Below are 144,179 nucleotides of genomic sequence, written 5' to 3'. Positions count from 1 at the left end.
CAAATATTCTATCACTTCATTTAAGAAATACTTGTCTCTAACACTAATAAGGATTTTTGGACATCCAAACTTAGTGATGATTTATTCATAGAGAAATTAAATAGCTTATTTGGCATCATTGGCTTTAATTGCCTTTGTCTCAGTCCACTTGATCAAGTATTCGGTTGCTACCATTATGTGTTTCATACTACTAGTGAAATTATCGTGAACTTCTCCAATATAATCAATTCTCTATTTTTCAAAGGGAACTAAAAGTAGGGACATATGGAGAGGCAAATTCATCTTTAGGTCATTCCTAGCATATTGTTGACATGCATCGCATGTCTTAGTATATCTATGTGCATCTTAGAATAATGTAGGCCAATAATAACCTGTTTTAAGTATTTTTTGGCCTGTTAAGGTTCTTGAAAAGTGACCCCCACATGCACTATTATGACATGCCGATAGAATAGTAGGAATTTCTTCTTCCATTACACACCTCCTTAACATTCCATCAACTCCACGTCTATATAATTTTCTACCAACTATGGCAAAGTATCTACTATTAATTCTTACCTTTCTATGTTTTATTTTAGAAAGTTGAAGAGGCAAGGCTTGAGTTGTCAGAAACTTGGTAATTAATGCATACCAAGTAGACATGGTTGAAACAATAAACAAGATTTCATCTATTAATGTGTCATCAATTGGAACTTCACTAATTTGATCTGACAACCTAGATAAATGATTTGCCTACTTGTACATCTTTCTTGGCTTATATTCTACCGTATAATCAAATTCTTCTAATAGAAGTATCCACCTTACAATTCTACCACTTAAATCAGCCTTATTCACAAGGTACTTGATTGCTATGTGGTCCACAAAAAACACCAGTGGATTTAAGAGAGGGTAATGTCTAAACTTCTTAATGGAAAAAACCATGGCAAGGCATTTCTGTTTCGTGGTAGTATAATTTGTCTCTGCAGGATTCAATTGCCTACTAACAAAGGCTATAGGATAATCTTTGCCTTTTTCTCCACTTGCTTGATACAACATGCTCCCTGCAGCTACCAATGAAGCATCACAAAGCACATGGAAGGGCAATGACTAATTGGGAGGTCTTAAGATAGAAAAAGTACTAAGTTTTTTTTTAAGGATATCAAATGCCTCTTGGCATTTTTTACACCATTCAAACTTCAGCTCTTTTTGTATTAGTTGAGTTATGGGCATGAAAAGTGTAGCATAAGCTTGTATGACTTCCCGATACTATCCTCTGTATCCCAACATCCTTTGTACCTCTTTCATTATAGAAGGGGATTTTAAGTCTACAATAACTTTGATCTTTTCTGGATTAGGTTCTCTACCCTTTTTTGAAACCACATATCTTAGTAGAATTCTTTTTTGAACTGCTAGGAATATTTTGTGAGGGTATATTACAATCTTAGTCCTTTGACATCGTTGAAGACTAGTCCTCACACATTCCAAATAGTTTGTCTTAGAAGATTGGGTGCTAAAATCGTCAATGAATACCGTCATTGACTTGTGTAGAAGGTCAGAGAAAGCATAGGACATAGCCGTTTGAAATGTCGCTGGTGCATTACAAATTTCTAAAGGTATTACTACATAAATAAAAGTATCCCATGGTGTAGTGAAAGCGGTTTTGTGGTAATCCTCTTGAGCTATGGATATTTGATTATATCTTCAATATCCATCCATAAATGTATAAAGTTCATGACCTACTACTTCTTCTAAAATGGTATTAATGAAGGACAATAGAAAGTGATCCTTTTGAGTGCATTTGTTAATTTTTCTATAATCAATGCACACTTGAAGTTTTCCATTCTTCTTTTTGACTAAAACCATTGGTGAAATCCAATCCGTAATCTCCACAGATTGAATGAATCCAGCTTAGAAGAGTTTTTCTAATTCTGCCTTGACAATTAATTAAAGATTGGTATTCATTCTTCTTTCTTTTTATCTCATTAGAATTGAATTGGGAAGGAGAGGGATTCTATGTTGAGCTACTTCCAGAGGTATATCCTTAAGGTCATTGTAAGACTATGCAAATACATCCCTACATTCCATAATTAATATTTTGTAATTTGTCAGTTCCTCCTCTGTCATTTGAATCCCTACTTTGATGAGTTTTGGATCGTCATTTTTCAAAGATACATCTATAAATTTATAATCAAGGTTGTATACTTAAGAATGCTCCGTGGGGCCTCTATACCAATTATTTGGGATTTGAGGGTAGATTGCTACATCATTTTCAGCCATAAGACCACTAGAAGTTTGTTTAAATTATAGGTAAGGATTAAGGTCAATTTCTTCAATTAAATCCTCCAACTCTTCACTTTGAATGCCATCAAAGTTTATCCCAAAGAAATATTTAATTTTAATGTCATCTACCAAGGCTGCTAAATCTACTTCCACTTTATTATCTTGCCAAGTAGCAAAATCATCTATAAAGTTAACATTCATTATTTCATCTGCACTTGAAGTAGGGTATTCTGCTAACTATTGGATGAATTCTCCATCATCTTCCAAATCGTATAATCTTTGGCCTATGCAACTTAATGAGGTAGTTTGGACTATACTAGAATGAACTACCTCTTTTGCTACCAAATCAGAAAATTTAACCTTCTTTTTGAATTCTTTCTGTGGTTATGGACTTAAAATTTCATCTTCTAAAGAATGAGATAAAGTTTTGGTTGAAAATAATCCTTGGATTTGAATAAGGATTTTTTTCAAGTTTTCTGGTGGCCCATAAATAATATGAGGTTTTTTACCTCCCCAATTAATTTTTGCATTAGCTACCCTTAACTAAGATTTGCCTAGAAGTAATGGATACGAATTCTTACTTGGATGCATATGAATAACATGGAAAGTAAGGGAATACTCTTCACCACCGATTATCACCCTATACCTACTAATTTGGCCTAAGGGGGTGTCTTGGCTTTGATTAGTCATGTTAATTACATATAGAGAAGTGCCAGTGATATTAAGACCCAACTTCTTTATTTTTTGTACAAGCATGATGTTTAATCTACTACCTCTATCTACAATAGTATAAAGTATGATTTTATCCACTATAGAGACTTCTAACTCGATTGCCTTTACTTCTTATATTCCTTGAATTATTCTCACATGAGCTTGGATTTTTGCCTTAGTCCTTTGGTGTCTCTTAATGGAAAGGCCTATTTTAAAGTTCTTTCTCATTATAGGAGAAACCTCCAATAATTGAGCAATTGTAATGTTTACCTTAATTTTCTTTAAGTCCTCCTATAAATCATACGATCTGACTTGATTCTCTTTTTCAAATGGAAGTGAATTATTACCTTCAAGATTGGAAACTTTTGGCCCTTCTCATTCTTCTATAGAAGAAAATTCCTCTATATAGATTATTTTCTTTACTGATTTGGATTTTTGAAGGATGTTAGGTTCAAAATTTGGAAGAAATATTTTTGACTTCTTTACATTATCTATGGCTTCTCTTGTAGCTTTGTTTAGATTAGAAAAGTGAAGAGAATCCTTTGAGCTATTTTCACTATCTATTGAGATAGGAAGGAGAGGACTGATATACCTAGATCTTGTCATAACTGCTAAGGCTGGCATATTAAGAAGTCCTTTATCCTTATTAGGTGCTCTTTTATGAGAGATGTAATGGGTGTGAGAAGATGACGGTTGGTCTCTAAGGATTTGAGAACCTTGTTCTTCAGTTGATATTTCCAAATACCTTATATCTTATGAATTTCTTCCCTCATTTTGTTGGCCATATTGAGGTTGATCTCCGTTTAATGAAATAAATCCTCTCTGAGTATTTAAACATAAGGGAAGATGTTGGATTTGATGATTATTATTATAATCATAAAATAAATTAGAAGGTCTTAGAGTATTGTTTGGATTTGGATTTTTTGCCCCCTTCAATTGATCTTGGACTTGCTGTTGATAATTTTCTTATAAAAATTTTAAAAGAATCACCTTATCCGATTGCCTATACACATCTATAGGATGGTTTTTCCCATAATTTCCATATTATAATCTATTTTCTATTCAAAAATTCTCTGACAGATGTTTTTTTTCGCAAAGGTGGTGCACCTCATATTGTTGTCATTGTAGGTTCTTAAAGCCTTGGGTAGAATTTTCTCGAGGTTGGAATTGGAAATTAGAACTTTTCATACTATGATTTTTATGAGGTGGAGCATACAATTGTGGCCTTCTTTGATTTTGCTTATAATTTTGCTAGTTTGAATAAAATTGACTTGTATGCCCTGACTGGCCATATTGAGTGCATCAAAGCCTTGAGATGTGTCTACTAGATCCTATAGGAGGTGGGGCTTGGATTGAATTTTGACTCTTAATTAAAAAAAGTCATCTGTTCTTGCATAGCCTTCATTTGTTGGGCAAGTTCATTTTGAAAGCTTTGTTGGATTTGAACGACTTTATTCTTAAAGTCCTCCTTCCATCTATTCCTATCTTCTGGGTATGTCAATTCAGGAAGGTTGGGAGGCAATCTAACCTCTAAAGGTATTGGATAGTGATGCATAGGTTAAAATTGAGTTCCTTCAGTCCCATATGAATGTCTTTGGAAATTTCCTAGGTTTTGAGCATGTATTGGAATAAAACTAGGTATTCTATGATCTTCCTTCCTCCACATTTGCTCTTGCTATTTATCAATATTTTTAATTATTTGAGCTAATTTTTTAACTTCTTCTAAATTATGTGGTCTTCCTTTGAGTATTTCTCAAATTGTTCCCTCACTATTAAATCCTTGAATAAAGAAATGAGTGATGGTATCATCCGTGAGAAGAGTTTTCATGAATCTGGTTACTACAAGCTCAATACGTCAAATGTATTCTATGATTTCTTCTTCCTTTCCTTGTCTCAAAGAAGAAAGGGTTGTGAGGGCGTTACTTTGCCCTACTTCTAGCCTAAACTTTTCTAAGAATGCTCTCATAAGCATGTCTCAATTTTTAAAGGTTTCGAGGGGGTGGTTTCTATACCATTCATAAGCCCCATCCTTTAGAGTACTTGAAAACCATACTAGATAATAATCCAGATTGGTTATTAAATATGTCATGAAAAGTTCCATGAATCTCTCCACATATGCCTATGGATCATCATCTCTAATTCCTTAAATATAGAGAGGTTGTGGGACATAGGAGCTGCTTGTAAATCCTTAGAGATTACTATTGGCAAGTCCCTTGGTTGAACCAAGGGATTGATGGATAAAGGAGTAGGTGTAGATTCTCTTTCACATTCCATTAGAAGCGAAGGACGTGTTGATCCTTCTCTCTCTTGATTTACCCTTAGAACTAAGTTAGGAGAGTTAAGATTCAATCCTTTTTCTCTTATTTCCTTGCTCACATTTGATTCAATTGGATTTGATATGAAAATGTCTTCTAATGTTCGAGGTGAGGATTACTTGACCAATGATTGAGTCTCTACATGTTTGAGCTTTGATTTTTTTTTTTTTTTTTTTTCAAGAAATTCAAGATTTTTTATAGGTGAAGATAGGTTAGGTTGCTTAGATCTAGTAGAACGATGCATCTACATGACTACAGACATACCATTCAACTTAGTATGAATTTTAATCTACCCAATTCTCTAATAATTTAAATGTTTGGCTCTTCTACCTGCAATCCACTTAAGTACCTTCCGACAGGAAAGGGAAACAAAACAGAAACAACTAAAGGTTATACAAAACTACTTTTGTATAGGAGTAACTCTAAGCAATCTTAGTTGTGAAAAAGAATTCTGTACCAGGATGGCAAGGAGCTCAAGCTCTCCTTTTTTCTTGTTTTTTCTCAATAAGATAGTTAGCGAATTATCTACTATAACAGTTAACAACAAATGATACATTACAAAAATAATTCTTTGCAACAATTCACACCACATTGAAGAAGAACTCACCTAGTTGTATCTCCAACCAACCTGTCACTTATTAACGAACTTCCAAAATACGTGACTTCTCCCCAAGCCGATGTCGTATGGCGTGATTTGCTATCTGAGAATACACTAGGTATCTAGTAATAGAGAGTGTAGCTTAAATCTTTATATGAATCTTATATTAGCCTCCCAAAACTCCTTTATTTTGCATAAAACTCAAAATATAACAAAATCCCTTCAAAACATATTTTTTCCATGTGGGATTTTCTTGCCCTGAACTTTAGAAAATCATAAGTATTGATCTAACCATTTTGTTTGTCTCAAATTTACAAAATAGGTAGAATTCGCCTTTAAATTTTATCTCAAAAAAAACTAACTGTAAATTCACTTCCAATCTTCTGGCATCTAAAAAACCCTAGCAAATGCTTTTAACCCTAATTTATAAGTACATGAACACTATTTTCTTAATATCTCAAGAATCCAATACTCAAATGCCATAAAACTTATGTACCAAATTTACTAACATTAAATTACACATTCTTTGAAATTTTGAGCCAAAAACTTGTCGAATTGCTCAAGATATAGTTCAAGAGACAACCACTAGAAAATCGGGTTACTTATTATCCTTAGATTGCATGCGCTGACTTTAAAATCCAATAACTCCTTCACTTCAACTTAGAATCCAGTAAACAGTTGTGAAAAATATAGCTGCAAAAGTGCTCTCTCCAATTGCAGTTACGGATCCTCAATTGCTATCCATACGCGTGCGTTATGCCAAAAAGCACGATAGTAGGTCCAAAACTAATACCTTAACTTTGAGCGCCTATAACTTCTTCATAAAAATCCCAAATGATACAAAACTTATACCAAAACCATTGCCAAAAATCTAAAACTTCTGATCCTAGCCTTCAAAATTCGAATGGCCTCGAGAAACTAATCCTAATCTCTAATATGGCCTCGGGTAGCCTCCTCAAAGTCCATTGGTCATGATTTTTTACCAATAGGAATGGAGATTTTTATTATTCATCTCCATTCATCTATATTGGTGCCCTAATTACTCCCTTTGCTACCAAAATCCTTCTTCAATCCTTTTTCTTATAAGATTTATATAATTTATGCTCTAAACACCAAATAAAAGAACCAAAAGAAGTTTTCAAAGGTCACCAATGTCTAACAAAGGTGATTCTAAATATTTAGAAGTTACTATCAACCAAAACCAATCTTAAAAGCCACTATCAAAAAGAAATTATAATTATACAAATTCTATAGTAATCTTTTTAAACAACCTCTTTTCAAGGTTATAATCAAATTATATTCTAAAACCAACTAAAATCTACTAACATGGCTCTCACCTTGTTACTTAATAAATTATATATTAAGTACATAATTACATTATTTTCATATAGTAGCCAAACCACAACACGACATCGATCTTGAACTAAATGTTCTAGATAAGGATTTAAGGTTCAAGGATAATGGATTAAAGGTTCTATCTATCTTCTCCCATCTTCAACTACAAGAGAGATTAGAGACTTACCTCTCTCGTGTCTTCTTCCTAAATTCTATCCTCCAACTCCTAGCTTCTGCTTCTTGTGTTCAAGCAGTTTGCTAAAATTTCAAAAAGAAAAGAATTGAAAAAAAGTTTATGGACTTACTTGTTTGTAAGCTATTAGTGCCCTTTTTCTTTCTTCTTGTGCTCCTTTTCCTCAAACCACAATCTTTGTTAATAAGATAAATTTAAAACTAAATGAATTTTGTTAAAAATATACTCACCTTAGATTATGTTTTGAACTAGTTGATCTTCTCTTCTTTTTTTTTTTCTTTTTTTCTTTTTTTTTTCAAATACCTTCTATCTAATTTTTCTACCTATTTCTTCTTTTTGAATTTTTCTTCTTTTGTTGATGAAGCATTCACTTAAATTCTTCTTAACCTTCTTCTATACTACTCCTGTAAATAGAAGGGATATAGCTATTGAAGAAGGTGATTAAATCCCTCTTCCAATAGATTTTTGTCGCCAACAAGGAATTTACAAATAGATGAAAAGAGAGGATACGAGGGATGGAGAGGGTGATTAAATCCCTCTACTCACTAGAGATAAGCCCTCAACTAGAAAAATTTCAAGGAGGGGGAGTGATGAACCTTGAAGACGAGCTCCACTCTTTATGCTTTTGAAAGTGACAACCAACTTAAAAAAACCACCAAGTAATGCGCATACTAACATTAAACTATTCAACTATTATTTAAGGTTTAAAATAATAATATGCATAACACTCAACCCATGAATAAATAGAAAATATATTAAACTTAATTCAATACAAAAACTTATCATGCATGAAAAAATCAAAATAAAATAAAAGAAAAATAAAATAAAATAAAAGTCAATATAAAAATAAAAAAATATATTAAAATTACTAATTAAATTTATTTTTTATTAATTTCATACTTAATTTAATTCATTATTTTTATTATAATTATTATTATTCTTTTTTAATTCTTATTATTATTAATTTATATTTAATTTAATTTAATTTAATATATATAAGTATTTATATATATATATTCTTTTTGCTTTTTTCTTTTTTCTTTTTTCTTTTTTTTTTACTATAATTTAATATTTTTAAGAAATAAAAAATTTTAAATACAAAATTAAAAATTCTAACATAAAATCAAAAATATAAATGATTGAGGAATTAGAAATTATACACTTCAATTGTATTCCGCTTAAGGCAGCAACTTCTCTCCACTCCAAACATCGCCACAAATTCAATTCTGATTCAATTGCATTGAATTTTGCACCACTACAACCTCAACTCTAAGATGCTTGTACCCCTAAATTTTCAGTATAAAATTATCATCAGGCACTAAGAAATGCCTTTCCAAACATGGGGTACACAAACTGCCAAGGCAGTGAACCTCTTTCTAATCAAAAACTCACTAAAAATTCAAATCAACTTCAATTTTGACATAAGATAGCTTTATAGAAAGCTAATATCACGAGATACAAACTCAAAAAGTTTCAACTTAAAAGATGGCGCCAGTAAAAACTTATTGATGAAAATCCGAGAGAAATTTTGGAGTACACAAAATTGCCAAGGCAGTGAACACCCTTCTAATCAAAAATCCACTAAAAATTAATTTTTAGTCCAATTTCAGAGTGTGATAGCTTTTTAGAAAGTTAACATCAAAACACACAATCTCAGAAAGTTTCAACTTAAAAGATTCAATGAGTAAAAAATGATTGATGAAAACCCGAGAGCAAATCAACATTCAACTAAAAAAAATGAAATTCTTGACTATCTATAAAGTGAGAATTTGAATCGCTTTGTTTACACCAATAAGAAAGAGATGTAGAACACTTACCAAAGATGAAGACCTATTTGAGGTTCTCACTTCAACAAAACCAAGCAAAATCAATCACAAATAGCAAACTTCACATTCACACACACCATTAGAAGCACCATCTCCTGGCAAACGCACCAAAATGTGAGTAAATTTCCACCCCTCAATCCAAATTACAAGATGGCCTCAATTAAGAGTTTCTTGTAATGGGTGGTGTGAAGTGGAAGTAACAAACAACAAGAACTAAAGAAGAATAACACAAAACAAGTGAAACAAGTGCAATCAAGCAATTGTACACTACAAAATGAGTCACAGTCTGTTCAATGGATTTTCATCCAGTAAAAAGTAAAAAATAAAAGTAAAAAGTATACTTTTAGAAAGGTAATTTTTTTATATTTTCAATGATATAAAAAACATGTAAATCCGAATTACTATGAGTGAGTTATGAAGGATTGAAAATAACAAGTAATAAATGGAAAGTTAAGTGAAAAATATTTTACCTCAAGAGTAACTTTTTAATAGATCAAGGATTCAAACCTCTCCAAGGCTCACATGTAGTGTATATGGGTTGCCTAAAGAGGCCTTGAGGCCTTAGTCTTGTCTTCCTACCCACATCCAAGGTACTACAATCCATATGGGACTTATGCACCTCCCTTCTTACAAGGACTATACTAGCTGCTAGTCCTCCTATTTTCTACTAGTAGAATTAATATTTTTGCATTTTTGACTTCACCATGGTATTTAAAAACATCCAATTAGCCTAGAAACATTGTGTGGCCTTCAAACCTTGCTCCGTTTCTTCATAATGGCTCCTCAAGTGGTAAAACTCAATTTTACCAAGGTCTTGAAAATTATCCTAAAAATTCATAGAAAATTCTAAATAAATTCTAAATAAATTCTAAAAATTCTTATATTTTTTTTATAATTCTAATAGCAATTTAAGGATATAATTTCCTATATTATTGATCTTTTATAGTAATAGAATCAATTTAAATCTACTATAAATTCTACTTTTTACATAAATAACTAAAAAGACATGAGGTTCTTTTTCATGCTTTTTTTAACTACTAACTAATATTTATAGTTTTTTTTATAAGTAATACATATAGATATAAGATTAATATAAATATTGATTTTAATAACTAATCCTTATTCCTTAATAATAAGTAAAAATATTAAACCAACTAAAATAATTACCTCCAAGACTTACTAAGACTCCATTTCTTCTCCACTAATACTATTCTTCTTTCTTTAATATCTTCTAAGCACATCTTTACCTAATAATTATAATTTTGGCACTCTACATGCATTCCTTTGTCCTAAAACAACTAGTGAGTCAATCTAATGACTCCCAATCACGAATAAGAGGATCAGAAGACATACTTGACTGAACTTGCTTAATGAAAGTTGAATCAACAATTAGTATTGATTTCATTTCTCAAAGATGAAGGTACTTTGGCTTCAAGAGAATTATCCATTGTTAATCGAAAGCAGCATCTTTTTCTTTTGGTACAAGATAAGATTGTCTAAAAAGTGTATTTGACAAACCTTGTTGTTTTTCCGGTCGATAAGTGATCTTAAATTCGAATCTTGACAAAGATATATTCCAACAAGCTTGGCGACGATTCATAATACGTGCGAACATAAAATATTCAAGGTTCTTGTCATCCGTATATACTATGACTAGGCTAGAAGCACCTTCTAGATAATGACGCCATTCTTGAAACTAATCCATGATTGCAAGAAGTTCTTTGTCGTGGATGTCGTAGTTGATCTTGGCTGCTAAAAATTTTCTAGAATGAAAAGCTATTGAATGAAGTTTATCATCTTTTCTCATTTGTGACAATACGGCACTCAAAGCAAAGTTTAATCCGTTTATTTCTATAAAAAATGGCTTAGAAAAATTGACGCAATACAAGATTGGTGCAGAAACAAAGGTTATTTTCAAAGCTTCAAATACTACTTTTGCTTCTTGATTCTATTGAAGTTTGTCTTTACAAGTCAAACGTGTAAGTGGAGCTGCAACTTGAGAGAAGTCTTTGATAAATATCTAATAGTAGTTGGCAAATCCCAAAAAGTATTGGACATCTCTTACCGCTTTTGGGATCTTCCAATCTATAATAATTTGAACTTTCTTAGGATCTATCATAAGTCCATCATTTGAAATGATGTATCCTAAGAAGTCGACTTGAGTAGTGTGAAATATACACTTTTCTATCTTGGCATAGAGTCTCGCATCTCTTAATTTTTGTAATACATGTCGAACATGAAGTTCATGTTCTTCTATGTTCTTAGAATAGATTAAGATGGCATCTAGGTAATAGACAAAAAAATCATCTAAAAACTCTCGAAAGATATCATTCATTAGATATTGGAATGCTACTGATGCATTTGTAAGTCCAAAAGGCATGATGTTGTATTTGAAATGTCCATACCTTATTTGAAATGCAGTCTTCTATTTATCTCCTTCTTTGATGTTTACCAGATTGTATGCTTTTCGTAGATTTATCTTTGTATAGATCTTAGCTTGATTCAACTGATCAAAGAGTCCAGATAACAAAAGTAATAGGTATCTATTTTTGATAGTGATTTTGTTGAGTCCTTGATAATCGACACACATCCACAATGATCCATCTTTTTTCTTTAGAAATAAAATTATAGCTCTTGTTGGAGATTTGGAATGGCATATGAAGTTCTTGACCGATTTCTCTTCAATATACTCCTTGAGTTCAGCCAACTCATTTTGAGATAAATTGTAGATTGGTCCAAATGGTGGTTGTATTCCTTCTTGAAGGTCAATTGAGCAGTCATAGGAATGATGTTCTGAAAGAGTATTTGTATTTTTCTTCTCAAATACATCTTAAAAATCTTAATATTGGCTTGGAATGCCACTTAAAGTCTTTCTACCAATAGAAACAAATATGGCATAAATAACACAAGATGATCCTTCTTTTGTAGCATGCAAGAAAGCTTTTGCACCTACAAATATAGGTTTAATTATACTAGACTTATGACTTTTTACTTGATTAACTATGCTCTTAATTATACTTTCAGAAAAGTCAAGACTTTGAGATGTCCAATCTATTTTAGGATTATATTTTTTTAGCCAAAATAAACCTAAAATGATTAGATTAAAAAGAGATCTAATAATATTATATATTACAAAGCTACTATAACCATTAATTGCTATTTTTATAGAAAGGGTTTCATGGATAACATCTCCTGAAGACAACGAACGACCATCTATGACTTCTATATGAATAGGTTTAGTTTTCTTTACTAAAAATATGTTATGTCTTTTAGCAAATCCTTCATCTAAGAAACATGCTAAGGCTCTTGAATCTAGCAAAGCAGAGGCTTTGTGATGTTTAGGTCTTAGAATAATATTTATTGTAAAATATAGAGAGGGTTTTGAGGAGAGGATAGGACCTTCACTAGGCGTTGTACAAGGTTCCAGCAACACGGTCGCTATTGTAGTTGGACAAATTTGTTTTCCGATATGCTATCTTCTTTGATCACCGTACTCCTCATTTTATGGTTGTGTCGCTTCTTTGGAAAATATTGAGCAATGTGCTCAGGTTTTCCACAATATAAGCATAATCCTTCTTGACGACGAGGAGTCTTTTCTTCCTCAGTAAGAGGTTTAAAGTGTACTGCATCAATTTATATATCCTCTACTTCCGAATATATGTGTTGAAGATATGTTGGTATTGCCATTGAATTATAATAACGTTGAGGTCCACTTGTACGGTTTTCAGATTGGAATTCAAAAAGACGATTGTCGCATTTCATAGCAAAGTCAATTTCTTGACTCAATGTTTGAGGATTAGGTAAGTTGAGCATGAATTTTTTTACTTCATATTGTAATCCGTAGAAAAATTGGCTACTAAGTACAGCATCATCCCACTTGATATCAGTTGCAAGTTGTCAAAATTGTGAAGCATATAATGTTATTGATCGATTGCCTTATCGCAAAATATGGATCTTATTGATTGCAATATGAATTGCATCATGTTCTCCATACATGGATCAGAACTTTGCCAAAAAAGCCTCAAGATTATCCAATATTGAATCTCGTCGTTCAAAAAAAGATGAAAACCATGATAATGCTGAACCTGAAAGAAGCGTACTAATAAATCTAACTTGCGATCGTGGAGTTGGATAGCTTTGGAGTTGAAGTTCAATCACAAGTTGTATTAGATTGATAAATCCTCTAAACTTTGATCTAGTGCCATCAAACTTCTCAGATAGGGTAATTCTTGGTTCTCTAATATTGGAAGGACATTCTACCATAGGAAAAGGGGCATGATTTGGTGTAGATGTTGAAGCAGCTCCAATCATTTCTATATCTTCACTTTGTGCCAATCTTGTTGCTTGTTGTAGTGGTAAATTGAGCTGATACATTGCAAGCATTAACTCGCTCAATTTCTCTTGCATTTCTGCCATTGCACTCTTCATTTCAACAAGTTCTGATATGATAATACTTAGAAAAGAGAAGATATCTAATATCGCTCAAGACAAATAAAAGAGAAGACTTGAGAACAAAGAAAATACTAACGATAATATCAGTTTAAAAGAGGGCAATCTGTAAATTCTAATATGCTTATATCTTATCAAGAGAAAAGAATAATCCACTCTTAATCAAGATTAGACAAAGCTTTGATATTGTAAGTGCACTCTTATCAATCTGTGAAGGAAAAGAACATGATAAAGATAAATAAACAAGTGAGACTTCTTTCAAAGAAAGATGACAAAATAGAAATAACTTGATATGTATATTAAGAAAAGAACTGGAATGGCTATTGCCAAAAGCCAAGAAAACTAGAGACCCTTGAAACTAGACTAGAAGCAAGAAAGGAGTTGACAAGAGTGAAAAAGGCTTCTTTCTTGTCTCTATATATACTATCTAAATAGGGACTATGTGGCGATGTTCTATAGGACCTCCAATATGTGTTGACTTTTTAGGACACATGCCTTGACTTATAAGGCAAGTTTTTCTACGTGTGGGCCACATAGTTAGCTTGGTCTTCAAGCTAACAACATGTGTGGCATTTGGCCAACTCGTTGACCACGTTATTAATCCAAAAAGTCAATTAAAGACACCTATAAAGTCAAAGCAATGTCTATGAAGCTTCTAAGAAGCTACTATAATAAATATTATAGAATTAACTTACTTTTATCTATTTTTACTTACTTCTACCTATTTATACTTGTAATTAATGGCTTACATGTGTATGTCCATGACACCTTGTTGTTTGTTGTATGTCCTCTCTTTCTTAAAGAATGCTTCTTTGATTCAATTAATCCATAGGTATTGTTGTAGTCTTGTACTGAAATAATTTATTCAAAATAATTTCTTGTATTAGACTTGTCTCTAAATATTATAATAAGTTCATCAAGTTGTAGATTCATCTTTTTTTTTAGAAGAATATACTTCACATATTTCTACATGCATTTTAAAAGGTTAATTTTATTAATATGTTTATGACAAAATATCCTTACCAATTTTAGTCACATTTATTTCCATTGATTGTTTTGCTTGGTCCATCCCTTTGCTTCATATTAAAATATCTTTTGATTTTTGATGTATCTAGTCTTGAATCTTTGATACTTTGTATTAATTTTTTTTTTTTGATTTCTAAAATAGAATACATTACCTCATATATATCAACATATTTATTTTTAGGTAATTTAAAAAAACAAATGCTTTATCTATGCTTTTTTTACATGGAATTAATACCAAAATATATAATACTTTGCTTAAATTCTACGAATATTTTTATTTACTCAATACAAATAATCTTTTTTAATGGCTATCATTAATATCTTATACTTTATAATACTCTTATTATATAACATTAAATTTGGCCGAATTATATCTATATTTTGAAATATAACATACATTTTGAGATACAAAGTTATTTTCTCTTAATTAGTACTCTTGTTTGTAATTCAAAGCATCAAAAAAATTGATATCTTTAATGGCATATTCTATTGATTGATCTTAAACATCAAGTCTATAATACATACTAAATTTGGGTATAATTTTCTTTAATCTTTTAAGTATATCCTATCTTTGCATTACTAATACAAATCATTGCTTTTCTTCTATTATATTCTTTTAATTATAAAATTTATAAAAAAATCACCTTTTTATTTTTAATTTATTTAAATACCATATTTCTTACAATTTTTTAGTTATCTTAAAGACTAATTAAAATTTTAGGAAAATTATTAATTGTACTTTGATAAACAAATAAAAAATAATAATTTTTATTTGATCGAGGTTTAAGGCTATTATAGCTAGTATTGACATAAACTTAATTTTCTTGTACTTTATCCTTATAATGTATGATTTTTTATAAAAAAACTCACATTCCACTTCTCTTTAAAAGACCAATATTTGGACTTACTACTATTATTGATTGAATCAAAAGCCTTCCTGTAAAACTTTTATTTCCATTTGCATATAAAAACTTCTACCTTTAAGGCATAAGGTATCTTTTTTTGGTATTCATGGATTAGCTTTAAAATTGACATGTGTTGGGTCTTAAGATTATTAACTTTTAGACTCAAAAAATTATAGAATCTTGGAGGTATCTCCATAGTTTCTTATTTTGTAAACAAAGTATTTCTTTAAGTCTATAATTTTTAAACTCATATTTCAAACAAGTCTTAATGACTTTGATGATATAAGTCATCAAATTCTTTATATTTTTTGTGCTATTGTGTATTTCAAATCATAAATTCTTAAAATAATTTTGTCTCTATAATATGAGATCTTCCTTTATAATGTCTATTCTAAACTATTGATATTTATTTGTTAATATATAAAATAATTAATTTTAAATATTTTTTATTAAATAATGAAGTTAAAATATTTTTTATTAAATAATCAATATTTACCATTGTACAACTTAAGTACTTTAAAATTATTTTTAAATATTTCTATCTCTTTAAATTAATTTTATAGAATATATCAATAGAAATTCTTTCTAAGAAAATGAAATTAATATTTAATTTAGTAATAATATAAGTTGAGGTGATTGTAACATCTTTCTTTAATAATTAGATTAAATATTCTTTAAATTTATATTTAAAGCAATAATATCTTTTTGAGATGAATATTAAAAGCTTCAATTTTGAGTCTTTAATTACATCCACTTCTTCTTCATCATTTTTTTCTTCACTATCAACAAGTGGCAGAAAATTAACATCAATTTTAACAATTGAAGATAAATCATTAATACTAAGAACCTTAAGAACTTTGATAATTTTTTCCATCATACCTTGTCTTCTAAGCTCTAAAATATATACCTACTTCACTTCTACAAATCACACAATATAATTAGTATTACATAAAGTTGTTATTTTAAACTAATATATAATTTACTGATAACAACCTCCACTATCAAATTTCTACATCAATGAGTTCTAATACTTTGAATTACAATTTAGTAGCAATGATCTATATTACTAAGTTGCTTTAATAGTGATCATTTCTTATCTATTTTCTATTCATTTTTTATCAGCTATTTTTCTTTCATAATGAAAAAAATAATCATTAATCCATGTTTATTTTATAAATTTTTTAATTCATTTTTTATAACTGTTTCTTACCACCTATTTTTTCCATCCAATTTTTATATCCAATTTTTATCACATATTTCTTATTGGTAGTAAAATATAGTCACCATCCATATTCATATTGATTTGTATTACCCATTTTTTTTTAAATTTTATTTATTAATAGTGATTATCATTATCTGGGCCATATTTTTTCTTATTGTAATATCACTATGCATTAATTCCTTCATAGTATATTCTATAGAATTTAAAAATTCTTCTATTATAAATCATTACTAATACCAAAATGAAACATAAATTATTATAGAAGACTATCTTTTATAAGTCAACTTAAATCTTGCAATCTTATCTTTTAAGGTATTTGATGCTTAAGGAAGAATGGCTAAGACTTGTAGCTCCCTACTATGTAGATTGCAAAACTTAAGTAAGTTTCTACCTTCCAATTGTAAGGCCGTCTATTCCATCATATCTTTTGAACTTCTATACTTACTATTATAAATATATATATTTATTTAGATAAGAAGTGCTAGATAAAGAGTAAATGTAGGTAGATTTGATATTAACTTATATCAAAGCTTCTTAAAAGATTCATAGATGTATATTTGATTTTATACATTTTTATAGTTGATTAATAGATAAGAAACTTGGCCAATAAGTTAGTCATATGTTGCATGTGTGGATAGCTTATGGTACAAGTTAATAATATGAGAAAAGTTAGTCATGTGTTGCATGCATATGAGAAACTTGCTTTATAAGTTATAACATGTGTTTTTCAAATTGGACATATATTGGAGGTCCTATAAAATGTTGCTATGTAACTTCTAGTTAGATAGTATATATAGAGGCAAGAATTAAGCCTTCTTTATTCTTGTCAATGCCTTTTTAGTCTTTAGTCTTATTTCAAGACTTCTTTTTCATCTTGTCCTTAGCAATAGCTATTATAGTTTAATATTATATCATCCTTAAAAGATTTTCTAATTTGTTTAAGTGATAGAAGAATTTATTGATCTTTTACTTCTTTGAAATTTATGTCTTTGATAATTTTACACAAGTGCTAACTTATTATTCTTTTTTTTTTTTTTAAAGTGAGTAGATTATTCCACTTTTATTATTATATTTTAAAGATTATAGACTATACTCTATTAAATTAACTTTTAATTTTTAAAATATCAAATTTTTTTTTAAAGAGAGTGGAATATCTTTTTTTATAGAAATTTTTATTTGATATTAGAGATTATGGATTATCCTCCTCTAAATTGACTTGTAAATTTAATTGAATTATTTATAAAAAGAAAAATTAAGGATATTACTCATGGCAAAAAAGAGAATAAATTTGTAACTATTGTAGATCTTCACAAGCTTATTAACATTCTTAGGATCAAAATCTCACATATTTCTAATAAGAACTATAGAGGTACTATTTTTATACCTATGAAAAAAGTCAAAAATGAAGTTCAAAAACTATGTCAAAAAATTGTGCAATTAAAAGACAAAAATATATCAATTCCACAATTAAATGTGAGAAGCCTTGTTTTTAGAAATATAAGAGAGGTAAAGATAATTATATCAAAGAATTTTGATGGAATAAGATCAAAGTTTTGAGGATCCCTATAACAACTGAAGTTCTTTCAAATATTACATCCTTTCTAATATCCTAAAAAATTTACTCAAATTAGATTTATAAATAAACTTCTATTTAAGAGTGTTTTCTTTTGATTTGCACCTATGATAGAAAAAAATTCACGACTCTTTTATATTTTGAATTCATTCTTAGAAGTCTTTAAGGCTGCATTTGGAAAAAGTAATTGAGAAAGAGTAACATAGATCAAATTCCTATCTTTACAATAAGAATCATACTCAACTACCATATATGCTACTAAATTCTAAGTCCTTGCTTGCAATATGGATTGGAATGACAAAGCCATTATCAATCAATTTTGATATGGATTGAAAGACAATATCAAGAATTTATTGGTGATGATGTTGAGAGCAAATTCATTGAAGCAATTTATTGCTTAAGCCATTTGTGAGTCACTAAATTGACTCACTTAAGTATTTAGTATAGAAAATGCAATTATTGTACCTAACATCACAGAATTGGTGAGTTAGTAATAGAATTTTTTGAAGAAATAGGAAATAGATTGGTAATAGCGGATATGTCACCTAAGATAGAATTTATTAGGATAAAATTCCATGATGAATAGGTTTTTGTAACTCACATTAGATATTGGCTAATGGGAGTATCTCTTATTGTCAAAAGAAATATATATATATATATATATATATATATATATTAATAGTTCTTAAATATATATATTCTATTAATAATTAAAAAATATATATATATATAATGTAAACAAATAAAAAGATCAAAAGAAGTAGAAAGAAGAAAGGGAAGAAAGGAAGAAAGAAGAAAGGGAGGAGAAGAAGGAAGAAGGACAAAAGAAAAAGAAAAAAGAAGATGATCAAGGTGGCGAGAGGCTGCCACTGAATGGCGGCAGCCTCCTCGTCGATAGGGGTCCGGCCGCCCGGATCCCTTATTCTTTTATTTTTCGGTATTTTTTTCTTCACGTCTTCACGAGCTCCGGGCGCTCCGGAAAAAATTTCCATTTCTCTCATGTGGTGGGGGTACTGTTGTGCAGTATTTTTCCTCTTCTTGTTTTGGCTCGGTTGGAGTGCTGCAAAGGGTGAACTGTGGCAATCAATGTTGATGCGGCAGTGCCACGGAACGATCAAGACTTCTTCGTTCAAGGCTACTGACCAAGGCCCTTGTCGGTACGAAGTGCACACTTTGAGCCGGTGTCGATCTGTGGTGAAGGAAGCCAACAGGGCATTACGGATATTTTTTCCTTCTGGTTGGTTCTGATTTTTGTGTGAGGGTTCCGCGGTTGCGGTTGTTGTGCAGCAATGCCGCCAAATTGGTAGTGATTTCCCCCTTAGTACTGGTCACTGCATGGGTTAGCTTTGGTCCTTTTACTCTATTGGAGTGCTGCTGTACAGCGTTCTCATGGTTATTTTATTTTATTTTTTCCTCCTTCTTGGTGTTGTGGAACGTTGAAAAGTCTGGATGTTGCTGCTAGACAGAGCGGCGGTGCCAATTCTTAGTTTTGGAGCGAGTTGTCTCTTCCCTTCTCGTGTCGCTTGGCTCATTACAAATTACGACGGTTAGTCAAGATCTTAATTATTCAACGAAGTGACCTCGAAGGTTCAAAGGTGCTGCACGGTGCGTCAAAGATGGTTGCTGGTGATACCTAAACCCAGTTGCAATCATGGCATTGTCTAGATCTTGGCTTGGGTAGCGGAACAGTGCATCTAGCTTGGATGCGAGAGAGTGCTAGTGGCGACTTCACGTTCAGTCATCTTCTCCAGATCAGGGTAACCTTCTAGTGGTGTTGCAAGTGCTCGGTCGAACGACACTGAAGAGATCCGCTCTGCCTTAATTGATGGAGCGCCATTGAATTACAGAGGTGGTGCAATCAAGCACTGTGTTCAGTTTCCGTGATTAGGCGAGGAGAGCTCGGTTACGACGTGAAGTTCTCTCCTTCCGAAGGGTTGCAGCATTTGCTGTGATTCCAATTCTTCCTTCCGATCGTTGTGGAAGGAGCTCAATCCTGACGGTGGTAGGGTTTTTCTGCTAGGTTATAGTAGTGGATCACTGCGGCAAATTGCGACAGTGGTATTGCTGGATTTCGGATCCAAGCGAAGGCGTCGACAGTACTGGTTCCAGCGACCAATGTGAGCTTTGTCAGTTCGGTGAGGAACCCAGGGCAGTGTCGCCATTATGATAGTTCTGATTGGGTAAAAGTTTCATTAGAATGCAATTAGGTTAATGATTCACATAAATGAATGATTGGATGAGGAATTAATCAAGGATGAAACGTTTTTCAACATGGATGGAGTATTGTGATGAATTGTTATTCAAGGATGAATTTTTATTCATGGATGATTTTTTGTTAATAGATGAACTTTGATTAAAATTGAATGTAATAATAATAGTAATAACATAAAAAATAAAAGAAAAAAAAATAAAGAAAATTAACTAAAGAGAGAAAAATTTCCAATAATTAGCATATGATATAAATTTGGGAGAAGATGCATTGATGAGCCAATTTCATTGAGGATTAAGAGATTATGTCAAGGACTTATTGTTGTCTATGCCAAATCCTCTTCATTGAGTGTTACTCAAGTTGTGAAGTACTATGACCATTTATTTCAACAACGACAAGTTAAACGTTCTTCAATTACATTATTTGTATACACCAATTATTTTGCAGCTTCTTTACCACCTAATTCTAATGAGCAGTTGGAAGCAAAAGATATGCACATTGATGCAATTCACTTCAAACTTCTTTATAAACAAGAAAAAAAATGTCAAAGGGAACTTGGCCTATGCTTATATTACAAAAAACCTAGCCATAAGATTAACAATTGTTCAGAGAAATGCCAGCATACATATTGTATGAGGAGTGCGGCCACATCATCAAAAGAGTTGTAGGAAAACGAGGGCATCCAGCTACAATAGGGACCATGCGGCTAGATTCTTTATTATCACAAATCAAAAAAGATCTTGTACTCTTTGTTAGTTCTTTTCATTGTTTTACTCTATATGTACAGTTACGAGTCACAAAACTAGATTGTAATGCATTACTTGACTAGGAAGCCTCTGCATGTTTTATTGACAAAGAATATTTTAGATCTTGCAAAATCTGTATAGTGAAAAAATCCAAAGCCATACATGTAGAAATAATAGATGGTTGACCTTTATCCTCTGGACACATTACTCATGAAACAATTCTATTAAAAATAACATTTGACAACCATAGCAATCAAGTAATATTCAACGTCATTAGATCACCATCAAGTCCATTTATTTTAGGACTCTCATGGCTTGAAAAATACAATCCATAGATAGATTGAGTATCACAAAAGTTAGAATTTCTTCTAATCGATTATAGAACCTCCAAATTTATGAAAAAGCTTCTAGTATCCAACAAGCCAAAACTTAAACAATATTTATTTGTTGGAGCTAGAGCATTTGTGAGGGTAGCCAAACAAGGTACTACATTTGCTATCTATGCAAATCTACAAACAAAACTTGTGGTTGCTACAACAACAATTCCAGAGGCATATAAGAATTTCACAGATGTATTTGAAAAAAAAAAATGTAAATATCTTACCAAAGCATCGCTCTTATAATTGTGCGATTGACCTTCAAGAAGATACTCAACCACTGTTTGGATCCATCTACAATTTATCCTTCAACGAGCTTGCGACTTTAAAAGAGTACATTGAGAAAAATCTAGCTAAGAATTTTATTCAATATTCCAAGTCATCAATTGGTACTTCAATATTATTTGTGAAGAAAAAAGATGGATCTTTACAAATGTGTGTTGATTATTGTGGTCTTAATAAAATCATGATAAAAAATTAATATCTATTGCCATTGATATCTGGACTTTTTGATCAACTTAGCCAAGCAAGATCTTTACGAAGATTGACCTACGAGGTGCTTATAACTTGGTATGTATTAAAGAGAGAAATGAATGGAAGATAACATTTTGCACCAGGTATGGACATTTTGAATATAATGTCATGCCTTTTGGACTTACCTATGTACTAGCCATATTCCAACACTTAATGAATGACATATTTTGCAAACATCTCGACGGTTTTGTTGTGATCTATTTAGATGATATTCTAATCTTTTCCAAGAATCCGAAAGACTACAAAAAATATGTCCGCCTTAGCTAGAAAAGCTACAAAGTGCTGAGCTATATGCAAAACTAGAGAAGTGTGTATTTCATGCACCTCAAGTCAAATTTTTTGGATATATTATTTCCAACAAAGGCCTTTTTATGGATCCAAAGAAAGTACAAGTAATCATCAATTAGACAAAGCCAAAAGTTGTATGTGATGTTTAATGCTTTCTTAAATTTTCAAACTTCTACAAAAATTTTGTTAGGAATTATTCCAAGATTGCTACTTCACTTATGCAATTGACATGAAAAGACAAGATTAACAGAGGCCCTGAAGCAAAAAAAGTTTTTCAAAGCTTAAAAGATGCTTTCATAATAGCTTTAATTTTGATACATCCAGATTTCAATAAGCCTTATTTTATAGAGACTGATGTCTCATACTTTGCATTGGAAGTAGTCTTGTTACAATATGGAGAAGATAAAAAACTTCATCCAATTGCATTCTATTTTAGAAAATTCTCAGCAAAAAAAATTAACTACAAAATCCATAATAAAGAGTTACTTAGTATCATAGATTTTTTTTAAGAATGGCACCACTTTCTTGAAGGCACCTCTCATCAAGTGACTATATATACAAATCACAAGAATCTTCAATATTTCATGTTACCCTGAGTCTTGAACTATCACTAAGCATGTTGGAATATGTCTTTATCATAATTTGACTTTTGCATCACGTATCGATCCAAGAGCTAACAAAGATTATCAAATGCATTATCAAGATGTTGTAGGGGTAGAGAGAATTTGCCTCAAGAAAATGCTGGGCTTCTGGCTGTCACTAATCATTCAATCAAGCTTCAAAATAAGAGAAGCCCTAAGTTTATATATAAATTTTTCCTTTTGAGCAATTACACCAAATACACAAGCCTCAAGTAACCAAAAACATCCAAAATATGATAAATCCTTTAAAACCTTATATATCCTTATGTGGAAATTTTTCCAAACTTCAACAGCTCATATCTCTTAATCCGACTATCCAAAAAAACTCAAATTTTATATGAGGTACTGATGTATTCTTATTAACTTTTACGACAAATTTCAACTGCAAATTCATTGCGGATCTTGAGATATCTTGAAAATCCTAACAATCACTTAAAACCCTTGTCTTTATATATATGCATGCAATTTTCTTTATTTCTCACAAAATATAAGCTCAAATGCCACAAAATTTGTATTTATAGCTTTTTAACACAAAATTTTATATTCTTCAAAAATTTTGAGCCAAAAATTTGTCCGAAAATTCAAGTTATGGCTCCAACCATTACTATAAACAAAACCGCTCACTTATTGCCTTTCATTTGGAAGCGCCGCCTTCATTTCCTTATAACTCCTTCACATGAACTTTAAAAACAATAACTTTTTTGTGAAAGATGTAGGCTTTAAAATCGCCATTCTATTTACACTTTTCGATCCTCAAAAGCTGCTCTACAACTCCTCGTATCCTCAAAAGAGTAACAATATGTCTTAAATTAACACCTTAATTTAAAATGGCCATAACTTCTTCACCCTAATTCCAAATCTTCTAATTTTTATATAAAAATTGTACTCCAAATCCTAAATTTTACAATTCTAGCTTTTAATCTCCAAATGCCCTCTTTGAAGTCACCGAAATCCTTGTTAAGGTCGTGGGCAGCCTCCTCAAAGCCCATTGGGCATGGTATTCGACCAATAGGGATGAAGTTCCCCATTCCTTGCCTTCATCTGACCATGCCTTACTTTCATCCCTTCCAATTAGCCTCCTTTTAGTTTAGATTTTCATCCTTAGGCTTCCACCTTCTCCCAAGGCTTCATACTAATCATTTAGGTCCTATATTTTTTTTTTAATGTCAAAATCAAAACAAGTAAAGAAACAAAGTAAAGTTTCTTATACCAACTTCTTTTAATTTAATCTACTAGCCACTCTAAGACACATCTAGATTTATTAACATATAATATATTTTAACTAATTTTTACATACTGTAAGCATTTACAGTACGACAATATTCCTATCTTAAATTAAAAGAAGGCAAGGCAACATATGATCAACAACAGACAATCTTATTAAAACATGAGCAATTTCATCTTCAAGTAATCAATATATCAATGCCTATGGATTTATCATTTCTTTATCAGCTTTGTAAAGCCTCAAACATGGATCCTCTTGTTCTTAATATGAAGTGTCTTGTGAACAACCTTCCTGAAGAGTCTTCTAAATTCAAGTATGAAGACAACCTCTTCTTCTTTGAAGAATTTTTTTTCATTTCTAAAGGGCCAACTCGCATATGCGTTCTTCAAACACGCCATGACTTCCTTACAGCCAAACATTTTGAATTCAACAAGACTTTGGAACTTTTATCTAATGATTTTTGGTAGCCTAAAATGTGGAAGGATATTAAAAAAATTATACTGTCATGTGATACTTGTTTAAGGTCAAAGAATCCTTGACATCAGCCATATAAACTTCTTCAAGTCCTTCCTATTCCAAGACAACCATGGTCATCTATCTCTATGGATTTCATTACAAATCTTCTACCATCAAGCTTATTTGATACTATCTTCATAATTGTTGATTGATTGACCAAGATGGCACATTCTATACCTTACAAGAACTCAATTATTAGTGAAGAGATGGCAAGATTCTTTATTGACAATGTCTATTATTACCATGAATTGCCAAACAACATTATGTTAGATCGTGGGCCACAATTTGTATCAAGGTTTTGGAAGACACTCTCCAAGATTCTTAAATTTGACATCAATCTTTCTTCTACCTTCCACCTTCAAATTGATGGCCAAACAAAGTGGGTCAACTAAATTCTTGAGCAATATTGAGATGCACCATCAACTATCAACAAGACGATTGGATTTCTGACTTGTCTTTGGCAGAGTTTGCATATAACAATACAATCCATGCATCTATGCAATAAATGCCATTTTACTCAAACTATGGTCATCATCCAAAGTTGAATATGATAGAGCCTTCAAAGTTGAAAAATCCAATAGCATATGAATTTGCTACAAAGATGGCCAAACTTCAAGCAACCATGAAGACTCACCAAGAAAGGGCTCAATAACATTATAAGCTACTGGCAGATGAATTGAAGAAGGAACATCCTTCATTCTAAGTTGGTAACAAAGTGTGGCTTCTTCGATGCAATATAAAAACCAACATACCATGTGATAAGTTGGACTACTAAAAATTGGAACCATTTGTGATTCAGAAACAAATTAATAACGTAACTCATCACTTAGAATTACCTTCATCCATGAAGATTCATCCAATCTTTTATGTTTCACTTTTGAAAAGTTATAAAGAATTGAACATACTAAGTTAAAGACAACTTCGACCTCTTATGGTTGAAATCAATGATCATGTTGAATTTGAAATATAAGAGGTATTCGATTCAAGGATAAGATATGAAAGGCTTGAATATCTAGTTCATTGGCGTGGATATGATATCAACGATTGTACATGGGAACGAGTTGACAATCTTGTAAATACGCAAATGAAGGTTCAAAGGTTCCATCAACGACATCTATCCAGATCAAAAGTGGCAAAATGAAGAATAGTAGCTTGATAAGATGGCTTCACCATGAAGATTTTTAGTTCTTAGCTTCATAAAGAAGGGCAAGAGGCAACCTCTAAAGAGATAGTTTTTTTAAATGTTTAGAACATTATAAGTCAATAGTTCGAGTTCATGACCATAGCTTGTTTATATTCTTTTAGTCTTATTTATTTTAAATGATATGGATAGTGAAGAAATAGACGCCCTATCGATTATACCATCTTAAACAAGTAGCTCTCGGAATGACCCTGACATGAAGAGCTGCTTGAATCACAAAGATGTTAAAGGATACCTAGTAATAGGTCACTAGTAATTGTGTTTGAGATAGAATCTACCTATGAAGGATATCTAGAAGGAGTGTTTGCAGGATAATTCCACAATAAAAATATCAAAGTTTATGCTTGATCACAAGTAGAAGACTTGATGCACTATTGATGGCTATAAGGGCCTATGAACCATTTACCTTGCAAAAAACAACTAAAATATATAGCAGACATCATGTGACAAATCTTCAACTTCTTGTACATATACTGACTTGCTACAACTTTGCTTCTTAGAGACCTCGAAGCTAGAAGAAGAGGTGATGTCACAGACATACAACTAAAGAAGATTTGAGAAGGTTCTAGAAGGTTCTAAAAGGTTCCAATAGAAACTAAGAAGGCTCTAAAATATTCTAAGAGGTTCTAGAAGGTTTCACAAGGTTTCAATTGGTTCTAAGAAGATTCCTAAAGATTTTAGTAGATTCTAAGAAAGTTCTAAAATGTCATAGGAGATCCTAAAAGGTTCTAGGAGGCTTTAGATAATTTAAAGCCAAGCCGAAAAAAGATCTTAGGCTTGGTTTGTTTCCAAACTTTATAGGAAGTTCTCAAGAAGCTTCCTAGGACCTAGTATATATATATATATATATATATATATATGGAGTTGAAGCTAAGGAGATCCTCAATCTCAACAACTCATTTCTTATGGTCTAGCCAGGACCATCTTGCCTTCTATCGAATTGTTGTTCTAATATCAAGCTAATTCCATTTCTTGGTCTTGAATCTTTAGCTTGTATATGGTCCCTAAAAAATGTAGTATTATATGCCAGGATAGAAAAATGTATATTGCATACTACTCAAGTTGATTTCTTAAAATAAATCATTTCAAAAAATAGGCTTATGTTGGATCCTACAAAAATTTCAGACTATCATGGATTGGAAGATCCCAAAAACAATCAAAGATGTATAATATTTTGTGTAATTTTTCAATCATTACCGGATCTTCATTAATTTTTTTTTCAAATTTCAATTCTTCTTATACATTTGATGTATGAAGACAAACTTCAATGGAGCTAAAAAGTTGGAATATCTTTTGAAGCCTTGAAGACAACATTCATTTATATACAATTCTTGTATTATATTGATTTTTTTAAAGTTTTTTAAAAATAAATAAAATAAATACATCAAACTTTGATATGGATGTGATATTGTTACAAATGAGAGCATATGATAAGCTCTACCTAGTAGCTTTTCATTCCATTTTTTTTTAATATTCAAAATTAATTATAAAATCTACTATAAAGAGCTTTTTGTAATTATCGATTCATTTCAAGAATGGCATCATTATCTAGAAGGTGCTTTCAATCTAATCACTATATATACTAATCATAAGAACCTTAAATATTTTATATTAATATATATTTTAAATTATCTCTAAGTCCAATTGAGCAAGTTTTTATCAAAATTTGATTTCAAGATTATTTATTGATTCAAAAAACAACAAGGTTTATCAAATGTATTTTTTAGATGTTTTTATCTTGTACTAAAAAAATGAAATGTAGCTTTTGATCAAAAAAGAATAATTCTTTTTGAAAACAAAGAAATTTTATCTTTAAATAATAAAATCAACATTGACTATTGATTTTATCTTTCTCAATTGAATATGTCTTTTCATCTTCTTCTTTATGATATTAAAAATAATTCTTCTAATTCTTATGATATTTTGAAATTTGAATTTAAGAATAATTTTTTCTATTTTAAGAGAAAATTATACATTCCAAAAGATAAAATATAATTACATATTCTTCAAGCTTATCATAACTTTTTAGCAATTGGATATTTTGGATGTAACAAGACTTTGGAGCTAATATCTAAAGATTTTAGTGGCTTCAATTATGGAAGGTAGTTAAAGAATTTTGTACAATCATGTGATATTTATTTAAGATCAAAAATTCCTTGTCATCAATCTTATGGACTGCTTTAGCTATTACATATTCAAGAAAAATAATTTTTTTCTATTTCTATGAATTTTATCATTGATCTTTTAGTCTCAAGTTCTTATAATTTTAAATTTATAATAATAAATTATTATTTTTAAATGATATATTTTATAATATATAAAAAATCTATCACAAGTGATGAAATAATTAAGTTTTTTTTAATTATATCTATTGATATAATAGATTACTTAAGGATATTATATCAGATAAGGAAAATCAATTTGTATCAAGATTTTAGAGAATTCTTTTCAAGATTTTAAAGGTAGATATAAAGTTATCTTTGGCTTTTCATCCTCAAATTGATGGGAAAACAAAACAAGTAAACCAAGTTTTAGGATAGTATTTGTGGTATACCATCAATTACAAGATGATTAAACAACTCTTTTGACATTGGCAAAGTTTGCTTATAAAAATAAGGTAGATTCTTCTATACAATAAACACCTTTCTTTATTAATTATGAATATCATCTATAACTTGATACTTTTGACTTCATAAAAATTAATAATCCTATAACAAAAGATTTGGCAAATCATTTATCTAAACTACATACAACAATGTAGGTAAAATTAAAAGAAGTTCAAGAATAAAAAAAGACTAATTTTGATGCCTATTATAAAAAAAAAACTTCAATTCTATATTGGCAATAAATTATAGTTACTTTCTTACAATATCAAGACTAATTGCTTTTGTAATAAATTAGATTAGTATAGGCTTAGTCTATTTCTTATTAGTAAATAAATCAATCTAATTGCTTATTAATTACATGTATCAAAGTCTATGAATATCCATCTTATATTCTACATATTTTTTTTTGAATCATATAAGTTAGTGAATATCTTAAGAAGAAGTCAAATGTAACTTTCTTTTATAGAAGTAGATAATAATCAAGAATTTGAGATGGAAGAAGTCTTAAATTCAAATTAGAACTGAAATAAGTTGAAATATCTTATTTATTAGCACAAATATAATATTAATAAATACACATTGGAGGCAGCAAAGAATCTTGCAAATGCAAAAAAGAAGATTGATACTTTTCATCAGCAATATCTTTCAAAATCAAGATAAAGAATAACAAATCTTTGTTGTAAAAGAAATAAGATCTAAAAAAGATAACATTCTATCTTCTATCTTTGTTTGTAATTTTTATATATTTATGGTACTAAAAGATAGAGAATCAACAACCAATAAATTCAATTCAAGAATTATCATTTATTAACTTATCAAACAAGTCATTGTAATTTTCATAGCCTTCAATTGACGTAATAGAGATTAAGATCCTCAAAAATATCATTTTCTTCTTTAAGTAAATGGCAAGATATAACGCATTTGATATCATGACCTTAAAAAAGACTCCTAATATTTGGTGATTTTATTGGAGATAGAAATGATTCTTGATGGTATTCCAAATGTTTTATTTGAAAAGAGTTACAAAGGTATCAATAATAATTAAATAACATGGTGGTTTTTTTGTCTTTGTAGAAAATACTATTGATAGATGAGAGGACCTATCAACCATCTTTAATAAAAACAAAGATCAGAGTTTGTAGTAAATACAATTTGCTACATTTTAGACTTTCTTAACATATGATAATTACTATCATGTGGTAACATGATTATATAGTGAAAATAAAATATAGATGTTATTATAGAAGAGCCTAATAGAAAGATATAAAAAAAAGATAAATAATAAGAAGATAATAAAAAAATTTAGACTTAATATTGCTTTTGTAGAAAGAACTTGTATTTAATTTATAAGAGAAAAAATGCCTCAAATAAAAGTAAATGAGATAAGTATATAATATAAACATATTTTAAAAAAAAATAAATAGGTTTAAATAAAAAAATTACCTCAAATTATCAAAAATTGATATCTAAAGAGAATCAATTGTGAACCTAGATTGAAATCAGATCCCAAGGTACAAAATTGTACATCTACAATAATTTTGGAGGTTCTTTTGTCAATTAGAGAGAAAAATATGATAGTAGACTTGTGAAGAAATTTTTAAGAATTGATTTTATATTATTTGGATTAATATTAATGTTTTGAAGTATTTTCAAAGTTAATAATGTATTCAATAGCTTTAGATTTTAAAAAATAAAAATAAACTTATAAATTTTTGTATTTTATAAGTTTTGTAGTATTTTTATAAGTAAAAATTTGGTAGTTTGTTATTGTGCTTTTTATAAATAAGTATGAAAATTTTGAGCTTAATTGAGAAGTTAGATTAAAGAGTATAAGAGATTTGTAGATTATAGACTTAGATAATTGAAATTTAAGATCAATGGAGGATTTTTTAATTTAATATTATTTACCTATTTAATTAAAGCAAAGATTAGTGAGAGAAATTTAGACTTAAATATCTATAAATTATCTAATTTTTTCAAAAACTTAATGGTTCAAGAAAAAAAAATCTTTGTTGAAAGATCAAAATATGAGTTAGAGAAAGAAAACAGCCAATAACTAAGAGGTTTTTTGGATTTTGTTTTGAAATCAATAAGTTCAATTCTTTTTAAATTTTGTGTGCTTGTTAATTACTTGTTGGTTGAATTTTGGATGAAATTTCAAATAAGATCAATGCTTCAATTAATATTTATTAAAATTAAAAATAGCTATAATAATTGATTAAGATTTACTTAGAATTTTTTTGGAATTGGTTAGAATTTGATTAGAATTAGTCTAGGATTTAGGATTTGGTTAGGATGTAGAGTTTTATTAATACTTAATCTGAGATTTGGTAAAGGTTCAATAGGATTTTCATTACAATTTTGATCAAGATTAAATTAGAATTTAATCTAAGATTTGATTAAGGTTTATTAAGATTTTAATTAAGATTTAATTAAGATTTAATTAAGATTTTGTGAATCCCACAAATTGATCTTAATTGGTGGATTAGTTAAAAACATAGTTATAAGTCATTCAATTATACAAATGTTAAGAGTAGAGAGTTTTTTTTGACTATTCGAGTATTTATTATAATTTAAAAGTATTTATAAGTTGCAAAAGTGTTATTAGAAGAAAAGTTATAAAAATGGAGTCTTAGTAAGTCTTGGAGGCAATTATCTTAGTTAGTTTAGTATTTTTCTTATTGTTAAGTATTAAGAGTTAGTTATTGAAACCAATATCTTCATTGGCTCCTATCTACATGTATTACTTATAAAATCCTATCAATGATTAGTTAGTAGTTAGAAGAAGCATGAAAAAGAGCTTCATGTCTTTTTAGTTAATTATATAAAAAATAGGATTTTTAGTGGATTTAAATTGATTCTATTACTATAAAAAATCACCAAGATAGGAAAATATAGCCTCATATCGATATTAGTATTATAGAAACATTATAGGATTTTTTAGAATCTATTTAGAATTTTTTTTGAATTTTTAGAGAAAATTTCAAGACTTTGGTAAAATTGAGTTTTATCACCTTGAGAGCCATTATGAAGAAATGAAGCAAGATTTGAAGACTATGCAAGGTTCCTAGGCTAATTGGGTTTTTTTGAACACCATGGTGAAGTCAAAAATGCAAAAAAAGTAGTTTTACTAGTAGAAAATAGGAGGACCAGCAGCTAGTGTAGTCCTTGTAGGAAGAGAGGTGCACAATTCTCATATGAGTTGTAGCACCTTGGATATAGGTAGGAAGATAAGACTAAAGTCTCAAGGCTTCTTGAGGGGGGGAATATACACTACTTGTGAGCCTTGGTGAGGCTCGAACTCCTGATTTCTTAAGCAAGTTATCCTTGAGGTAAAAATTATTCACTTAATTTTTCTATTATTTATAGTCTATCTTTAATCTATCATAATTTACTCATAGTAACTTGGAATTACATGATTTTTATGTCATTGGAAAGATAAAAAAATTATCTATCTAAAAATTTATTTTTTAATTTTTAATTTTACTTTTTACTAAGTAAAAATCCAGTGAACGGAATGTGACTTCGTTTTGGATGTTGTGATTACTTGATTTCATCTCTTTTACTTGTATTCTGGTTGTTCTTCCTTGGTCTTTTGCCAATTGCTTACTTCACTTCACACCACCAATTACAAGAAACTCTTAATTGAAGCCATCTTGTAATTAGGGCTGAGGAATGAAATTTACACTAACAGATTTGATCTAAGATTTGATTAAGATTTATTAATTTTTTAATTAAGATTAAATTAAGATTTTATTAAAATTTATTTAATTTTTTTTAGGATTTTTATTATTTCTTTTAAAGTTTTTATTTATAATATTTCTTTAAGATTATTATTATTTCTTTAAGATTTTATTTTTATAATGTTTTAGGATTTTTTTATTATATTTATTTGAGATTAATTTATTAAAGATTATTTAAATTTTATTTAAAATTCTATTAGATTTAATAGGATTATTATTATAATTCTATTTACCTTCCATAACTAGATATCTAGTACATTTTTAAGCAAGAGTATATGTAATATGATACTGTTCTTTAAAAAACTTGTTTCTAGAAGGGAAAGCAATGTCAAAGACATATATATTTAATTATATAAGAAATTCTAGATAGAAGGTAAATATAGATAGATTTGATATTATCTTATGGCAAAGCTTCTTCAAAGCTTCATAGATGCATATTTGACTTTATACATGTTTATAGTTGATTGATAGATTAGAAACTTAGCCAAAAAGTTAACCATATATTATACATTTGGATAGCTTATAATACAAGCTACTGATATGGCATGCATATAAGAAACTTATTTTACAAGTTAAAATTTGTATTTTAGAAATTAAACATGTGTTGGAGATACTATAGAACGCCGTCACGTAGCTCCTATTTAAATAGTATATATGAATACAAGAATGAAGCCTTTTTTTTATTTTTTTCAACATCTATTTAGTCCTTAGTCTTATTTCAAGACTTTTTAGTCTTCTTGTCTTTAGCAATAGCTATTCTAATTTAATATTATACTATCTAACAATAATTTTTTAATCTATTTGAGTGACATAAGAATTCATTGATCTTTTAGTTCTTTAAAATTCATGTCCTTGATAAGTACATTGCCACATTTTTCTTTTGTTCTTCCACATACTTTTTTATATTCTTTACGTTGATTAGATTTAAATTTGTGATTTGTTCAAACTACTCATTCAATCAATACTTAGAATAATCAATAGCTAGATAAAATACATGACAATTCATAGACTAAAAAATTCTCATTCTTATGATTTTGTTAAAAAAAAAAAAATGACTACAATACCTTGGTTATTGCAAAGATCATGTATTATTAAATACAAGTTGGAATTAGAATAAAATATTGACAATATACTAATATCAATGCAAAGAGATGTTACAATATTTAATCACATAGTAGCATTTACCATATCTTAAAATTAATAGTGTGGTTGTATTACATTTGAACAATAATTCAATAGAAAGAAATCTATCTTAAGTGTTCTATTTTATAAAACTAGAACATGATACAAATCTCAATTAGAATGTTATTGTAGAAATCAATAATCAACAAGCAATATCAAATTATATATATATATATATATATATATATATATATATATATATTCTATTTCTAGCCTTACAAAATTGAACATTATTTTTACAATGTACCTATGACTTTTAGATAGAATATATTCAACTATCAAAAAATCTTAATAAGTACAAGAGCACTATTATCAATTAAAAAGCTTCTAAAATAATAATTTAATTTAACATTATTGTCTTTTGTAAGAGTATTTTTTAATGACATGCATTTTTATTTTAAAGATTTTTTTTTCTTGTTCCAACATTCATTTTTCTAAAAGATAAGAAATCATGTCTCTTTTTAATAAGAGGCATTTAAGAAAGAAGTCAACCTTATTCTACTTTAGCAAGGTGTAACTTTCAAATAAAAATATCTCATCTATCTTCCTTCTTTTGATCCTTACATGAAATTTAGTATCTTTTTTTTTAATAACAATAGAGACTTTAATGACCTAACTAAGATACTAATGCCAAAAAATTATATACCTAGTATCCAACCAAAATAAGATGTTTTATTTTTACAAGAATACAAGTAATGTGAATAAAGTCAAAAGTAATTAATTAAGTTTTTTGGCTAAAAGCATCATTACTTAAATTCAAAGTAGAGCTTAGTTATATTAAAGATCCAAATTGAACTAAAGCACATAATTTATGCATTTTTATCTCTCTACATATTACATATTTTGTATCAAATTTTAGTGCATTTAAAAAATATATTATAATAAACTATTATTTAAAATATTTTAAAATATTAAAAATATATTACATATATATGTATTTAATAAATTTGTAAAAAGAAATGAGGTATGAATTAATTTAGTACACATCTTCCTCAACAATATTTCCTAGATGTTTGGAAGAAATTGGAACATAATTAATTATGGCTTAAATAAATCATTATCTTATAAATAAATTACTACAAGATACAAGAATGGTATTTGGGATTTTATTACGACTTGTTTTTATTTGGAAGATTATTTCTCATATAAAAATAGATTCAGATTTTTGTGGAATAATTTAAAAGATTGCATAATTTCTTTTATAATATTGGATGTCTATATATAAAGAATTAGTTTCTAGTGAAAAGATTATAACATATCAAATCATAGGAGATACAAAATTATTCAACCCCATTCTAGTAAATGATTTGGTTAGTTTTTCTTAATTTGATTTTATTGGATTTTTTACAAGTATTGAGGTATTCTTACTTTATGGTGATTAAAAGTATTTTGAAGATCTAAGATAGAGGCACAAATAAAAAATATTTGGTTGTAAAGAAAAATAAAATGAAATAAAATAAAATAATCTAATCTAAATTAATGCAATCTATAAAGTTTTATTCAAATTTTTTAAGGACAATGTTTAAAATAAAATTCAAGCGAAATCAAAATCAACTAAAGCACTAACACTACTATAAAACAATGTTATGGTGAAAGCCAACCAAATCAAATTAAGAAAAGCTAAAGCATATCTTTAAGAACCACTTAATTAGAAATTAAAAGTCCAAAAAATTAGAAACATAATATATCAAAAGAAGATAGGAGATAAGACAATAAAATAATATTTTATTGCAATTAGAAACAAAATTTCACATACAAGGTTGATCAAGCTTTAAGATATTCATAGATGTTCTTTATACAAAAAATAGAAAACAAAAAAAGAGTTTTATATATTATTCTAATCTACATGAGGTTTCTCCAACCTCACTTCATAAGATTTTAGCACATCAAAAATATAATTAACAATTTGTAATAAAAATCTGATTCTATTATAAATGAAGAATAAACTAGACTATTCACCTTTTTGAAGTTCAAAGAAGCAATATCTGTAATAGCCACAGAAGAGACTTTTGGGTCAAATAGAATCATAAGTGAATTTTCAAAGTCTTATTAAATTGTAATTGGCAGAAACTATTATAATATGATTGTTTGGCCATTAATACGAAGTTTCTTTTCTAGTAACATTATTTGAAGTAATTTCATACTTTTGCATAAAAGACATGAAAGTCAAATATTAAATATTTGAAGACTAATAATATTCTTGAATTTTTTATACAAAATATATCCAAAATTTCTTTAAGGTTATTATTAACCGATTTTCGTGGAGATAATCAATCCAAATCAATCTGCTTTTTTCTTTGTGCTTCATATTTTATAACATTTTAGTCACCTTAGAAACCATTTTATAAAAAATATTTTTTATTATTGAATTTTAAAAAAACATACAACAAAGTCTCATGGCATTTTTTTTTCTTAGTTGTAGAGAAGCTTGGTTTTCATAATATACTGTATTCCATGGTTAATTTGGCCTTTATAGGAGCTGAAGCAAATAGTACAATCAATGAAGTTCTAATGCAAGCATGTTCTTTTACAAAGAAGAACATGACTAGGTTGCTTTCTAGTTGCTTTCTTCTATTTCTTCTTCTTAATATGTATAGTTTTGAATGCAACCTTCAAAGTAACTATGGATGAGAAAAAAATTTAAAAGCATTAAAGAAACCATAGAAAAAAAAATAATAAATAATAAAAAAAAAAATCAAATATGCTAGCAACGCCATTTTATTTATTGAAAAAAAAAACAAAAAAACAAAAAAACAAAAAAAAAAAACAAATAACATATTCATGAAGTTATAAGGGTTTTGAAAACATTTAAGCTTTCTTTAAGATTATATATTTGTTGGAACAAATTTGTTGTTTATTAGTAGCATTTTAATAGTTCTAGACCATCATAGACTAACTCTTGCTAATACTATTAGATAGATTTTAAAAATATAAAAAAATTTCTAAAAACATCTTTCAATCTTTTTATTGATATTAAAAATATGTCTAATTTTTGGTAATAAAATCCAAAAAGTCCTAAACTATTAGTAGTATAAAAATTTAAGTATAATAGAAGAAATAATATTGAAAACAACATTTTTCTTATCATTAATGCATCTTTTTCTAGCAATATAGGCTAAATCTACCTAATCAATCAATAAATTAAAATCCCTAATAAGAAACAATCTTTGAAAAAATATTCAATTTTTAATGAACTCTATACTACTTTAGGGCACTTGTTCTAAGCCAATAAAAGATGGACTATATATTATCAATCAAGAAGAAGCCTTGAGAAGACTTTTGGCTTAATAGATTATTATAGCATTGAAACTTAAAGAAGCTAAGATAAAATATTTTCTTAGGTATAGAATGTTGAGAGTGTTTCTATACCAAAACAAAATGAAAAAAATATTTTAGCTAGATTTGATTTTGACATAATAAGATCTGTAAGGGATCTTAGATTAGGCTATTGTTGTAAAAGCTTGGTGTTTTATCATTTAGTATCTTTATCTTTGGCTTCCAAAGGCATTCTATTTACTACATCATATGTCTTTTTAGGGGAGTCTTCTATATTTGTCCATTACTATTTCTATCAATGCTATAAGAATTTTCTAACTACATAAGAATGATACACAAAGAATCTATAGTATTTTTAAAACTCTAAATAATAAAGTTATGAATATTGACAATATTAGAATTAATCACCGACTAAAAGAGATTAAGAAGAAATTTTAAGGGCATTACATTAGCTTGTTTTTTTTTAAAGTATGATGTTATTATAGTAGATTTTTAATATCAGGATATTACAATTAATTATATTCAAATATATTCACCCAACCTATTCCAAGATACTACTTGGAGGTGAGCCAATACACCATGTAAGAAACTTGACTATTACTATGCCTAAAAGGAGTCATACTGAGGAGCACATAGTTAAAATTCACTCGATAGTGTAATATGTGATACATCATCACATTCCCTAAAACATAAACTACGAGCAAAATTCATACATATTGCATTCTTCAATAAGCACCATAGTACATATAGCAAGTGAATTGAACCTATATTTCAATTCCAAAATCTATTCAAAATACAAATAATTGCACCATCAACAAATCCAAAAAAAAGCACATACAAAAACTTACAATTAATAAATTGATTACTTCATTTACCTTAAAAGTCATCACGATACTTCCAAATTTGATCATTATATTGCTGGCCTTTGCTAGAAAGCAAAAGTTTCTAAACAATTGTTTGCCACTAATTATTATTTAAAAAATACATCTAATTATTTTTTTTGTATAAGAAATAAAATATAGATTGGCTACATTTTAGTTTATTTATAAATATTCTATTAAAAAGATTGTAAAAAAAAAATTATTTTATTTAAATAAATAAAAATATAAATATTATTTAATTAATTTTTTCTTTAAAATATTATTTTGATATGAGATATTATATATGTTTATTTTTTATAGATTATTTTGTAAATAATAAAATATTTACTATAAGTATTATGTATCTGAGTTGTTTTATAATTAAAAAAAATGTAATAACTATAATATTACAGTAGTAAAAAAACCACTTTAATAAGTATTTATAATATATAATAATAAATATCACCTATAAAATATCATCAGATAAAATGAAATTCTTATATGAAGCACCAAATTTTGCATCCACACTTTTAATGAAAAATCTAAATCTTTAAACAACAACTCCACATCTTTGTCAATATTACATCCCTTCTTATTTAGTACAACATTGTTATTTGTTTTTAAAATCATGTATTGGCAATTTTTCCACTTAATTTTGATGACTCCAATAAAGAACATGTTTAGATCAATATACTCTAAACATATTTCTTTCCACAACTTAGGTCGTCTTACTCAAGTACACTTCTTTTGAAAAACAATTATCTTTGTTATAGAACTTTGAGCCCACCAAGTCTTATATAAAGAAAAATAAAATCCTTAAAATAAAAAAAATAAAAGCACATATATTGAGTGCTTTAGTTCAATTCAAATCTTTAGTGTAACTAAGCTCTACCTTGAATATAAAAAATGATGTTTAGATTGAAAATATTAATAATAAACCTCTTGTACTTATTAAAATTTGTTGATGCTTTAATATATTCTATCTATAAGTCATAGGTTCATTATGAAAATATTGTACAATATTATAAGGTTAAAAATAAAATGTGTGTATATTTGATGCATCTTGTTGACCATTGGCTTCTATAGCAACACTCCAAATGAGATTTGTAATAGTGCTTATGATTTATAAATTAAAGCCCTTAAGACAAAATTCCTTTTAATTAAACAATTGTTTCAATGCAAAACAACCATGCTGCTAATTTTCAGATATGGTAAATACTACTATAAGCTACAAACACTATGAATTTTTTTTGGATTAATTCTAGAATATTCTCAAAATATTATCCTAATTCTCGCATGTCTTTAATACTATGTGATCATTGCAACAACCAATATATTATAGTCACTATTTGGTTCAAGACAAAATCATAAGAATGGTAATTTATTAATCTGTGCATTGTCATGTATTTTATATCTAACTAATGATTGATCACAATAATGAATGAATCAATCAATACTTAAGTAAAATGTAGTGGTGGTTTTAATAATAAAAAATCTAAATTCACTGTAAGATGTAGACAGTTATTATTGAATAAAAAAAAAAAAATTGGAGAGAAGAATAAAAAAAACCAACTCAATCTCAATGCCAGTTAACTACACTTGTAGAATAAAATGTACATACCAATAGATGCACTAGAATACAGAAAAGATGGTGTCATTGAATGTACAACAAAATTACATTAGTTCGAATAATAATCAATCCAACCGACATACGAATGCTTCAGGAACCAAGTGTAAGAGTATGGTACCATGTTTTGTACATTATAACTATCAACATGAGCAGCATAATAACTCCGTCGGTACCAATAAAACCAAAAAACCAAAAACAAAACCTGCTTTTGTAATCAGAACATGATTAAGTCAGAGTATTGTACTGAGGGCAAAATTTTGAAGTTTCCCTCTTTTCTTTCATCATGTATTACAAAGGTTCAGAGCTTCTACCTTATACTCGTGGCATTCAGCTTATCAACAATAACTGCAGCTCTCAGCAAGTTTCCTCATGACTCATTACAATTTAAAACCAATATCTACCACCACCACGAGTGAAAACCCCAGTTGAGCAAATGCCTGTCAGTATTCAACTTTTCAACGAGATTGCAATATTTGAGCATTCACATAACCACATGTAAACTCTCATACACACGTCTTGAAATGTACTGCAGAGATTGCCAACATCAGGATGTTACAATCAATTCTGTTCAAACATGCTCACACAGCCTGCTCCAAGATAGTACTTGGAGGTGAGCCAGCACACCATGCAAGAAACCCGACTATTACTATGCCTAAAAGGAAGCATGCCGACAAGCGCATAGCTGATGTTCACTCGATGGTGTAATATGTGATACAGCATCACGTTCCCTAAAACATGGACTACGGGCGAAATTCACGCATAATGCGCTCTTTCATAAGCACGACAACAGAGTTGGTAAGTGAAACGAACCTGTATTTCAATTCCAAAACCTATTCAAAATGCAAACAACCGCACTGTCAGCAAACCCAAAATAAGGCACATACAGTAGCTTACAATTAACAAACTGACTGCTTCATTTACCATATAAGTCATCACAATACTTCCGAATTCGATCATTATATTGCTGGCCTCCGCTGGAAAGCAAAAGTTTCTGGACAAAAGTCCCAATCAAACTGACTTCTGTTAAAATTCTGACTTCTCACAATGTTAATCATATCATAGGTTCCAATCTTCAAAAACTTGTGAAAACCAAACTCTATCTGCGCAACCCCTAGCCCCTCCAACCTAACAATACTCCTATGGCTTCTAAGATAGATTTCTGCCAAGGCACAATTTCAACTACGATTCAAAACAAACAATTCTCATTCAATTCATAATATACCAACACAAAAACAAAGTCATATGAACAAATCATCGCACGTGCTCAAGAAGCATCCAAGTCAGACTATCATCAATCAACGGCAAACGTTTGCCATGCAAAACAAATGTACGGGATATCAGAAGCAATTGGTCACACTGCCAATTGTTTGCCATTAATTCTTCTACAAATACATCTGATGCTTACTGGTACAATTCACCTCCAGCAAAAACAATAGCAACTCCCAAAGCATCGAGGTTCCTCGATGACTTCAAACCGAATTCGTGTCACAAATCACAAGCATCTGTACACACCAGGGAATAAGCTGCCCATGAGCGAAACAGCCTCCACCCATGACCTCACCAATCCTGCATCTCCTCAAAGAAATAGATGTCGACAAGTTCGATTATCTCTACAACGATTGCCATTCTTACTGGCCGAGCACGTTGGACGCAGCGCCGCCGGCAGTGCTCTTGGCGTCCTCCGCCATGGAGGCGACATTCCCCTTCACAGCGTCCACCTTGCTCCCGAACGACTTCAGCAACCCGGACCCAGGCGCCTCCACCTTCACATCCGGTGCGGCGTCCTTGGCAGCGCCCACTGCGCTCTTCACATCATCCACCGCCTGCACGGCCTTGCCCTGCAGCTTCTCCGCGCCCGCGTTCACCCTGACAGTCGCCTCGTCCACGCGCGTGCTGTCTTGTCCCAGAAACTCCTTGCCCGCTCGTGCGCTCGGGGAGTTGGGCCCCGTCGCTACAGCCAGACCGGACTCCGCCTCCTTCGCTGCCTTCTCGATGTTGGTGGCCAACGGGTTCTGCGAGTTGTCCAGGAAGTTGCCCACTCGTGCCTTGGCGTCCGCGACGGGGCCCTTGCCCGTCACCTGCGTGTTCCTCTTCGGGTACGGCTGCACACATATGGCGCACACATCCGCTATTCTATCAGCTCAAACCTTCAAATCCACCCCATCTCTCGACATGCATTCGCCCAAGTGCGAAAAGTCCACGCCGGATGCCCACGGTACACGAATTCGTGTTCCCATCTCGCATCCGGAGCTTCTCCAAACGCGCCCAATGCAGCGCACAGCCACGGTCGTGTAATGCACGCGGTACGTACCTTGTCCTTGCCGAACAGTCCGTCGATGCGGCCCTTGATGCCCGACGCCGCCTCCTCCACCGTGCTCTGCGCGTCACCCAGGGGGTTCGAGCCAACCACGCCCTCCAGAGGGTTGCTTCCCGCCAGGTCCTTGGCGCCCTGCACTGCCTGACCCGCCTTGCTCTTGGCTGCGGCCACTGGGTTCATTGCAGCGTTCGCCTGACCCGAGAATCCCAGCGCCGCTCCCGCGGCCAAGATGCCGGCCAGCACCTCGCGCCTCGCAGGCTTGGCCTCCTGATCATCCAACACAGCACGCACACGCAATTCACTGCTAGTTCGCGATTCCAACACATCATCATCATCACCATCATCATCAACAAATGCCGCACGACGGCCATTCCGCATTGAGCGAGTAACAATTCAAGGACCCAACCGCGTGACGGCCGTCGACTGTGCCTACCTCGGACCCGACGCTGGCCATGACGACGCCCGAGCGGACGGCGCGCCTACTCACTGGGGCCGCCTGCATCGCACTGCAGCTGCTGCCGAAGGCGGACTTGCTGGACAACGTGGACATGTCCAGGCTAGTGGACCCGGACACGGTGAGAGCAGTGGAAGCTGCCGACGCGGCCATTGTGGATAATCGAGAGAAAGAGGGAAACACACGGAACAATGCGCGGCTGCGGTTGTAGCGAGGCTGGGGAACGCAGCAAGAGGAGAATGGGATATGATAATCACAGGCGATGGTGATAGTGATGGAGATGGAGCTGTAGGAGTGTTGAGAGAGCGCAATCGTGCACGCTTGGCAGGGTGGGGGACGAGGGAGAGCATAAGAAGTGGTGGAGGGGGCAGAACATGGGCGACAAGTGGCGAGGTGGAGCGCGAGACAGGTGGTGGAAAAGGTAGAGAAAAAGATGAGAGAGTGGGTTTATCGCTGTGATAGGCCCAGCAGTGAGTGACCCTCCCCCACAACGAAGATGTGCTTTCGCACAAACAATCCAGTCAGTGCCCCTCCCAGCTGGTCACGCTGTGTCTGTCACGCTGTGTCCTCCCTCGCTCCCTCACTCCCTCCCTCCCTTGCCCCCCACACACCACCCCCCCCCCCCCCTCCTTTGCTTCCTCCACTGCAGTGTCGCACAATTACAGTGTGTTTTTGATCGGACTCTCAGTTAAACCTTTCAGTACGGGCACCTATTCCCTTGTGAAGCGTCTTTGCGTCATTCGGCAAATTGGTTTGTTGGGAAAAATTCACTACATTTTGGCTCTTTGGGTGTCTTCAATAATGTATTTTTAGTAAAATATTCTATATTTCATTTTTTGACATCTTCTTAAGTAAGCAAAAAAAAGAAAAAAGAGAAAGAAAAAGAAAACCAATTCTGTTATATAAGCAAGGATTCCAAAATTTTCTAAAGCTGATTCCATAAAAGGTGGTATTTGACTAGTTTTAATATCACTTGTATAACCTAAGATACCTACATTAATTGTTAAATTCATTTAATGCAAAATTGATATGATTCAAAAATAAATAAATATATAATTTATTAATAGCTAGATGAAGATATGTGAAACAATTGGTAGTAGGTATATTTGATAAGATATAATTTCTAAATATTTTTATGTATTCAAAAATATATCATGACAATATATTAATAAAAAAATGATAATCTAATGTCATTTAGTTGGAAGAATTTTGTAAGCAATTATTAGTTTAATAAGATAATATACAATAGTGTTAATTATTTTTATTAGTTTATTAAGATTATGTATAATAGTGTTAATTATTTTTATTAGTTCATTAAGATTATGTATAATAGTGTTAATTATTTTTATTAGTTCATTAAGATTATGTATAATAGTATTAATTATTTTTCTTAGTTCAATAAGATTATATAAAATAGTATTAAATATTTTTATTAGTTCAATAAGATTATATATAATAGTGTTAACTATTTTTATTAGTTCATTAAGATTATGTATAATAGTATTAATTGTTTTTCTTAGTTCAATAAGATTATATATAATAGTATTAATTATTTTATTAGTTCAATAAGATTATATATAATAGTGTTAATTATTTTTATTAGTTCATTAAGATTATATATAATAGTGTTAAATTATTTTTAAAGTGATTGATAGCTTAAGTATATTACAGTTGCTTTTCATAAAAAAAACCAAATACTTTAAAAATGACATTGTATATTTAAATATGTTATAATAGTATAAAATAAATTATCTACAAAAAATAATACATAATAGAATTTTTTATTTATTTTATTATTTAATAGAATATATCTATCTATCTATCTATCTATCTATCTATATATATATATATATATATATATTTAAAAACATCAATTTTTCTATGAATAGACTTATTAATTATTATGTTTTTAAAAACAATTGTAAATCAATGTCACAAACATATATATTTATTTCTAGATAGTATGTATAGGTAGAAATAAGTAAAAGTAGATAAACTTAATAATATCTTGTGGAGAAGCTTTTTAGAAGCTTTATAGATGTAGCTTTGCTTTTGTATGTGTCTATAGGTGATTGACAGGTTAAAAACTTAGCGAACAAGTTGGCTATGTGTTGCACATGTCGGCCACTTGTGGTACAAGTTGGATATGTGGTGCACATATAAGAAACTTGCCTTGCAAGTTAGACAATTGTTGGAGGTTTTATGGAATGTCACCACATAGCTCTTAGTTAGATAATATGTGTAGAGGCATGAGTGAGGCCTTCCTTATTCTTGTCAACTCTTTTCTTATTTTTGGTCTAGTTTCAAGACTCTCTAGTTTTTTTGTCTTTTGATAATAGTCATTCTAGTTTCTAAATAAATATACATGTTTATTTTATTTTATTTTTTTATCTTTTTTTAAAAATGTCTCACTTATTTATTTATACTATTCAAGTTAATTGATATAAAGAATCATTAGACTTAAAGAACCTTATACATTATAGGTTTATTCTTTAAAAGAATCTACAATAGTAAGAAGTTCTATATTAAGAATCTTATTGTTGATCTTTTTTGCCAAAACTTTTCTTGAATAAAACGCAACATAGTTAAGTTTGTCATTTGCTCATATGTAAGAATATTGCATCTAGAGCAAAGCATGATAAGTTTATATCCATATAAAAATATCTTAGAGAAATAAAAATAATATTAAATTAGGATAGAAATAAAAATTATCTTCAAAATTTTAAATAATGCTGCAATAAATTTATTTTACTTGAATTTTTTTTCATATCAAATATGTAAGTAGAGCTAAAACTTAAAAAAAACACTCTCAATAAAAATCTAATAGTAATTAAAAAAATCTTAAAAAATATAATACATCTTTTATTATTCTTTAAACCTTCAAATCTATGATGGTTTGCACTTTCTTAATATCTATCACCTGACCATCATTTGGCACTTTCTTATATCTATAAGTTTTTATAATTTACAACAAATATAAAATTTATACTCTTTTAGGTTCTAAAATTATATTAAAATATTTTCTATGTAATAAGTAATAAAATCATGTATTAAACTCTTGTCAAATATCAGTCTTAAGATGTTAAAAATCAGCTTATGCATATGTAAAATGCCACCACTTCTTACTGAAGTAGATAATGATTCAAATATGGAGGTCTAAGAAGTCATAGTTTTAATACCAAAATTTTAATGATAATCTTGATAATTATTCTTAATGGTAATTTTATTAAATCATTGATAATCTATACTCATCTATAGTGATCCATCTATATTATCTACAATCAAGATAGAAAATCTTATTAGAGATTTAAAGTTACATATAAAAAACTTCCCAAATTTATAACACCATACTTTTAGACTACAACAAACTTATTGTATAAAAAGCTATAAATAAATAAGTGAGACATTTTTAAAAAAAGATAAAAAAATAAAATAAAATAAACATGTATATTTATTTAGAAACTAGAATGACTATTATCAAAAGACAAAAAAACTAGAGAGTCTTGAAACTAGACCAAAAATAAGAAAAGAGTTGACAAGAATAAGGAAGGCCTCACTCATGCCTCTACACATATTATCTAACTAAGAGCTATGTGGTGACATTCCATAAAACCTCCAACAATTGTCTAACTTGCAAGGCAAGTTTCTTATATGTGCACCACATATCCAACTTGTACCACAAGTGGCCGACATGTGCAACACATAGCCAACTTGTTCGCTAAGTTTTTAACCTATCAATCACCTATAGACACATACAAAAGCAAAGCTACATCTATAAAGCTTCTAAAAAGCTTCTCCACAAGATATTATTAAGTTTATCTACTTTTACTTATTTCTACCTATACATACTATCTAGAAATAAATATATATGTTTGTGACATTGATTTACAATTGTTTTTAAAAACATAATAATTAATAAGTCTATTCATAGAAAAATTGATGTTTTTAAATATATATATATATATATATATATATATAGATAGATAGATAGATAGATAGATAGATATATTCTATTAAATAATAAAATAAATAAAAAATTCTATTATGTATTATTTTTTGTAGATAATTTATTTTATACTATTATAACATATTTAAATATACAATGTCATTTTTAAAGTATTTGGTTTTTTTTATGAAAAGCAACTGTAATATACTTAAGCTATCAATCACTTTAAAAATAATTTAACACTATTATATATAATCTTAATGAACTAATAAAAATAATTAACACTATTATATATAATCTTATTGAACTAATAAAATAATTAATACTATTATATATAATCTTATTGAACTAAGAAAAACAATTAATACTATTATACATAATCTTAATGAACTAATAAAAATAGTTAACACTATTATATATAATCTTATTGAACTAATAAAAATATTTAATACTATTTTATATAATCTTATTGAACTAAGAAAAATAATTAATACTATTATACATAATCTTAATGAACTAATAAAAATAATTAACACTATTATACATAATCTTAATGAACTAATAAAAATAATTAACACTATTATACATAATCTTAATAAACTAATAAAAATAATTAACACTATTGTATATTATCTTATTAAACTAATAATTGCTTACAAAATTCTTCCAACTAAATGACATTAGATTATCATTTTTTTATTAATATATTGTCATGATATATTTTTGAATACATAAAAATATTTAGAAATTATATCTTATCAAATATACCTACTACCAATTGTTTCACATATCTTCATCTAGCTATTAATAAATTATATATTTATTTATTTTTGAATCATATCAATTTTGCATTAAATGAATTTAACAATTAATGTAGGTATCTTAGGTTATACAAGTGATATTAAAACTAGTCAAATACCACCTTTTATGGAATCAGCTTTAGAAAATTTTGGAATCCTTGCTTATATAACAGAATTGGTTTTCTTTTTCTTTCTCTTTTTTCTTTTTTTTGCTTACTTAAGAAGATGTCAAAAAATGAAATATAGAATATTTTACTAAAAATACATTATTGAAGACACCCAAAGAGCCAAAATGTAGTGAATTTTTCCCAACAAACCAATTTGCCGAATGACGCAAAGACGCTTCACAAGGGAATAGGTGCCCGTACTGAAAGGTTTAACTGAGAGTCCGATCAAAAACACACTGTAATTGTGCGACACTGCAGTGGAGGAAGCAAAGGAGGGGGGGGGGGGGGGGTGGTGTGTGGGGGGCAAGGGAGGGAGGGAGTGAGGGAGCGAGGGAGGACACAGCGTGACAGACACAGCGTGACCAGCTGGGAGGGGCACTGACTGGATTGTTTGTGCGAAAGCACATCTTCGTTGTGGGGGAGGGTCACTCACTGCTGGGCCTATCACAGCGATAAACCCACTCTCTCATCTTTTTCTCTACCTTTTCCACCACCTGTCTCGCGCTCCACCTCGCCACTTGTCGCCCATGTTCTGCCCCCTCCACCACTTCTTATGCTCTCCCTCGTCCCCCACCCTGCCAAGCGTGCACGATTGCGCTCTCTCAACACTCCTACAGCTCCATCTCCATCACTATCACCATCGCCTGTGATTATCATATCCCATTCTCCTCTTGCTGCGTTCCCCAGCCTCGCTACAACCGCAGCCGCGCATTGTTCCGTGTGTTTCCCTCTTTCTCTCGATTATCCACAATGGCCGCGTCGGCAGCTTCCACTGCTCTCACCGTGTCCGGGTCCACTAGCCTGGACATGTCCACGTTGTCCAGCAAGTCCGCCTTCGGCAGCAGCTGCAGTGCGATGCAGGCGGCCCCAGTGAGTAGGCGCGCCGTCCGCTCGGGCGTCGTCATGGCCAGCGTCGGGTCCGAGGTAGGCACAGTCGACGGCCGTCACGCGGTTGGGTCCTTGAATTGTTACTCGCTCAATGCGGAATGGCCGTCGTGCGGCATTTGTTGATGATGATGGTGATGATGATGATGTGTTGGAATCGCGAACTAGCAGTGAATTGCGTGTGCGTGCTGTGTTGGATGATCAGGAGGCCAAGCCTGCGAGGCGCGAGGTGCTGGCCGGCATCTTGGCCGCGGGAGCGGCGCTGGGATTCTCGGGTCAGGCGAACGCTGCAATGAACCCAGTGGCCGCAGCCAAGAGCAAGGCGGGTCAGGCAGTGCAGGGCGCCAAGGACCTGGCGGGAAGCAACCCTCTGGAGGGCGTGGTTGGCTCGAACCCCCTGGGTGACGCGCAGAGCACGGTGGAGGAGGCGGCGTCGGGCATCAAGGGCCGCATCGACGGACTGTTCGGCAAGGACAAGGTACGTACCGCGTGCATTACACGACCGTGGCTGTGCGCTGCATTGGGCGCGTTTGGAGAAGCTCCGGATGCGAGATGGGAACACGAATTCGTGTACCGTGGGCATCCGGCGTGGACTTTTCGCACTTGGGCGAATGCATGTCGAGAGATGGGGTGGATTTGAAGGTTTGAGCTGATAGAATAGCGGATGTGTGCGCCATATGTGTGCAGCCGTACCCGAAGAGGAACACGCAGGTGACGGGCAAGGGCCCCGTCGCGGACGCCAAGGCACGAGTGGGCAACTTCCTGGACAACTCGCAGAACCCGTTGGCCACCAACATCGAGAAGGCAGCGAAGGAGGCGGAGTCCGGTCTGGCTGTAGCGACGGGGCCCAACTCCCCGAGCGCACGAGCGGGCAAGGAGTTTCTGGGACAAGACAGCACGCGCGTGGACGAGGCGACTGTCAGGGTGAACGCGGGCGCGGAGAAGCTGCAGGGCAAGGCCGTGCAGGCGGTGGATGATGTGAAGAGCGCAGTGGGCGCTGCCAAGGACGCCGCACCGGATGTGAAGGTGGAGGCGCCTGGGTCCGGGTTGCTGAAGTCGTTCGGGAGCAAGGTGGACGCTGTGAAGGGGAATGTCGCCTCCATGGCGGAGGACGCCAAGAGCACTGCCGGCGGCGCTGCGTCCAACGTGCTCGGCCAGTAGTACATATTGGGAGTGGCCATGAAAAGCAAAGATGCGAATTGGCAGATCGTTTTTGATCACCTCATTTGTTGTCTTGGCTCTAGAGTGTAGAATATCGGTTTGGTTGTGTAGTAAAGCACAGGCATTTGTGTGGATAACGTATAATTTGTGTAATGTAAGATTGCATTTCTGAAAACGGTTAGTTGCAATTGTAGAATTAGGTTTGTGTGGTGATTGTGTTTCACTTTGGAAAGTCAGGGATGGCGACATTTGATGTTTCACAGCTGTGTGATTTATTTTGTTCGTTGTTGATTAGTCTTATTTAATGCTTCGTTCATGGGAAGATTTTAATCTTGATATTCTGTTTGTTTTTGCAAACTGGAGATTTAAAATAAGAGTGTCGCTGATGCATGCCAAAATTGTAATATGGAAAGATAAAGTGTCTTTTCTGGACTGTGTTGCAACTTAGATAAGTACGTGGAAAACAGGATACTGATATATGACTATTGTATATACGGCAAGAAATGCTTTTAGTCAATTCCAATGGAAGCGTTGAATGCTAAATCAGTTTGTATAGTTACGTCAGAAGTAGAAATAATTTTGCAGTACCGAGAATTGGTCTTAGTTGAAAACTTTGACGGGAGGTTTAGCTGAAGTTGTAGAGTATTGTGTTAAATGGGGCTTAAATTAGGATGTGAAATCCTGTAAAAGAATGACACGTAAAGAAAATATTACAAAGAGTATGTAATTTATATTCTCTTGATAATTTGAGTGTAATGGGAATGATAGAAAATATTCTACAGTGATCTTAGTTGAATATACTCAAAAGACATATCTTCATACATATACACTGACATCTTCAGATATCTTAAAGAAAAGAAAAACAAATAAAGCAATTAAACTAATAATTTGTGAAATCAAATAGACTTTTTAAAATAATATCTATATATATATTGTGAATGTTAATATTCAATATGTTTATGAAAGTATTTACTAACTTCGTTAACTTTGATGCTCAACTATGATTTTTAGACTTATTATATTATGAGGTTGAACATGGTAAGAAAAAGAGTATTAATTTAAAGTGACTATTTTATTTTAGGATTAATTTATTAGTGTTTTTTCTATGTTTAAGAAAAATTTCAAATTTAACAATTCAAATGCTTTTACATATATTTAAAGCTCAAACAATGTAAATTTTCAAAAGCAAATCAATCCAATGGCTTATTAGTTGAAACTATCCACACTCATGAAAGTCTATCCAATCTTTTATGTTTCTCTCTTAGAAGCTTACTTAAAATCAACTATTCTAGAAAGAATATAATCATCACCACTTTGTATTCAAAATATATAATCATATAGAATATGAGGTGAAAAAAATCCTTGATTCTTGGCAAAAGAGAAACAAGTTGGAATACTTTATTCATTGGCATGGCTATAATATCAATGAGCACATATCGAAACGACCAAAAAAACTAAGTAATGCACTGCAAAAAGTACAAAAGTTTCATCAATGCTATCCTCAGAACCCTAACCCTATTTCATGATGACTTCTCCATGAAGTTTCTACTAGGATGTTCTATTATAAAGAAGAGAGCAAGTATCACTGACAACAACCTTAGAGTTTAGTGTATCTAGTTTATGATCCTATATGTCAAATTGGAGAATGTTTAGAGAGTCTTTAAATCAAGAATTTCAAGTAAAGCCAAAGCTGGAATTTTCCTTATCATAGCTCCCAAATCAACCATTCCAACTCTTACAATCTTTGCAAGATCATCCTCAAGATGAAGCTGGACCTTCTCGAGGAAATAAATGTCCATACTACAATCAACTTAATCACCAAAACCTCCAAAATGATGCTCAAGCTTTAATCATTATACTGAGAGTTGGTGCAATAGAGCCTAATAGAGTTGAAGTCACTTTTCATGAATGTTTTAAAGGCCTTCATGCTAACCAAGTCTAAAGAATAGGTCTTCCACAAGCAGATGAAGGTGGCCATTTATTACTAACTTAGTAGACTAGCCCATTCATTGAATAGAGATCAACAAGCAATATATATTGTAGCTATTATTCAACAAATCTTTGAATACTTATAGATGTGAAACTGATGTTCCTCATAGAACTTAGAATTAGAAGGAGATGTGATGTTACAGACATCCAATAAGAAGATTTTAGGAATATTTTTAAAATATTTCAATAAGAGGTTCTAGGAGGTTTTCAAAATATTATAATAAAATATTCTAAAAGATTCTACTATATTCTAGAAAGTTCTAAGAAGATTAAGGAAGTTGTTGAAGAACAATCCTAGAGTTGCTTTGTCTCCAAGCAACATGGAAACTTGTCAATAAGTTTTTTAATACCTAGTATGTATTGAAATTGAGATTGAGGAGATCCTCAATCTTGACAATTCGTTTCTTACAGCTCTAGCTCAACTATCCATATCTTTCTTATACAACTCTATTATTTTCTTTTAGCATTGCTTTTAAAATTATATTTTAATTTACAAACATATTAATAATATTCCAGTATTATATTCAAGTAAAACTTATTAAAAGTCCAAGCTATTATTACCTACTACATCATTATCAAATCTTTTAAGAATTGATAGATATCATTTAATAATAGCCATAATCTTTTAAACAATCTTTACCACCTTATCAAGTTTTACAAATAGGCAATTAAATCCAATATAAATCTTTATATGTATATATTTATTTATGTAATATTATGATCTCAATTTTTTAAATCTTAAAATTTTAAATCTTGTTAGAATAAATAACATCTCATTAACAAATGCTTTACATAATCTATTCAGTAATAGTTAATTTTAAAATAATATAGAAAGATTATTTTAAAATATTATTTTTTTAGAATCTATATTTATATGCACTTCTTTTATAGGCAATATTTTATTGTGGTTTTGAGATATATTAATCAATTATGTACCATTGTATTAGTTGATGGAGTCTATATCATATACAATACCAATTATAAAATTCTTAGCAATTATTGAACAACTCTTAAAAAAGTCACTACTTGATGACTCCCACAACTTGATAGTTGAAAAAAATATGGGACTTAAAAAGAAGATCTAAGAGAGATAGGGCCAATCTCTTTTTGTATATACATCAAATAATCAAGATTGCTTCCAATGATTGAAAAAAAGAAGATACATTTTCTTCAAAAAACTCAATATGTGTCCTTATTTGCCTTTCTATTCTTGTCTCTCAAACTAATATCAAAATACCTTAAGATTTTTCAGCTATCTTGGGAGGGGGGGGGGTTAAAATTTTAAAAAATAGTGGAGATATAAGGTTCTGATGTGCTCCACAAAAAATAAAAATAAATAAATAGATAAAATTGCTAGAGTGGTTTTATTGAAAAAAAATTAACAAAGCAGTTTTTGCATTTGACTCCTAAACCAATACATAGATTTGGCCAAAATTGTCCATAATAACACATTAAACCACCACCAACTTCATCCTTGTAAAATTTGCCAATCATTATTGGGCTTGGAATGGACTTGGAATCTTTCTACATGAAGAATGGTTGCTTATTGGGCTTGGAATGGACTTGGAATCTTTCTACATGAAGAATGGTTGCTTATTGGGCTTGGAATGGACTTGGAATCTTTCTACATGAAGAATGGTTGCTTATTGGGCTTGGAATGGACTTGGAATCTTTCTGCATGAAGAATGGTTGCTTTTGGGTTTGTGCAAGGGTGGTTTAAGGTAAGATCTAGGGGTTGGTTCATGGCCGTGACACGATTTAAGGTATTTCGATGTTAGTTCATCTGACCATCCACTCACTCTAATGTGACCTATTTTTTGTGTAGAAACCAGACTGTTATCATCTCCAAGGCCACGGCGTCTGGAATGTAAAGACGCTCACAAAGCTCGTGCTGTGCTGTTGACGATGCATGGAACTCCGTGATAAGGATTTTGAAAGATGCTGCACTTACTCCACCAATAAGTAAAATTTTCCGATGGAGACTGAGCCTGTAGTATCGAGTGTTACCTGCTGAACGATCGTGGTACTAGTCTGTTATATGTGCAGAGTTTCGGGGGTATGGTGGTCTCGAGACGCCTTGCATCCACCCTTCCCAACTAAACAAATTCCACCATGTTGGTATTAATGAACCCACGTTATTTTATAACTTAAAGTTGCATTTTCCTTTGCAATCCGCGATTTACTCCCGGCTATTCCCGGCGATCACAGAGCCTGGTCAGCTAAGCGTCACGAAACCAGAAGCACCCTCGCCTGCACGGCGACTCGAGGCCGTTCACAATCCGGGCATCAGTAACGAATAAGCATCTCCAGGGGTACAAATGTATCCAAAACATGCACAACCTAGTCTAGCCTCTGACGCAAGCCTTTCGTCATTCGGTCCTTTTGATGTCCACTTCGAGGACATGGCGAGTATTGGCATGCATTCTCACAACATCGCTCAAATTCTCCAGTCGGGGCACATGAGAAGCATCTCAATCAAGCCGCATCAATCAGTCAAGCCTCCAATGGGGTTGGCAGATGGATGAACACCGCCAATAAATAAGTAAAATAGTCGGCTGTAGACAGAAAAGGTTTTCAGAAAAATACCCTAACAAATCTCAGAGGGTTCCGGAGAAGGGCTTGGCGGCCTCAAAACCCTTAACAAGAGGTCTCTTTCTTCTAACAAAAGCTAGTTTTTTTCTCCTCTCGTGTGTCTGCAGGCTCGTGTCTAGTCCCCTCACAATCCCTTAAGCTGCCTCGTCGTTGCAACTGCTAGAAGTGTTTCCATTTGCTGTAGCAATGAGCTCTGAGGCTGTGAACCCTAAGGCGTACCCGCTCGCTGACGCGCAGCTGACGATCACGATCACTGATATTGTGCAGCAAGCTGCGAATTACAAGCAGCTCAAGAAGGGAGCCAATGAGGCCACGAAGACGTTGAATCGTGGCATTGCGGAGTTTGTGGTAATGGCGGCCGACACCGAACCCCTGGAAATCTTGCTGCATTTGCCATTGCTGGCGGAGGACAAGAATGTTCCGTATGTGTTCGTGCCGTCGAAACAAGCGCTTGGGAGGGCGTGTGGCGTTTCGCGCCCGGTGATCGCGTGCTCCGTGACGACGAACGAGGGGAGCCAGCTGAAGATGCAGATTCAACAGCTGAAGGATGCGATTGAGAAGTTGCTGATTTGAGGTGGAGAAGACGAATAGAAGTCCAGGAGAGAGACCACAGCCGGATAGAGACTTGAGTCTATGATGCCTGGATCACGGTGGCCGTTTGCACGAGGTAGCAGTAGTACATTGTACAACTTCGGATATTATGATTAAGTTGCTCTTTTGCCTCTCCACAGTATGCATTACGGAACCGGGTAGCTGCTAGGGGTTATAAGGACTTTGCGATCTGAGAAGTGAGGAAGCATTAGAAACTGGGTTATTGTATTCTTACCTTTGTGTATTCGTAGACGAAGTAAAAGAAGTACATAGAAAGTTAATGAAAGGTGGTGGATTATCTATACAATGACTGCCTACGAATTGTGCCAATTACCATGCGCCTGTTTTCCAACTTTTTCTTTCGATCAATTGTGGAGCTCACACGCTTCCAGCCGCCGCCATTTTTGCGTCGCTAGTTGTGAGAAGCTACATGCCTACAGTTGAAGTTGCTCTACCTTAGTGTAATATTCTTTCTTCGTAAATCCATCGTTCATATTTTGCCGCCACAGCGAGACTGCCTGTGGTGCCTTCTGCCGCTGTCCGATTCTAATATTCCCAAGGCCTGTGCTGTCAAACAAATGAATGGATGATCATCGTCCATTGAGTGGTTTAATTTCGACGTTGCAGAAATCCCGTGAAAGGTGAAGGTCTACAACGAAATGATGGCAGCATTCGTCTATGTGTATGTGTCTCTTTCAAAAACGTTGCTTCATCTCCTGAACGAAGTGAATTTATGGTACAATAAGGAGAGGTATGAATCAGATAATTTCCATGTCTGACTTCATGAGACCCCCAATCAAGTTTTGCGGTCGGATCTAGTCAGTAACTATGCTTTACTTCGTGAAGAGTTTGGTAGAGGAAATTGTCACACCTTAAGCAACCCTTTGGGCAATTCTGAGAGTCTCAAGTATTTATTTATTGCAGATTTGGCAGCCAAACAATAATCAGGGTGCTGCACATATTCAGGTATTCCTTTCACAGAACCTTGTAATTAAACTATTCGCGTCCAATCAGTCAACAGATGCATCAGTTTTCCTCAACTTCAATTGAATTCAATGGTTGGAAAGTCTCTGAGTGCAACATTATTTCATGTTAACAGAAGAATATATATATATATATATATATATATGTAGCCAGTATTTTTCTTAAATCGAAACAGAAGGTGAAACATTTGAAGTCTTGCAAGTTCAAGACAGAACTACACCAAAAGTCTCACTAAAACCAATTTTAAGAAACTGAATTCGTGAAAATAGTATGTCTAGGATTACAGAAGAGACAATATTACCATGATGTATCTGCACGAAAAAGAATGCATTAGGACTGTCAGTGGCACTTTGAGTTCCTTCCCTCCACCAAGGATTTTGTCAGCGGTAGTTTCTACGAGTTTCAGGGATGGCTCCTTTGAACCGCAGAAGCCTTCGTGGGATTGCCTTAAGTCTGTCTCCAAACCTCGTCTCTCCCTATTATGGAAATAAACAGAGCTCACAGACCCAACTGAACCATTTCATCTTGCTCCCCACACACCACAAAACTCGGGACTAGAGTACTTACCTTGCCGGACTAGAAGATTTGCTTTTTGAATAATCACGGATCTTGATGTATCAATGAAACCTGGACTCAGTGCACAACTTTTACGGCATAAAACCCAATTACTCGGTGCATCATGAGGCTCTACTTCGAATGTCGATCTCGCCGTCCATTTTCACAGGCAAAATAATCTCGATTTCAAGACTGAGAACGTTATAAAAAAAAAAACAGAAAAAAAGAAAGAAAGAAAAAAGGTTTCCACAGAATCAGAGTGCCTTATCACAAAGTAGGAAGACATCATGCATTTTTAGTCTTTACCGGAAATACACAATCAAGAGTGTGGATTGCGAAAGAAAATGGGTATTCAATGTGTAGAACCCGTACTCTTCTTTACGGAATGGCTCAAAAAAGCTTGAGAGACCAGATTCAGGGACAATTTTGTCTTATCCCCTCAGACTTCATACCCGAATCTGTGAAGTACTTGCAGCATCCTACACGCACGGGCTCAGCACCCACAACTATCCTTCGAGCTCTGCAGATTCCCGAAATGCGAGGCCATGAAAATGGAGACTGTCATGCCCTGTGCATCGACGATGATGATCCTCCTAGGGTTCCGAGATTCTCTGGCAGCTTCATCAGTTTTTTATTTCGATTGTTGTGGCATCTCACAACAGGAGAATGGACCAGAAAACAAATGTTTTTTATGTAGAAAAAGGACAGCGGGAGGAATGGGTAGAGGTAGTAAGCAGGGAGAATCGATGTGGGTCAATCCAACTTTGATGGATTCAAGTTACCTCGATGTCGTAAGAGAATGTTAACCAATTCTCCTAACCATGTATAAGTTTTTGAAAGAATACAGACTAGGTATCTCTACACACACACACACATATATATATATATATACAATATTATATATACACATTTTTTTTCAAATACATTTACAGACAAATACATGAATCAATATATAAATAGCCAGGAGCATGTGAAACAGATCAGTTCACAGGTATCACTGCAATAAATTGTACTTGGGACGGAAAAAGCAACTGACTCATTACATTGTTGTTTATGAGCCAATCGACTGAAGATGTGTTTCCTCTAAGGAAATATCCACAGATTCTTTGCAATAAATAAAATAAAAAAATAACTAGTAAATGAAAGCGGGCACCTGAAGTGAAATTTGCGTTTTCTTTTTGATCTGGCAGGCCGACGTGGTCAGTGGCCAAGATCAGCAAGAGCACATATGATGCCGCAAATAGCGGCGAAGGAAAAAAACAAAAAAAAGAAAACAAAGAAATGGGAGTTATGGCGAGCGGGCAGAAATTGTTTCACGGGCAGAGGGCACGAGGAAAATATCGTGTGACGGACAGGGTTTTGTTTGGAAGACTACCCACGCAGTGTGGGCTTGGTCAAAATTTCACATCAGAGCAGGTATGTATGCCCGCCGCGTGTATAGAAGACACCCGGAGGGTATGATCCGGTTCTCTACCGCTAGACTACCGACCTCCTCTCTGAGGTGAGCGCTTCCTGCTGCAGGCAAGGCAAGGCAGAGAGGAAGGAAGAGCCTGAGCTCTCCTCTCTGCTGTGTCGACTTTGTACTGTGGAACCTTTTGCTTGCTTGACCTGTATGGAAGGAAAGGAAAGCCTTTGCTGAGTCGTATTGCGCTTCGGGAGTGCTTGGTCGATTAACGAGGCTCTCACCCAGTTTTTTTTCCTCCGATTTTAGAAACTTTTTTTTGGTGTTGGGGGCGAAACGGGCATCGGAAGGGGGGGATTTGTGTTCGTTTGGGACAAAAAGGTTCGGTTTTTTGGGGTTTTTCTTTTTTCTTATTATTTTTTTATTTTTTGCGTCGTGGTTCGTGTTCGTCTACGCGGAGTGGCATTTTGGTTTGAGTGGAAGTAGGAGCAGAGGTCGCGAGGTTTTATTATTGGGATTAAATTGATTGGCTGTCAGCGGAGCAGAGTTTGTTGAGGTGCGCGTGCAGCTGTTGCATTTTAGCGGGAAGGTGTGGAACGCAGGGACGGAAATATGATGGCGGATTTTGATCTCATGGAGCTTGCTCCGGAACAGGTAGTGTGCCGTTTTAGACTTGTTTTATTTTATTTTTTGATTTGTGTTCAACTTGGTTTATCCCCCATAAGTTTTTGTTTCGTGCCTGTGTGTGTGCGTGTGTGTGTGTGTGTGTAAATGTGTGTATGTTAGTTTTAAAAAGTGCTTTAGTTCATTGATGTCTAGAACTCAAGCTAGAGATTTTTTTTTTTTTTTTTTTTTTTTTTTTAATCTTTATGCTATGAGATTCACGATTGATGGACTCAAGGTGCCAGTTTCAGTTTCCTCGGAGCAACTTGTGACGGAGTGATAGTATTTTTTGTTTTATTTTTTTTCAGTTGTCGTTGTTTTTGCTGCTGCTGTTGTTGTCTTTTACTCTTCTTTTCCCGTGGCATTGTTCCCTGTTGGCACTGTTTCAGCGGTAGACGTCTTGGACAGTACCTCAGGTTGAACAGTTTTGGTGCTGTTGACTTTGAGCTGTAAATGGCTACAAGCGTAGCGTACCTTAGTAATTGGGACGTTCACTTTCTGCGTAGAAATGTAGTGTCTTCTTAATGGCTTTCTGTAGGTTAGCTCAAGTTTCGAAATTGTCGATGTCAGTAGGAGCAATAACATCTTTAGTCTTCTGTCATCTTATGCTACCAACAATAGTTAATATTTATCGTTTACTATCTCAGTGTACAATACCTTCCTGCCTCAGCTTGAAAATGATTTGAGAGCATCAGTAAGTACGTATTTCCTTTTTGGTCTGATATTCTTTGTATATACATACATACCTATATACATATATGAGAGCATTGTAGTCATTCTCTGCACGCGTTCTAAGTGTCTCTACTTCGAGTAACAGGAAGATCTTGCTTATTTACATCAACAATTGTTTTCGACTGCTACGGAAGTTGTTACGGGTGGAGCAGAAGAGCCAACCATTGTTGTCCAACAGACTACAGCTACCACCGTCAACATAGTGCACGACGGTATGATAATTGTAGTATTCGTATTGGAACAATCGTTTTCGTAGTTCCCTCCTTACCAGTAAAACCCGACTCCTTGATTCAGTATTCGACAACACACGTTTGTTCGATATCGCTATTTATGTTGACCTGATCTATAATACTAAGTGGTGGTTATCCTCGCCTAGTACAAGCATTCAGAGAAATGTCTGGTGTATCCGTTGCTTTCCTGGCTTAAACTCGAAGATATGAAGACATTCAGCTTACAAGATTCAGTATATGAGTTTGTAAAATGCTTATGTGAACGTTGCACCCCTATCAGGTATGTGATTCTAACAAGTTGCAATCTTGAAGTTTGCAGGGAAATACGGGAACGGAAACACTGCTCCCGAACACAAGGAGGTTGGCTGTTGTCATGATCTTTTACTAATTGCATTTACGAACGATTTGACCTGTAGTTTTTGGTACTGGTGAATGAATTTGCCGTTAGATTTTTTGCAAGTTTGTTTCGCATCACATTGCCTGCTTATATGCGCAGGATGACATGCCAGTGATGGTTCACGGAGAAGGGGAAGCTTTAGTTGGGCGGTCAGTCGTGAAAAAATTTCGAAGGACAAAGTATTCTGGAAAGGTTACGGCCTACGATCCAGAGTGCAAATGGTACAAGGTACTTGAATTTATCATACTATTGGCTAAAAGTGGACTACATACCTTTGTCGGCGTTGTGTAGTTCAATCGACCTTAACTACGAATTTATTCAGGCATGAGGAGGCAGATTGTTTGAAAGGTGTTAATTTGTCGGTATTTCACGTAGGTGTCCTACGAGGACGGTGATGAAGAGGAGCTCGAGTATAAAGAGCTTGCACAACTTCTAGTGGAGGCTGGTGAAGCAGAAGCAGTGAAAGCCGCAAATTTTAGGAAGAGAGCTGCTCCTGAGATCAATAGTGATTCCAAGAGGTAAGTGTAAGTTGCTTGGTTGCTTGGTTGCATTTAGACTCCGGAGATATGTCAAGTTGGCAATAGTTGTATTTGACCACTATCAGTAGAGGTGTTGCCCTTGGTGCATGAATATCTTTTTCATCCTAGTTTTGGAGAATCACAACCCCACTAAATTGGTCATAACAGTGTCAGTATACTTGTTTTTGCTTTAGTCCTGCCAAGAAACTTAAAGGAAGGAAGCCTACCGTTGAAAAGAAACCTGCCAAGGACAATTCTCAGAAGGAAACGAAATCACCTAAAGTTTCCAAGTCGCCAAGGTTATCTAAGAAGACGACGCCTAAAAAGATGGGAAATGAAAAGCTCAATGCTTCTGAAACTCATTTATCTAAGAAGAAGAAAGTCGCTGAAGCAAACACTCCGAAGAGAGGAAGGGGAAGACCAAAGAAAGATACATCTCTTGCGATCAAGCCTAAAGTTAGTGGAAAGGGAAGTGGTGTTCGCCTATCAAAGAGCAAACTGTCAACACGGAAGACCACTCCAGTAAAAGGTCGAGGTGAATCAAAACCAGGCCGACCTCCACGGGCCAAGGGTGCAGTATCACCTGCTCTCAGAAAATCTCTTTCTCTTAAGGAAGGTGTCCAACTCATCGGAGCTAAGACAAAGAAAAAGTTTGATAACGTGCTCTACGATGGAGAAGTAATTGGATTCGATCCAAAAGTGGGATTCTACAAGGTATGTTAGACCTATTCTGATGGGTTTTGAGGATTTTGGACCTCATAAGGATTATGGCAGATGGAATATGCGTAAGTTGTCATAAATACTGTATCATATCCCTCTGCATGCTCTATTGGTGTACTGTGTGTAAGCTGAAATGCTTGTAAGTAATCTTGTTATTGATCCATACTGGATCACAGCATTATGTTCACACGTAACTTTTCCAAGCCAATATCTCATGATAGTCATATTGTGGTCTTTAAAATTCTTAACTTAAAGCTTCATGTAAAGTCTCATGTTTGTGGATTGTATTGTGTATTTCAGATCCGCTATAGTGACGGGGACAACGAAGAACTTACATTGAAGGAGCTGAAAAAGACACTGGTGGAAGATCAGGCAACTCCCAAGAGAAGAGGTCGAGCTAAAGATGCTCCATCTTCAGCAAAAGCTGGCGGAGAGCCTCCGAAGAAGAAGCAAAAAGTCAGTCTACCGAAGAAAGATTCTGTGAAAGTACAAAGTCGTGCCAGGTATCGTATCATTCGCATGCTCTGTTTATAGTGTTTCTATATTGGGCCTTTCCTCCTCGTGCCCATTTTGTCCTTAACATCGAATTCCTTTATATTAGTTATTATTATTATTTTATTATTATTTTATTTTTTGTTTAGAGGTTTGCGGAGCTTGTAAAATATTTCTTTGCTTTGAGATGTGCGGTGTATTTTGTGTAGCCTTAAACTCATTGCTGGTTGAAATTGCAGAGTTGGAACCCAGCCAAGGAAACGTGGACGTCCTGCTAAAGCAAAAAGGTAAATAAGCGATGGTTGAATTCGGAGGGGCCAGCAATTTGAAGACTTTCTGTATAGAGATAGACTTTACTGTATCGGGGAGAGGCGTCTGTGCCTGAGGTCTCAGATGTTGGGCTTTGCCTGAATCATGCATGTAGCATTAGGAGCCTCAGAGGGATCCTAGATTCCTCAAGTGGTAGTGGATGTGTTCAATAGAGCTTTCATTTCCAGGGTGTTACATGACTGAACGCACGCCACAACCACTTGTGGCTCTGGGTTCTCAGCTTTATACGATGCGGAACAAGGAAGCTTAGAAGGCTCTAGGGAGGGACTAATGGCTGCTAACTCTTCTAGCCAGGCTACAGAAATGGGCTGGTTAGTCTGTGTACATGGTGAACAGACTTCTTTAGGAAAATTGGCATATTTTAGGCCTGTCTCTTGTTAAGATTGCCATGCAGCCAACAGGATCCGACTCTTTTGAATAAACTTATTGTGAATTGCTATATATTATCACTAGTTTGGTTTTACAAGAGTATTACTTCTTTTCAGTGCATTATTTGATTATATCATCTAGCTTAGCTGAGGATGAGGAATTTCAAGTGCGGTTACAATTTTGAACCTTATAAATGTTATCTATATTCAAGGTTAAATACTTTTATGGACACTTATTCTGAATTTTATATTTGCAATGACCCACAGATTACTTGCATCCGAGGCGCCGTAGTTAATTCGTGGTGAAAACTGCGATTCAATATCTTTTTCGAAGTATTCCTTCCGAATTTTCTTTTAAAATCCAACAACTGTGACGAGTTTGTGACGTTCAGTTTAATAATGTGATCCCAGAAAAAGAGATCTCGGCTCCAATGTCTTTTGTATTGAATCCACGCCCATTAATGTGACCATTGGCTTCACAAAAGCTTCCTATTTTAATGTAGTAGCTGGTTTAGATGCATTCAATTGTTAGAGGGGTCACAGCATTCAGCTGTGCACAAGTCAGCATCCTCTGGCTGCTTTAGCATCAGCAAGGCAAGTTCTGGTGGGCGCAATGTGGCAATGTTTGCAGTCAGCGTTATGGAAGGGAATATATCGCTGACTTGGAGGGCTGTTTGGTTTTTACTTGTTGACATTGCTCCACCAAATTTTGGACAGAGGGACCGCTTGGTATATTCCACCACAAGAAGACCAAGTGAGACTCTCAGATGTAAGGAGTTACTGCTGCTTCGAGTTTTTGAACGACGCAATTTGTGGGAGGCTTTCGGTAGCCCTTGTGCAGGCTCTGGACTCCTACTTGATTGCCGTAACTTATCATGGAGAGGACTCTATTCTTAGCTATCTCATCCTTGGAATTCTGATGGTAGCTGACGAAATTGGCCCTATTTACTTTGCTGGCAGAACTGCTAAAGATCAGTGAGGATACTGATGTAGGTGGCTTTTGTTTCACTCTGTGTCGGTGCGGTGGCTGCTCTTGTTGAGACTTCCTTTCCAGGATAGATCTCTGAGTCGAATTCAGATCTTGTATGATTTCTAAGTGAGGCTCGCCCGTCTGCCAAATTGCTAGCTGCAGACCCACATTCGTGACTCGTGTCTTCTTCAAACTTGAAATTCTACGTCCAAAACTTCAGACTTTGTCAAAATTAGGGGTCTCTGTACTTGTTGTGTCTAACTCGTTGGATCTTGTCCAGAAGACGTTCCAAACATCCATAATCAAGCTCAAAGATCTTTGCAACACATCGTTTGCTCGCAGCCCTGAGACTTGCAAAAGGAGTACAAGACTTAGGGGATGGAGAGAGATTGGTTGAGGTAAGCAATTGTGAGATATTTCTTACATGATATTTGAAAGTTATTCGTATGATAGATAATATGTTAATATTCTCAAAAAGAAGAGCAAATTTGAACGTACAATGGCTAAGATTTTGAAACATAGAATAGGAACTAACTAGCAACCAGGTGCTTTTAGTTTTTTTATTTTTTATTTTTTAAAACAGACGTAGGTTAGACACTGCGCATGTTCTCACCTTGATTTCGCGATTTCTAGTCTACCACAAGCTTGTGTTGATCAGTCACTTTTCTAATGGAGAAAGGTGGATATATTTCCATTTATGCTTTCAACGGCATCTCTTGCAGTAGAATTGATTTGATATTAGTAATGAGAAGAGCACCCTAGGGTAGTGAGACTTGTGTTTCAGATGCTCATATTCTGTTTTCCTTTTACCTCAACACCTCTGTATAGGCAGGACGTTTCGTATCATGCTTGACCTCATCTTATACCTGACAAATTTAATAAACATCTGCCATTATGTTTGCGAGCACAAATTATGGTGCTAATAAACTTCAAAACCTGCTGCAACTATTGACACTACTATAAATATTGAAGGCAAGGCTCACGCCAGTAACTGACATTTCTTCACCGCTTGGTTAGTTATTCAAATATTCAAATTATTCATTCTCTGTTGGAAAATTCTCAGATCGAAACCAAGGGCTCATCACAAATCACCCACATGAGTAAATTTGCGATATCTCTAGCAGTTGCACTGATCCATTGAACTAAGGAAGGAAGCATGTGCATCCATCGGATCCTTCGCAGAGACCGCAAAATCCATTTAGCAACATCCTCCGCGCTGCGCTCCAACATTCCTCGACTTGGTGGGTATGTGCACTGAAATGGATGACCCCGAATCCAGTGTCGGTGAGCTTTGTTATTTGCAACAACACGACAAGGCACTCACAGTAACACAAGAAGATCATACAGAATAACACGAGTAACTTGGCGTCTTCACTACAGGAGTCCTAGTTTTACTGCTGATGAAGTAAGAGCCCGTGCTTCTTACATAAAATGAGATTTGCCAAGATTGATTGATATCATGTCTATTAGTGCATACTCAATGTGACAGGTAGTGAGGTTGGACATAGGTAGTAAACTTAAACACTTGCGCATTTTGTTGACATCATCAACACCCCCGTTTTCCTCTGCGGCTATGGTACTCTTCTTCCTATCTCAATACTCCTCTATTTTAAAAGGTGTATTTTAAGTAGTGAGGGTTTTATACAAATTACTTTTCGGAATTTTTACCAGGTTGAGTTTGTGATGTGGGTGATGGCTTGAGTCCAAGAGTATCTATCTGTCACATTGAAAACTCTACACTAGTTCAATGTGAAACATAAGTCTAATAGTGGACCAAGCTTGTTCTATATTTCCAACTCAATTTGAATCCACATATCCTGAGAAAGTGATTTGATTGTTGTTTCTACATAGGATTCTATAATCTTGTGTATCCTTGATGTATTATAAATTTTTTTTTGCTGATAATAAATAAAATTATTGAAAACTTGCTACAAATTAATTGACAATTCTAGTGGCAAACTATATTTCAGGGCTAATATGAATTAAGTGAAGGCATTTATTTATAATACTCCAATAATATGTAGAACCCACTTCTTCCTTCTCCATGTTACAATTGAGGTTTTTTTTTCATCAATAAGAATTGTTATTAGTATGCAATCTTTCATTCTAAAATTTGTTTATATATTTTGTGCATATGCCTTTTGTGTCATAAATATTTGTTCTTTTCTTTATATGCATTCTATCTTTAGATATAGAGTGACTTCTTCTTTTAATAATTTTGACATTTCAAATTTTTTGTGCAATTCTCTTTTAAATTTGATCATGTTTTTTTACACAATTACCAATCATAAGAAGATCATTTATATATAGAGCAATGAAAATGGTTTTTTTCCTATAAAAGTTTGGAGTACAAATTGTGATTTCATATACCTTGCTAAAAACCAACTTTCTTTGAGTAAGAATATATTTTTTCATACCATACTTAAGATACTTATTATAACCCATATAGTACCTTTTATAATTTATATACCATCAGTTCTTTTCTTGATACTTCAAAGTCTTGAAGTTGAGTGATATTAACTTCTTCTTTTTTTTTTTTCATAAAAAAATGTAATTTTAACATCTATGTGACATAATTTTTAATTTTTCAATACTACAATTAAGATCATGGCTCTAATTATTGTCTATTTAACCATCAATGCAAATGTTTCTTCATAGGCAATTCCATCCTTCTATTCAAAGTTCTTGGCTACTTAATTTTTTTGTATTTTTATAATGATCCATTTGTATTTAGTTTTATTTTGTAGATTTATTTTGTGGAGATGGCAAATTTATTAAGTAAAAGAATTATAAGACGCCATGTTTCATTCTTGTATATAGAATTCATTTCTTCTATTATTACTTGACTTCAATCCTTATATATTAAAACTTTATAATAGGTTGTAGGTTTTAATTTTAAAATTTGCATGAGTCTTACAAAATGATTAAGCAATCAATATAAGTATTAGATTTGTTAATGGGCTCTTATTTTGGTATCGAGGATATGAACTCAAAATAACTAAAATATTAATATACTCATGTATCATTCAAAAAGACTAAAAAATTACTTAAAGATATTATAGTATTAAACTAAAATGGCTATTGCCAAAGACAAGAAGACTAGAAAGACTTGAAATAAGACTAAAGATTAGATAAGTATTGACAAGAGTGAAGAAGGCTTTATTCTTACCTCCATATTTTTTCTTAACTAAGAACTACATGGTGATGTCCTATAGGACCTCTAAAACGTGTTGACTTTACAAGACACATATCTTAACTTGCAAGGCAAGTTTTTTATATGTGTACCACATGGTTAACTTATTTTGTAAACTATCAAGACATGATTAACTTGTTAATCAAGTTTCTAACCTATCAATCAACTACAAATACATATAAAGTCAAAACAACATCTATAAAGCTTCTAAAAAGTATTTTTAAAAATAATATGAAATCAATCTACTTTTATCTACTTCTATTTAATCATATACATAAATATTAGACTAAATATGTATGTCTATGATATCATCCTTCCTTCTAAAGATGAGTTCCACAAGAAGCAATCATCATATATTCAAGAAATCTAAGATGTGGCAAATTGTGTTTGCTACATACTCTGATCTTTGTTTTCTTTGAAGATGGTTGATAGGTCGTCTCAGCCATTGATAGTGTCCTACACTAGGGTAGAAAGACCTCTCTATTATTTGATGATTGTTGAAGCTTTTGTAACTATCTTCAAATAAAACATTTGAAATATTGTCACGAGTCATTCCTACCTCTAATAAAATTACTAAACATCAATAGTCTCTTTTAAAGTTGTAATACCAAACATGTTGTATCTCACCATTTATTCAAAGAAAAACATGTCATTTTTGAGGATTTTTATCTCAATTGCATTATCTTGAAGGTTAAGACAATCACAATATCTCATCTAATAATTTGGCAAATAATAGCTCTTAAATTGAATATGTTGGTTGTTGGTTCTCCATATCCTTTGTGTTATAAATATACAAAAATTATAAATAAGAGTAGAAGGTAAAATGATATCTTTTTTAGATATTGTTTCTTTTATAGTAAAGTTTTACTATTTTTTATCTTGGTTTTGATAGATGTCATTAATGAAAAATATCAACTTCCTTTGTTGTATTTGCAAGATTTTTTGTTGACTCCGATGTATGCTCATTAATATCATATCCATACCTATGAAACAGATATTCTAATCTATTTTGGCACCGCCTTGAATCTAAGTCTTCTTCTACCTCAAATTCTTGATTATTATCTATTTCTATAAGAAGAAGTGGCATTTGTCATTTTCTTGAGATATTCATTATCTTATATGGCTCAAAAAGAGACAAATAGAATATAAGATGAATCTTCATAGATTCTAATAGATATAATCAATAAGCAATAGAATTAACTTATTTACTAATAGAAAAAGGTCCAAGCCTATGATAGTCCAATTTGTCATAAAGACAAGTACTCTTGATATTGTCACAAAATAGCCATACCTTGTCACCTATGTTGAATTGTAGTTGTTCCTTACAATAGGCATTTACATTGATCTTTTGTTGTTTTTAAGTTTCTTTTAACTGTACCATCATTGTTGCATATAGCTTGGACAAATAATTTGCCAAATCTTCTACCACAAGATTATCAACTTTTCAAAAGTCAAATGTATCAAGTTGTAGATAATAACCATAATTAGTAAAGAAAGATATTTATTGAATAGAAGAATATATCAAATTATTGTATACAAACTCTACCAATGGCAAAAGAGTTGTTTAATCATCTTGATGATAATTGATGGTACATCTTAAATACTACTCAAGAACTTAATTCACTTGTTCTGTTTGTCTATTAGTTTAAGGATGAATAGCTAAAAAGAGCTTTATATCCATCTTTAAAATCTTGAAAAGGATTTTCCAAAATTTTAATATAAATTAAGTTTTCTTATACAATATAATATCCTTGGCAAATCCATGATAGCAATATATATTATCAAGAAAAAGCTTATACATTTCTTCACTTGTGATAGTTTTTGTATATGGTACAAATTATACCATCTTAGTAAAAAAATCTATTATCATAAATATAAAATCATACAAATCTAGGATTGGAAGATTTATGATAAAATCTATAGAAACAAAAGAGTATAGTTGTTTGAGAATAGGTAATGGCGGAAGAAGTCCATAAGGTCAATGGTGAGGAGTTTTGGATCTTGAACAAATATTACATGATTGTACAAAGTCTTAGACTGCCTTTCACATTTCAAGCTACCAAAAATTTCTAGATATTAGCTCCAAAGTCTTGTTGTATCCAAAATATCTGACTACTAAAAAATCATGACGAGCTTAAAGAATACATAATTGTGCTTTACCTTTTAAAATGTATAATTGTTCCTTGAAGTAGAATAGATTATTCTTAAACTCAAACTTGAAAGTATCATAAGACTTAGAAGAATTATTTTTGATATCATAAATAATAAGATCAATAAACTTACTTGATTGAATTTGCTTAAAAAAGATTAAATCAATAATCAATGTTGATTTTATTGCTCAAAAATGAAAATGCTTTGGCTTCAAGAGAATCATTTTTTGTTGATGAAGAGCTACATTTCCTTCTTTTGGTGTAAGATAAGAATGTTTAAAAAGAACATGTGATAAAATTTGTTATTTTTTAAGTCTATAAGTGATGTTGAAATCAAATTTTGATAAAGACATACTCCAATAGGCTTTGCAACAATTCAAAACATGTACCAACATGAAGTAGTCAAGATTCTTGTAATCTATATATATATATAATAATTGGACTAGAAGAAACTTCTAGATAATGATGCCATTCTTAAAATAAATCTATAATTACAAGAAGCTCTTTGTCATAAATCTTGTAATTAATCTTAGGTACTAAAAAGTTTTTTGAATGAAAAATTACTATCTGTGATAGAACAACATCCATAGCAAAGTTTAATGTATCTATTTTTATGAAAAATACCTTAAAAAAATCCACATAATACAAAATTGGTGCAGAAATAAATGTTGTTTTTAAAGCTTCAAAAGATGTTTCAGCTTCTTTACTTTATTCAAGTTTGTCTTTACATATCACATGTATAAAAAGAGCTACAACTTGAAAAAAAATCTTGATAAAGATCTGATAATAATTGGCAAACATTACATATCTCTAATTTTTTTTTGGGACCTTTCAATCCATGATAGTCTAAATCTTCTTAGGATCCATCATTAATCCTTCCTTAAAAATTATGTATCCTAAGAAATGAACTTGAGTAGTAAAAAATACACATTTTATTATCTTTGCATATAATCTTGCATCTCTAAGTTTTTGTAACATATGACAAACATAAATTTCATGTTCTTTACTATTCTTACAATATATTAGAATGTCATCTAAGTAACAAATGACAAAATCATCAAAAAACTTATAAAAGATATCATTCATGAGATATTAAAAATCAGCTTGTATATTTGTAATTCCATAAAGAATGACATTATATTCAAAATGTCTATACCTAGTTGAGAAAGCAATCCTCTACTCATTTCTTTCTTTGATGCAAATCAAGTTGTATGCTCCTCATAGATCTATTTTTGTATAGATCTTTGCTTGATTGAATTGGTCAAGAAATTCTAAGATCAAAGGTAGGAGATATCTATTCTTGATGGTGATCTTATTACATCCTCAATAGTCTATGCACATCTGTAGAGATCTATCTTTTTTCTTCAAAAAATAAGATAGGAATTTCTTTTTGAGACTTTGAATGGTATATGAAGTTTTTAGCCAAATTCTTGTGAATGTACTCCTTTAGTGCAACTAACTCATTTTGCAATAAGTTGTAGATTGGTCCCAATGAAGGTTGAGTTTCTTCTTATAGATCAATAAAATAATCATAAGATTGATGCTTTGAAAGAGTATCCACATTTTTTTTTTTCAAAAATAACTTAGAAATCTTGATATTAGTTTGAAATATCACTTGATTTCTTTCGACCAAAAAAAATAAATGTAGCATATATAACAAAAGATGACCTTTATTTTGTCACATGCATGAAAGCTCTTACATCTACTAATAAGAGCCTTAAAAGTATTGGAACAAAGAATACTTTGAAAGCTTTTTATTTCTCATTGAGTATTAGAAAGTTAATACTTGTTATTTTTTCATACAATTTATCCTAAATTAATATCTATTTGGTTCTTGTATTTGACAAAAATAAGCTATATATATTAATTTAATGTACCAATATCATACCTATTTTTTTCGTTGTTCCAAAAAAGATTTATATTGTAATTTTTTCTAAGATACTATCATTTGATAAAAGTTGTTAGATGAGCTCAAAGCTTTGTATCCAAATGTTATTCAATACTTAATTCCAATATTGTTCTTGAATTTTAATATGAACGCTTCTTCACTATGTTAAGCGCAAGTTTATTTTAATCTTTTCCATGTGTAATCAGCTTGCCAAGCTTCCTAGGGTCAAAGTTACCTTCTCTAATTGTAGTACTCTTATAAATGTTTCAAACTTCATAGAAAGATTTTTCAGTACTTTGTGAACTACCTCTATATTTGATGATAATTCAATAATCTCTTTCAAATCATTCAAGAAGTCATATACATATTACATAAAAACAAACATCCACATTCCATCCATCATCTTAAATTTTTTTCATTTATCAATAGTTTTTATAATATCCAAAATAGTTTGTATTGAATAAATATTAAAAAGAGTTTTTCAAGCAACTAAAAGTTTAATTATAATTAATATGAATAGCTTTACCATGTCAATTAGCGAAAGTCTAACAAAGTCTATCTCTCTTATTTTCTTCTTTTTAAGATTCTCTTATTCATGAAGTGTCTATAGCATGGTATTTGAGTTGGCATTATTGACATCGTCAAATGTATCTATTTCTTCCATTTTCTACTTTGTTGTTGCTCTATTTGATGAGGCCTTGTTTTCTAAAGCAATTATCCTTGTATTATGTCCCAATGGTGTTGTATTGGTTGGAGCTACTACCTCCCATAAGTCTTCTCTCTCTAATACTCACTGAATCGTATTCCTCCACAATTTGTAGTTTTATGGTCCAACTAGCATCCTTGATTGTGCTATCACTACATTCATCATTCCCATTTATATTCAAATAATTAGTTTTTATTGTGATATTTTTTTGTTGTATTTTTTGGTTTAATATCATATTAATTATAACAACACAACAGTGTACTCATAATAACACAAAAAGTTCATATAGAATAACAGAAGTAATTTGGCATCTCTGCTAGAAAGATCCTAGTTTTATTGTATAGGAAGTAAAAGTCCATGCCTCTTAAACAAAATGAGATTAGTAAAGCTCGATTAATATCTTGTCTATGAGTGCATACCTATTCTAACAAGTAGTAAGGTTGGACATAAGTAATAAATTTAGATATATGGATATTTTGTTGGCATTGTCAATAAGGTCATGGCAACTTTACATTATGGTATGGTGGAATTGATCCAATTCACAAAATTCACAATGGCAATCCAAATAGAGGCCCTATAATTATAATTAAAAACAAGATTTAAAACAAGATCAAGTGCAAATCAAAAAACTCATTCTTAAAAAAAAAGATTGATACCTTTTTGAGTGAAGTACAAAAAAACACATAATTTGGTAGAAACTACTAGATTCAAGTCTAAAACAATTATGAATTTTAGTTGTACATACAAAAAAATAAAAGTAGTCAATTAGAAGCAAGTAATTTTGGGCAAGCTGCAAATATCTCTCTACAAAGCCTCAACTAACTTCTACTTGAGAATGTAGACATCCCATGCATCACTCGAATCACTTCTAAATATTGCACAATGTATTCACTTAAGCACAAGTGAATCCTTACTTCATAATTTCTCTTTCAAATTGATCTTCTTCCATCTCTCAATTGTCATCTTTGTCACGGCCATAATCATGTAAGCTAATAATTACATATAGAAATAGATAGAAGTAAGTAAAAGTAGATAAAAGTAAGTTAATTCTATAATATTTAATATAGAAGCTTCTTAGAAACTTCTTAGACGCTGCTTTGACTTCATAGGTGTCTTTAATTGACTTTTTGGATTAGAAACGTGGTCAACAAGTTGGCCATGTGCCACACATGTTGTTAGCTTGAAGATCAAGCTAACTATGTGGCCCACACGTAGAAAAACTTGCCTTGTAAGTCAAGGCATGTGTCCTACAAAGTCAACACATATTGGAGGTCCTATAGAACGTCGCCACGTAGCTCCTAATTAGATAGTATATATAGAGACAAGAGTGAAGGCTTCTTCACTCTTGTCAACTCTTTTCTTGCTTCTAGTCCAGGTTCAAGAGTCTTTAGTTTCTTGTCTTGTGGCAATAGCCATTCTAGTTTCCTTTTAATATACCTACTTGTTTATATTTTGACTTATTATATCGAGATAGCCTTTTTGTATATATTTTCCATCATCGAGTCTTTGTCCTTGACAGATTGACAAGAGTGCACTTACAATATCAGAGCTTTGTTTTTCTTGAGTGAGAGTGGATTACCCCTTTCTCTTGACAAGACATAAGCATATTAGAAGTTTGCGGATTACCCACTTCTAAACTGATATTGTTCTTAGTATCTTCTTTGTTATCAAGTCTTTCTTTTCTTTTGTCTTGAGCAGTATCAAACAAATTTTTCTTCTTAGTGTCATTATGGCAGAGCTTGTTGAAATGAAGAGTGCAATGGCACAAATGCAAGAGAAAATGAGGGAGTTAATGCTTGCGATGCATCAACTCAATTCACCAACACATGAAAGAACAAGAATAGCAGAAAGTGGGGATATAGAGATGATCGGAGCTGCTTCAACATCTACAACAAATCACGTTCCTTCTCCAATTGTACAACACCCTGTAAGCACTAGAGAACCAAGAATTGCCTTACCCGAGAAATTTGATGGTACGAGATCTAAGTTTCGAGGGTTCATCAATCAAGTACAATTGGCAATTGAACTTCAACCGCAAAGCTATCCAACTCCAGGATCACAAGTCAGGTTTATTGGCACTCTACTTTCTGGTTCTGCATTATCATGGTTTTTGTCTTTTCTTGAACAACGAAATCCAATATTGGACAATTTGGAAGCTTTTTTGGCGGAGTTTCGATCTATGTATGGTGAACACGATGCAACTCGTGTTGCAACAAATAAGATCCGAATTCTGTGACAAGGAAATCGCTCAGTAACAGTGTATGCTTCACAATTTCGACAACTTGTAATTGACATCAAGTGGGATGATGCTGCACTCATTAGTCAATTTCTTTATGGATTGCAATACGAAGTAAAGAAATTGATGCTCAACTTACCTGATCCTCAAACTTTGAGTCAAGCAATCGATTTTGCGGTAAAATGTGATAATCGACTTTTCGAATTTCGATCTGAGAATCATTCACGGGAACCTCAACGTTATTACTCAATGGCAATATCAACATCTTTGCCAAACGTACATTCGAAAGTAGAAGACATGCAAATTGATGCGGTACGTTTTAAACCCCTAACTGGGCAAGAAAAGATTCGTCGTCGTCAAGAAGGATTATGTTTATATTGCGGAGAACCTAAGCACACTGCTCAACATTGTCCAAAGAAACGACGCAACTATAAAATGAGGGATACGACGGTCAAAGAAGACAACATGTCGGAAAACGGATTCGTCCAACTACAATAGGGACCGTGCAGCTGGAACCTTGTACAATTCCTAATGAAGGTCCTATCCTCTCCTCAGAACCCTCTCCTTGTTTTATAATAGACTTATATTTAGGACCTATGAATTACAAAGCCTCTGCTTTATTAGATTCGGGAGCCTCAGCATGTTTTTTAGATGAACAATTTGTTAAAAGTCGTAAAATACCCTTTGTACAGAAACCTAAACCAGTACATGTAGAAGTCATAGATGGTCGTCCCTTGTCTTCTGGAGATGTCACTCATGAAACTCATCCTATAAAAGTAACAATAGACGGTCATGATAGCTACATAGCTTTTAACATAATTAAATCCTCGTCCAATCCAGTTATTTTAGGTTTATCCTAGCTAAAAAAATATAACCCTCGAATAGATTGGAATTCGCGTAAACTTGACTTTTCCCAGAGCATTATTAATAGTTCTATCAACCAAGTAAAAAGTTATAAGTCTAGTATAATAAAACCCGTACTGATAGGTGCAAAAGCATTTATACACGCAGCAAAAGAAGGATCAACTTTTGCTATTTATGCTGCACCTATTTCTAAAAACGTAAAGACTTCAAGTGGCATTCCAAGTCAATATCAGGAGTATCAAGACGTTTTTGAGAAAAAGAATGCAGATATTCTTCTTGAACATCGCCCATATGATTGTTCAATCGACCTCAAGGAAGGAACTCAGCCACCATTTGGACCAATTTACAGTTTATCGCAAGATGAGATGGCTGAACTCAAGACATATATTGACGAGAATTTAGCGAAGAATTTCATACACCATTCAAAATCTCCAGCAGGAGCTCCAATTCTATTCGTAAAGAAAAAAGATGGATCTTTACGAATGTGTGTTGATTATCGAGGACTCAACAAGATCACAATCAAGAACAGGTATCCATTACCTTTGATATCAGGGCTCCTTGACCAGTTGAATCAAGCTAAGATCTATACAAAAATAGATCTAAGAGGAGCATATAATCTAGTACGGATCAAAGAAGGAGATGAATGGAAGACTGCGTTTCGAACCAGGTATGGACATTTCGAATATAATGTCATGCCCTTTGGATTCACGAATGCACCAGCTGCTTTTCAACATCTCATGAATGATGTATTTCATGAATTCTTAGACAATTTTGTCGTTTGTTATCTAGACGATATCCTGATCTATTCTAAGAACGTCGAAGAACATGAAATACATATTCGTCAAGTATTACAAAAACTTAGAGATGCAGGATTGTACGCCAAGATGGAAAAGTGTGTATTTCACACTACTCAAGTTGACTTTTTAGGATACATCATTTCAAATGATGGTCTCATGATGGATTCTAAGAAAGTCCAAACAATCATGGATTGGAAGATTCCAAGGATGGTAAGAGATGTCCAATGTTTCTTGGGATTTGCCAATTACTATCAGATCTTCATCAAAGATTTCTCACGAGTTGCAGCTCCACTTACACGCTTGACTAGTAAAGATAAATTCCAATGGAATCAAGAAGCGGAAGCAGCATTTGAAGCCTTGAAGACATCGTTTGTCTCTACACCAGTCTTATATCGTGTTGACTTTTTCAAGGCATTTTTTATGGAAACAGATGCATCAGATTTTGCCTTGGGTGCAGTTTTATCACAAATGGGAACAGATGACAAACTTCATCCGATAGCTTTTCATTCAAAAAAATTCTCAGCAGCCGAGATCAATTATGAGATCCATGATAAAGAACTTCTTGCGATCGTGGATTCCTTTCAAGAATGGCGTCATTATCTAAAAGGCGCTTCTAGTCCAGTCACTGTGTATACAGATCACAAGAACCTCGAGTATTTCATGTCAGCACGCGTGTTGAATCGTCGTCAAGCTCATTGGAGTATGTCTTTGTCAAGATTCGAGTTCATTATCACTTATCGGCCAAGAAAACAACAAGGTTTGTTCGATGCCCTATCTAGACGTTCTTATTTTGCACCAAAAGAAGGAGATGTAGCTTTTGAGCAACAAAGAACGGTCCTCTTGAAACCGGAGCAATTTCATCTCCGAGCAATGAAATCAACATTGACGGTTGATTCAACTTTTCTTAAGCAAATCCAGTCCAGTATGTCCTCAGACCCTCTTGTTTATGATATCGAGAATAATTCTTCCAAGTCTCATGATCCTTCTAAGTTCGAGTTCAAGAATAATCTATTATATTTTGAAGGACGTCTATATGTTCCAGAAGGAGAAGCACGTTTACGTGTTCTTCAAGTACATCATGACTTTCCAGTAGTAGGGCACTTTGGATATAATAAGACTTTGGAACTCATATCAAGAGATTTTTGGTGGCCACAAATGTGTAAGTCAGTCAAAGACTTTGTACAATCATGTGATATTTGTTCAAGATCAAAAATTCCTCGTCATCGACCTTACGGACTTCTTCAGCCATTACCTATCCCAGAACAACCATGGTCTTCTGTTTCTATGGATTTCATCACAGATCTTCCAAGCTCAAGATCTTATGATTCTATATTTGTGATAGTAGATCGTTTCACCAAGATGGCGCATTTTGTGCCATGTACAAAATCTATCACAGGTGAAGAAACAGCTAAGCTTTTCATTGATAATATCTATCGCTATCATGGATTAACTAAAGATATCATATCAGATAGGGGAACTCAATTTGTGTCAAGATTTTGGAGGACCCTTTTCAAGATTTTAAAAGTGGACATAAAGCTATCTTCGGCTTTCCATCCTCAAACTGATGGACAAACAGAGCACGTAAATCAAGTCTTGGAGCAATATTTAAGGTGTACTATCAACTATCAACAAGATGATTGGACAACCTTTCTGCCATTGGCAGAGTTTGCTTATAATAATACGGTACATTCTTCCACGCAACAAACACCTTTCTTTGCCAATTATGGCTATCATCCATGACTTGATATTTTTGATTTTTCAAAAGTTGATAATCCTGCAGCAGAAGATATGGCAAATCGGTTGTCAGAGTTACATGCAATAATGAAGACGCAATTGAAGGAAGCTCAAGAACGACAAAAAATAAACGCAGATCTATATTGTAAGGAGCAACCACAAATCAACGTGGGTGATAAGGTATGGCTACTTTGTCGCAATATCAAGACTACTCGACCTTGTGACAAGTTGGACTATCGTAGGCTTGGCCCCTTTTCTGTTTCTGAACAGATCAACCCAGTTGCATATCGGTTACATCTACCGGAGTCAATGAAGATCCATCCTGTATTCCACGTATCTCTTCTTGAACCATATAAGACAATGGATATACAAGGAAGAAGACAAATGCCACCGCCTCCTATAGAAGTAGATAATAATGAAGAATTTGAGGTGGAAAAGATATTAGACTCAAGGTGGCGCCAAAATAAGCTGGAATATCTTGTTCATTGGCGCGGATATGATATTAGTAAACGCACATGGGAGCCATCCAGGAATCTAGCAAATGCATCAGCTAAAGTCAAAGTTTTTCATCAACGACATCCATCAAAACCAAGATGAAAATCTCTCTTATAAAAGAGACAAGATTGAGGCAAGATAACATTCAATTTTCTATCCTTTTTTGTAACTTCTTTGCATTTGTGACACTAATTAGATGGAGAGCCAACAACCAGCAGATTCAACTCAAGAACCTTCGTTTGCTGACCTGTCGGACGAGACATTACGATTGTCACAACCTTCAAGAGGATGCAATCGAGATGAAGATCTTCAAGAACGACATGTTCTTCCTCGAATAGATGGTGAAATACAACGCGTTTGGTATCACGATTTGGGAAGGGACTCTCGATGTTTGGTGATTTTGTTAGAGGTAGGAACAACTCCTGATGGTGTTCCGAATATTCTATTCGAAAGAAGTTACGAAGGCCTCAACAATGATCAAATAACTGGGTGGTCTTCCCGCCTTGGTATGGGACACTACCGATGGTTGAGAGGCCCTATCAATCATCTTCGAAGAGAACAGAGATCAGAGTATGTGGCGAATACAATTCGTCGCATCATAGATTTCCTCAACATATGATGACCGCTCCTCGTGGAACTCGTCTCTAGAAGGGGGGGTAATGTCACGCCCATAATCATGTAAGCTAATAATTACATATAGAAATAGGTAGAAGTAAGTAAAAGTAGATAAAAGTAAGTTAATTCTATAATATTTAATATAGAAGCTTCCTAGAAACTTCCTAGACGCTGCTTTGACTTCATAGGTGTCTTTAATTGACTTTTTGGATTAGAAACGTGGTCAACAAGTTGGCCATGTGCCACACATGTTGTTAGCTTGAAGATCAAGCTAACTATGTGGCCCACACGTAGAAAAACTTGCCTTGTAAGTCAAGGCATGTGTCCTACAAAGTCAACACATATTGGAGGTCCTATAGAACGTCGCCACGTAGCTCCTAATTAGATAGTATATATAGAGACAAGAGTGAAGGCTTCTTCACTCTTGTCAACTCTTTTCTTGCTTCTAGTCCAGGTTCAAGAGTCTTTAGTTTCTTGTCTTGTGGCAATAGCCATTCTAGTTTCCTTTTAATATACCTACTTGTTTATATTTTGACTTATTATATCGAGATAGCCTTTTTGTGTATATTTTCCCTCATCGAGTCTTTGTCCTTAACAATCTTTCGACTATAAATCTCGACATAGTGTAGATCTAAAAGCTTGATGATGGATGTTTGAAATATGTCATCAATGAGATTTGATTGACATTGATATAATATTATTGATGCTCAAATGGGTTAATGTTTGTTTATTCACATACACGTATGTATATATACATATATATATATATATATATATATTAAAGCAAGTTCTTCTTTGGGAGGTTTGTTACATATATCACCAATGGATATATATTATGACTGCTATTGAAGTGGTAGAAGCTCTAAAAAATTATTATTGATTTTAAGAGTTGGAGCATAGAAAGTATTAAATATTATAAAAATAATATTATTGATATTGATCATGTGCACTTTGCAAGAGTCGTTGTACAATTAGAACATGCAAGCAATGTCATCTTTTGCATAGTGTAATAGATGCACAATAACATATTATATTGTCTAAGACATCAAGCTCTTGTAACCACTACCGAATGTTGGATTATTTAAACATGTATATATATGTGTGAAAGAAAAGAAGAAGGAAAAAATAAAATAAAATAAATTAAATTAATACAAATTTTATAGATTATCCAAGTAATTGATTTGAAATTTATATTAAAACAACCAAAATCATAATATATTTTTGTATTAGTATGTAAATCATAAAAAATTATAAAAAAAAAAAATGTAATTTTTTATAATTTTAAGAAATCATTTCTAAAATTTATTAAAATTTTATCAAAAATAATATTATTTTTTTCTAAAATATTTTTAAAAAATTGAATTATATTTGAAATAGAATGTTTCTAATATTTTTTAATTGTACAATCTTAAATATCAAATCAACACCTAAAAACGTTTTTACTGATTTGATAAGCAAGTAAATATTACAAATATTATAAAAGTTCAATAAATACAATTATAAAGATACTATAATTATATTACTAAATTGAATTTAAATTATAATTAAATTATTCATATGATCTATGTCGAAATTAATTTATTAAGAAGAAATTACATGAATAAGACTTTAAATATATTTTTAAAAAATACTATAAAAATATAAAAAAATACAAAGTTGGACACTAAATCTCTTAGTTAGCAATAAATGATATTTTTTTTTTAATAAAATAAATCTTATTTTTATTTATATACTCATTTATTTATATATATATATACATTTTTTTAATAAAAAGATTTATGCAAAAATATATATTTATATATACAAAATCAATCCACATTTCAAAACCATCATCACACCCGCCCCTCCTCTCCCATCTTTTGTCTTTGTTCTTACTGTTTTTAGGTCCTATCTCCCTCTCATATCTCCATTTTTAGCATCCATTTTTTATCCTTATTTTTAGCCCTCATCTCTCATCCTTATTTCCAACCTTTATCTCTTATCTATGTTTTTAGTCCTTGTCCTCCATCTATATTCTTAGTCCTCGTCTCCCATCCATATTCTTAATCCTCATCTTCCATCCATATTATTAGTCCTTGTCCTTCATCCCTATTTTCACCTCTCACTAAGAAATAAGATTAGAATTTACACACTTTCTATACTCTATTAATATAAGAGCTAAGTTATGACTACATCTAGTCCAAACTTAAATAATATCTAAGATTGATTTAATTGCTTCATGAAAGAATATGTTATCAAACTCTTTCAAGCTTTTCATGAAGTCTTTTCTGATGGTAGTTGTGGCATATCACATACTATTATTGTTGATCCTTATTTCTTTTACCACAAGACCATTAGATTTTTTTTTTTTCTATTTTCAATCTCTTCAAGCAATTTCTCCTCTTCATTTTTAATTTCTTCAAATGGCTTCTCTTCCTCATTTTCATTCTCTCTTGGCAACATCTCTCTTCCATTTTTGATCACTTCTAGCAACTTCACTTCTTCCCTACCAATATCTTCAAGCAACTTTATTTTCTATTTTTTAATCTCTTTAAGTGACTTTGCTTCCACTATTGGTACTTTCTCTTTAGCTATTTCAAAAACTTGATCAACAAGCATTTCATTATGAGTATCACCACCACCATTAACCCTCGTTGACTCTGCATGTATTGTTTTGGCACACTTTCTTTTATGAACTTCTCCTTCTCCACATTATTGTAAAATTCACTTCTATATTTTAAAACTTCATTTTTTTTTCAATGTGAGATTGAGCTTCTTCACAATCAAAAATATGACAAGGGACATGAGTTGAGAATAGAAAGGGGAAACAAGTGTTGAGAATGGAGACATGGGAGGAGAAGGAGGTTTTGGAATGAGACTAGAATATGGGTTGAAAACAAAGAAGGTATAACGATGGTTTTTATAGGCGGGTTGATTTGGTAAAAGCCATGGTCGATTCAACATTCCTTTATATATATATATATATATATATATACACACATTCATACAAAAACTAAGTACTTAAAATAGTAATAACATCTTATATAAAGATCTTATGATCTTTGCCATTACTCAACACTTTCATGGAAGGCTCAAGATCAAAACAAAATGTTCTTTTTTAATTATTCTTTTACATATTTTTTTATTATATTCTACCACATCAGTTAAAATTTAATAAATGAGCTCGTCATTTATTAAAGAAAGCATCTATCAGATACGTACCACTGTCCTGGACTCACTGACACTTGTCAGAATACATGACAAGTCTACGAAGAAATCTGGTCTTCTTGAGGATAAGTGAGGAATATTCCAACTAAATGGATTTGTATTGTCATCTGAATTCAATTAAATATTTAGCTTTTACTTAGCTTTTACAAAAATTGATGTTTTCATTTTTTGGAGATGATTACTAATTATATTTGATTGTATATGTAAATTTTATATTAAATATGCATAAAATAAATAAAAAACTCAAATAAAAACTTACATATAATTTAATTGATATTTTAATTAATTTAATTTGCTTACACTAAATTTACTTTCTATGTAATTTTTAAAAAGCTTGTTTAGAATTTTAATATATATATATATATATTAAATATATTTAAAAAAATACAAAAATATGTCAAATACATGGTGGAATTTTTGAAACCAATTGCAATTTTGTAAACATTTCATTTGAAAATATCTTGTGCAATAATTGCACAAGATATTCTTGTACATTATCAAATCCTCTCTCATGTGTGTGTATATATATATATATATATATGTATATATATTTTTCTTTTTTCCATTGTTGAAATCTAAAGTCATGAAGCATTATGTATGAATGTATGTATGTATATATATGTATATATATATATATATATATATATGTATAATTTATATTATTGAATTGTAAAATCTTGAAGCATCTTAGAATAGTGGATGAATTTACATTTATATTTGTACATAATATTCAAATTTAATCTATTTAATTAATTTATTTTTTAAATATTTTTTTAATTCACAAACTTCTTGGTTTTACTTCATTTTCCATTTGACATCATATATGCTTCTAAAAACTACATGTGAACGACTAACTGAATTAAGCATGTAAACTAGTTACTTTATGGATCTAATTTTTAATTTTTAAATTTTCTTCAATTCGAACAAAGGAAGACCAGTAGATGAGTTTAATATGCAAAATAGTGTCATTTTTAGATCTAAATTTGTTTAGGAGACAAGAAGATGTTACTTTGTTTCATGGCACAAAAACATATGGATTTTTTTAAAAAACAAATTATAATATCCAATTTATTTCTACATCATGGACATCATTTATTTAATTATTTTCAAATGTCAACATTATAGAAACCTATGCATTTATTTATTTCTATGCATGCATACAAATAATAATGCATCTAAATCAACACCAGTGAAACAACTGTAAATAGCGACCCATCTGGAAAATTCCAACAATGGAAAACTGGAGCACGGCCTCCTTGGAGAGTAAACCTCCGATTCCAGATAGAACACGTCGCAGAGATTCGACGACCGCATTAAATGCTCTTCTAAGACTCCAATTCCAGATGGAGCGTGTTTCCCAGATCCCATGACCGCATGGAATTGGCTTCCAGGAGGAGAATGTTCCAGGCGGAATTTGGTCCTTCTGTATATGGAATTCCACACAGGATGTCCGACTCTCCCGAAACCCTAATCCAGGAGGAGCCCTGTCGAACGTCGACGATCGAAGCCATGGTACACTGGATGAGTTATTGATCTATCGCAGGCTCTCGCCGTGTTTTTTGCTGGTGATGGGATCGGAGTAGCAATTCTGTCACCTTCGATCGTTGTGCGGAAGCGCTTTTTCTGACCCAAACTTTGGCTATGGGGACCCCCATGAAGGGCACTCCCAAGGAGCACGGCTTCTACATGCCTGCGGAATGGGAGCTTCACGCGCAGACTTGGATGGGATGGCCGGTGGGTTCATTCGCAATCTTTTGCAACTTTACCCACATTTTAATTTTTTTCGATTTGTTTTTAATTCTGTTAATGTATCGTGAACTGCGATCGCGTGAAGATCTCATGTTTTTCCACATGATAGTCTCATTGTGGTTGGATTGTGTAACCTTGTTGTCTTTTTTGGTTTTCTCATGGTTAACTGCGCGTCTAGGATGCACGCACGCGCCCCTAGAAGCACCGGATTCAGGATGTTTGTTGGTTCTGTGGTAAGTTGTGGCCTTTGAATGGGAGACTTTCCTTTGTGGTTCACTCAGGAACGTGAAGATAACTGGAGGGAGAAAGCAGTGCATGCTCAGCGGGCATTCGTGGAAGTGGCTACAGCGATATCGGAATTTGAGCCTGTGACCGTATGCGCTACTGGATCCCAGGTTGTTTTTCTCACACTCGTTTGATGTGTTTCTTTCCTGCTTTCTTTGAGGTGCTTTATAGATTGGTCGTTGTTGCCTTTCTGCTCTTTGGTGTATGAAATTTCACACAAGTAGAATTTTCTGTGCCTCGCTTAGTTTGATGACGGTGAAGCACTCGATGAAATGAACTGCCTCCGAGGAATTTTACTGTTTAATGAATTCGACTAAAGTTATCTTAGAAGGTGGGCTCTGTATTGTTGATCATCTCTGATTTGAGACTATCATGTGGAAAATGGCCAGTGGGAAGCTGCCCGCAGTCAGTTGCCACCAAACGTAAGGGTTCTGGAAATGAGTATGAACGACGCTTGGTTCCGAGACACTGGACCTACTGTAAGTCGTAGAATCATCTTCGTCAATTTCACTCTCATGGAGGTGTTCTTGTCTTCATTTCATCCTCGTGGTTTTTGCTGTTTTGCTCCTATCTATAATATTATATTAACTTTGCGCACAGTTTGTAGTGCTCGACAATGTGGAGACTGAAACAGAAAGTATCAGAGAAGTTGCAGGCGTCAGGTGGACTTTCAATGCTTGGGGGGGTATGCGCATAATCCATTTTACTGTCTATTTGTAAGAGACCTCAAATTGCCCATTTAATTGTATGGAACGTCATCAAAACATCGATGAAAGATTTGTTAAGCAGTAGGTCTCTGTAAATTGTTTCTATCAAGTTGCAGCATTAGCTGTTGATGTTATGGTATATGACAATCATTTTTTGGTCTCATTGGAATCACTCAAGAAGTTAAGAATTGTGTATCTGCTTCAGGAAAAGAAAATGGATGTTACGATGATTGGACCTTAGACGCGCTTGTTGCTCGGAAGGTGGGCTACAATATTGATGTTCCTACAATTCTTAAATTTATAGGGATTAATATATTGCTTTCAGTTAATGGATAAATTCATCACTTTTGTCTCGGCTTTTGAAGCGCTATAAAATGTGTTCATTGTCTTGTTAGTGCAGCAAATAGTGAAAATGATTATCGCTAGAGAGGTATCTGTTTGTTGTGGCAAGGGTTGGCCGTGCTTCTATTTTTTACAAGAGGCAGTGCTGATTGATGCCTTCAAGTTGGTACTACTTATCAATTATACATAATTATGTCACTCGTTACGACGTGAGTTGCCTCAGTACTCACTTCAGTGGTCTAGAGGTTTGTTGTAGATCTTAGATGCAGAGCGTGTTCCTCAATTTTCGCAACAGTTTATACTGGAGGGTGGCTCTATTCACGTGGATGGAGAAGGTAAATGAATTTTTCATGTCAAGTGCACGGTTAGATATATTTTCAGCTTGGATGTTGTCTTAACAAACATGAGTGAGCATGCTCATACGGTTCAGTTGCACAGTCTTACTCCTAGTACTGTGTTATGCAGGGACATGTTTAACAACTGAAGAGTGCCTGCTTCATCCCAATCGAAACCCACATCTGAATCAAGGTGAAATAGAGGAGCAGCTCAAGCTTTACCTGGGAGTCGAGAAGGTGATTTGGCTGCCCCGTGGTCTTTACGGTATTTTCAATCCTCCTTTAGATTGGATTTTGGGACGGGTCTGCGATTCCAGAATGGTTGGCCTGGTTGCTGGTAGATTTTTTATTTTATTTTATTTTGCTTTATTTTATTTTATTGTGAACTCTTCTCATATATGACTTTTTGTCTACCGGAAAAAAACTTGAAAGGAGAGCTTGGAAAGTAACCGCACGAAATAGACTGGATCAGCTGTGAATAAGACATATCCTGCATTATACGCCTCAGTATCATGTAATTGACGCATCGTTTGGTGTTTCCAGGTGATGATGACACAAATGGTCATATTGACAACATGTGCTGCTTCGTCAAGCCTGGAGTAGTATTGTTGCATTGGGTTGATGATGAGAATGATCCTCAGCATGAAAGGTCGGTGGAGGCTTTTAACGTTCTCTCTAAAGCCACAGATGCCAAAGGACGTACATTAGAAATCTTAAAAATTCATGCTCCAGCCCCCCTCTATTTCAAGCCTGAGGAAGTTTCTGGTCTGGTGGTAAGGCTTATTCCATTCTTGCCTATGTAGCTTCTAAAGAGTTTAGAAGTCTTTTAAACTTTGTCTCTGCCTTAACTTGAGTAGCTTGGATGTATACAATCTCATGCTCAATATAATTGGTGGCATGTAGCAAAATAGTGCCGTGATCAGGCATGAAGGACAACGCCTGGCATCGTCATATGTCAATTTTTACATTTGTAATGGTGGAGTAATTGCACCTGCATTTGGAGATTTAGCAGCTGACCAAGCAGCTGAGGATGTTCTCCGATCTGCATTCCCCACACATAAGGTAATTTTTAAATATCTTATCATCATGCTGTGAAAACTGTGTTCTACGATTCTCACATGCTTCTCTAAGGCATAAAAATTCATAAACTGATAGTAGTGAGCATTTTGATTTTAGTTTGCTGTGCACTACATGAAACATGAAATATTTATCGGAGCTCAATACTCGCATCGACTTGTCTTTGCCAAGAAAATTCAACATCTTTTTGTGATAGTCCTGTGGGCCTCCTGTGTCCAACCTTGGTGCAGGTTGTCATGATCCAACATGCTCGGGAGATACTCCTAGGTGGTGGCAATATCCACTGCATCACGCAGCAGCAGCCTGCTGCATTTTCTGCACTTCATCCATTACCAGATGATACTGTGGGTCGGAAGGGTGTAGAGGATGGCAAGGCTGTAGAAGGTGCTTCTTTCCAAGAATTCGCTCCAGCAGTTGGTGAAGGATCTAGCACCACTGTGACAAAGACGTTGGTTGATTCATTGTTAACTGCCTCGATGCTAATGAGCTCCCAAAAAGGTTAATTTTTCAGAAATCTGAGCTTCTCACAGAATAGTCTAGATACGAAGTAGTCATTTGCACTAGTTGTCACGCTGTAGAATTGGAGACTTTCGAATGGCAACTATCACTTTGCAGATTATGCCCACTTGCAGCTTTCTATTATACCATCTATACTGCATTACCACTATAGGGAGTGTATTATCATTTGTACATCAATTTTTACACAGCACGGATTTGCTTGATGTCAAAGACCGGCTGCGAGTATATACGCTCTGCTCCAAGTTCCCAAATATCAATATATTTCTGACGTGCAATCATTTTTTTTCTGTGAGAAATTTGTCATGCTACGAACCTCAAAGATAAACTAATCATTGTTTTGCTGGGTCGGTCGTAATCTCGTGTGATGTTTTGATTGCGCACAGGTCTTGGTGAGTGTGTAGTGGAATGCGCCGATCATGTGTGGTTGTTACACGATTGATGCTGCGATGCCATGAATCCACCCACGCTCAGGCAAAATGGACCCCCATGTATCAGTTGGATGTAGTAGTCCATGAAATTTTAGTCGGGAAACAGAGATTAATTCAAATTTAGACTTGAGTGAGATTGATGGTTGCAAAGGACGAGAAGTTGAACCAGCTTGCAGTTAAAATTATCCTGGGCATTAATCCGCCGTTTGATCGCTTATTATCATCACTCTACCCTCAAGTATAGCTTCTGGAAGATAGCCTTATTCGGCAGCCATCACTTCTCCATGTGCTTGTAACTGAAAAAGGGCGGAGGTATCAAGGGATTCGAGGGTCAATCTATTTAAGGCTTGTTCTGGTGTGTCAGGGAAGATCGACCTATTCTTGGCCCATTTAGTTGTGTCAGTTGCAACGGCATTGATTACCATTGAGCTTTTCTGCGAAATATATTTATTGCTTTCAAAATGAAAGCTCTGATTAAAACAACAAGAGACATGGATTGTCTCTTCGTGATTCTCCCATTGGATCGTCTCGCACTGGTGTCACAGTAAGTTGATGGAGGGATCCTTTTCAATCGACAATATGCGAATATGAGTTTGCGAACAGGACTCTGGAGGATGGAATTGTTGAAGTCTCAACTCAGCAAAAGTCTCTGGTGAGAGAATCACATTTGGGACGCACTACATCCATGTGCACGCTGATTTCACTAGGAATAGTCACAGTCGGAGAATTCATGACGTGAATATGTGTATCTCAGAAATCTTCGCGTCCACCTCTTCACGACAGCTCGCCACAGGAATATGATTCTCGAAGTGTACGCTTAAAGAAGCGGGAGCCACTGTACATTTTTATTCTTGACAAGGTGAAATGAAAGGCTATATCCAGGGATGCGCGGACCTTGTCTTTTGAGGTGGTGATTGGATTGGAATTTCCATTTTGTTGCCGAATCGGAGGCGTAAATGAGACCGAGGCTGGAGAACCGTGCGGGTTCGCGTGGGAGATGAATAGACCGCCACGCCAGGGGCGGCACGTCGTGCGCGCATTAGGTCGCCTGCAACGGCGCGCTTCTGCATCTCCCGCCCGGAAAACAGGATCTTCGTCTGGACGAGCACTTTTGCTATGGCACTAACAAACGCGATTCTGTCGAAATGAGATGTTTCAGTCTGCTTTTGTTGCTGTCTTCGCAGGGGAAGCTGTGGGTTCTGCTTTTTTCAGCCCCCGAATTGGAATGAAAGGTTTGTCTTACTCCGTCGTGAGCTGCCTGCGGTTTTCTTGCAAATCAGTTGGCTGTCGTGGCGGCGATACGTAGTCAGGCGACTAAACGGGACTTTTTTTTTTTTTTTTTTTTTTTTTCCGATTTCGACTTTTGTTTTGTTTTTGTTTTTGTTTTTTGTTTTTTTATGTTCGTTGGGTTGCTCGCCGGGGAGCAATGAGGGAGAGCGGAGTGGCTGTCAGTTGGTGCGTTGTGCTACTGTTTGCGGATGCTTAGATTTCGCTCTCGCACCTCGGGGGTTTTGAGTGATTCAAGTTGCGGCGCGAGGAAGTCTAGGATTCTAGGTTCGTGGTTGTGTCTGTCTGTGAGATTTGTATTCGTTTCTGGTAATGTAGTAGAAACCGCTTGAGCTGTTAGTGAAGTTTCATAGTGAAGATATGGAGTCTGCTGGGTTCTATGTAATCACTTGGGTCCATACTTTCTTATACAATGTAGACTTTGTGCGTGATTGTTATTAGACTTAAATCGTAGCAAGGGAGAGCATGACGCTGCAGCACTGATTGCTGAAAATCTGCAGCGTGGACACAGGGTCGGCGCGAAGAAAATTTGCAACAGCAGTAGTAGCAGCAGCAGCAACAACAAGTGTAATTGCTGAGTAGTACAGTTGACACAATTTGCCATCCATCATGGAGGTCACTTTGTTGTGTTTTCTCACGATCCGCATGAAAGTGTAACATTAGGAAGAATTGTTTTGATTTCTGTTGAGAGTGGCGTTGGAGGAAGCGTCGACGCCAAAACAGCGACTTATGAACATCGTTGTCTTTATGTTGTGATTGTTCTTGTTAACACCCTCTATGCGTTACAGCCAGTGGTCTGCTTGCACGTTTGTAATTCTTACAGCTCTCGAAATTTACGATGTTCCAGAATTTTGCTTGCAGGACATCCACCTTTGTACATTCAGCCCGGTGTTTCTCGGAGCACACATGACTTTTGCGTTTGAGGCAGCCGCTGAATTGGGCTTGGTTCCGGATGGTAGTAGGTTACCGATAAGGAGGTGATATTTGTCTCGTTGCATGAATTTTATAAGAGACTTAAATAGCTTCTGATGGGGGCGGAAATTGTACCCACTTTGGTCACCGAAAAGCCCAAGGGCAAGCTCTTTACTGCAGTCCTACCGAGTGTTTGGTTCATCAAGCTGCGTTCCAATCGTAGACGGTCGCGGAATTCGAGAGCATCCGACGAAAACAGCGAGCCCGTCATTCCTGACAATGCACCATTTCTCCCCAAGAGCGTGGAGAATTGTTACCGGACTGCATTGGCATCTGAAGCATGTAGCTTCAGCCCTCTTGATGGATCGCACTCTAGAAGCCCTAGTGACCCTCCCATCTCCAGCCCATGCGCTGAGAGAGATGGTGTCAAATCTGCTCCTGTGCCTTCGACCCCGAACAGGAAGAGCATTGCTCGCTCTGAGGGGACCTTAAGCACGAAGAGCATAGCTCGCTCTGAAGAGACTCCAACCAGGAAGAGCATGTCTCGCTCGGAAGGGTCTGCGGGGACCACTAGATCAACAACAGTAACCTCTGTCGCTACCACCACGTCCTCTACAAATTCTAGTATATTCTCCAGGTGCATGTATAGATCCACATTATTCTCAGGGCTGAGGAGTTTGTGCAAGCTAGTCGATGATGATGACTCTCTTTTGAAGGGGAGCAATTCGATACAATTTCGAAAGTCCCCGACACCCACCATGAGGGCATGGTTTTTGGTGGGTTGTGGAGGCACCCCGCGCTCACGTACTCGCCACAGCAGCCTAGACCTGGAGAGAGAGTCTGGGCTGATGGAGTTGGACGGGGAATCAGGGCTCGGGTGCATTGAGGAAGGAGTGGGAGTTGAAGCTTCTTGGCCCAGAAAATCCGAGTCTTGGTCGGCGGGCGATTCAATGAAGCATAATAATGGCGAGGTAGTCAAGAACGAAGTTGTCGTTAAGAAGAAGAATTCCTCAAAGCATAGGGTGCAGTCTCCGGTAAAATCCCCGATGAAGGTGAGGTCTCCGGCGAAGTTGAAGCAGGGAACTAAACCCACACTTGGTCACCTATTTTCCTCCAAGTCCGACACAGATTCCCCAAGGAAGGATTTCCCAGAGACCGAAGAGGAGTCTGAAATTCACATTGAGGATCCCAAGCTGGTCACACTTCCATGGGGATCGACGTCTTTTGGGAGTGACAGCACCTTCAGAGTGCCTTCGGTGTGTTCAGAGTATGGATTGGCGCTGTCAGAACGCAGACCGTTCTCTTGCGACGATTCAGAGATCCCGGCTTACAATGATGAAGTCGACACTGGTAACCTCTCGGACAGCCAAAGCTTGCTGAGAGCGAAGATGCTTGCAGCAGAGCAATCATGTGACGGCTCGAAATCGTGGAGGGATCTACGAAAGTTTGACTTGAAGCAGAAAGATGATGCGGCAATGAAGCTTCTTGCATCTCTTGATCACGCTTTGGATCAACGGAACTTGAAGAGGCTGATTGAGGATGACGAAGACAGCGATCCTGGCTATGAATCCATTTTCGGAAGTCCGAGATTCGAGTTCCACAACTCGCCTGTGTTTGAAAGCTTTCTCGAGTCTTCCGCAAAAGCATGGGGGATTGATTTCCCTTCCCTCAAGATGGACGAGGCTAAGACCTCAGGTAACATCAGCGACAAAAGTAGGGAGCTGCACTGTGTTACTGTCCAGACCGCGACTCAAATGGAGAAGGCGAGAGAATTGGCACATGAGTGGGACAGTAAAGGGAGAGAAGGAAATTCTGCTGTGCGAGTCAGTTCATCTCTGTGTGCCAAGCCTCGGAAAACGAAGCGTTCTGGGGAGAAGGAAGATCCGAAGCGGCCATCTCCTTCGAGAAAAGCTCCATCTAAGATCCTCCATCAATCTCCGCCAGGAGGAGATGTCCCCAAGAACAGTCGCGACCAGAGGACCATGCATCCTCAAAGGGAGGTCATGGTGGATCCTGGCCTCCATGAAGAATTCCATCATAGGAGGAAATTCAACGAACCAAGGAAGCGGACTAAGCAGCGGCGCTCAAAGCAAGTGGCCTCTGTTGACACTTCCCCACCTGCCCCTATCCCAGCTCCAGCTTCAGCTCCTGCTCCAGCAACTAAGCAACAGACAAGTGTTACGAAGGAGAGAGTGGCTGTTGTGGTGGAAAGCTCCTACGATCCTTACAACGACTTCCGGGAGTCCATGATAGAGATGATTGTCGACCAAGATATTCAGGAAACTGGCGATTTGGAGGAACTTTTGCAATGCTATTTGTCTCTTAATGAGGCAGAGTACCATAATGTCATTGTGGATGTCTTCACGGACGTTTGGCATGAGCTTTTCGAGAACAAGTTTTAGATTCTCCTGGAAGGAGTATGCGAATGTTGCTCCACTTACAGAAGAACCCACTTCTTGAAAGGGACAACTCTTTGCGGGCGGAAAAAGATCTCCCCGCTGATAACTATCCCCTCGATGTTTTATTATTCAACTTCACAGAAATGTGTACGCATGTCCGTTGAATGCCGGATATGCCCATATTTGCCGACAAGGAGCCCGAGTTCGTTGCGAATTAAACGCATGCTGTGACTCGGCATCATGTGCAAAGTCGTAAGATAGTCGGAAGAGGCGATTTGACCTATTTCCGAAGACGGACACTTAGAGGACTCAGGTTTTTTTTGCACTGATTTATCACGGTGTCGAGTTGTGTGTTAGACTGTGAACTAGATTTCAAAAACAGGTGAAAGGTGAATCGTAAGTGCTGGGTATATTTTGCTCGTCCTCAAGAAAATTATGAAGGCGACAAAAGACAGACATGTCCGGTAGTTAGATAGGTACTCGAAGTGGATGGACGCTGTTCACAAGAGCAGGCCGTGGTCATCTAAATGGAGATGATTTGAGTATCAGGTTGCTTCTGGAGATTTTGAACTTCAATTCCAGGTAATGCTCCTACGCTACATAAAGCTCAGTGAAACATTTCACGGCATCAACTTGTATAAATTTGATCTCGATATCAAGCTACTCTTGTCGGTAGTGTTACTCACAGAAATCATCGTTCAGAAATGACATCCGCGGCTTCATGCCTCTGTTGATTGAAAGAAAGATGCCTCTTTATAATCGACTGTTTGGCAGCGTGTTGAACCTGTTGTAACATTACAAACATGTTTGTGTGGTGGCGGTGCAACAGATGGATCTATTTGCCCTACAACATTCAGAGAAGCCTCCATGTTTGAAGTTAGGACTCCAACAGCTGACCAACGGTGACGCATAGCAAAAATGACGGGCATTGACATGGACTGTAAATGAATCGACAGATTGCCTGTCAGGACTGAGGTGGACACCTTCTGTGGACTGCAAGTGAGATTTTGAGAGATAGTCACACTTTGTACATTCACAGAACAAATTTTTGGGTCACTTCATCATCGTCATAAGATGACATCCAAGTTACGCATTTGCAATTGAGTTTCACATGGCAGAATCATCCAAGTATTTAGCCATGCTATGGCCATCACCACAGAGTTTCTTGACGCTTCATCTTACACATAATAGACCTTGCTTTCCTCGCTGATGGTAACATGATTTCTACTGTAATGTATGTATGAGTGGCTGTGAATCGAATGTGTGCCGTCCTTGTCAATTTGTCTCCATAAGGAACCCACCTCATTGGTAAGTCTCGGGACATTTATGCTAAATACTATTGTTGCAAAATAACATGCAGTATCGTGTCTACCTTCACGGACGTACTTAAAATCTTCTCTACACCGTAAGAGATTCACGATCAGTGCACTGATACGCTGGCACGCTTCAACTTCAAATTTGGAAGTCATTGTTCCAAACCAGAGTTTGCACAGTGCCCCCCTACAGAACTTACACCATGCCACAGGACAACTTGGAGTTGGGCAAGTTGTTCCTACTTCAGCCAACCAGGTTAGCTCTGCTGTTGCTCTTGCTTGGCGAAAAGTGACGACCACATGATGATATCGAAACGTGTCGAGTATACGATCCGCTGTTACCGACTTCCAAAGGAATCCCAACTCACCTGATTATTCTCGCTGCCATTGCACCCCAGATTGCGCTTTGGATAGCTTCGCAAACCTTTTGGTGCGACCCATCAACAGGATTTGCAAATCAACGCAGCAGAGCAAGTGAGGAAAAGCTCATCGGCTCTGCCAATGAGAAACCTCATCGCCGACCTTCCGCAAAATTATCCTCTTCGGCCTAATGCTTGCAATCACAAAGAGAAAATCCGGCGCAATTTGTTGCACGCCCTGGCATATTCTGGACGACCACGGCAAGAGTGTTCGACACCTGGAGGAGGTGAACGAAATTCGAATTACTCCATGGCATCATGTGGCCGTTGGCAGTCCACATCCGTAGGCGAGGGTGGCAATCTGCAAATTCGTCTTGAAAAGCGCGCGAAGGGCGGTGCCTCCTCGGAACCCACGTATATAAACTACAAGCAGATTCATAGCCACTCACGGGTGCAAGCGCAGCACTTGACCAACCTGATTTCTGGGACAAGTGCATCCATTGGCGCCCATGGCAACTGAAAAAGCCTCCATCGAGCTCCTGATGGGTTGCGTCATGCTGCGACGTAGATCAGTATGCTGCAACACAGACTCCTATTAGAAGATGAAGGAAAAAGGCTTCAAGGACCGAGTTTAGCGTTTCTGTCGAAGTTCCTTTGCATCATATTCGAAGTGCATTCGTTTCGATTATTTAGCAGCATGCTGACGTGAGTGGCTGTCACGCCATCTGCGGTGAGCTCCTCAGCCCGCCCTGCAGACCTCAAGTCGTGGGTTGCTGTCTCGAAAATCCAACTTATATTAGAAGTCGGAGCTGCTAGGTGTGATGCGCATCCGATGCCTCCACCACAAACCAGCATCAGCACCGCGGCGGTGTTTCGACTGATTCCTGGACTTCCCCACCCCTCCTTTTCTCATCATCAAGCGCATGATTCCTGGTGCTACCTCTGCAGCCCTCGCAATCGATTCGTCGAGGCTGCCAGTTTCCGATCCGCAAATCGGAAGCGTGGATGAGCACTAGGATCGTCGCGCATCTGCGAAACGATTTCTGCCAAGGGGCCTGGATCTCCTGCAGCCACAGCGTCGCTGTCAGCTGCCGCCACTCTGGTTGTCACTTCTCTCGCTCCGCGTCCTTTGTGTGTGATATCATATGGTTGACAAGAGTTGTGTGAGAACTTGAAAAAAAATATATATTCAGATGTATGTACATATATATATATATATATATATATATATATATAAGACGTTTATTTGAATGAAAATCTAGCTTTGAAAAGAAGTGGGGAATTCTTGAAAGAATCCGTTACTCATAGTTTAATGAAACGTTATAAAACGACTCGTTTTGGGAATCACACAGTAATTGTGTGAATGCATAATTTAGAGTATTTAGAGTGTTTTGTTTTATTTCCAATCAGATTTAAGTTCCACAGCATCAAAAAAGTGTTCAGTTTTTTCTTTTTGAAAGTTGCAATTTCTATAACTGAACAGACTTTGGTGTTCATAAATGTTGTGGTTCGTCTTTATTGCATTGAGTAAGCAATTCAATAAAACATGCCAGTTATTGTACAGTGTTTTAAAACGAAAAATGAGCATATATATAAATATATCATCCTTTATTTATTTTGAATCATTATCCAAATTGATTAATTGAACTTTACAACTAATGATGTGGATTTTGAATATTTTGTGTACATTACAACTGTATAATTAAACATCACATGAATACTGATGTATATACGGAATAATTGATGGATCAAATAACAGGATATTTTGGACCGAAATAATTTTGTAAAGAAAATTCTAAAATGCTCATTGCAAGTACTATTGTAAAGCTGTACGAGAGACATTATTTTATATTTTATCGACGTAAAAATACCTCACACATAAATGGAGTTTACTTCAAATGTTGATTCCCTCGCAGTAAAACTATGGTTTATATATATACTTGTTTAAAAAAAAAATGTAAATTTCACTTATTTTTTTATCCATTTGAATTGTTTTTAGTAGCAAGCCCAAGGAGAAATATTATATCAAAATAAGATAATAATATTATTATTGTTGCATATATCAATTTGAGATTATTAAATATCAAAATAATTTTAAATTTCCACAAATATTGTATGTAAGAAGAGGAAATGTGGGTGATAATTAATTGTATATGATAATATTATTGGGCACCAGAAGAGAATAATCAATATGATGATAGACTTACAAACAAATGACTTAGTCTTACAATATTACAATTAATTTGAAGGAGGATGATACTACCAAAAGGATGACATAGTAATATGGATTTGTGAGACTGTTTTTAAATGCACAAATACAAAAATCATATTCAAGAGCTGTTGAAGACAATGGGTTGTGGTTCAAATGCCAATACCATATTCTCTCTCCTAAATTGTGGATCTAGCTGTTAGGGTTGTTGGATATTCAACATGAGAGAGCAACTGAGAGATGAAAAAAATATATATAAGATATATATATATATATATATATATATATGAAGATAAGATAAAGTAAAATAAAATGCTCTCAACACAAACTCAAAACTACTTATAATTGGTTCCCCATCCTATTTTCTGCTACTACAGGGCCCCATTGAGTGTCAAGTAATTGTGTTCTATTATGCTTAGAAATCACAATTCCACATGTTCAGAAGCATTGGGCAATGCTTTCAACAGGATTGTGATGGTGAGAGTCAATGAATGAATAGTCAGGTCCAGGAATACAAATAATGTAACTGGGGCACTCTATTGAAATGTATGGGCTAAAGGGGGTGCATACAGGGATCATCACTCTACCCCCACTCTCACTCACTGCCCCTTTTTACAAATGGATCACATGAAATTTACCCATTGGATGTAGCTTCTAATGGAGAAGCTCAACTCCATTGATTGATATTGGTTATCTTCTTCACACAGATGCTCCAACAAACCCTACAAAAAACAAAACAAGAGCAGAATTGTTTTAGGGTTCTCCCACTAATTTGTGTGTGTGTATGTGTATGATATATATATATATATATATATATATATACTGGAAATTTGTGGTATTGGCCACAAAAAAATTGATAGGGAGCTTCCAAGCTCTACTCCTAGTGATTTTGTAGTGCTACTTTTGGCAATCTGAAGCAACAACATGCAAAATTCAATCTGTGATTGATCAAAAGTTGATTTATTGTTTCACTTTTGCTTTGATTTTGATGAAAACTATGAGATATGCAGCCAACTATAGATGATTTTTGTCTCCTCTAGTTTATCTTGTTGATTTATTTCCCATGAGCTGTTTTTTTATAAGAGATATATCTACACATGAAATTTGCACATGATACAATGAAGTATCTACACTTGGCTGCTGAAACAACAACTCATTCTTCTGCTAATACTCTTTGTTCTGTTATAAATTTTGGAGAAAAGGTAAATAACAATCTTAAAATTATAAAGCACTCAAAGCTTGTGTTTAGTTAGGGTATTCTCTTTTCTACAGAATATGATTCATGTGGCCCTAAAGCCTGTGGTGCCAATCTCTCTCAGCACACAAGCATCTTCCAATTAGAGTGTAGTTTTTTTTCTTTTGTACATGATTGCTTGTGCCCCACAATTTGGTTTTTCCCCACTTTGTAACAAATCCTAAAGAATAATGGTGGTGCAGACTGTCAGAGCGCATGGGCGATGGATGCACTTCCTCTCACTGGAATATTTTCACTTGTCACTTATATTACTTTACCAGCATGAGTGGCTGCACATTGAATTACAGGGGTTGTAGCCTTTGAGTTCAAATCCACTAAAGTGGTATATGTTACCTAGAATAGTTCTCAAAAGAGGAAATAGAAAAAATCAAGTAGATAAGTGGTACATATGCAAAGCTGGGTTTGGATTGCGTCCAAGGATATATGAGTCCTTCAATATATATATATATATATATATATATATATACCATCAATAAACTTTTATACACGTTTTAAATGAAAAAAAACCATACATTTATACATGTAGTTACCATTATCAACAGTAAAAAATGCAAAGCTTGTTTTCGGGGATTTGTGATGAATAAGATGTGAGGACAAGGACAAAACCTTCCGAGGTCCTTTGATTTCTGGCTTCACCTCAAGGTCCACGCTGGTTTGAATGCCCCAGCTTCGGCACCTAGCCTGGCAGTGAACTAGGTTTGGTTAGAGCCAGGCTTGGATCCAGGCCTATAATCAAGTCCTCTACCTTTGTCACATTAGTTTGCAACACCTCCCTCATCCAGGCAACTGCCACACGGCTCCCCTGGCTCCAAGTTCTTGGCCAAGTCCCCAGGAGTGGCCAAAACTCTTTCTCTACTCAATCTTTTTTGCAATTCAAAGAGGGCATGCGCTAAATGAGTTCTGTTGCACAAAGAGTGTGGTTCTTAAAAAAACTAGGAGATCTAGAATTTGTATTCAGGTGGTAACACCCATATTAACTTTATTCTGATCATTGATCAATCAAACCAAACCAAACCAAACCAGGTTGTTTTGAGGTATTGTCTTAGGTTATATCTTTCTCTGGGCTTCTCTCATCACTCTACGATTATCAAGCTTAACAGGTATGTGCTTTAGAGATATGCTCAAACTCTTTTTTCAGATGCATGTTCTTTTGTAATATTTATCCTTTGCAGTGCTTAGTATACGAGTTAATTCCCATGTTTACACAGGCTGGTAAAATTTATGTGTGAGGGTTACTTAGAGTGACCAGGGTCTTTTTGTTTTCAGCATTTTGAACAGAAACCAACCAAATCTCTTGGCTTAAAAGGCAGAACAAGCCATGCCTGGAATGGAAAGCTGGCACTTCTGCCTTCACCAAGGTCATGCACACACAACTTTTCTGATATATTCACCGCCTTATTGTTGTTCCCAAACCATGAAGGGGATATTGGCCATCTAAATATCTTTACAATTTTAGATAGTGCAATTCTGTTTAATGATCCATGTCCAATCAGAACCTTCAACTTGCAAAGAAAAATGCCTTGTGATTGGGTCTGCAGTATTAATTGTGAACAAATGATTGGATATATCTATATCTATATATATATATATATATGAACGATTTTATGTTTTACATATTTTTCTTGTCGTGGCCAATTATTCAGACAAAAGTAGAGAGAAGGAATGAGAAATAATATAAAATAAAGAAGAAGAAGGAAATAAGAGTAGAAGGAAAACGAAATGGTCTTTATCATTGACCCTTAGCAATCAAGCCCGAATAGAAGGTACCGCTTCCTATACAGATTCTAAGTTTTCCTTGTCAGACTCAATGGGTTTGTTCTCCAAGGCATCAATATGAGTACTTCTGAATAAGACCAGTGCATGAAGGCTTTATACATAGGCAGGGAACTTCGAGAACAATAGTTCCCCTCCTTCACTGTCTACTTCTATAAAGAAGCAGCATTTTATTTTTGTTTTTATTCTTCAGAAATGTAAAGATAAAGCTGAGCTGGCGTTCGCTGGACGAGATATGGAACCTTCAGTGAATGAGCAAAAAGGGCCTTTTCCACATCCTGAGAAGGTGAACAATTCAACTCTTCTCATGATCCTCCAAATCATTGGGCTTGGAATGGTAAAGGAAACCCACAGCTTTCATTAAGAAAAATCTGTTTTGCATCATAATCCAAGTTCTTAATCTTTCATGGTCCACACAATTGTGTTGTAAACTCCATATTTAAGTGTACCACAACCAAAAGCTTTGATCAATTACAGAACACAACATTCTGATCCTCTTCCTCACAAATAATGATACCCAATCACTAATTCTGGTCCAACGTATAATCCAAGTTTGCAGGGCTGTTGGTTTCGAACACAACCCTCACAAGGTTCCATCATGGCAAATAAAGGTCTCAACCATTAAGTATTTTTTCATGACGCTGGTAAATGCACCAAAATTTTAGTTGATGCCAGCGCAATTAGGGAGGTAATGTTAATAATCTGCAACTCTTAGTGGGACAGAACCAGCATAGAACTCCAAGACCCAGATCTCAAAATTCAACATTTTTATTTTATTTTAATGGTGGCTTTAAAACCTTTGGGAAGAACAAGTGTCAGCACATCCTTGGCTGCACGAGCCCAATTTAGTAAACTCTCATGTGTGCCGAAGAAACACAGGGTTTTGTCTTTTAAAGACACGGCATTGGTGTAGAATCCATCCATGATCTCAGAAGCTTAGCAAACCTCCAGCTGCAGCTTGACCTTGCCGTTCCTTAAGTGGGAGATGCCATGGAGACAAGCAATCCAAAGAAACAGCGACACTTGCTTCAAAAACACACACTCTCTTAGCTCACTCAAACTGGGTACTCATCGATGGGAAAAGCGAGTAATGGTCTACAGTGCCATGCAACCGAACGAAAGAGGATGAACGGCAATGGGTGGACAGATGAATGAGTGGATGAACTGATCATCTCAGTCCAAAAGTCCAGCCTCGCGACCCAACACCTCCTTGAGGTCCCTTACCAGCAAGTTCCGATTGGAATCCAATTGGCCACGCTGACGTGGCGGCTTCCCAATGATGTAGAATATTCCAGTGTGGGTCAGGCGACGGGGGGGTTGTACAACAAAGTCAGCTTGAAAAAGTTACGTTTCACCGAAAAGGAGCGGGTTGGCCCCGAAGATTGCGGGGAGAATATTTGAAATCTCCAAGCAACGGGTCCCCTTGTTTCTTCGATTTGTCTTTTTCTTTTTCTTTTTTTGATTTCTTTCTTGCTTCACCCTTTGGCCACTCCCACAAGTCACTGCCTTGCTTGTGTCCTAAGCATTGAAATTTCAAATGCCCTATTCAGTTCCTCCGAAGTTAGGGGGGATTTGAGAGACTTTGTATGCTTTTGCTCTTTTTTCTTTCCTAGTCTATGTGACGAATGTTCCTTATTTTTGTATTCTCTTTCTTGTATATATATATATGTGTGTGTATGTATGTATGTATGTATGTATATAAAATCCAAGGCTTTGAACGTCGTCCTTACACCAACTGTTGTTTTTTTCAAAAAAGTTCCTGTTTCTAAAAATAAAAACAATCATATGGGAGCATCATAGTGCTGCAACTACATAACTGTGTTAAAATTCTTGAAATATTCAAAGGTGTTTCCAAAAGTACATTCCCCAGTGGATATTTTGATATATTTAAACACAACAATATTTTTATGTAGTCCTATGTGCATGTACATTCAGCATGGTTTTTGTTATATATTACAGTAATTTAACTATAAACATGGCCAGTAGTATTTTTTTTCATATATATATATATATATATATATATATGTGTGTGTGTGTGTGTGTATGTGTGTACATACATACATATATACATACATATTCACATGTATTCATGCTGACTTTATATTACAAATAGGTGTTGGAGATGGCCTTTTTCTTAGATGGTGGATGATATCCTTGAAATGCATCAGTGTGTTGAATAATCAAAATGTGGTCTTATATTTTTATTAATTTTATGAACAAAAATCACTTTGCTCATTGTGTGCTTACATGAAAACGTAATTGTATTGTTATGATTTTAAAGGAAGCACTACAAGTCTTAATAATATCAGAAAACTACTTTTAGCTCTGCTGAACAGTGTAATAAAAACATTGGGTTGCAAGCCAGTCTAATTATTATTAAACACATTTAAAATCAATTTCTATTACACTGTTTTTGGTATATATATATATATATATAGAGAGAGAGAGAGAGAGAGAGAGAGAGAGAGAGGATATAACCAATGCCACCACAACCTGTCATCCACCACAATCACATTCATCTTTTGTAAATGTTACTAATAAGAATATATATATATATATATATATATATACACACACACACTGACGTTGAGAAATAGTATGGTAAATAGCAACAAAAAAATGATTGGAATAAAAAATCTAATTATACATATCAAGTGGGTGGCATTAGCAATACCACACAAGTATACTTGTTTAATATATTTTAAAAAACCAAACTCATCTTTCATAAATTGTATTACATTAGCCATAATAAGTGGTTTCTCACAAGTTGCATATTTACAAAATAGGCATTGTTAGAAGAATAAGAATCGGATGATGCGTTATATTTGTTTATTGAGTAATGGTAAGATTGGAAATGACATTTTCATGAATTACTACGTGGATGATTAATATAGCCCTTGTTCTGGCACTAGAAGTTGGGCTGCCTCGGTTCATTTATTTATTATATATAACATATCAGTTGTGGCTTTCCTTTCCTGAATAGGACAGACAGGTTGGTCCTTACCATTTTCCATGTATATAAATGAAAAGTCCATGATTTGGGGTGCAGAGTCCTCTGGGTATTCATTCTGGAGGGTTTGATGCCACCGTGGCATGGTCAGAACTGGAGCCCTTTTTATATTTTGGCGAGAGCGGCAGGTCTCGTGCTTGAGCGAATTGTGATCCCACCTTTCTATCGAGGGATTCCCCCGTGAGGTCAAATCCTAATCCTCAGGATGAGGGCAATTGCTTTGGTGTGGGGCACCGGAGTTTCTTGTGTTCATTGACCTCATACATTTCATTGTGGCAACTTCACTGACTTGGTCTTTTTTTTTCTCAGTTCTTATTGCTTCGCCTCTTCGGATACCCTCCCTTACTAGAACACTTCTGGCATCGCGGCCTATGCCGAGCAAAGTCCTTACGGAAATAATGAAAAGCTCACCATAAGTGGACAGGCTTTGTCTAATCCAACCACTGGTATGTTTTTCAAAGCTTCCTCTGTCGAAGTTTACAAGGAAGGAACATCTTGAGTGTAAGCCTTGAACGAATATCTGAAGTCAACTGCCACAGCTAATCTTCCTTTTTCATTTCCTCCTCCGTGTGACGATCGTTTTGCACCAAAATTTCTCCAATTTTTTAATTATTAAATTTAAAACAAAAACCTTTTAGGAGTTTTTTTTTTTTTTTTTTTTTTTTGATATACTACCAGTGATATGGTTCGCAAAGGTAGCGAGAAAGGGAATTTCATAGGTTGTCAGAAGGGAACAAAGAGTAGAATTCTGCGCCGGCGCCATTGAGCGAGAAGAGAAAACCGGGTGAAGAGGAGACGAAGGTAGAGCGACCTGACGATACCGACCTCCCTGCCACGCATTGACTGGGGTCCCGTACAAGCGTGGAAGACCTCAATACCTGTATCACTGACCAGGGGAGACTAGTAGGTTCGGACTCAGTCCGCCCCGGATCCCAGGCCAGCCCTTCCTTCATTGCTTCCTTCCCCTTCCCCGCATTCACCCTTCCCACCATCGCCGAAGTCTAGAAGGCGTCTTCAACCTTGGCAGTCTTGAGAGCCAAGTACTTTCCCCTATCATAGGTTGAAATCTGGCAGACGGAATCACTTATCAATGGTTGCGGAGAGAAACAGAGTAGACATGAAATGAGGGAATAAGTTATTCTGACTCATTATGGACGCGCTGTTCAAAACGCGCTTTATCCCGGGGACCTGTTTCTGTTTGTCTTTGGGGGGTGTATTGATCAAGCCGCAAGGATGACATAGGATAGCGTAGTGTGAATCTCGAGGATGAAGGTGGGTGGTAAGAGGCGCGGATTGCGGAATGCAAGTCTCAAGCCTTTGGAAGAGCCCCCTGCTGCTGATTTTTGTGGCACTGTCAAGTTTTGAGCGTATGGGGTGTGTTTGCGCTGGAGCGGAAGCATTTCTGAAATTTAGAGTGTGGTTTTTGATGTTAGGGATTTTTGTCGGAGAAGGAAGGGGATACGGCGCCGGAGTGTGGCATGTGCGATGCGGGTTGGTGAATAGGGGTTGAGGGTATACGAAGTGGAATCTGGGAAGTGTGTGCACATTGTGCAAGAATGGTGCCTTGTTGTTGGGGTGAGTGAATTGTCGGGGGATGGGGTGAGGATTTGGCCTGGGCATGTGAATTGTGGTTTCGAGTGGTGCTGCTATGGTGATGGATCGGACTCAGGAGCATAGTGCAAGCACGAGTAGAAATAGCAGTTGCGAACACATCCTCTCGCAAATCTTAGGTGAAATTGATGCAATCACGATCGTGTTGGACGCGGTCGTAGACGTGCCTAAGGAGCGGCAGGCTTTGAAAGCCCATTTGTTGGAGTTCAGGGACCAGACTAGCTTGTTTCAAAGGAACTCGAGGAGGCACCATGCTGGAAGCGACTCGCTCCCTTCTAGCCTTGAAATTAGCATCTCCAGCCTACAGCGGAATGTGGACTTGGTTGCTCGCTCCCTGGGGATCGACCCAGTGTGGAATTCCTCCGGTGGGAAGAGTCGGGAGTCCGAAGAGGGTGATGAATCTACTTCTAATCGAAGCGTTTCCGGTTCCCACAACTGGTCGCATTTCAAGCACAGAGTTAAGAAGCTGTTTCGCGTTCCAGTCGGTTGCAAAAGTGTCCGTGCATTCTCTCTCAGGTTGACTATACTAGGGACTTCTCCTTTCAAGCACTAATCTCTTCAAATTTTTTGGGGGTGGTTTGCGCAAAGTTGTGCTTAAAGTGGAAGAGCCATTATATTTTATTGTTCGCACATGGAAGCGAGTTGGTAGTTTTCGACATTGGAAGAAACGGAGGGAAACTAAGTTGGCATTTTGACGTGGTTTTTGTGAAGGTCGAAGGGTGTCATGAAGTTTTTGGTGAAGGACTATGCGGGTGCGCTTGCCGAACTCAACAAAGCGGATTCTCTGGATCCTAACAACATCTTTATTCTTCAGTACGTTATATGTCTGCACTGAAACTAGATTCGCTGGTCGAAAGTCTTTAAGGCCGGGAGCTTCCCACATCTGAACAAAATGTTTAGGACGATATGCACTGTTCTTATGCTCTGTTTTGTGTTGCATGAAGGTTGCGTGGAGATGTGAAGTGCTGGATGAACGATTACGAAGGTGCACTAGAGGATCTTACTCGTGCAGACCATTTGAGACCCAACGACCCTTTCACCTTGAAGTACTTTGCCACTTTCTTCGTCTTTTCTCTGAGATATTTCGCATCACTAGTTTCTTTGCCAACCTACTAGATTTTGTGCCGTACGTGTGCTGACCGCTCTTGCGCGTGGAATGCAGGGCTTTGGGTATTGCTAAATCGAGTCTTCGAGATTTTCGTGGTGCATTGCAAGCTCTGAATGCTGCAAATCGATTACAGCCCAACGATATGTGGACTTTGAGGTACTGCGATGTCCTGGCCTCCTCTTAATCCTCGGCCCTCTTTTCTGATAGAGAAACGTCTAAGTCTCCTCTGTGTTTCAGCAAACAGAAATTCGGGAATTTTCACCATTAATCTCTGCAAAATATCATGGCTTACGTGTAGTTTTGGTTGCGAAACAACGGGAAAGGTTAAGGTATTGCGAGTTTTGTGGTGGATTCGGAGATTGTGATGTGATGTCACATCAGCCAACTAGAAGTGGGACCCCATTGCTCAATGATATTGCCCCGTTAGCAATGTGTAGTTACTGAAAGCTTGCAGCTCTTGGAGTCAAGTGTCGTACTTGGTCTCATGCACTCTTCCCTAGGTTCGTTTGCACTTAACTGGGACCTGGCTATTTCTCGGGGCTCCTCTAAAAAGTTTCGATCTAGTCATGGAGTCTATCTAGCTCGTCGACTGCGGAAAGTGAACAGTGTTACCTTGGTGATTGTAATTGGTCCCTTAATTGAACAGGTTTTGGAACTGATCATCGCTCATTTCACCCACTAGCAAGGAGTCGGTAGTCATAGTCATAAAAACTTGTTTGTTGATTTCTTATGTTGCAGACTTCGAGGGAGAGTGAAGCGCACCCTTCGTGACTATACTGGGGCCTTGAAGGACCTAGACGCTGCAGACCGAATCGAACCTAACGATCTTGAAGTGCTTCGGTATGTACAACCGTTTAGGGAAGAGCTGCTGATTTGATCACATCTTGACTTGAATTTCATTAAATGACCTGCATTGTATACTACGTTACTAAATGTCATTTAAAGAATGTTGACTTCTTTTCTAGTTCTGGTAGTTCTCTCATATTTTCCTGTGGTAGTTATTGATTATCATGATTGTTGCCTCGCAGTGGTCGAGGCATTGTGAAGTTTAATCTTCGTGATTACGAAGGGGCACTTATCGATCTTGACAAGGCTCATCGAATGGAACCCACAAGTAGCTATATCCTCAGGTGTTTAGATAAACCAATTGAAATTTAAAGGTTTTGTTGAGCAGGAGGCATCTTAGGCATCGTTTACCTTGACCTATTCAAATTATTAGCGGCTATTGTGACCATCTCTGATCACAAGCTTTTTTAACCTTCAATTTACTATTGGTATTTCTAATGAAAATCAGGAAAATCTGCGACTTCCTACCTATTGAATTCACGCTTCATTTTATAATTTTTGTGTGATGTCGACAGGTATCGAGCAGATACTAAGTTACGTGCTGGTAAATTAGACCAAGCACTCCTAGATGTGAAGAAAGCTATGGAACTGGATTCAGCATGTGCTCACTTGTATAGGTATGTTAAAAGCGTGATTAAGCGCCTGAAAGTTTCGCTAAGTACCTTTTTGTTGCTGCAGCAGCTTACTCTCAGCATCTGTGCAACTCCCCTGACTAGTCTCGAGAAATTGGGGCACGATAATCTGACAGGTGGATGTTCGTGCCACTGCAGGATTAGAGGTGAAGTGAAGCTCCGTAAAAAGGATATCTCAGCTGCTCATGCAGATTTGAATAAAGCTCTAGAAATGCAGTCTAATAACGCCATTGCTTTGAGGTAATTTCTCAAAACTTAGTTATGTCTTTAATCATTACTAGTTCAATTTAATTGTGGCAGCGATTTGAATTTGATAGTTGACAAGGGTTGCCGTTCTTCAGACTTCTGTATCCTATCATTTCTGGTTTTTATTTTCACGTTGCACCGAAGACTGTAATCTTGTTGCAGCCAGCAAGTTGTAGCTCCTGCAACGCCTACTAAGGTTTGAATCGGATCTATGCAGAGCTCGTGGTGAGCTGTTGTACGAGTTGGGGGAATACGAAGACGCTTTGAAAAATCTGCAATCTGCAGATCGTGCTGGGCGCAAAGATGGGGATACTCTCATGTACGGGTTCAATTTCAAACATGAGTTTTTGGTCAAAGTAATACACGTCTTGTTAATAAGCGTTAGGTTCTTGTCGTTATACCCAAAATTATGGTGTTTCCGAATTTTAAACTGGAAAATAATTTGTCTCTTTCAGAGTTTTGGCGAAAATCAAATATGCGCTAAATGATTTCAGGGGAGCCCTTTCAGATTTGAACAAAGCTGATAAACTTGATCCAAACAACCATATCTTACTTAGGTATTCAGCTTTTGTCTTCATTATCTGTGCTCTGCTTCTAGTGCTTTGTCTCAGCTTTTGAATGATATTACGAAGTTGGTTATTGGAGTACTCTAATTGTCGCTGGGCTGACTGTACAATTTTCGTTCTTACTGGAATAGATCTCGAGGCAACGTGAAAAGGAAGCTGGGCAACTATAGAGATGCATTGAGTGATCTTAACAGGGCTAATGAACTCAACCCGCAAAGCAGTTGGATCCTTGGGTATGCTACACTAAACCATATAAGTCTTATTTTTGGGATGAACCATATAGTCACCAATTTACGATCGTAAGGTAGAAAATTTCTTTATGATCAGCAACTGGTGTATTCCTTTCAGAATTTGAAATGGGACGGTTACATCGTTCTTTTGAGATTTTTAGGGGTTACCGATCTCAAGAATGTAGAGCGACAAGTTCTATGCATCGTCCTTAAATTCAATTATGAGACACATGAGATTCTCAAGTTTATTTGACGATTCATGTGCAGAGTGAGAGGTGACGTGAAGCGAAAACTCGGTGATCTTCGTGGTGCCCTAGCGGATTTGGACAGTGCTGATGAGCTTGAACCCAACAACGATTTTACTTTGAGGTACATCCACTTAGATCTACTTGTCAACGTTGAAAGGCCTCAAGATCGGCTATTCAATGTTTTATGCTCCTTTGGTGTACTTAACATCCAAGTTTCAGAATTCTTGAATGTTAACGGGCAACTTCAAGTTTTGCAAGACGTAGTTCACTTGTTTCTGACTAATTCAGACTTCTGAAGCCAAATACGTATTATCCGTGACTTTTCTGATGTGTTCGTAGAGCGCGTGCAAAGGTGAAAAGGTTACTTGGGGACGAGAGAGGTGCTCTGAATGATCAGCTACTGGCGGAGTTGCTTGGGACTAATTCTAACGTGAGTGGTAACCAGTCACTTTTCATGAGCATTAAGTTTTCTATCAAATTTTAACAAGATATGGTATCCAATTTTGTTCATTTCAAATTTGTAAATCCTACAAGTTGAGCGACTGATGACGTGGAATCTTCATTGTGCAGATTGATGAAATTGATATAAAATCTTCTAGGAGGAACATATCTCGGAGAGCGCATGAAACCCTTTCTCAACAGAACCAACAAAGCACCCGAAATTCAATTAGAGAGATCCCATCTGAGTTCGGCTCGAACTCAAACACAAAGTCTTCTGTCAGATCTTTGACATCCGGGTTCGACTCGAACTCAGGTACGAGGTTTTCAATCGGAACTCTGCCATTCGAGTTCGACATGTACACAGACACGAGATCTTCAATCGGAACTCTGCCATTCGAGTTCGACTCCAACACCGACACGAGGTCTTCAATCAGAACCCTGCCATCTGACTTCGACGAAGGCAGTGATGTTTAGAGTGTGGTTGTTGCAGATGTTTCCCGTTCAACATGGTCCACCATGTTCAGCAGATTGAGTTGTACATAACGGTTTATTTTTATTCATCAAAGAAACTTTGTGCATGAGTCTCTCGATGTAAAGTATATCTTATGGGGGGGGGGGGGGGGGGGGCTACAATTTAAATCAAAGGTTGTAGTGTAGCCATTCGGCCTCCTAGTCTCAAAGGTGAAGGTAATGCTGATGCATCAGAAAGGTGAGATGAAAGTTTTGGAGCTTTTTTCAAAGAAGCTTGTAAGGATCATCCATTGTGGCATGCACTTGTAAAATTGTTCTTGAATCCAAAGTTGATCATTAGTGTTATTCTTCAAGCGAATTGTTAAAACTTATGGTGCTTTGATTATGTTTTGAACCTAAATGTGAAGTGAATGCCAAGAAATGGACTTCAAATCAGTTATTTTATAACTTTCCTACAACTGTCTCAGAGAATTAATACCACTTAAACTTTTGGTCTTGTCAAAACCTCTGTGGTATTCAAGAATTTTTAGTTCTTTATATTTGGTGATTGGATGCATATGTAAATGAAATAAGTCGATTTGTGGATAAATAATAACAAAAAAATATATTTGATTATTAATATCTAAATATATTATAAGCTCATCAGTATAAGATTTACAAATTAAGTTATAACTTATTATATAAAGTATAAAATAAATTATTATTTGGTAAAATGTGTTAGAATATCTTAGTCTTGAAGTAGGATAAAAAATTCTGAAGTGATAAAGAATCTATATTCAATTAATTAGTATGTTTATTTTATTTTAAAATATTATTATTTGTATCATTAAGAAGTGAAGATTTATTTTATTATGTTAGAAGATGCTAATATATAAAGGCAATTAAACTTAGACAATAAAACATAAAAAACATTTTTTAATATTAAAAATCCTTTTGATAGATTGATAGTATGTACATAGATGTTGCAAATTAGTTGATAATAGTATAAAAGATATACTTCACATATAATTCTAATAGTAGAAACTCATGCCATTGGTCACAAAAAAGTTATAAAAGTTTAATTTATGGTTGTTAAGTCAAAAATTGACCACTCATAAAGAAATGTTGATCAAAAAGAAGAAGAAGAAGAAAAAGAGTATATGCATAACAATAGAGCCATTTATGTTTCTTCAATGTAATTAGCAAACATAATTTTTTATTTACTACAACTTTAATAGCTAAATTAAAAGAACTTTGAGATAAATTATATTTACTGTGGTATTTATGCATTCATTATTTTCAAGATATATGATCTTAATCATATTTAGAGAAGTGCATCATAAAAGAACAATATACAATTGTCTATATAGAAATACATGGGTTGTAAGATCTATTTTTATATTCTTCAAAGATTCTCTTTGAGATTTGTTAATAGTCATTACAAATTCAACCTTTATTAGAAACTGCCTTTGCTGCAACTTGAATGGAATCTATACAAATAATGGGTGTAATGTAATTCTTAGAATAAAAGCCAATTGTTCCTTATAGTCTCCAAATAACAACCTTGCTTCTATAATTCAATCAATCACCTATATATTGACAAAGCATAATCCATTGCAAGGTCTTAAACACAAAGCAATGTCTTGCAACAACATAATAGGACATCTAACCTTCAATTCTAAGTTAAATGGTAGCAATTTTGATAGATTTAAGCTATTTAAATACTTGGTTGGATAAAAATTAGCATTGTTGGCACCATCTTCTATAAGAGTTATATTTGTACTAAAATAAATATATAAAACTCTAGAAAATCTCTTCATAGCAAGCATGTTTAGATCATCAACATCATGATTTTGTATAGATAAAATAGACTTGTCCATGAAATATTTATCTCTAAGCAATGGAAACTTGTATTTTTGAGTATAAAAAATCTATAAAATTGTAATTTGTTGGTTGTTAAGTCAAAAATTGACCAATCCTAAAGAAATGTTGATAAAAAAAATACAAAATATAAAATATAAAATATAAAATTAATATTTGCATAATAATAGAATCATTAATACTTCTACAATAATTTATAACAAAGATGCTAATATTTTTGGTTTTTATTTATGAAAATTAAAAAAATATTATATTTAATATAAAAAATAAAATAGAAAAATAATATATTTAATTAAAATATTTACATAAATATAAATATAATAAATTATTAAAAAATATATTTTAATATATTCTAAAAAAATCAAAGTAATTTAAATTATGACATAATAAGTATTGAATTAGATTTATAAATTTATCTAATTATATATTTTAATTATTTTAAAATAATATCAACAATATAATTTATAAAATTCTTAATAAATATTTAAATAATTAAAATTTAAAAATTGTTTAATTTAAAATTATCATATCATGAATAAATTATAACCAAATCAAATAACATAATTATTATGAACTAATTATTTCTTGTTTTAAAATGATGAGTGCAAATCATCAATAGAATTTCACATATTTTAAACTAAAAGAAAATCAAAGTATCCTACAACTGTCACTGACATATACATGTAAATCAATAATTACCTATATGATTTAGATAATAGTAGGTAAAAGTAGGTTAATTCTATAATATCTTCTATAAAAGCTTCCTAGAAGCTTAATAGATGCTATTTTCACTTTATAGGTGTCTTTAATTAATTTTTTAGGTTAGAAACGTGGTCAACAAATTGGCCATGTGCCACACATGTTGGTAGCTTGAAGAACAAGCTAACTATGTGGCCCGCACGTAGAAAACTTGCCTCGTAAGCTACGCACGTGTCTTGCGAAATCAACACATATTAGAGGTCCTATAGAATATGTCCACGTAGCTCTTAATTAGATAGTATATATAGAGGCAAGAGTGAAGCCTTCTTTAGTCTTATCAATTTCTTTTTTGCTTCTAGTCTAGATTTAAGAGACTCTAGTTTCATTCTTATTTTGCAATAGCCATTCCAGTTTCTTTTTAATATATATACTATTTTATTTCTATTTTGTCACTTTTCATTTTACTTAGATTTTTCAAGTTCATACATCTTCTTTCAGTTCATGTCCTTGACAAATTGACAAGAGTACACTTACAATATAAGAGCTTTGTCTTCTCTTCATTAGGAGTGAATTACACATTTTTTTTGATAAGATATAAGCATATCAGAAGTTGCTGATTACCCTCTTTTAAACTAATATTATTTTTAGTATCTTCTTTGTTCTCAAGTCCCTTCTTTTGCTTGTCTTGAGCAATATTAGACATTTATTTTTTAAATATTATTATATCAGAGCTAGTTGAAATGAAGAGTAAAATGACATAAATACAAAGTAATTGAAGGAATTAATGCTTGCAATGCATCAACTCAGTTTACCACTACAAGGAGCAACAAGAATGGCAGGAAGTGAAGATATAGATATGATTGGAGCTGCTTCAACATATGCATCCAATCATATCCCTTCTCCTATGGTAGAACATCCTTCCGATACTAGAGAATTAAGAGTTGCCTTGCTTGAGAAGTTTAATGGCACAAGATCTAAGTTTTGAGGATTTATCAATCAAGTAAAACTTGTGATTGAACTTCAACTCCAAAGCTATTCAACTCGAGGATCAAAAATTAGATTCATTTGTACACTTCTTTCAAGTTTAGCATTATGATGGTTTTCATCTTTTTTTAAATGACGAGATCTAATATTGAATAATTTAAAGGCTTTATTAGCTGAGATTTTATCCATGTATGGAGAACATGATGTAAGTCATGTTACAACCAACAAGATTCATATTTTGCAATAAAGTAATCAATCCGTAATATAATATGCTTCATAATTTTGATAACTTGCAACTGATATCAAGTGGATGATGCTGCACTAATTAGCCAATTTTTCTATAGATTATAATATGAGGTAAAGAAATTGATGCTCAACTTATTTGATCCTCAAACATTGAATCAAGCAATTGACTTTGTTGTGAAGTGTGACAATCGGCTTTTCAAATTTTGATCTGAGAGTTGGACAAGTGGGCTTCAATATTATTATAATTCAATAGAAACACCAATGCCTCCTCAACACATACATTCAAAAGTAGAGGATATGCAAATTGATGTGGTATGTTTCAAATCTCTTACTAAGTAAAAAAAGACTCATTGCCGTCAGGAAGGATTGTACTTATATTATGGTGAACCTAAGCACACTACTCAATATTGTCCAAAGAAGCGATGCAATTATAAAATGAGGAGTATAAATATCAAAGAAGATAATATATCAAAAAATGAGTTTGTCTACCTATAGTAGAAACCATGCGGCTAAAACTTTATACAATACCTAATGAAGGTCCTATTCTCTCTTCAAAATCCTCTTCTTATTTTATATTAAATATTATTTTAGGACCTATATATTACGAAGCCTCTGCCTTGTTAGATTCAAGAGCCTTAGCATTATTCTTAAATCAAGAATTAGCTAAAAGTAAGAAAAACTAAATTTGTTTATATAAAAATCATAGATGGTCGCCTATTGTCTTCTAGAGGTGTTACTTATGAAATCCTTTCCATAAAAGTAATGACTAATGGTCATAATAGCTTTGTGGTATTTAATATCATTAGATTTTTTTCTAATCCAATCATTTTAGGTTTATCTTGGTTATAAAAATACAACCCTCGAGAACATTGGATTTCTTGCACTCTTGACTTTTTTAAAAATATAACTAAGAATGTAGTTAATCAAATAAAAAAATACAAGTCTAATATAATTAATCCTAAGTTTATAGATGCAAGAGCTTTCTTGCATGCTGCAAAAGAAGGATCACCTTGTGTTATTTATGCCACACCCATTTCTAATGGTACAAAGACTTCAAGTAGTATTCCAAGCCAATATGAGGATTTTTAAGGTGTATTTGAAAAAAAGAATGTAAATATTCTTCGAGAACATCATTCCTATGATTGCTCTATTGACCTTCAAGAAAGAACACAATTGCCATTTGGACCAATCTACAATTTATTACAAAATGACTTAGCCAAATTCAAAGAGGATATTTAAGAAAATCTAGTCAAGAATATACGCCATTCCCAATCTCCAACAGGAGCTCCAATTCTATTTGTGAAGAAAAAAGATGGATCATTACGGATGTATGATTATCGAGGATTCAACAAGATCACCATCAAGAACATGTACCCACTACCTTTAATATTTGGACTTCTTGATCAGTTGAATTAAGTTAAGATCTATTCAAAAATAGATCTACAAAGAGCATACAATCTGATATACATCAAAGAAGGAGATGAATAGAAGACTGCATTTTAAATCAAGTATGGACATTTTGAATATAATGTCATGCCTTTTGGACTTACAAATGTACTAGTAGCTTTTCAACATCTTATGAATGATGTTTTTTGAGATTTTTTAGACCATTTTATTGTCTGTTATCTAGATGACATCTTAATCTATTTTAAGAACATAAAAGAATATGAACTTTATATTTGTCATATATTACAAAAATTAAGAGATGTGGGACTCTAGGCGAAGATAAAAAAGTATATATTCATCACTACTGAAGTTGACTTCTTAGATTACATCATTTCAAACGATGGACTTATGATGGATCCCAAGAAAGTTCAAACTATTATACATTAGAAGATCTCAAAAATAGTTTGAGATGTCCAATATTTTTTGAGATTTGTCAATTATTATTGGATCTTCATGAAAGACTTGTCTTGAATTACAGCTCCACTTACACATTTGACTTGTAAAGACAAACTTCAATGGAATGAAGAAGCGGAAGTAATATTTGAAGCTTTAAAGACACTCTTTGTTTTTACACCAATCTTGTATCACATTGACTTCTTTAAAACATTCTTTATGGGAACAAATGCATCAAATTTTGCTTTGGGTGCCGCATTATTACAAATGGGAATAGATGATAAAGTTCACCTAATAGCTTTTCATTTCAGGAAATTTTCAACAGCCAAGATTAATTATGAGATCCACAATAAAGATCTTCTTGTAATTGTGGATTCTTTCCAAGAATGGCATCATTATCTAAAAGGCACTTCCAATCCAATCACCATGTATACATATCATAAGAATCTCAAGTATTTCATGTCAAGTTGTATTTTGAATTGTTACTAGGCTTATTAGAGCATATCTTTGTTAAGATTTGAATTCAATAACACTTATTGGCTAAAAAAACAATAAGATTTTTTTGATGCTATTTTTAGACTTTTTAAATCTTGTACCTAAAAAAAGAGATGCAACTTTTGATCAATAAAAGATAATTTTATTGAAGCCAAAATAATTTCATCTTTGAGTAGTGAAATCAGCATTGATTGTTGATTCAACTTTTTTCAAATAAATTCAATCAAGTATGTTCTCTGATCCTCTTGTTCATGATATCAAGAATACTTCTTTTAAGTCTCGTGATACTTATAAGTTTGAGTTTAAGAATAACCTATTTTATTTCAAAGAATGCCTATATGTCATAGAAGGAAAAGTATGTTTACGTGTTCTTTAAGTACATCATGACTTTCCAATAGTAGGACATTTTGGATACAACAAGACTTTGGAGCTAATACCTAGAGATTTTTAAGGGCCACAAATGTGGAAGCCTATAAAAAACTTTGTTCAATCGTGTGACATTTGTTCAAGGTCAAAAATTCCTTGGTATCGACCTTATGGACTTCTTCAACCATTACCTATTCTACAACAACTATAGTCTTTTATTTCTATGGATTTCATCATGGATCTTTTAGTCTCAAGATCAATGATTCTATATTTGTGATAGTAGTTCGTTTTACCAAAATGACATATTTTGTATCATGTAAAAAATCTATTTTAGGTGAAGAAATTGCCAAGCTTTTCTTTATAATATTTGTTGATATCATGGATTGTAAAAAGATATTATATTAGATATGGGGACTCAATTTGTATCAAGATTTTGAAAAATCCTTTTTAAGATTTTAAAGATGGATATAAAGCTTTCTTCAGCCTTTCATCTTCAAACTGATAGACAGATAAAGTGCATAAACCAAGTTTTGGAGCAATAATTAAAGTATACCATCAATTATCAACAAGACAATTGGAAAACCTTCTTACCATTGGCAGAGTTTGCTTATAATAATACGATGCATTCTTCTATGCAAAAAATAATTTTCTTTGCTAATTATGGTTACCATCTATAACTTGATATTTTTGACTTTTCAATAGTTGATAATTTTGTGACAAAGGTTTAATAAATCGTTTTTCAGAGCTACATGCAACAATGAAGGTACAATTAAAGGAAGCTCAAAAATAACAAAAGATCAATGCGGATGCCTATCAAAAAGAACAACCACAATTCAATGTAGGTGACAAGGTATGGTTGCTTTGTCATAATGTGAAGACTACTTATCCTTGTGATAAGTTGAACTACTATAGGCTTCAATCTTTTCATATTTGTAGACAAATCAATCTAATTGATTATTAATTACATCTATCGGAGGCAATAAAGATCCATCTTGTCTTTCATATGTCTCTTTTTAAATCATACAAGACTATGAACATATCAAGAAGAAGACAAGCTCCACTTCCTCCTATAGAAGTGAATAATAATGACGAGTTTCAAGTGGAAGAAGTTCTAGATTCAAGGCAACGCCAAAATATATTACAATATCTTGTCCATTGGCATGATTATGATATTAGTGAATGCTCATGGGAGTCGGTAAAGAATCTTGCAAATGTAATAAAGGCAGTGGAGGTTTTATATTGACGACATCCATCTAAATCAAGATGAATAGTAAGTCTTTGCTATAAATGAAATAATGTCCAAAGAAGATTGCATTCTACCATATATCTTTTTTTGTAGCTTCTATGTATTTGTAACACTAAAGAGATGTAGAATCAATAACCAATAAATTCAACTCAAGAACTTTTATTTGTGGACTTATTTGATGAGACATTACAATTGTCACAACCTTCAAGATGACAAAATTGAAATGAAGATTTTTAAGAAGAACATGCCCTTCTTCGAATAGATGGCAAGATACAATGTGTTTGATATCATGACCTTAGAAGAGACTCTTGATGTTTGGTGATTTTATTAAAAGTAGAAACAATTCCTAACGATGTTCCAAATATTTTATTTGAAGGAAGTTATGAAGGCTTCAACAACAACCAAATAACAAGGTGGCCTTCTTGTCCTGATATGGGACACTATTGATGGCTGAGTGGACCTATCAACTATCTTTGAAAAGAACAAAGATTGGAATATGTGACAAATATAATTCACTTCATCTTAGATTTCCTCAATATATAAAAACCGCTCTTTATAGAAATTGTCCCTAGAAGAAGGAGTAATGTCACAGATATACACATGTAAACCAATAGTTATATATATGATTTAGATAATAGTAGGTAAAAGTAGATTAATTCTATAATATCTTCTATAAGAGCTTTTTAGAAGCTTCATAGATATTGCTTTGACTTTATAGGAATCTATTATTGACTTTTTAGGTTAAAAATGTGGTCAATAAGTTGGCCATGTGCTATATATGTTGGTAGGTTGAAGAACAAGTTAATTATATAGCCTACATGTCTTATAAATTAAGGCATGTGTCTTGTTAAGTCAACACATATTAGAAGTCTTATAGAATATGGCCACATAGCTCTTAGTTAAATAATATATATAGAGGCAAGAGTGAAGCCTTCTTTACTCTTATCAATTCCTTTCTTACTTCTACTCTAAATTTAAGAGTCTCTAATTTCCTTGTCATTTAGCAATAGCCATTCCAATTTCTTTTTAATATACATACTTCTTTATTTCTATTTTTTTACTTTTCTTTTAATACAAATTTTTCAAGTTTATACATTTTCTTCTAGTTTATATCTTTAACAACACTACGTTATAATCATTGTAGCAATCAAAACTAATACAATGCTTAGGTAGTAATATATGCCCATATAGGACTTACATATTTATAATATAAATATGTCTAATGTTCCATTATAAAAAAAAAAAAAAAAAAAAAAAAATCATTGATAACTATTGCTAGTAGCTTTGTCTATCATATATACACAATATTTGTCATACTTAATGAATCATATTTTTTTAAAAAAAATTATAGATATTTTGAATCTCATATCTTTTTAACAAAAAACTTGGCCATTTTTATAATAAATGAAATTGAAAAGGTTTAAAAATATTAATTTATATAAAAAATAGAAAATTCTAAACAACATGTAAATTTCATATATTTAATCTCACTTAGCATACAAAATTCTACAATTAATTATGGTAGACATTATTCTACCACTATTCAATTATGCACACTCGACTTTGCCAACTGCATCCTAATTTTCTATTTCAAATACCATAAAATATCTATGGTCATCAAAAGTTATCAATATTTTGTTTATCATGTAATTGCCATACACCACCTACTTTCTACTTGCCTCTCTACTTATCTTCACATTTTTATTTCCATTCCAACTTTCTATCTTATTCTCACTATTACTCTCTAATCCAAGCCACTACCAATAGAAAAATATATTTTTTGTATTTTCTCTTTTCTATTCCATGCTACAAATATAGTGGAGTTCATATTATTCCATTCTCTCTTCATATTCTTATATTTTCTACACCTCTAATTCTCTCTTTCTATGCCTCTATCTTCCCTCACTTCAATAGCTTGACTACCTTCTACACAAAATTTTGATTGTTCCTTCCAAAGTGCATTTAAACCACTATCTTTTGGAACCTCTTATTCCCACCTTACTTCAAGTCCAAATTTATGTATATTATTTTCATACTAAAGTCAAAATTCTTATTTACTAGCTTTGATATCTTTTTATTATAGATTTTTTTTTTTTTTTTTTTTTTTTTTTTTTTTATTCCGTATGTATTGACAAACATTATCAATGGCTTTGGCATGCCAATTACGTGTGATACTTACACAATACACCATAATGCTAGTTCTGCTAGCATTATGCTATTTGCCTCCTCCTACAAAATATACACCTTGCTCATGTCTACCTTTCTTGGATCCTTTTCCTAAAATGCACCTTTTTTTATGCTCATCACTTCTTGTAGGTATCAATGATGATCTTTCTCCATGTTAGTCTTTCAATCATTAACTGCCTTAATAGATTCAGATAGAAGATTATATTTTTGATAAAAAAAATCAAAGTATATTCGAAATCTTGTTGTCCTTTATAGTTTCATCATCTTCTTTCATAAAACTTGCTACCATGTTTTCAAATTTCAACATCAAATATACTACACAAATACTATAATAGAGAAATCTACAACTATACATTACATTTTTTTGGCCATGATATCTCATTGACATATAATTAATATCAATATATATATATATTATTTTTTTTCCAATTGTGCAAACACTTTAATACTTCTGCATCATTTTTTAGAGAACTACATTCAAAGTTGTACTACTTATATGTCCAGTTTGCAATTAAGTTACTTTTCCAACAGAATAATCTGAATTGAATCAAAATTGCTAGTGTTATCAACAACACTAGTTACCACAATTATTTTTTTCTTGCCTTCTAATATTTTTCTGATTGCAATAATAAAAAAAAAATGTAACTTTAGTCATCATGATTGTATTGTTGAGCTTAGAAAAAAAACTTGAATATGCAGAAATATTAATTTGAGTTGATGAATATAAAGCTTTGTTAGTTGCTTGTAAAGAAGTACTGGAAGTGGAATATTTCATGCTACCAATTTCTAACATGATCTAAAGCAATGCAACCTTCAAGATGTTGCTAAAAGATATTTGATAAACTTCCACTATATTCACATTGTTGCTCATGAAATTGTGTAAATCAATACCACAAAAATAGATCAAGAGTGCTAAAAATCATGACACAAAGATAACAAATAATAACAACTTGGTTCTTGAAGATACTTAAGATACCAATTACTTTCAGTTTGTCAAGTTCTCAAATTTTCTTTCTTTATAGCCAATCAAAATGTACTTTTCTCTCTTTATCTTATATCTAAGCTGTTTTGCATAACATATTCTTTTAATTTGGTTTTTAAATTTTTATTTGTACTACAAATCACATTTTTAGAATATAAAGAGTACATAGCTAACAAATATAATATAAGATAGATTTTTATACTATATAAGATTATTAACACCTAATTTTGTTATAGATTCTTTCATATTAAACATTTTAGAAAAGAGGAATGTAGTGGTATAAGATAAAAGTTTCAAAACTAGATATTAAAGATAGAAAATGTTCTTGTGGTTTAAAAATATAAAAAAAATTATAATTTTTTTTATAAATTATTGTTGCTTTAATAGACATGTTAAGGATTTATTTTTTATTATATATATATATATATATATATATATATAATTTATTTGTTGTACTAAGCTATTAAAATTAAAATTCATAAATGATCATTAATAATATAGATTTTATAAAAATTTCAAATCAAAATAAATTTAGATTAAAAAACTCAAAAAATTTAATACTTAAATCTAAGTATTGCTATTAAATTTAAATATAGGATTTTATCTTAAATACTAAAATACATAATATATGTATTATTTAATATATATATATAAGATAATTTAATTTATTTATAAAAATAGTTATCTATGTTATTTATCACATAATTATATTTATTAAATAATATATTTAAATAATTGAATTAATAAAAATATAATATTATTTATTTTTATTTTAATTATATTTATTTATTGTTTGTGCCACTTATAGAAAATGTCACAACAACTTTGTATTTGTGCCTATTCTTATGCAATTGCCTTTATAGTTATTAGAAGGTTTAAAAAACAATTTTCTCTTGGATGCACATATTAGCTAGTTAGTTGTTTATCTTAATTTTTTCATCTTCTTGCCTACATCTTTAGTCTTAATGCCACCAAATTAGATAGAACTATATAGAAAAAAACCATATACATGTCTATTTGCATACTTTATAATTTTAAAGTTTTTTTTTTTTGGTAAAAATTCTTTGATACTTTTTTTTGATAATTCTTCTATAGTATTAAAATTAAAATATTATAAGATTGTTATTAAAATGTTATAATGTGTGATCACAATGCAAAAAATGGAAGTGCATCCACAGATATATTACCATTTTTGTAGAGACTAAAAGTTCATTAATTGTATGAAGATTGATTTACATTGTTTAATACTTGTATGAAGGAGATCCATCAATAATTAATTTAAAATATTAAATATGAAGATGCCTTTGTATTAAAAAATTAGAATGAAACTTGTTGCCATACTCACATAAATATACATTTTTTTTTCCTTTCCATTCTATTTAATCCACTTCATAAAAATTAAATTTATTTGTTAAATGGTGATCAATGAGTTACACTTCATTATTAGTATAACATTTTTTTTACATGACTAAAGCTCCATGAGATGTTTACTGTTAAATCCCTTGAATTCTAAAGAATATCTCTTATACACATTAATAGTATATCTTGCTAAGGTAAGATAATACCCACTTGTACTTAGGGGAGAAGGAAAAAAAAAAAAAAAAAAAAACTAAAAACTAAAAACTAAAAACTAAAAAAACTTAAAAAATCTGAAAGAAACTAAAATTGTTGATGTTTTTGTCACCTCAAAAGTTGGTGATAAAAATTTTCAAAAAAATTATCTAATAGAAAGAAAAAAAATTAAGAAATTGCTTGTACAAATTTCACTCATTAGGGTTATATCCACAATCCTCATCTATTGATGCTAACCATGAGATCTTGATGAATGCAAAGGGGAAGTGGGGCAAAGAGCATGGCTATTCTTGAACTTAAAAAAACCAACAAAAGTTGCTTTTAATGACCAAGAACTACCTCACACACAAATCAGGCTGCAATCTTACTCAAATCCATGAAAATACTAAACACACTTTAAGCCTTACAATTGTGGACAAATAAGAATGTGAGCAAGTAATTTATTGTCAATTTCTTACTGGTGTTTTCTATTCATTGTTCTCCTAACCATCCTCCAATGTTTCTCGCACAATTATATAATAAATATTATATATATATATCTCCATAGCTATGTAAGAATAAGAATGAATAGAGTGCTGGGTTCGAGGGCGTTGCAAACAACGTGCCGTTCATTGCTGTCGGTGAATATTTTTTTCCTGCGCACTTGCAGCAGATTCGCAAATTCGCAAGCACTGGAAGCGCGGAGCGAGCGTCCCCACCACGCCATCTGTGTCGGGTAGTGCTCGGCGAATCGAATCTGCACCCGACGCATCGCCACCAGAACCATGGCTTTTTCCTCTTCAACGCTGCCAAGGTTTAGCCCACATGCATAGTTGGACAAGCGCCTTTCTGTTTCGGGATGTGCCTCGCCGGATGCTGCGCGATGCGTCGACAAAGCGTGGAGACGCCCACCTGCACGCTTGCGAGGAGCTGCGGACTGCAGCGCGCACTCCTCTCGTTGATCTTGTGCGAGTAGGTTCGGGTCTTACTGGTTCTGATCACATGCTCCATGACCCCCCCCCCCCCCCCCCCCCCCATTTGCAGCCTTCTGTCTTGGAAATGTTTTGAAAGTCAGAACTGTAATTTGAACAAAAAGGGGTGCGTTATTATGTCAATTGATCTACAAATTTCACTCTGCACTTGCTCTATTTCTACGATTGCGAGAAATTGGAAGTGAAGATGAATGGCCAGTACCGGAAGAAGTTGAACACTGAAACCAACAATTTCTTTGCTTGTCATTCTCCGCTGATGGTTTTTAAATCTTTTCGAACGTAATTCACAATCTTGTGATTGTCAACTAATCCAACAATCGATTGACACTCACGCACCGCAGAAAACCAAAATGAGCAGAGAAAAAAGAAGCAGGGTATACACGCACAAGAGCTCAAGGGTGAGGTGGCGGTGTGGTATTTTCAATGTCACTTCTTTATTTTGTACAGGCAGCAACAAAGGCAGCTTGATTCTGTTCTTTTTCAAGTACGAAGTTCTTTCCCAGAATTCACGTATAGAACATACAACACTACCAATACCCAACTCTAGCTAGGTAGGCAGGCAAACACCAGATCTTTATACTTAAAATCATTATGGTGAAGGAATCTGCAGCAACTAAGCACCTAAGCACTGGAGGGCCCGCCCTCTACCGAGGTCACTTTGCTTTCGCCTTTACAAAGTGCTAAAAAATGAGAAGGATGAGCAAGACCTCAGCTTATCAGTCCTAAAAAATCATGGATGCTCGTCACTACCTTTGAAGCTCTACCAACTCTATCTGAACTAAATATATCACACAAGTCGTTGGAGCAAACTGGACATGCACTTGCAGTTAGATGCTACTGGTGTGTGGTCCTCGAGGTATTCGGTAACGAGAATCGATTGAACATAACCAGCCTGATCCTCACATAGGGCCAGAGAGAGAGAGAACTAAAAAATTAAACTAACCAAGATCTAAGGGAAAAAAATGCCGCAAAGGCACAATTTGAATGCCCCGGTTACGGCCAATCCCACCAAGGAAGAATACTTTGCTCAGCCATGGGCGGCAAAAAATAGCCACTAGTCGCGTCTACTTGGAAGTGATGGCAACCATCTTCAAGCTTCACCGAATAAACTTTCTGCGAAGTGTTCACAGCCTCCTCAACTGTAAGGTGTCCCACAAAGTTCTCTGGAAGGAGTTGGCCGCAGTAATTTGCCAGCTGCTCCTCGCGGGGGTTGCTGTCCGTAGTGCGGGGGCTGTCCGCGTCGAGCAGATCGCTGGAGTTGCTGCCAGAGCTTGTTGAGGTTATCTCTGCCTCAAGCGTAGTGGCAGAGCATACGACTGTGGTGGGAGAGGATCTAGTGCTTTGGTTATCCTTGGGAGTCGCAGGCTTGGATTCCTTCAGCTTGTCTGATTTCGCTGGGTCATTTGCCGTTGGCTTGCAATGCGAGTCCTTCTCGCTCTGGGAAAAGTCTACGGATTGGGAATCTTTGGGGATAATCTTGGCTGAGAGACGCACGAGCTGAAAGCGAATAGAATTTGAGTTAGGGCCATGAGGAACTCGATCGCAAGGAGAGGGTTGCCACAACATGGTGATCGATTACTGAGCACACTTCTAAAGTGATATTGAATCCAATGATGGGTGCTCACCTCGGCCTTGAGGACATCTTTCTCCTCGAGCACCTTCTCAAAGTCCCGCTTCAGTTTGCTGTACCCAGAGTTGAGCAGTTCGAAGTCGCGCTCCAGCTGTTTCGTTTTCCAGCGTGCACGTCTGTTCTGGAACCAGACCGCGATTTGGCGGGGTTGCAGTCCAAGCTCCTTGGCCAGTTTCATTTTCCTGTCGGGCTCGAGCTTGATTTCCATTTCGAAGTTGCGCTCTAGGGACCGCACCTGCTCGAACGAGAGGCGCCGCTTCTTCTCCATTGGGTGGGCGCCGTCGTAGCAACAATCGTCACCTTCCTCAGGCTCCTCCCCAGGCCCTTTGTCGGATATGGGATAGTGGGGCCGCTTCTGCCCACGCCCTGTAGCTTCCTCTTCCAGACCTCCTCCCGAACTAGAAACTGCAAGAAACAGAAACAATCATTCAACGAGGACATCTGCCGAGCCTTCAGATGAAGCAACAATCATTCAATGAGGACATCTGCCGAGCCTTCAGATGATCGAACTGAGGGAGGCAACAATTTCGACCACTCTCGCAGTCATATACCAAAGCAAATTGAACTCCTCTTCACCAGGAAATACAATTCAGCAGCGCTAACCGACTTCCTCAGGCATCAGGCCCAGTCCTACAACTCAGTTGAACACTCGATTGTGTCGTGGCTGTCAAACAATCCACTGCATCGATCACTAGTCTTGCAAAGTTTGAATTTCAAGCTCTTGGTTGGGAGGAAGGAGGCACCACCTCGGAAGCCTGCGTGAGGATTGCACGACGTGAGCATGGCCACCAGCGAGTTCGAGATGCCCATGTCGTTCATCATGCGCATCAGATTCTGTCCTCCGAAGCTGCTCAACCCCGTCGCCGTCATCGACATCGTTTCTCCAGCTCTCCCCAAAGCTGCCATTACAATTCCAGTAATCCTAGCAACTCCACAACTGATCTAGCGACGTCCCTCTGTAGTTATCCCCTGCATCTGGTTGTATCCGTCACATGGCTAAATTCCTCGAGCACATCATTTCATGCCTAGTGCACTGGCGACTAGTTCGCCTCCACTCACTGCAAGAAAGGACATCGCAAGCACCCAACACTCACAGTTCCTTGACACTCGCCAGTGCCAACCAAGCCATTGAATCTAGATGGGATAGGTATATATGACACCACTAGGGACACAAAAACTACTTAAATGGGAACTTGAACAGAAATTTCTTAACCTTGTGACCTTTTTACCCGCGCAGGGAAGAAAGCTGACATGTATTCCGAAGGTTTTACTTGTAATTTTCTCCCTCAAAAGCCCTGGCTATAAAATTGTCTACTTCGTCCGTCCGCTATGTACCACCATGATTCGGATGTGAAGTCAATATGAGGCATGGCACGGCCACTGGAAGCATGATTCGACGCCGGATGGGTTTCTAAGCAATGCCAGTCTACCCGGCGAGCTGGAGAGTAACAGAGACCTGTGTGGTATGACCGGCTGGTTTCTTCTTAATTTGTTCGCATTTCAATCAAAGCCGGTCACGCTTCAGTGTTAAGTTTTTCCATTCTTGGTTTGCATGCATGAGGAACCCCTTCTACTCGCCTTTCAGCTGTGCAGGTTGACAACCAACATTCTGTCACAAATTTGGATCTCCAACTACGAGGATGGACAACCCACCCGGCGACGCCTGCACACGTCAATCCCGCTTACCTGGTCGTGTCGAACAAATTCTCTCGGGCCTGGTTAGCATGCCCGAATACAGATCCTCACACCGTCAAATACTCTCGTGTACACTTAATCAACCTGTACATGTTCCAAAAACAGAACTGTTTTGTACAGTGTGCTTAGGTTGTGGTTTCTCATTCAATCTGATCAAGTTTATTCACGCGTAATCAGGTATACCTGTTAATGCCGTCTTTCTGATTATAGTTTTTAAATGTTTTTAGGAGTTTAGCTTTTTGCAATGAAGATTTATTCTGGAGTTGATCCGCACCCCAAGGAGCACTCAAGTCCTGAGAAGGGCAGGTGGAGGTACCGAGAAGTCTCGCCAGCTCTTACTAAATGTCCTGTACCTTGAGTTCATCATGGGCTTGTTGGAACTTAAAGCACACTTAGGGTTAGGATATAAGTTCTATATTTTTGAGTAATTAGGTTTTTATTATTGTTATTGCTTGTTTTATACTTTGGTTTATATTATTGAAGAAAGTTCAACCGCAAGGGTTGCGTCTCTTCGACTAGATGTGATTGCTTGGACACATCACTTTCAATTACTTGTCTCTTCGACTAGATGTGATTGCTTGGACACATCACTTTCAATTACTTGTAACAATTGTTCTCTCACCACAATGGTATGTGGTGAGAGATGCAAGTCGAGTTCTTCTCCAAGAATGCCAATCATCAATAGGTGAGGGGCGAGCTTCAAATCTATGAGAAGTTTCATAAGGAGGTCAATGTGCATTGTTGATATGGGAAAATATTGAAACCTTATTTTTTGTTAAGTGGCTAACTGAAAAATAAAATATAGTACACTTTGATGTGCTTGGTGTCCATCAGGGTGAGAGCTGATTGGTTGTCATAGTAAAGAATAGTGGTAGCTTGAAGGTTGGTGGCTTATTGGAGGTTGTGGAGAATATGGTGCAACCACATAGCTTTTGAGGTGGCTATAGCCATTGCCATGTATTTGGTCTTAGTGCTAGATAAGGTAGGGAAGCATTGGCAAGTCAACCCCCAACTTACGATACCTTAGAATAATAAGATGATGAAACCCAAGGTAGAGCACCATTTGTCCACTTTGCTAGTCCAATTGGAGTTGTTGTAATCAAACATGGGGCGAGATATGGGACTCTAACAACAATATTTAATGACAAAGTATAATGTGCCATGGAAGTAGTAAAAGTAATGTTTTCACATGACAACATATTTTGTTCCAAGATTATGCATGTATCGAGTAAGGATGCTTATTGCAAAGGCGATGTCCAAGTAGATGCATATGCTAGTTTAGTTGAGTGAGTCAATGGCATTAGCACAGGAAAAATCTAAGGTGGCAGGAGAGGCAAAAAGACTAATGGGATAATTAAAAGCCAAAAGCTTGAAGCCAGGCATAAGAAGAGTCAAAAAGAAGACAAGCATCTAGAAAGCCATACTTACATAATTTTTGTTAGAGATACAAGCTTTAAGACACACAAAGCTAGTCTTGTTGCATGTCACAAGTGACTTGAAGACAAAGCATATGGTAAACATTACCAAGATCAAAGAGTAAGAAGCAAGAGTGTAGTTGATTCTTGATGTTGTCAAGAAGCAAATGGCTATTATTTGCGAGCATAATGTCATCCATATATAGTATGAAAAAAATAAAGGATGAGCTAGAATTGAGGCGATAGACATTATGATTAGCCATTAAGTTCTTGAAGTCTATTATAACAAGGTTGGTGCCAATGACCTAAAACCATTTCTACATAGACTATTTTAGGCCATATAAGATATTCTAGAGTTGACAAACAAGACCAAGGTGCAAAAGAGTAATACTAAGAGAAACATCCATAAAAATCTTTTTGCACAAAATTCCATTCAAGCATGTTGTATTAACATCTTTTTAGTGGACATGTAGGTTTTATTGAACCACAAGAGTAAAGACAAGGCGGATAGATTATATACAGACAACAAAGAAAAAAGTTTGTTATAGTCTAGCTCCAAAACTTGATTGAATTTGCACGTAACAAAGTGAGCCTTGTAGTGGGCAATATATATATTGCTTTGTAACTTGGGTTTAAAAATCTACTTGCAAGTGATTAGATGTTGGATAGGAGGGAGCTTGATAAAGATCCAAGTGCCATTGATTACATGAGAATTGAGCTCATCAACAATAAAACCTATCAATGGATAGATTTTAAAAATACTAGAGCTTGCATGTATAAGTTAGGATTAAGTAGAATAAGAGCCAAGGTATATAATGCCCATTTTTTTATAAGCATAAGGATAGAGGAGCATTGAGGTAACAACATTGTAGGGTCATAATTTTCATTTAGATTGCAAGGAAGAAGAATATTTTTCATGGATTTAGAGGGAATACGGCAAGAAGAAGCAAAGATTAGAGTAGAAGACAACATTACAGTGGAAGAATTACCAAGGTCAAGATATAGAGAAGGTGATCAAAGATAGGAGCTTCTAGGCAAGCGTAAATGATGTCCTATATTAGGCATAACTTTGATACTAGATCTTCTATCTTCATAACATTGAAGAAGATTAATTGGAGTAAAATGTGGATGAAGGTGAGGAATAACATCTATTGGCATAGGAGTAAGAGCTATAATGGCCAATAATGACAAAGAATCATAGATGTAGATTTGTATGGATAACATAACTTTGAGCTAGGGCAAATGTAATGACAGTGGTATAGTGGAGGAAGAATGAGCCGAAGCAAGTTGAGGCCCAAGTTGCTTTGTAGAATTGATAAGTGGTAGAGGGATGGTAGACACAGAGTTGTCAGAATGGAATGGATAAGAACTTGGCTTAGTTGATGTTGGTAGTTCAGTCAAGAAAGGAGAGACTTTGGAAAGTAATGGCAATGTAAGTATGGCAAACTCAGTAGATGAAGTATTAGCTATAAGATCGACTATTTGCAATAAGCTATTATTAAAATGCAGAGTGATGCTACTAGGGCAAAAATCAATTGGAATGAGATTTTCAAGAGCAATTATAAGAGTATTATGCTTTATAATAAGGAGGCTATTTTCTAAAAATATTATATTTTGAGAAGTAATCATAGATTTTGTACTCACATCTTGAACCTTATAGCCTTTACTAATGTGATTGTATTCCAAGAAGATACATTCAATTATTGTCATGTTGAGTTTGGTTTTTAATTTAGTAGAAATTTTTGTATACTACTTACTCACAAGTACACTAAAATGGCATAGATTTGGTTTTTAGTTGTGTTGTAGCTTGAAGAGAGTGGCATGCCTTCAATTGGCTTTAATTGGAATGTGATTTTAAAGATATGCATCATATAACATGCACCTTGTGGCATTTAGTAAAGTTTGGTTTTTATGTTTTGTTACTTTATTTTATTAAGGAATATATATAGTAGTTAATTAATGTTGTATGCTATGATCTTGTAGGTATTAATCAAAATTAGAGAAGAGGTACTCTCCTCGTTAATGAGAACAAAGAATGAATATTTTAGAACCAGTTTGTTTTTTTTGCTCATACATGAAATATTTTGAAGAAGTCAAAACACTAAGTTTTGCAGCAACAAAGCCAAAGAATAGTGTATCTAAAAAAGTTGTCAATAAAGATAACATAATATTTATATCCAAAAAATATAGGTATTACAATTTTTCATTTAAATTAAAATTAATAATTTTTAGAAGATGAATGGCTTAAAATTTAGCTTCTTTAGAAAATTTGATAGTTGTTTGTTTTCTATAAAGACATGTAGAATATGGATGTGAAGGAATTGTTTTTATAAATAGTCCATGTATTGGTTGACTATTGAATAATTGTAATAATTAAGAATTGTTGATATCGCTGAGGCAACGATACTAGTTGCTTGTCAAGAAGATTATTCTAGTATGACTTCAATGCAAAGGGCTTGAATTGAGGTTGGCAACAAATAAGAGGCTTATGCATAATACTCATCAGCTGTAGAAATTAGGTAATTTTAGGATACTGAAATGAATAATGTCATGGACAGAGTGTCATGTAGGAGTGAAGTTCAATAGGAACTGGTGGGCTTCATTTTTTGGGGATCCAAAAGACATAGTTTGTTTTCAAGAAGAAGACAAGTGTGGTAAGTGCCATATGCACTATGATTGAGGCAGTAGAAACAATGGCTTTCAGCAAGTATATATTATTGCAAAGATGACATTCAATAAGAATTTGATCATCTTAATCCAATAGCTTGCATATTTGATTTTTGATTAGAAATCTTCCTTTAATTTGGTTGTATTTATGTGCTAAAAATAGATTTGTGTATAAATTTGAAATATATAAAAAATTTAAGAAGTGAAGTATGGATCCTCGTTTTAGTTGAATTTTGACTATTTTATGTCCATAGATTAGAAGGATTGTGTTGTTTTTAAGATGCATTTAATAATCTTTAAATAAAAGACTTAGAAAATTAGTAAATTGTGTTTTAATGTGAGCTAGATGATGTATAGTTCTTGTATTGACCATCTATTAATTGTCTCTTGTTTCTCCTAATTGGATTGATTTTTCTGAGCATAATATTTGTATGAAGTAAGTATGAGTATAAAAAGGTGGGATTTCTTTCATATCTTTATCTTCCCATGTTGTTTTTTATTTTCTTAAATTGAATGTGGTTGTGGCATAGTTTGCTGTAGCTTTTTGTTTGTTTTTAAAATAATCTAATCCCTAATATCCCATCTTTTTACAATAAAGACATAGCATTGTAGGTTTGATTTATGGTTTGTTGTTATGTTTGTATTATTTTTAATAATGTTTTAGTGGTGGTTTTGATGGCTATTTGCTTTTATTTTTTCAATTGATAAAAAGGACTCGTGATTCAGAGGAGGAGCCTTTTATGGCTCTCTCTTCTTGAAGAAGAATAGAGATTAGCTTAGGAAGTATTGCATTTCTTGTGGTTCTTAATGTCTAAATGATAGTGCCATATTGTGATGGCATAGACCTCATAAGGATTAATATTTCCATCTGTGGTGAAATAACAACTCCTATCATCTGACATTATTGAAGTAGATTTTTGAAATTATGGAGATATTGTGTAATTGTTTCTACTGTGATGAATTTTTCTTGTAGATGGACTTTTGTGACTATGGCACATCTAGGCCTCATTTGTTGTTTTGCAAGCTCTTTTCATGTGAGAAAATTGAATTATCTATACAATCCCATATGGAAGAAAGTGCCATTTGATTTTTCTTCTTCCATGAGTATTTCACTTTGATTTGTTGGTGATGTTTAATTTGGTTTGAGGGTGGGAGTTGGTTCCTTTTCAATCCCTGAAACTAGATTCCAAACATCTTCCATGTCAAATTTCATCTAAATTTTTTGTTTCCATGTTGAGTACCTTAATCCATCAAACTTGGGCCATTCTTTGGTGTGTTGTGGATTCTCACCGAACAAAGATGCCTGCAACTACCCTGATCGAATATTTTCACTACGACGTGAGACGAGTCACACAAGGATCGAGGCGACCCCAGCGGTCCACCAGACGCTTCCCGTGGTCCGGTGGTGGGTTTTTCCGACTGGAACTGTGCTGCTCTCTCCTGCCACTTAAAAACCAGTCATGTGCGGGCTCTGGAAGAACCTTTTTTTTTGTCCAGCATACATACAAAAACCAGGGAACGAAAACGGTCACGTTGAATGCGTAGTTCACTGCGAATACGCCCATTTCAGAGAATTGATGGCAGCTGAAAGGGAACGGTGGGCAGTATACCAACACAGAGGGAGCAGGAGATCCACAGCCTTGGGGGGGATGGTGGCAGTGGTGTGGGCGGTGTCTGATCTTCTGCAGAGTTGTCGCCGCGCTCCCTCCCTTGCGCTGCGCCTTGACGCCTCGAAGCTTGCGGCCGCTGTGTGCCGCGGTGGAGCGGCTGCGACGTCCACAGTCAACCCTCGTTGTCTGGCGCACCCTCCTCAGGAAGCTTGTCAAGGGCCTCATGGAGTCTGTCTGTTGTGTTTTTTTGTTTGTTGCAATTGAAACTGGAATTCTGCTTCGTTCGTTCCAGTTGCTGTAATGGGCACTCTGTTCCACATGATTATTTTATTTTGTTGTGGTTTTTTACTTGTTTCTACAGATTGAAATTTTGCTTTGATTCTCAATGAGTATTCAATGTTGAAGATGAATATTAAGGTTTCTTTCCTTCGTTTTTATTTTTATTTTAGTTTCTGTGTGTGAGTGTGTATGTATGTGTATATGTATGTACATTTGTAATTTTTTTAACACAACTCTTTACTGCTTTGCATTTGTATCCAAATGGGTAGACTTGGAAACGGCTAATGCAATGACATTACAATGATTCATTTTTATTTTATTTTGTTGATTGTTTATAAAATTAAAATCACATTTATATTTTTGAACTTTTCAGAAAAGAAACTAAAAATTCGAACTTGGTTTCAACAATTTGTCTGTCCGTTTGTTTTGTGATTTGATTTTAAGTTACTCCAAAAAAAAAAAAAAAAAAAAAAAAAAAAATCCAAATGCATATTATTGACCCTGAATTTCTGGAAGATTTATGTAAAATGATCGCTTCTGGAGCTTTGGTGCCACCTCATACTGTTAGTGGTTGTTCAATCAATCAATCAACAATCAATCAATGAACTGCTTCTTCTTGATACAAATCCTCTTCAACACAATCAACACAAAGCAAACCTCCACCACCGCCTTCAAAAACACTTTATCAAATTTCACTCAAGTACTTGAAGAGAAAATAATTTTTTACCAAAATGAGCTTTAAACAAGCAACGCAGACAACAACACTGACTCATTCTTAGACAAACCTTCTTTGATATTCTTCGTTTCCATTCAACTCATTCAACCCTCACAATACCGTTCTCTCAGAAAACTCCAGGTGTGATTCCCAGCACGAAATGAAACCATCACGCTTCGATTGTAAGCAGGAAAATTGCGTCACCACATCCGAGACGCTGTCATTGGACCCTTCGGAAGCGGCAAGGGTGACGATTGTTGGTGATAGCGTGGAAAGGTAGATGAATGGCGAGAATCTGGAGCTGGTGGAGTACACGGACGGGAGAAGCTTGTGAGCTTTACTGATGTGGCTTTGCAAGGAAGCTGCGAGCAGTGGGGGCCAGAGACACGCACAGACCAGAATGGCCAGTTCGATGCATTCATGAGCTGGGTGATGAGGCATGAGTGACACTGCCGGCCAACAATCTGGGCAGACTCAAAAAGAAACCATGCAACGGAATGAAACTTGTAGGGAAAACCAGCTGGATGTTTTCGCTAGTGAGAGACCCCACCATCTTCCTGCGTCGCTTTTACTGTGTACGCACCAGCCGTTGGTCATAGGCCTTGAATTATTAGGCTCTCCGGCTTCCGTGTGCTTCTGCCCGTCCCCAGCTCTCCGAAAGTGGCGACGGAAAACGACGACCAGCAAGACAAGATTCGAGCAGTTCGAGCCAATCTCTACCATATGACTATCCCAAGGCAGGAAGCACCAATGAGCAATGAGATGGGTTTCTGGCTTCGGGTGGCCAACCTTGCGAGAACGCAATTGAGATAACGGTGCTGAGCTTTTAGGACGCCGTCCTAGACCGGGAGTTTAAGTGGAGGATGGTCGTAGCGGACACGTCGCTCCTTCCCGATTCGCTCGTCCTGGTCCTGAACCTTGACTTGTTTGCATCGGTTGCGTGAACCCTCACCATTCACTCGATAATTGCGATCAACTGCAACGGCTTCCTTTGGGCATCTGCAGGCGAAGTGCATCTCCTTGGTCTGTAACGCTCGCCTCACCGACTCCTGGGGTCCGCGGTTGCCACGACGAGACCGACGCCTGCCATTCTTATGTACGGCCATGATGGAATGAAAACACTATTGTATTGGTTCTGTCATATCCATCTCGCTGCTTTAATTATTTTTTAAAAAAACACATTCCTGAAACCCGTACATTATTCTCTCCAGCGCTTTCATTTATTTCATGGTTCGATCCCAACGGTGATCGTCGCTATCTACTAGTTCTCGTCGGCGGGCGAGCTTTAGGTCCCAGCGACTCCTATTGTACCTCTACCACGGATCTGACGTTAAGAGCCAGCTAAAACCGAACCTCCGCTTAAAAGAAACAAGTTCCAGATCCGGAAAAATCAAAACTGGGGAGCAAGTCACGACCCATATCGCTGCGTCGTCCTGCTGCTTCATGGGCGTGCACATGACCTGCAAACCCTGTCGCACGACGAATCCCTGGCTCATGCACTGACATTCAGCGCGCGCGCATCCGATCTTCATCTAGTCAACCCACAGCCTCATCGATCAGATTCCTGGTCTAATCCATTCTTCATCGTCGATGAAGACCCGCACATGGCTGGTCATTACTTCTCATTGCTCCTCCTGATCACCCCATCGTGCCATGTAAGCTAGATTTCTGCGCTTCTGCGCAGATCTGGCTCTGCAAGTGAGCGATAGCGTGTGTGAATGTGGGTGAATGTGTGTGTGTGTGTGTCCAGGTGATGGACGATGCGGGAGACACGATCTAGTCGCGCTCTGGTTTGGACCACGCATCCTGACACACAAAAAACAACATGACATGCCCTGGTTCTTCAATGCTCACAAAGCACTTCTCCAGGACATCCGATGACTGCTCCCCACTGACCTCGGCTGCCATCACCCAATTCTCATATTAGGTCAAGGTGTTTCCTCTTCAAACCTACTGGCTCACTTTTAAAAGCAATGGTACAAAAGTCTAACAAAAGTTGTGCACCTGGTCAAGAATATATGTATATATATATATATATATATATATAGTAATGGTACAAAAATCTTACAAAAGTTGTGCACTTGGTGAAGAAAATATACACTATTTTTTTGCATCTTTTTAATCTTTGAAGACATTTTATATGTCAAATATTCCTACATTTTTTTTATTTGCATTTATCTGTAACATTAGTTTTGTACAGTGTTATTGTTGCTATTTAATTTTATTACTATAAAACAAATCATATTATGCAAAAATAATCTAATTGCATATTCACGAGAATTTATTTCTTGCTAAATAGGTCATGTTTTAAAGATTTAACTTAAAATACTATTATTTTTATCTTATAGAGTTAATCTAAATTAAATATACCTACTATTAGAAATAAATTAGATAGCTTATATTCACTTCTTATTTTTATTTTCATATTTTTATCCAATCTAAAAGCATTAGAATTTATATACATAATTTTTGATTTTGATTTTTTATTAACATAGCATTTAAAAAGGCTTATATCATCTTTGTTAAGAAATTTACCATATATATTTTAATATAGTAATTACTAATAATGATTTCCTAATGTTATAATTGACAAATATGATTCGCAATACCTTGGTCTTGTTAGTAATTTTATAATATATTAAAATATATGGTTGATGCTAGCCTTTTATTTTAAATTCCAAATTAATATATGTGATTATTAATGGTGCAAACTTTGATATGCAATAGCAAGTTAATATAAGTAGCTCTATAATAAATCTATTGTAAGCTTATTGTGATATTAATACAAAATGTAGTTGATAGATTTAAGTATTATTTTCCTTACTTTTGCTGAAAATTGATCTATGATAAGTAAAGATGTAGTTAGAAACAAGTAGATCAAGACTTTGGATAATAAATTGGTTTTCTAATTACCATATATATTATATTTATTAAATGGATATAGTCGAATTTATATTAAATATTATCTTTAGAAAATGTGATAGAATTTTATAGATTAAAATCAGTATAAATTGCTTATAGATATTATATTAATATGTGTCTTTTATTTATAACCGTAAACCTAGTTCCCTCAACAATCTTTCTTTTTTAGTTTTTAATAGCCTCCATAGAAGGTTCAAAAGAAGAGGCAAAAGTTGTTAAAAGCTTAGTTCCCTTCTCTTTGTTCTTAGTAGAGGTACTTAGGCAATGTTCCTATGGATTGGTCTAGATATAATTTAGAATTAATTTATTGAAGGTTGTAGGATTAAAAATAGCATTTTTAAAAGATTTTGTCCATACCTCATATAGACATCATTGTATTGTAAAGTAGATGTTCTCTCTACTGAAATTAAATTCTTAAATTTTTTAATTGATGTAGCTTAAACTTCAAAGTAAATCACTAACATTGTGTATCTTTTCTATTGATTGTATGTATTTTTTGTGTATGCATTTCTAATTTGTTGCAACAAATTGTACTCAAAAGTAATTTGTAACCATAATTTTGCATTGAATAGCTTCTACCATAGAAATAGAACTTGAATACAACTTTTAATTTATTCTATAGGATTCTATTCTTTTATTACTAGCAATGGTAAAATATATCCATATAATTATATTTAACTTGAATCATTATTTTTTTTTTTTAATTTGCAACAAAAATATTTTTAATTAGTATGATTAATTTGTTATTTTGTATTGTGTAAGTCAAATTAAGTAAATCCAATTAGATGTCTTAAAATCTTATATATAATTTAATATTAATTATTTATTTTAAACTAATTATTAGATATTATAATAAAATATAACTTATTAATTAATTAACTAATTAAGGCTCATACATCTATTCTATGAAGATTCATTTAAATCATATAATTGATGCTATCCCACTTTCTCATCCACAACATACATCACATCTAAATTAAAAACTTTATCCAAATATTATATCCATCTAATAATTTCATCTATTTATTTAACTATTCAATCAAATAAATTTATACATCTATATTATTCTTTCATCCAAGATTTATTTATAATAATTAATTAATAGGCTTACAACATCATTCAAATAAAATCTAAAGAGATTTAGCAAATCTTAACTTATAATTGCATCCACTACTTTAAATTAACATACTATGAGTGATTCTATGCTCTATATTCCATTTAATTTATAATTTTTACTATCAAATTAATATTTATGCTTCTAATGTTATTCTTCAAAGTTAATACTTTAAATTGGCAAGGTAGCAAATACCATTCTATAATTTAGAGCGTTATAGTTTTATATATATATATATATATATATATAATAAAATTAAGTTTATAAAAAACTTGACTTCAAATTATATATTTTTCTATAATTTGAGCCTTTTGGTTGCCTAATTCTTCTTAATCTTAACCTTCAAAATTGTATTCCCACTTGGCGACTTAATTTAGATTTAGCAAATCCTTTGCCACAAGAATTAACACTTCTATCAAATCCTAGGTCTAAAATGATTGACTATTAGTCTTTTGGAAACATTATTTTATTAACTCTTCAACAAAATAACTCTTATTTTTTTTACTCATGTATGCAATGAAAAAAAAACCTTCTAATATGGAACTACTAAGCTATTAATGTTAGGAACCATATACAAGACAAGGATTCAAGACCAAGAAATAGAGTTACCTCAACATTAGAACAATAACTGGATACAATGTAAAAAGATCCTAACTAGACCACAAAAAGCGAGTTGTCGAGACTAAGGATCTCCTCAGCCTCGACTCATATATATATTAGGTTCTAGGAAGCTTCTTAAGAAGTTTTCATTAGGCTTGGAAACAAAGCAAGCCTAAGATCCTTCTTTGGCAACTTCCTAAATCATCTAAAGCCTCCTAGAATCTTCTAGGATCTCCTTTGACCTTCTAGAACTTTCTTAGAATCTACTAGAACCTTCTTGAACCTTCTTAGAGCTTATTAGAACCTTCTAGAATCTTCTAAGATCTACAAGAACCTTTTTAGAACCTTCTCAACTCTTCTTCAATTGTATGTCTATGATGATAAAAGCAATATACTAGCCTTCACTAAATTAGAGGTTCTTTTCTAGTGTAAAATCTAAATATCTAAGATTACTATGTCTAAAATATAGTATCAAAAATTCCTACTTTTACTTAAATTTTTACATACTTATTATTTTAACAAATATAAAAATAATTGAAATTACTTACAAAACATAGGAAAAATTTGGCATGGCTTTATCTAGCAACAAAAAAGAAGATGTTCAAACCAAATAAATTCATGAAACTTCTAATACTCTTTTCTAATGATCTATATAGGGTGGCCACATTTCCACCCTTAAATCTTAAAGAGTCAAAATTAAGATCTATAATCATTATTGATTCAAGGATCAAAAGTAAAAGTCAAAAGTGATGGCTATTAAATAAGCCCTATAAATACTTTTTTAGCCAAATAAACTTAAGTATCATATTAAAAGCACATTTTTCAATAAGAATTGACTACTTCTATATCTTAATTCAAATGAATTTATAATAGTCATAATGATAAAAAAAAAATATGGTAGTTTAGATTGAATTTAATTTATTCCTAGTTAATTTCTAACTTACTTCTAACAAACTTCTAACTTACTTATGATAACTTTATTTATATAATAAGGTTTAAAAAATTTCTATGACTAAGAAAAGATAATAAAAATAATAAGAATTGAAGCTAAATCAACAATTGTTGTAATAATAATACTTATATATTTCATTATAGCTATAAATTAGTATTATTTGGATTTATAAATTCAGTGGTTAATTATAAATGGCTATTAATTTTTTATCTCTCTTTCTTTTTTGAAATTTTATAATATTGTGGAGTAAACTTGATATATAAAAATAAATTAAAAATGTGCTAGTATTCGCTATCTTTAATGTATAGTAAATCTCTTCAAGTATCTAGTTTTAAATATTATTTAAATTTGTAAAAATTAATAATTTTATAGAATTAAAATTTTAAAATAATAATAAATTTTTAAGTTCAAATCTAACTTGAGTCAAAGGCTCTTGTTGCTTATTAGACATGGAGGTATTGAAACTACTCCTTTATATAGATTAAACTTAATGATTTGTATTAAGACTTCAACTTTTTATATTAAAAGTTCTTCTTGCATTAATTTATCTTTTAAATATTTTTTTATTTTTTCCTAAATTATTTCTTTTCATTTACATATATGCAATAATAATTTTAGAACTAATAGAACATTTTTAATCTATGTAATTCTAAATTATTTTAAGAAAATCCTTTGAATTTGTAGGTGGATCTTTGAATTTCATATTCTTAGTATTTTCTTATCATATATATATATATATATATATATATATATAAAATAAATTTATATTTTGTAAATTTTATTTTTTACTTATCTTAAATAAGTGTATTTAATAGATAGGAAATTATAATTTATGAATATATATATTTTATTTTAAAATTTATGACTCTAAAAATAATATATTCTTATCTTTTTAAAACAATATTGCATTATAAGAAAAATAATATGATTTTACTAAATTTTTAACATTTTCTTTAAAAAAACCTTATCAAGTGGCTCTGTAAATAAGCTATTGACTTTTCTAAATTCATCAATTTTTTTTATAAGTTATTATTATAGGAGTTTTAATTTTTAATTTTTGACAACTTTAGACAAAGGTTTCAAATTTAAAAACCAATTCTACATATTAACTAATTATATTGTGGTTCTCTATAGACTTTGTTTATTTATATATTTGATGTATGTATCACAATAATTTATATTTGAAACTTTGTTTTTGAAGAAATTAAAATAATTTTTAAAACATAACAAACATTTTTTTTTGGATTTTTTAAAAAAATTCTTATAAATTTAAAATTTTATGAATATATCTTTTAAATATTAAAATTCTAAAAACCGCTTTAAGTATTGTATTTCTTAAAAATCCAATAGAGAGCTCTTTTTCTAAACTTTTTTTAAATAGATTAATTGATTTCTTCTTATTTTTGGTAACTAGACTTATAATATATGCTCTTCTTCATTTTTTCTTTGATAAGAATTTAAGAAATATTTGTACATGTATTTAGTATAATTTTATCCAAATTATAATGCAGTTTTAAAAAAATGCCTTTCATTTGTTTTAGTTAATATATTGACATACATAGTATAGCAATTCTTTGTTGTTATATAATCCAATGTCCTTACACAAATTCTAAGAAGAGGTGGGAGCACTTTCTTTGCTTGTGCTTAATAAGAATGAGCAATAAGTAGGCCTTCCTTCACCATAATGTATGCCCTATGTAGTAGGTATTTAGAGTAATCTTTAGATAATTTTTAAGGATTTCAATGGTTATAATTCTTATTTTGAGATAACCATAATTTTATTCATATGTTACTTTGATCCTTTTATATATATATATATATATATATATACATACATACATCTTTTATCTTTTTATACATGTTTTATTTCTTTCTATAAAATTGATATCAAAGTGCAATTAAAATGATACAATGGCAACAACTATCTCAAATATAATATTTGACATATAGAAATTGAACATAGAGAATAATTTTGAATTGTAAAAATTAAAGGTAAAAGACCTTTAGGTATAATAAAGACTACACTAATCTTTGGAAAATAAGTCTTAAATAAGAGCATTAAAGAATAAAAAAAGAATAGTCTAAAAGCAATAAGTTCAATTCATTTGAATCTTACAAATAAAAAATTATAAAATTTTCTATTCAAGAATTTAGAAATTAAAACTATAAATTAACCAAAAAGCTTGTATATGAAAAACTATCTAATAAACTGACTATACTTAAAACAACAATTGTATGCCACAAATTCAAAAGAGAGTATATGTATGTAAAAATATTTGAATACCTTCAATGATATTGTTTTTGAAGTACAAGTACTGATATCAAATTGGAGAATAAGAATAAAACTTTGCTTATATTAACTTTTTTAACTTAATCATTTGAAAATTTGATCACAACTTTGTTGTATGGAAAAGATAAACTGGAGTTCAAAAAAAGATTATTTTTATTTTTTTCTAATAGAATCTGAGTGATACCAAATATTGAGGCTTTGAAATCCAAAATATTATTTGCAAAAGAATAAATAAACAAACAAAAGACATAGTAAGAAAAGTCTAAAATCAAAATCTATTGCATGATTAGCTAAATTTAAGATCAAATGCTATTGATGTAGAAATTTAGAATATCTTTTCTGAGGATCTGGAAATTTTTAAAATAAGATTAAAATAGAAACAAAGCCTAATTATTTAAATAAGCTAATTTTGTAGATTTGGATAGAAAATTTTAAATTATATTTATTATGATCATATAAAGATGTTGATAAATGAATCATGAAGTTGAAGAATCTATATGAACTTATAAGAGATTCTATTATAAATAAATTTTATATTTAATTTAATTAAGAAGAAATATTACTTAATGTAATACACAATTTAGTCACAAATGGCATACACAATTTAGTCATTAAAGAGAATACGAGCTTAAAGAACTTTATAAATGTCAATTTATGAAGTATGTGTATTCTTGCAAGATTGAATTTTATAAATATTGCATATTTGAAAAGTATTGGAGAGTAGAATTCAGTACTATTATTTATTTTATTCAAAATACAATTGACTATATTTATTCAAATGCAAAAAAACTTCTATTACTTACTTCAAAAGTTCAAACATTATATATATATATATATATATATATATATATATAAGAAAAGTTTTGGTGTATATAATAAAAAAAATAGATGTATTTATTTCTTTTTAAAAATTATTATTTAGAAATCAATCAATGAATAAACAAATATCTATATCTATATCATTAGAGTTATTTTGATTTTTATTCTCTTTTATATATATATATATATTTTCTTGAAACAAGTGATGCAAGATATAAGGCCATTTCAGTAAGAAAAAGATATGCTTAGCAATAATGTATTAATTTTTAAAATAAAATTTTATCTTTTGTAGTCAAAATTACTTCTTTTTTATTCATTTTTGGAACCAATTGCATATATTATTTATAAGTAAAGCATTTGAATTTTACTATTACATTATCATATAAAAAATTAAATTAAGAAATATATGCATTAGATTTAAGGATTTGAAAGCCTAGTAAATAAATATATATAATATAATATAATATAATATAATTACCTTATATATAGGTTTAAAATTTTATTATATTAATTGATATAAAGTTCAATGAAATAATATAAACAATTTCATGTCTTTACAATTAAGTAATTTTATATTTTAATAATTTGATTCTTGTGTATCTTTAAAATAGATAAAACTTATTAGTTTATAAAAATATATTATTCTTTTATGGTGTATTAACAACATATTGGTTATAATAAAGAAAACATTAAATATAGATAATATAAAGATGTAATTGAGTAAAAAGTTTGATATAAAATAGATAAGACCTACTAGGAAAGTTTTTGGTATTGATATTTATAGAAATAAAAGATAATGTAGAGAAAAAAATATTACAAAAGAAATGCAATGAAAATTTATTAATGCACTTCAATATGGAAATTACAAAATCAACAATTATTCTTTTAATACCTTAATTCAAATTATATTTAATATGATTTCTTAGAACATAAAACTAAAGTATTGTCTAATATTTAATATGCAAGTATAGTAATTAATTTATATATATAGTAGTATATACTAGACCATATATTTCTTATATCATAAATATAATTAAGAAATACATTAAAAAAATCTTAAAAAAATATTAATACATAGTGAAATGGATACCTTACTATCTAAAGAAACACCACAAAAGTTTACATCATGTTTGATTCAAAACATAGAAGAAGAAGAAGATGCAATACAAGATTTTTTTATATTGATATTATTGAAGATTTGTACAAGAAGAGATCTACAACAAGTTATGTCTTCAGAATTATTTGTGGATTTTTAGTTGGAAGTATATTTTATAATCTACTACATTATTTAAAAAAAAACAAATATTTTTATATTTTTATATATATTTTTTTATAGAAGCTATTAAAGAAGTAATATAATTTTAAAAAAGACTTGCCAATAAACTTGGTTTGATACTGAACTAATTTTTTTTATGTTGTGACAATTAAAGCAATATATATATATATATATATATATATATATATACACATATATAGTATAATATTTTAGAAAAAAGCATATAGGTATTCAACATTATTACATTTACAATGTCATCACGAAAAGTGAGATCTAATTCAAAAAGACTAATAAAAAGTAAACGTATGGTCTACCTTTGTCCGTTCAACACGCGGTTCCTGTCCACGCGTTGGGGTTGCAATCTGTGCAGCAATCTTGGTTGCCCTGTCCACGGTCTCCCATCACGCCACAACGAATACCCATGACCACGGCATATAAATCCCACATCAGCAGATGCACACACGGTTATCATCCAGGTCTCAATAGCGCCACAATCCGGGTCTTCAACCACGTCATCAACCACGCAATCAGCCGCGTCACCATACATGTCATCAGCCTCGCAAACACTACAGGCAGCGGAAGATTCGCTGCAAATAAGCCAGGGCACAGAAGCCGTTTGGTGACACCTGTCTAGGAGGGAGGTCCAATCAAAGGTGCCCTGATTCTTGCCACAAGGCTACCATCTTATCTGGGAACGTTTACTTTTAAGAGCAGCTGTTACTTTATCCCATCCTACTTTTCAACGGATAATTCGTAAGACTCTTTCAAGATTCACCAGCGCTTGGGCCACGTGGAGAGGGGTTGACCTGGTGGGTCACAGTCAACGGACCCGTTCTCGCCTGGGCTGCCCGTTTGACTTTTGGTTCGCCTGCCTCCCCACATGTTTTTTTACACTGTACGGAAGAGCGATGATTCACTGGGGTTGGCTTTTCCAATTATCTTGGTGCTGTGGGGGGAGATTCCGTGAAGTTTCCAATGCCAATTTTCCTTGGAATTCCATGTGTTGTGGATTTTGCTTTCCATGGTTGGTGTCATTTCAATGAGCGAGGTAGTGTTTGAACAGACTATGTTATTGATTAGGAAACAATGTTGAATTGGGTTGAAATTTTGTTAATTTTTCATTGTTTTTGAACATGGAAATGAACAAATAAAATCCATCATGGTTTGGTGGACTCTAACGACTATGTATGTTTGATTATATATATAGAGAGAGAGGGAGATTTATTATTTTTTGCTCATTTGTAGTCTTACAAAAGTTATGAGTAAATATTCTTAGAACCTTGCTATTTGATTTATCTGTTAAGAAACTACACCCAAAATTGTCAATGAAATTTATTAAAGAAATTATGTGGCCAATGAACTTTATGCATGTTTGTATAAGGATTTGCATGCATTGTATGTAAATTTTAGTATACACTAAAATTGGGTTATTTTGGATGGATTCTTGAAAAAATAATTAAATAAATTTACTTAACTTCTAATTGACAACAATATTGTGGATCATCACAAAACAATTTTTTTTTCTTTCATTTATTATTATTTATTATACACAACTATATTTTTTTCATAATGTTTATATATATGTGTCATAGACATCAATATTGGCATTAATAATTAGAATGATAAGAAGAGTTATGTAGAAATAAAAATTAGTCAATTTGATCATATCTTGTGCAAGAGCTTCTTAGAAGCTATATAGACGTGGATTTGACTTTACAAGTATTTATAAAAGATTGATAGATTAAAAACCTAGTCTACAAGTTGGCTTCAAGATTCATACTTTTTATTGACAACATCCATCAAAACAAAGATGAAGAGCTAAAGAATATTTTTTCTATTAAGCAATACATATTCAATGAAGATTGCATTCTATCTTCTATTCTTTTTAATGGTTTTTGTATATTTGTGATATTAAAGAGATAGAAAATAAAAAAAACTAGCATATTCAATTTAAGAGTTTTTGTTTATTGAATTAAATAGCAAGGCATTGAAATCGTTCCAAGTATTGAAAGACATTGTAATAGAAATGAAGATCCTTAAGAATAACATATTCTTTCTTACATAGATGGCAAGATACAATGTGTTTGGTATCACAACCTTATAAAAGACTCTTAATGTTTAGTGAAAGTGTTGAAGGTAGAAACCATTCTTATTGGTGTTTTAAATATTTTACTTGAAAAAAAGTTGTGAAGGCCTCAACAATGATAAAATAATGTGTTGGTCTTTTTGCCTTGTCATAGGAGACTATTGATGGTTAAAAAGACCTATCAATTTCCATTGACCAAAGCTCAAAGTACATTGCTAATACAATATGTTTATTTGTTTATAATTTATTTAGATTTTTATTTTATAATTATTATCATAAATTAAAATGATATTTTATTATTTTTTAAAATCTTATAATAAACCTTACAATATAAAATATAAATCGTATTTAAAATTATATAGATATTAGATTAGTATAAAATTAGATGTAAATATATAAATATGACTTTTAAAATAATACTTAAGTTTTTTTTAACTTAGATCATTAAAATTACTAAATCTAAAATAAAAATAATCGAAAATTTGAATTTTATTAATATTTTTATTTCTATTTCCATAGCTATTATATGTTGATTGAAACATATATTATTTTTAAAATAATTGTATAAAAATTAAGATTTACATGTATAAAATTTATTTTGTATTGGAATAAATAAATATCAACTTATGTTAGTACAAGTATAATCTATTTTAGAATTAGAAACAAGAAGAATAAAGAAGTATGTTTATGCAATGTTTTGCAAAACGAAATTAATCAATATTAATAAAAAAAAAAATTACGGTTTTAGAAAATTTTAAAATATTTCATCCGTGATTTATGATTTAATAGTATATCAAATATATATATATATATATATATATATATATATTTGATATTAATTAACATGTAAAAATTAAATAATATTATTAATTAGTATCTCAGTTTTTAATTTATAATCATTATATATATATATATATATATATATCTATACAACCACTATTATCTTTTTTTAATGAATATTCCTCTTTAAAGATTTATTCTTGAGATAGATTTATTTCATGCAAAATTAATCTAGTCTTTACACTGCATTGTTATAGGTTATTATTAAAATCAAAATTTAAGTTGCAGAATTAAATCCTCTAATTTTAATTGAAACAGTTTAATAAAATTACCAATCAAAAAAAGTTAAATTTTTAAAAAAGATTCGTAATTTTTTTAATAATAAATCTAAAGCGTACGTGAAAAAAATTATTTTATTTTTAGGTACTATTATAATATATTTTCTCAACTCATTTAATCTACATTTTTACACTCAATCATCTTTAAATAAATATTTATTATTAACTAAATTATATAATGCTATTAAAAAGTTATAATTTTACTATGCTTTTTGCATAGTATGTTTCAATAATAAAACGTTTTTTTTTTTTTTTTTTTTTTTTTTTATCATTTTATATTAATAGTTTTGTCTTTAGACTAGGAATCTAGTCTAAAACTATTGCATTTGCATTAAAGTCTATGAGTGCAATCAAAATTAATCTTTTCACTTTTTTCTATTTTCAAAAAAAAGATACTCAAATTTTTAGACTTTACATTAAAAATATGTCCTAGTACTAATTTTTAGTAGAATAAAATTAGAATAATATTTTCTCTAATAATTTTAATAAAATTAAGATTGTATCTAAATGAAAAAAAATTAAAATAATTTTGAAGTGAAATAATTTAAATTTAATTGAATTTTCGGTAAAGTTGAGGTAACGATTATATAGTTAT

At 33.7% G+C, this 144,179-nt stretch overlaps 8 protein-coding genes and 2 long non-coding RNA genes across 14 annotated transcripts; 7 read left to right on the top strand and 3 right to left on the bottom strand.

Annotated features, from left to right (window-relative positions):
* Window positions 1–40,778: 40,778 nt before the first annotated feature.
* On the bottom strand, window positions 40,779–42,524 carry LOC112291070 (uncharacterized). The gene is made up of 3 exons (XM_024538032.3): window positions 42,194–42,524; window positions 41,755–42,027; window positions 40,779–41,545 (listed from the first exon to the last, which is right to left on the bottom strand). Exons 1-3 carry the CDS (start codon window positions 42,365–42,367, stop codon window positions 41,072–41,074), a joined length of 921 nt encoding a protein of 306 aa, XP_024393800.1. The 5' UTR covers window positions 42,368–42,524; the 3' UTR covers window positions 40,779–41,071.
* Window positions 42,525–47,720: 5,196 nt separating this feature from the next.
* Window positions 47,721–49,433, top strand: LOC112291085 (uncharacterized). The gene is made up of 3 exons (XM_024538067.3): window positions 47,721–48,051; window positions 48,218–48,490; window positions 48,700–49,433. Exons 1-3 carry the CDS (start codon window positions 47,878–47,880, stop codon window positions 49,171–49,173), a joined length of 921 nt encoding a protein of 306 aa, XP_024393835.1. The 5' UTR covers window positions 47,721–47,877; the 3' UTR covers window positions 49,174–49,433.
* Window positions 49,434–53,729: 4,296 nt separating this feature from the next.
* On the top strand, window positions 53,730–54,652 carry LOC112291118 (uncharacterized). Its single transcript, XM_024538155.3, has one exon. It carries the CDS (start codon window positions 53,941–53,943, stop codon window positions 54,325–54,327), a length of 387 nt encoding a protein of 128 aa, XP_024393923.1. The 5' UTR covers window positions 53,730–53,940; the 3' UTR covers window positions 54,328–54,652.
* A 2,741-nt stretch (window positions 54,653–57,393) lies between these two features.
* Window positions 57,394–61,809, top strand: LOC112291746 (uncharacterized). 4 transcript variants are annotated; one of them, XM_024539597.3, is made up of 9 exons: window positions 57,394–57,667; window positions 57,832–57,940; window positions 58,767–58,893; window positions 59,231–59,271; window positions 59,408–59,536; window positions 59,684–59,826; window positions 60,021–60,540; window positions 60,847–61,049; window positions 61,278–61,809. In XM_024539597.3, the coding sequence occupies exons 2-9, from the start codon at window positions 57,899–57,901 to the stop codon at window positions 61,327–61,329; spliced, it is 1,257 nt and encodes a 418-aa protein (XP_024395365.1). In that variant the 5' UTR covers window positions 57,394–57,667; window positions 57,832–57,898; the 3' UTR covers window positions 61,330–61,809. The 4 variants fall into 4 exon arrangements, with proteins under 4 accessions (XP_024395365.1, XP_090112103.1, XP_090112104.1 ...); XM_090255977.1 differs by having other exon boundaries at window positions 57,394–57,940; XM_090255978.1 differs by lacking the exon at window positions 58,767–58,893 and having other exon boundaries at window positions 57,394–57,940; window positions 59,224–59,271.
* Window positions 61,810–82,132: 20,323 nt separating this feature from the next.
* LOC112291405 (agmatine deiminase) lies at window positions 82,133–86,307 on the top strand. The gene is made up of 11 exons (XM_024538757.3): window positions 82,133–82,325; window positions 82,622–82,735; window positions 83,015–83,104; window positions 83,226–83,310; window positions 83,538–83,593; window positions 83,931–84,009; window positions 84,140–84,274; window positions 84,553–84,782; window positions 84,913–85,071; window positions 85,317–85,584; window positions 85,989–86,307. Exons 1-11 carry the CDS (start codon window positions 82,233–82,235, stop codon window positions 86,042–86,044), a joined length of 1,365 nt encoding a protein of 454 aa, XP_024394525.2. The 5' UTR covers window positions 82,133–82,232; the 3' UTR covers window positions 86,045–86,307.
* An 822-nt stretch (window positions 86,308–87,129) lies between these two features.
* Window positions 87,130–91,791, top strand: LOC112291403 (uncharacterized). 2 transcript variants are annotated; one of them, XM_024538754.3, is made up of 3 exons: window positions 87,130–87,265; window positions 88,182–91,213; window positions 91,461–91,791. In XM_024538754.3, the coding sequence occupies exon 2, from the start codon at window positions 88,349–88,351 to the stop codon at window positions 90,632–90,634; it is 2,286 nt and encodes a 761-aa protein (XP_024394522.1). In that variant the 5' UTR covers window positions 87,130–87,265; window positions 88,182–88,348; the 3' UTR covers window positions 90,635–91,213; window positions 91,461–91,791. The 2 variants fall into 2 exon arrangements, with proteins under 2 accessions (XP_024394522.1, XP_073394724.1); XM_073538623.2 differs by lacking the exon at window positions 87,130–87,265 and adding an exon at window positions 87,659–87,887.
* A 1,881-nt stretch (window positions 91,792–93,672) lies between these two features.
* On the top strand, window positions 93,673–99,455 carry LOC141046157 (uncharacterized). Its single transcript, XR_016506415.1, has 6 exons — window positions 93,673–93,830; window positions 94,063–95,714; window positions 95,950–96,867; window positions 97,034–97,530; window positions 97,734–97,826; window positions 98,100–99,455. It is a non-coding gene; the product is annotated as an uncharacterized LOC141046157 (long non-coding RNA).
* Window positions 99,456–101,681: 2,226 nt separating this feature from the next.
* On the top strand, window positions 101,682–107,056 carry LOC112291891 (uncharacterized). The gene is made up of 14 exons (XM_024539849.3): window positions 101,682–102,677; window positions 102,873–102,974; window positions 103,106–103,207; window positions 103,324–103,425; window positions 104,008–104,109; window positions 104,298–104,399; window positions 104,631–104,732; window positions 104,886–104,987; window positions 105,211–105,312; window positions 105,449–105,550; window positions 105,691–105,792; window positions 106,057–106,158; window positions 106,377–106,467; window positions 106,608–107,056. Exons 1-14 carry the CDS (start codon window positions 102,199–102,201, stop codon window positions 106,950–106,952), a joined length of 2,037 nt encoding a protein of 678 aa, XP_024395617.1. The 5' UTR covers window positions 101,682–102,198; the 3' UTR covers window positions 106,953–107,056.
* Window positions 107,057–120,811: 13,755 nt separating this feature from the next.
* Window positions 120,812–123,172, bottom strand: LOC112291039 (uncharacterized). Its single transcript, XM_073538483.2, has 3 exons — window positions 122,773–123,172; window positions 122,022–122,431; window positions 120,812–121,893 (listed from the first exon to the last, which is right to left on the bottom strand). Exons 1-3 carry the CDS (start codon window positions 122,930–122,932, stop codon window positions 121,390–121,392), a joined length of 1,074 nt encoding a protein of 357 aa, XP_073394584.1. The 5' UTR covers window positions 122,933–123,172; the 3' UTR covers window positions 120,812–121,389.
* Window positions 123,173–123,475: 303 nt separating this feature from the next.
* On the bottom strand, window positions 123,476–124,165 carry LOC141046141 (uncharacterized). The gene is made up of 3 exons (XR_012218850.2): window positions 124,038–124,165; window positions 123,713–123,805; window positions 123,476–123,611 (listed from the first exon to the last, which is right to left on the bottom strand). It is a non-coding gene; the product is annotated as an uncharacterized LOC141046141 (long non-coding RNA).
* Between the last annotated feature and the right edge of the window lie 20,014 nt (window positions 124,166–144,179).

The sequence above is a fragment of the Physcomitrium patens genome, chromosome 14 (assembly GCF_059467195.1).
Source record: "Physcomitrium patens ecotype Gransden chromosome 14, ASM5946719v1, whole genome shotgun sequence".
Taxonomy (NCBI): domain Eukaryota; kingdom Viridiplantae; phylum Streptophyta; class Bryopsida; order Funariales; family Funariaceae; genus Physcomitrium; species Physcomitrium patens.
This window is presented reverse-complemented; position numbering and strand designations above follow the sequence as displayed.

What these genes read in the sequence shown, in the direction of transcription:
- LOC112291070 (XM_024538032.3), bottom strand. Translation starts at nt 42,367, where the DNA reads ATGGCCGCGTCGGCAGCTTCCACTGCTCTCACCGTGTCCGGGTCCACT. An exon ending in TGGCCAGCGTCGGGTCCGAG is followed by an intron (nt 42,028 to 42,193) that starts GTAGGCACAGTC and finishes TTGGATGATCAG; the next exon opens with GAGGCCAAGCCTGCGAGGCG. An exon ending in GACTGTTCGGCAAGGACAAG is followed by an intron (nt 41,546 to 41,754) that starts GTACGTACCGCG and finishes ATATGTGTGCAG; the next exon opens with CCGTACCCGAAGAGGAACAC.
- LOC112291085 (XM_024538067.3), top strand. Translation starts at nt 47,878, where the DNA reads ATGGCCGCGTCGGCAGCTTCCACTGCTCTCACCGTGTCCGGGTCCACT. An exon ending in TGGCCAGCGTCGGGTCCGAG is followed by an intron (nt 48,052 to 48,217) that starts GTAGGCACAGTC and finishes TTGGATGATCAG; the next exon opens with GAGGCCAAGCCTGCGAGGCG. An exon ending in GACTGTTCGGCAAGGACAAG is followed by an intron (nt 48,491 to 48,699) that starts GTACGTACCGCG and finishes ATATGTGTGCAG; the next exon opens with CCGTACCCGAAGAGGAACAC.
- LOC112291118 (XM_024538155.3), top strand. Translation starts at nt 53,941, where the DNA reads ATGAGCTCTGAGGCTGTGAACCCTAAGGCGTACCCGCTCGCTGACGCG.
- LOC112291746 (XM_024539597.3), top strand. Translation starts at nt 57,899, where the DNA reads ATGATGGCGGATTTTGATCTCATGGAGCTTGCTCCGGAACAG. An exon ending in TGGAGCTTGCTCCGGAACAG is followed by an intron (nt 57,941 to 58,766) that starts GTAGTGTGCCGT and finishes TTCGAGTAACAG; the next exon opens with GAAGATCTTGCTTATTTACA. An exon ending in CAGAGTGCAAATGGTACAAG is followed by an intron (nt 59,537 to 59,683) that starts GTACTTGAATTT and finishes TATTTCACGTAG; the next exon opens with GTGTCCTACGAGGACGGTGA.
- LOC112291405 (XM_024538757.3), top strand. Translation starts at nt 82,233, where the DNA reads ATGGGGACCCCCATGAAGGGCACTCCCAAGGAGCACGGCTTCTACATG. An exon ending in AGACTTGGATGGGATGGCCG is followed by an intron (nt 82,326 to 82,621) that starts GTGGGTTCATTC and finishes TGGTTCACTCAG; the next exon opens with GAACGTGAAGATAACTGGAG. An exon ending in TATGCGCTACTGGATCCCAG is followed by an intron (nt 82,736 to 83,014) that starts GTTGTTTTTCTC and finishes GAAAATGGCCAG; the next exon opens with TGGGAAGCTGCCCGCAGTCA.
- LOC112291403 (XM_024538754.3), top strand. Translation starts at nt 88,349, where the DNA reads ATGGGGGCGGAAATTGTACCCACTTTGGTCACCGAAAAGCCCAAGGGC.
- LOC112291891 (XM_024539849.3), top strand. Translation starts at nt 102,199, where the DNA reads ATGGTGATGGATCGGACTCAGGAGCATAGTGCAAGCACGAGTAGAAAT. An exon ending in AACGATCTTGAAGTGCTTCG is followed by an intron (nt 104,110 to 104,297) that starts GTATGTACAACC and finishes GTTGCCTCGCAG; the next exon opens with TGGTCGAGGCATTGTGAAGT. An exon ending in AACAACGATTTTACTTTGAG is followed by an intron (nt 106,159 to 106,376) that starts GTACATCCACTT and finishes ATGTGTTCGTAG; the next exon opens with AGCGCGTGCAAAGGTGAAAA.
- LOC112291039 (XM_073538483.2), bottom strand. Translation starts at nt 122,932, where the DNA reads ATGGCAGCTTTGGGGAGAGCTGGAGAAACGATGTCGATGACGGCGACG. An exon ending in TCCTCACGCAGGCTTCCGAG is followed by an intron (nt 122,432 to 122,772) that starts GTGGTGCCTCCT and finishes TGTTTCTTGCAG; the next exon opens with TTTCTAGTTCGGGAGGAGGT. An exon ending in AAGATGTCCTCAAGGCCGAG is followed by an intron (nt 121,894 to 122,021) that starts GTGAGCACCCAT and finishes ATTCGCTTTCAG; the next exon opens with CTCGTGCGTCTCTCAGCCAA.